This window comes from Bubalus bubalis, chromosome 4 (genome assembly GCF_019923935.1).
Source record: "Bubalus bubalis isolate 160015118507 breed Murrah chromosome 4, NDDB_SH_1, whole genome shotgun sequence".
Classification (NCBI taxonomy): Eukaryota; Metazoa; Chordata; class Mammalia; order Artiodactyla; family Bovidae; genus Bubalus; species Bubalus bubalis.
Window position 1 is genome coordinate 34,471,206 of NC_059160.1, and position 144,179 is coordinate 34,615,384.

The following is a 144,179-nucleotide window of genomic DNA, read 5'->3' on the forward strand; positions in this document are numbered from 1 at the left end:
AGTAATATCGATATTTCCCAACTAAGTGCCCTTTTATGCACTGCAAGGAACCTTGATAAAAGCATTCCTTTTTCTCTTAGTTGAAAAAAAAAATCATTTGGAAGCAGGAAAATTTAGATATGACTCTCTGATATTAGATGCTGCACATTATACTCCCTTTCCAAGAAATATATTGGTTTTCTGCTGGTACATATACACAGAACAACATCCTAAGACAACTTCATTTCATATTTGGTGTGTATACTTATTTAGAGCAAGCATGTAAATTAATTCTAAGCCAAATGAGAAAGTTTTCATAACCTTAATAAGCCTATTCCAGATAGAGTCCTAGAAAAATTCATGGCCTTCCACAAAATCCTATATTTGCATTTAATTTTGGAAGGTGAGAAGGTTAGGACAATCTAGGTCAGATATAATACTTGCTGATGTAGCTGCATTTTATGTTAAATGATTCCTCTGCTTTGCAGCTTTCTGGCCAACACTCCCTACATTTTTCCATGTGTGTCTGTTTTCTTCCATGATTTCTTTCACTGTGCACCATGGTTTCCTCCATAATCTTTTCTGCATGTACATTATCTTCATCTTTTTTTTTTGCCTGTTTGTTTTGTTTGTTCATCTGCTCTACTCTTTCCAATGCATGCACATGCCTGTAGTGAAGCGATGTATTTGTGTGTTGATATGTATTTGTGTGTTGATATGTCCAAGTGTAAATTTTTGTCTGTTGAAAAGCATGTATACAGGTGGTTGCTCAGGACAATATAATATGTAGATATTAGGTTAGGTACAGACACTAAAGGACCAAAAAAAGTAATTATTATCTAAATCCATCATGTATGATTGAAGTGTATGCTTTGATGGAGCAACTCATAATTTTCTTCCTCTCCATTACCTTTTGCTAACTGCTAAGTCGCTTCAGTCGTGTCCGACTCTGTGCGGCTCCATAGACGGCAGCCCACCAGGCTCCCCCATCCCTGGGACTCTCCAGGCAAGAACACTGGAGTGGGTTGCCATTTCCTTCTCCAATGCATGAAAGTGAAAAGTGAAAGTGAAGTCGCTCAGTCGTGTCCGACTCTAAGCGACCCCATGGACTGTAGTACACCAGGCTCCTCTGCCCGTGGGATTTTCCAGGCAAGAGTACTGGAGTGGGGTGCCATTGCCTTCTCCACCATTACCTTTTAAAGGACAAGATATTTTATTTTATTTACACTTTTAAAATATACTTTATTTAAAAGACAGTATATGAATAGTCTTTTAATGCCAAACTTTGGCAGAATGTTGAAGCATTTAGACCATTGTTGCTTCATGGCTCCATGTAAAAGTATATGGCCTCCTATTCAACAACTTTAAGAAAAATATCATTGATCAAACACACAATTTACTTATTGTTAAGTGATTAACTCATTTAGATGTTCCCACTGACTTAACGCATCAAAATGTTTGGAAATTCTTATAAAAATAAATTTAGATCTAATATTGGATTTCTACAGAACAAAATACAGGAAAACAAATTACAAGTGGATTAAGCAAAAATTAAAATGTTAAACAATGAAAATATTAGAAGAATGTGCAGGAGAAAAATTTTATAAACCTAGGATATTATAGGCTTTATAAGGCAAGACTCAAATCCAGAGGCCATAATCAGATTTGTTTACATAAAAATGCTAAACCTTTATATGCCCAACACTATAATAAAGAAATACAATCAACAAAGTAAGAAAATATGATAAACTTGTATAATCCACAAAGGGTTAAAAGCCAATGTCAATAATAAATGAACAGTTTAGTTGAAAAGTAAGAAAAGAATACATGTAAGCCAGTTATAACATATGTAGACAAAAATATGTATTTATATAATACAGCAATAAATTGTAATTAGCAATTGTGAAAATTCAAGTGAAACAATTATATAATATATATATGTATACACACACACACACACACATATGTAATCTCGAGTGCCAGAAATTTAGAAAATACTATCTAGTATTGATACCTAGTTTTGTTAAAGATGTGGACCAGGTGGCTCAGTGGTAAAGAATCCGCCTGCTAATATAGGAGACACAGGTTCGACCTGTGGGTCAGAAAGATCCCTTGGAAGAGGAAATGGTAACCCACTCCAGTATTCTTGTCTGGGAAATCCCATGGACAGAGGAGCCAGGTGGACTTCAGTCCATGGGGTCGTAAAAGTGTCAGACACCTGGGCTAAAGCTATCCCTATGCTACAGAAATCAGCCTGAGTATTAATTCTTGAACTGCACTGTTGAAAGGTAAACTAGAAGCATCACTGACCTTTTTGGGGACCACTGAAGTAGATGTGTTAGAAGACATTCAACAGACTGGAAACTCCATAAGGGCAGGAATTTTGTTTTATATGTGTATCTCCAGCCTTTAATATTTTATCGAGTATTTAATAAGGTATTTCTTTAATGAAATGAATGAATTCACAAAAGAACAATTGAAAGAATGAATGAATGCATACTGGTACCTCACAAGATAGTTGAATCAGTTATATTCATTCCACAATTTGCCAAAGGTAAAAAAAAGGGCCTGAGAGAGAGGATATAGTACATAACAAAAGAGAATTCACCAATGTTTTCCTGGTGAGAAGCCATGGAAATCCTAACAGTCTTATCAAAGACCTTTCAGTTATATATTCTCAGTGTCTCAGAACATTTATGTGCTTAGAGGGCAAAATTTTGCAAACTGCACAATCCATTCTCCTTCTTAAAATACAGTCAAGGTGGCACTAGTGGTAAAGGAGCCGGAAAAAATGTGGGTTTGATCCCTGGATCAGGAAGATCCCCTGGAGAAGGAAATAGCAACCTGCTCTGGTATTCTGGCCTGGAGAACCCGTAGACAGAGGGGCCTAGTGGGCTACAGTCCATAGTGTTGCAAGAGTCGGACATGACTGAAGCAACTTAACACACACAGAGTCGTGAATGTTTTTTTCAAACTAAACTCCTTCAACTACTAATAAGCTGCTGCTGCTGCTAAGTCGCTTCAGTCATGTCCGACTCTGTGCGACCCCATAGATGGAAGCCCACCAGGCTCCCCTGTCCCTGAGATTCTCCAGGCAAGAACACTGGAGTGGGTTGCCATTTCCTTCTCCAATGCATGAAAGTGAAAAGTGAAAGGGAAGTCGCTCAGTCGTGTCCAACTCTTCGCGACCCCATGGACTGCAGCCCACCAGGCTCCTCCATCCATGGGATTTTCCAGGCAAGAGTACTGGAGTGGGGTGCCATTTCCTTCTCCGACTAATAAGCTAGGTCAACCTAACTCTAACCTCTAGCTAAAATTCTTAAGAATAATATAGTCTTAGTATCTAGGGATGGACTATAAATTGTACTCTTCTGTCAAAGCCCCTGATTGCTTTTGCATACATATTTGTGCTTTGGTAATTTAGAATTTATTTCCCTCTCTTCTCCTCTCCTCCAGGACAGCTCCTGTCTATTTAAACAGAAAGAGCTTTAATCTAAGTCTGAGCCAAGCCTGGAGAGTCGGGGAAAGGCAAATCTCCTGAAGTTCAAAATCAATTGGGTTGCTATTAACAGCCTTGCACTTGTACCTGTTTCAGCACTCAGTGCTGAAGCTTGGAGCTTTTTTATCTAGAGCTGCTTATTTTGTCTCAGAGTATGGTGAGGGTCCCCAAGAAATGACCCAGAATCAAGTGCCGGGGAGGTACTGGACTTTTATAGCCTGAGACGAAACACAAACTTGAAAGTAAATTTCATCATTAAAGATAGAAGAAATGACAATAGGATTCCTGCTTCTTTTAAGAGCCAACACCAGAACACCCACTGGCAGTGAACACCAGGTATTGAAGATTTTTTTCCTTTTAACAAAGGTCATCTTCTTTATCCAGCTGCCTTTTTGTGTGGTAAGACAAAAATCGACTCAGCTCACACAAGATTTACTTTATGTTTCTCTTGAATAATAGACTTTAATGTACGCAACAGAAGTCATACTTGCCATTCCTGAAACAAATGACTGTTTGTAATTTTGAAGCTGTTCTGATTTCACCAATAGCAAGTAGAAGGTAGCATATGTTTTGCAGTTTAGGATGGATTGCACCAAGAATTTGCACATTTATTTTCACAGATCAAAAGATGCATGTGTATTACAGCCAAAAGTAGTTCCTATTAGGTGTGTATTTGACAAATGTAAACTTAGGAACTGGCCTTCCCAGGCGGTGCTAGTGGTAAAGAATCTGCCTGGCAATAAGAGATGCAGGTTCGATCCCTGGGACAGGAAGACCCCCTGGAGTAGGTAGTGGCAACCCACTCTATTGTTCTTGCCTGGAGAATCCCATGGACAGAGGAAACTGGTGGGCTACAGTTCATGAGGTCGCAAAGAGTTGGACATGACTGAAATGACTTATCACACATGAACTGAGGAACTAGGAATTTGGCTTACCTTCTGATCATCACTTAAGAGCAACAGAAAACTTGAAACTAAAACTCTGATTATTTTAGTCAACAATAATGAGGCCACATTTGGAAAACAAAAGCTATAAGAAAAGAATAATAGAATCAACAAAATCATAGATATTTGGTTGAGAAAAACAGGATGCATACCATGCTATGCTTCATGTACTGGTAACCGCAAAGGGTCCATTGACACTCAGGTTTTTGTGCCTGTGTGTTCAGTCCTGTCTAACTCTCTTGCGGCCCCATGGACTGTAGCCTGCCAGGCTTCTCTGGCCATGGGATTCTCCAGGCAAGAATACTAAAGTGTATTGTCTTGACCTTCTCTAGGGGATCTTCTCTGACCCAGGGATCAAACCTGCATTTCTCATGTCTCCTGCTTTTTCAGGGAGGTTCTTTACCACTAGCACCACCTGGGAAGCCCCCTTCCAAGAGCTTGCATGCTTTTGTGCTCAGTCGTTTCAGTCATGTCTGACCCTTTGAGACCCATGGACTGCAGTATGCCAGGCTTTCCGGTCCTTCACTATCTTCCAGAGTTTGCTCAAACTCATGTCTATTAAGTCTGTGATGCCATCTAACCATTTCATCCTCTGTTGCCCTCTTCTCCTCCTGCCTTCAGTCTTTCCTAGCACCAGGGTCTTTTCCAAAATGAGTTGGCTCTTCACCTCAGGTGACCAAAGTATTGGAGCTTCAGCTTCAGCATCAGTCCTTCCAATGAATATTCAGAGATCAGGAAACTGGGACTTGGTGGGGTTAAGTGACCTTCCCCAGATCCAACCAGTCCATCCTAAAGGAGATCAGTCCTGGGTGTTCATTGGAAGGATTGATGCTGAAGCTGAAACTCCAATACTTTGGCCACCTCATGCGAAGAGTTGACTCATTGGAAAAGACTCTGATGCTGGGAGGGATTGGGGGCAGGAGGAGAAGGGGACGACAGAGGATAAGCTGGCTGGATGGCAGCACGGACCCGATGGACATGAGTTTGAGTAAATTCCTGGAGTTGGTGATGGACAGGGAGGCCTGGCATGCTGCGATTCATGGGGTTGCAAAGAGTTGGACATGACTGAGCGACTGAACTGAACTGAACTGAAATCACACAACTAGTAGAAGTGGAATTTGAACTCATGTGTGTCAAACTTTAGCATCTGTGCTCTTAATCTTCCATCTAGATCAAGATTTAAGAAGTTTTCATCTCTTGACTCAGGAATTCTGCTTTTGGAAATCTATTCTAATGAAATCACCTTTATTACTTGTGATGGAATTAATTTTCTTAATATTGGAGGGTTCTTAGATTTCTTCCTGTGTAAAAAGACATCATTTTCAGCTCAGTCCCTGCCCCAGCCCCTGAGATGGGTCTCTCTTGGCCAGACTGCTGCTAATGTTATAAAAATCTGAGCAAAGTAAAAGAAGCCAAGAATTGGAGGTTAGCAGGAAAGTGGAGGGGAAGCGATAAACTGGCAGAGAGTAAAAGCCACATAATTTACAGATAAAGGAAAATTTGGGGAGCCTAAAAGTTTGGGGGAAGATATTAGCAAAAGAAAGATAATTTAGGGGTTGAAAACTTGGGATAAGAGAGGTATTAAAATATATGGGAGGACATGAAAAAATCTTTTCTAATGTCTTTAAAGACCATGACTCGAAAAACATCAACATTAACTGAGCATGTGTTACAAGTGCAAATTCTTAGGTCCCAACCCATATCTACTGAATCAGAATCTTCAGGATGGGGAGAGCAACCAGCATTTTAATGAGCCTTTGAGTATATAAGCTTGAGACACATGGCTTAAGACACGCATTTAGAAAGTAGGATTGTACTTTCTAAATGTTCCCAAATCTGGACCCAAACTATGTGATGCACAATTTAAATAGGGTGATACACCTAATCCTTCCTATTGCTGTATTATATCATCAGTTATCGCTGACTCAATGGGCATGAGTTTGAGCAACTCTGAGAGATAGTGAGGAACAATGAAGCCTGGTGTTCTGCAGTTCATGGGGTCACAAAGAGTTGGACATGACTTAGCAACTGAACAACAACAGTCATCAGTTAAAAACCTAAATATCCAACAGCATGTGAATGGTTAAGTAGAAAATGCTATTCCCACTCAGTAAAGTATAACATAACCATCAAAACATTTTTTATCATCCTTTAAAAGGAAAAAGGCAGAATACAAAATCATATGTGCAACATATATATGCATTATAGAAACTCAGAGAAAAAGACCAGAAGTAAATATATCAAAAGATTAACTGTAGTTATTTTTAGATAGACTATGGGTTGTTTTCTCCATTTTAATTTATTACTTTATTTCCTTTTTTAGAAGCATTTTATTACTACTTTGACTGTGTTGGGTCTTCATTGTCATGATAGGCTTTCTTTTTGTGGCGCCCGGAACTTAGTTTTCCTGTGTCCTGTGGGATCTTAGTTCCCCGACCAGGGATCAAACCCACATCCCCTGCACTGAAAGGCCAGGGAAGTCCTTTCTTACTATATTTTTGAGTTTCATACATTTCCTATAATGATCATCCAATAATTTTATAAAGAAAAATACGTGATAAACTTTGTTTCTGTAATAAAACACTATTTAGAACAATACTTCCTCCCGATTGACTCTAGACATGGACTGAAAGGCTCAGATTAGGTTTAGAGAAAAGTTTCAGGTTGAGAAGAATCGTCAGGGATGCCCCAGGACATGCTGAGATTCTGATTTTGTTTATTTACAGCCTCCTTGAGAATTTGCTTGTAATCATTATGCCATATTGTTATCAGTTAGCAATAGTAGGTTCCGTTGCACGTAATGGAAAATGACGCCCTGCCCCCGCAAACAGTGGCAATTTAAACAAATTCGTTTATTACTCTCTCACAAAAGAGAAAAGGAGAGGCCAATAATTTCTAAGCTGCTCACTCAGAAATCCCACAACACAATTATGCTTATACTTCATTTCCCAGAAGTTAACCACAGAGGTGTACCTTAGGTAGAAAGAGGTTGCAGAATGTAATTTTCTGGCTGAAAATACAAATACATTGTCCTCCTGAAAAACTTGAGTTTCTGTTATAAGAAAGATAGGGAGAATAGATACTGAGTAGCCAAAGTATCTGTTTGCTGCCCTGAAGAAGTTATAAAGGAATAACAGCAAGGATGTACTTTTTGCCTTTGTGCTTTCCCTGGTGTAAGGGAAGAGCAGGACCACGATGGACAGAGGACCATTGTGCTTATCAGCAAACCTCTACCAAAATTAAATATAATTTGGCAAATTAATTCAGCTGAACAAATAATTGCTTGATGCTAATTTGCTAGTCTTGGGTGTATATAAATCATTTTTATACACAAGAATTTAACTCTATAAAGTTTTTCCCCTCCATAGTCTCCTCTAATCCATGTTTCATTTCATGTCCTCTTTGTTACCCCAAAATCCAGCAATTCATTTTATAGGTAAAATTATTACTCAAGATAAGATTGAATGCAATTCCAAGACCTATATCTGTTCAAGACAGAGAATGACAAAAGACAGAGAAGGACTCCAGAGATGGGAGAGGTCATCTTTTTCTTAAGTGCACATAACCCTGCTGGTTACATGCAAGCTAGATAAATGCCCTGCAAAATTTAGGATTCTGAGATACTTTTGGAAATTTCCATATATTCCAAAAACCTCTCTAGGATTTCCTAGGGGTCATGATCCCAATTTTAAATAAGGCGACATCAGTCATTATTCTAAAAAGAACTCTGGTAGCCTATCTTTCACCTAGTTTAAACATTTAATTATAAAGATTAAACTACAAAGAAGAAATCTATGGGGAACAATGGATATGACAGCAAGTTATCTTTTTTTTTTTTTTTTTGAAAAGATACTATCTCCCAGCTAAAGACCAATATAAAGGCTAGAACTCAGGCGAATCTTTTTTCTGAAAAATGGAGTAAATGAATTCAAAGAAAACTCTAAAATATCACCCCAGACATCAATTAGAGTGTCAAATAGAAGGGATGGGCTGCCCAAAGGAAACTCATGAACTTTTTAGTGGATTGGGGGAAAACCCATGTTTCTTGTCTTTTCAAGCAGATATAACAGTACCAGTGAAAACTTGAATGAAAATATGATCTAGTAACCTTAAATTATGTGAAATTCCTCATCTTGTGAATTTTAGGGTTTTTAGCTTCCTTGATATGATCAAAATTATTTCAGAAAAGCAGGCAAAGAATCAGAAAATAGGCAAATGGCATTATAGAAAGCATACCCAGTTGGTACTGTCTTCTGCATATGCAAGGCTATTTACTTAATCAATCCCGTAATTTTTTTCCAATTGTATTGAAAATGACTCCAACAGAGCAATTTCCACTACTCTTCTTTTCAGACCATGCCACAGATAAATTGGAAATTTTATCTAATACTAAACTGAGACTTCCTTCACAATATACCAAAATTAACTCAGAATGGATTATGAAACTAGGTGTAAAATCTAAACCTATAAAACACCCAGAAAAAAACAGGGAAACCCTTTGTGATGTTGAATTCGGCAAACATTTTTTAGCTATGGCACCAAAACACAATCCATAGTGAAGAAACAAAATTGATAAATTAGACTACCTCAAAACTTAAAACTTCTGCTCTTTGACAGATATTGTTAAGTAAAATAAAAAATGAGGCAGGGTTAGGGGAGAGAATATTTTCAAATTGTATATTTTATTAGGAAAAATCCTGCATCCAAAATATGTAAAGGATTGATGCATCAATAATGAAAAACAACAATAAAAATATTAAAAAGTTTTAAACACATACTTTATCCAAGAAGATATACAGATGGCAAATAAGAAAAAGATTCTCATATCATTAGTTCTCAGAGAAACACAAATAAAAATCACAATGAGATTTTATTATATATCTGTTACAATGGCTGAGATTAAAAAGACTGACCATACCAAGTGTTGGTGAGGATATAGATGACTTATTACTCTCATATAATGCTGGTGAGAATATAAAATGGTACAATCCCTTTGGGAAATGGTTTGGCAGTGTCTGAAAAGTTAACGCAGCCATTCCATTCCTAGATATTTACCCAAGAGAAACAAAAGCATATGTCCACACAAGGAAATGAACAAAAATGTCCATAACAGCAATTTTTGTAATATGTGAAATCTGGAAACAGCCCCAAAGTTCACTGACTGGATACACAATCTATGTTATACCTATCCTATGAAATTACTACTCAGCAATAAAAATGAATGAACCATTGATATAGGCTATGACAGGGATAACTCTCAATAACACTATGCTGAGAAAGACAAACCAGAGGGGGGAAATATTCAGTGTATGGTAGCATGTATCAGATCAGATCAGTTGCTCAGTCGTGTCCGACTCTTTGCGACCCCATGAATCGCAGCACGCCAGGCCTCCCTGTCCATCACCAACTCCCAGAGTTCACTCAGACTCACGTCCATTGAGTCAGTGATGCCATCCAGCCATCTCATCCTCTGTCGTCCCCTTCTCCTCCTGCCCCCAATCCCTCCCAGCATCAGGGTCTTTTCCAATGAGTCAACTCTTCACATGAGGTGGCCAAAGTACTGGAGTTTCAGCTTTAGCATCATTCCTTCCAAAGAAATCCCAGCATGTATATAAAATTATAAAAAAAACCAAGGTAGTCTATAGTGACAGAATACAGATCAGTGTTTGCCTGGGAAAAGTGGGGAGAGGGTGGGAAGGAGCAGAAGCAAGAGGCTGCAGAGGGGCAGGAGAAAACTTTTGGGGGGGATGGATATGTTTATTATTTTGATTGTGATGATGGTTGGATATATACATGTCAAAACTCATCAAATCATACAATAATTTTTAAAATTGAAGTATAATTACTTATAACAGTATATTAATTTCATATGTATAACACAATGGTTTCATATTTGTATACATTGTGAAATGATCCTCATAATAAGTCTAATAACATCTATTATCACTTTAAATAGGCACAATTCATGGCAGGACAGTGGTAAAGAGTCTGCCCACCAGTACAGGAGACTCAAGAGACGTGAGTTTGATCCCTGGGTCAGGAAGATCTCCTGGAGGAAGAAATGGCAAGCCACTCCAGTATTCTTGCTTGAAAAATTCCATGGACAGAGGATCCAAGTCCATGGGGTTGCAAAGAGTCAGACATGATTGAGTGTGTGAGCCTGCATACATGTACAGTCACTACAATAAAATTGTTTTAAAAAATGAAATGAGGATTTCCTATTTTGGTTGACCATTCTATCATTTTCTTTTGCTTTATTTTTTCATTTATTTTTTTAAAAAATTGGCCACACTGCATAGCATGTAGGGTCTTAGTCTCCAGTCCAGGGATTGAACCCATGCCCCCTCATTGGAAGCGTGGATTCCTAAGCACTAGACCATTAGGAAAGTCCCACTCTATCATTTTAATACTGTATATCTGCTCACATTCAAATTTCTTGCACATTACACTTTTTCATCGTTGTTACTGTAAGACTGTCCTTGTTCAATTTGCTATAAAAATTCTCATTTTTAAACAATTTCCCTCAGATTGCTGTTGCTCTACATCTCTATTCGTTTCTGTCTGTCTGTCACTCAAAGATTCTGCTGAGACAATCTTGTTTCATCACCACTAAAATGAAAGAAACAGCAATTTACATAGGGTTAAGAGGATAACTGAGGTTATATTTTGGTAATCTCTGAAGTGCTATACCTGTCTGACAAACACATTCAAGGTCAGGTAACGCCCACCCAATTCTCTGAAGGTGGGTGCCTAGGCCCACTGACCACCCTCCCTGCTGGAGAGGGCAGGAAAAGCCATCCTGGACTCTTGAAGAAGCCTTCCTGCTGCAGCCAGCAACAAACAGTCATGATAAATAGGGTTTCTGTACAAGATGGAGGAATAAGAAGACACGGAGCTCACCTTCCCCGATGAATACATCAAAAATACATCTGCATGTGGAACGATACTCCTGAAAACTAACTGGAAACAAATGAGAGATTGTATTATGATTATGATAATGAATTATCATTAGCATAATTATTATTTCTAGCCTATAGTTTTTCTATAATCAATAGCAACAATGCAATAAATTCAAGGCTGACAGGAATACTTTCTTTTTTTGTTTTTTGCATTTCTCATGACCCCTCATACAATTCTCAGAGCATAGTAGAGATTCAGTAAATACTTGCATGCATGCTAAGTCGCTTCAGTCTTGTCTGACTCTTTGCAACTCTATGGACTGTAGCCAGACAGACTCCTTTGTCCATGGGTTTCTCCAAGCAGCAATACTGGAGTAGGTTGCCATACCCTCCTCCAGGACTCAACCCAGGGATCGAACTCACGTCTCCTGCATCTCCTGTATTGGTAGGTGGGTTTTTATCACTAGTGCTACCTGGGAAGCCCAGTAAATACTTGAGTGATTAATATTTTCTCCTCTCACTGTGTGTAAGGTAAAACATCAAACAAGGCATAGAAAAACTTTCTTAACACTTTTGCTCTAGAAAACTTAGAATTATACTGAAATATTGGGTATAGTTGAAAGTATGCTAGAACAGGTGTCTAAAAGTCTAGATTGCTTTTCTAAAAGCAATGTTATTTGACAAAATTCTGTTTGGGGCTGTGTAGATTTCAAATTCCTAGCCTAAATGAATGTTTAAGTCCCCCAAACTCAAATGCATATGCTTCTCATCACTACAAATTTTCACCACCAATAAGAGGAAGATAGAAAGTTAACTTCATGATGAAAATTTTGTCATTTCTAGTTCTTAAAAAAAATTGCACTTTTCATAGGAAAGGTACCAGCAGAGTTGAACCAAACAAATAACAAAATAAGTTTGTGAAAATTTTTTTATACTGGATAGTTTTTAAAAATTCAAATTTGTATCGTAGGAAAAAAAACAGAACTTTGTTATTATTCCTTTTGTTTTCCTGTTTGGTACTTGAAAGAAATCTTTGCATTATATTTCTGGGGAGAAGAGCACTGTAAATTTTTTAGAGTACAGAATCTGTACTGAACTGACTGCTGCTGCTGCTGCTAAGTCGCTTCAGTCGTGTCCAACTCTGCGCGACCCCATAGACGGCAGCCCACCAGGCTCTCCCTTCCCTGGGATTCTCCAGGCAAGAACACCGGAGTGGGCCGCCATTTCCTTCTCCAATGCATGAAAGTGGAAAGTGAAAGTGAAGTCACTCAGTCGTGTTCGACTCTTAGCGACCCCATGGACTGCAGCCCACCAGGCTCCTCTGCCCGTGGGATTTTCCAGGCAAGAGTACTGGAGTGGGGTGCCACTGCCTTTGGTCATTTATATAACAGACCTACTTCTTGGATGGAGGGAGCAGTATGCCATAGGGCACATGAGTTTCACAATTATACTTAACTGGCCCTAAGATCAGAAGGTCCTATATGTGTCTCCCTAAATCTCCTGTTGTAATTGTTTGCTGTTTCATAGTGTTGAATCATATTAGAAGATCCTCTGATTTATTTTCCAGTAAAATAACAGCAACAAAATGGCATTAGTTAAAGAAAATTTGGGGGCTTCAGTGGTGGATCAATGGAAAAGAATCTGTCGGCCAACGCAGGAGACATGGGTTCAATCCCTGGCCTGGGAGGACTGCACATGCTGCGGAGCACCGAAGTCTGTGCATCACAGCTATTGAGTCTGTGCTCTAGAGCCTGGGAGCCGCAACTACTGACGCCGGCTTGCCTAGAGCCGTGCTCCTCAACAAGAGAAGCCTCGGCAATGAGAAGCCAATGCACCACACCTGGAGAGTAGCCCCCGCTCACCACAACTAGAGAAAATCCTTGCACAGCAATGAAGACCCAGCACAGCCAATACCAACCAAATAAATCAATAAAATTATTTTTTTAAAAAAGATAATTTGGTATTGAAATGTTGATGACGTTAAAGGTTTAAGCACTTCAGGCTTGTTAAGGGCACAGCTGTACAGATTTGGGGGACCACCTGACTTCCTCATTTGTTAAATAAAACACTTCTATTTTCAGCTCAACAAATATTTATTAAATATCTATGATGGGCTAAGAACGTGGAATGTAGAAATTAATGTTTTAGCCCCTCCCCATTAAGGAGCTTATAGAAGAGATCAAAGAGCCTGATAAAGTGTAACCCGATGGAAACCATGATCTCATGTGATCCAGTCTCGGAGCAATTACAGAAGCATAGTCAGATAACCAAACAAGTACTTTTGAAGACGGTCAACTTATGTTTCTCAAACTCTAAGAAATGAAGTCAATCTTTGTTTCTAAAAACCCCATTCTCACCCATTTTACTCTCACTGCAGGCATCCCTGCCTTTCTTTCCAACTCAGAGAATATTTCTTTCTCCCCCTCCCCCAACTCCATAATCCCCATGAAATTTTGCTTCAAGACATCCTTATCTCCTGATTCTGCTTTAAACCTGCTAGAGAAAGTCTTAGAAGTAAGGAAAGAAACAGATCTAGCTGGGCCAGTAATCTCCTTAGCAGCCAGGAGAAAATGTTTGAATTATGATATATATATATTTTTTACCTTGCACAAAGGAATCAGGAAATAGTATGAAAGGTCTTGTGATGGAAATATATACAAGGATGAGAACTAGTTCGAAGGAAGTAAATGGAAGACTTTAGCAAAGACCTCTTGCCACTTAGGTTTTGATGGGTCTTAAAATTTGTCAGAAAGGCAAGTAGGGATTGTGGTGATAGACAAGTTTCATTTACAAGTGTCTTTGGATGTGGGTAAATCAGGAGACCAATAAGAGCCCTGGAAGATAATGAGGCACTTCTTCCAACACGAAGTTTACTCCTTGGTGAAGGATAAAGCAGAAATGAACAGGATAAGGAGCTGGATATTTCCTTTGTAACAGCTAGTATTTTATAGGATGACAGAGAAGAATGATGGTGTGTACATAAAATAGTGCATGGTAAGTCCCTTCAGTCATGTCCAATTCCTTGCAACCTATGGACTGTAGCCCACCAGACTCTTCTGTCTGTGAGATTCTCCAGGCAAGAATACTGGAGTGGGTTGCTGTTTCCTTCTCCAGGAAATCTTCTGCTCCCACAGATAAAGTCTACATCCTCTACATCTCCTGCATTGGCAGGTGGGTTCTTTACCACTAGCGCCATCTGGGAAGCCCAGATAATGGGAAGTTTTAAATAACACAGGGAGCCCAGCCTAGTGCTCTGAGATGATCTAGAGGGGTGGGATGGGGGAGGAGTGGAGGGGATATAAAATATTATGACTGATTGCGTTGTCAGCAGAAACCAACACAATATTATAAAGCAATTTTCCACCAATAAAAAAATTAAAAAAAGAAAAGTGATGATGTGAAGATGTTTTGGACATAATAAAATTAAAAAAAAAAACAAGGACAAATAAAATATTTCTAATTCTAATATGGTAAATTCACTTAAATATAATTCTAACCCACATAACATAACTGGCAAGGAGGTCAAATGTGGTGGTATTGAGACTTCAGTTATCAAGGGAGCTGCTAGTAAAATCATTCTGCTAAAAGTGGGATGCCAGATAATTTCTTGGCTTGCTAGCTGACTGTGTCATTTCACAGAAAGAGGAGGTACTGACAGAGGGAGCTGCGTCTCTGAAATTAATTCTGAATATATGGGAGCGTGACCTGGTCAGGCGGACATCACAGGGAATTTGGGAGAAAAGAGTTAAGAGAATTATGTCATTTTAGAATTCATAACAACCAAATCAAGTATTGCTGGACATACTTATATCCATGTCCTCCATTTGAATGATTTTATTCAATCAGAAATATTTATCAAGTACCCACTGTGTGATCTATGTGCCTATTCACCAGGGTCATGAATGTGTGTGTCTATCTGGATGTGTCTGTGGTTGTGTGTGTAGATAGAACTCGCTCCTGCCCCAGATTCACTACTCTTGTCAATTCAAAGGTATCATGTTAATGATGATAACTCGTATGTCTCTGGGTCTGACTTCTAAGCTTCTTGCAAAAGATTTTAGGCTCTGCAGCTGCTCCCTCAACACACACACACACACACATACACACACACACGCACATTTCTTGAAGTATTCAGAAAATGACCCAATTCTAGGAATTTACAGAAAATTTTTAAAAGAGAGATTTGGATTTTCTCATGTCATGAAATTGGGAGTGTGAGCCAAGTTTATCTATATATCTGATAGGCCCAGCTAAGAGCTCTGTCTCTCTCTGAGAACTAGATAAGGACAGGAATGAATTCATGTGACAGCCACCATCCTACATCGTCCTCAGAATCGCTCTTCCTTTTCTGAACAGAGTCTGTTTCATGAGAGAGTTTTTCCTGGGCCAAGCTGACATGCAAAACTCCTCAGTCTCACGCTAAATAGACTTCCAGCCGGCTTGTCACCCTGGCTTACAAGACTTGTTCTAGAGGCAGCTTATATTCTGAGTGGCAACCCCACCACAGATTAATCTGCTTCAGTGGCTCAGATTGGTGAGGATGGGGACACGCTCAAATGTAAACATTTCAAATTTAATATTTAATTATATAAGCACAACTAGTTAGGCTGCATGGGGAGTTTTGTTGGGTTGATGTTTAAAACCATGTAAAAGTTTGAGAGAAAGACACATAACCAAAAACGAAAACAAAACAGAAAAATAAAGACAGAGAATTGCATCAAGCAAATTGAGCTTCAGAGTAAGTTTGAGTGTAAAATAGCCAAGACTAGGGGAGAAAAAGAACCTTTCAAATCTATCTTAGAGTGAAAAAGGGACAAGGTAAAAATGGGCTCGGTGTTTGATTTTCATCTTATTATGCTAACAGATTACAGTAAGGAAAAAAAAAAAAAAACTACTCATCTCCTAATTTGCTTCTATTTTCTCTATCAAGGAAAATGATATTTAAACTGAAAAGAGTAGAACAAACATGGTTAAGAGGAAAATAATGCCCAAATTAAGTGAAGAGATGATGAGAGAGCGCCTAGCTGTTTTGAATAAATTCAAGTCCCTAGATTCAAGGAAATTATCCCCAGGAACCTGGGGGAATTTACAGGTGTGATCTCAGAAATACTGTCAGCAGCAGCCGTTGAGTATTTGCAGAAAAGACATATGATGACAGAAGACTGGAAACAGGTAAATGTTCTGATTTTATACAAGTGGAAAATGGTGTTTTACAAGCACAACAGAACACTGAGCTCATCCATGATCCCCAGGAAAATGTGAGAAGATTTTAAAAGCTGTTTGGAGGGAGGTTCAAGAGAGGGGACATGTGTACACCTATGGCTGATTCATGTTGATATATGACAGAAACCAACATAACAGTGTAAAGCAATTATCCTTCAATTAAAAATAAATTTAAAAAATGAAAAAAAAAAAAAAAAGGTATTTTGAAAGGACTAAGCCCACTCCAGTACTCTTGCCTGGAAAACCCCATGGACAGAGGAGCCTGGTGTGTTGCAGTCCATGGGGTCGCAAAGAGTTGGACACGACTGTGACTTCACTTTCACTTTTCACTTTCATGCATTGGAGAAGGAAATGGCAACCCACTCCAGTGTTCTTGCCTGGAGAATCCCAGGGACGGGGGAGCCTGGTGGGCTGCCGTCTATGGGGTTGCACAGAGTCGGACACGACTGAAGCGATTTAGCAGCAGCAGCAGCAGGGAATAACACAGCAATCTTTGGGATTCAGTATGGATTTGTGCTGAAACCATACCAAGGTGCCTCTTGGATCTTGTTAGGAACAAGATGAGGCAGGGAAGTGGGATTGATAATGATTTAAAGAAAAAAAGTAGGGAATTCTCTGGTGACACAGTGGTTAAGACAAGGCAATTTCACTGCTAAGAGCCTGGGTTCAATCCCTGGTCAGGGAACTAAGGTCCTGCAAGTCATACGAATCAACAGCTCCCCCAAAAAATGAAAATAAAGAAGCAAACTAAAACAAAAGCAAGATCAAATCAGTACTTGTCCTCCAGTTGTATGTATCTACTTGCTAGGGGTGAAATTAGGATGAGCTGAAAAAAAGAACTTCAAAGCAAGCAGCCAACTTGAATGATAAAAAGATACAAGACTCTGGGTGTGTGCTAGCAGGAATGTTAAAATTAGCAAAAGCCTGCTAATGTCAGACTGAAAATAGAGTGGATGCAAGCATCTATCAGTAATTCAGAAAAAGAGTGCATGTGTACCGTCCTTGGTCATTATCATGTGCTAATAATGTGATGCAAAATGCATATGTTCCTCTGACTATTTGGTGAGGAGTGGACTATAAGCAATAATCAACTGGACCAGAGCAACAAATGATCTCATCCTACAATTTTTGTGCTGAAAGGATCTTTGTAATACTTGAGGTAGCAAAAACTGATCAGGAGGCAGGTTGATTCAATAGGTTGAATGCTAGACTTATTAGTTTTTGTTTTTTGATGTATTTACCAATTGAAGTTCAATATGATGTCGTAGAGATCTAGATTTCAGGAGGACATCTAACAATTCTCTCATTTTAGCCATTTATGGACTATATGCTACACACTATGGTAGGAATTTCTTGTTCATTTATCTCTAATGTTTCCCTGATGGTTCAGCAGTAAAGAATCTGCCTACAATGCAGAAAATATAGGAGATGTGGGTTTGATCCCTGGCTCAGGAAGAACCCATGGAGGCAGGCATGGCAACCCACTCCAGTATTCTTGCCTAGAGAATCCCATGGACAGAGAAGCCTGGAGGGCTACAGTCCACAGGATTGCAAAGAGTTGGACACAACTGAAGCAACTGAACACACACATCTCTAATGCTTACAAAAGCCATGCTAATTCACAATATCTCTAAATTAAGATGAGGAAAGTGAGGCTCACAGAGGTTAAGTCACTTGCCAGAGTTGTCAGCTAGTAAGTGCAGAGATGAGATTTGAATACAGCTCTGCTCCTTGCCTATACCCTGCTGCTATACTGCACAGCCTCTTTTGTGAACTGCATATATATACTTGGGTCAGTTGCTTCCCTTGTGGCTCAGCTGGTAAAGAATCTGTCTGCAATGTGGGAAACCTGGGTTCGATCCCTGAGTTGGGAAGATCCCTTGGAGAAGGGAAAGGCTACCCACTTCAGTATTCTGGCCTAGAGAATTCCATGGACTGTATAGTCCATGGGGGTCACAAAGAGTCGGACACGACTGAGTGACTTTCATTTCACTTCAGTTGATAATACAGTCAGGAAGATTTCTAAATAAGTAAATAATTGTTCTAAAATAATTTTGGCAAATTTCAGATATAAAACCAAGGCCAAGGTACTTGTGTCTGTTTAATGTTATTGTCAATGATTTGGGTCAATACATATGTCATGAAATTGAAAAGGATAGCTAATGCTTCATCCAAAAGAATTCATATTGAATAGCATGCACAAAGTGTAACAACGGACCACACCTCTTGGGTAAAATTAACTAGGGATTAAGTGCAAATCATGCATTCAGAACTTAAAACTATAATCTTCCAAGCATGTATTAATATTTGGCTTACTGGTAATCTATGTGAAAAATCAAGTTTAATTAATAGCAGCATCAATAGGAGTCAGCAGAATGATGATGTGGACAAAAAGAAGTGGGAGGAAGAAGAAATCTTTTTTGTAATTAATTTATTTTTGGCTGCCCTGAGTCTCCATTGTTGAGTATGGGCTTTCTCTAGTTTCTGAAAACAGGGGCTATTCTTCATTGTGGTGCTCAGGCTTCTCAGCGCAGTGGCTTCTCTTGTTGCAGAGCGTAGGCTCTAGGCTCGTGGGCTTCAGTAATTGTGGTTTAGTTGTTTCGTGGAACGTGGAATCTTCCTGGACCAGAGATCAAACCTGTGTCCCTTGCATTGGCGGCAGATTCTTAACCACTGGACCACCAGGGAAGTCTCAGAAGAAATCCTAAGGCTGCATTAATACTCATTCATGTATTTATTCATTTTTATTTAATGTACACTAATCAAGGGAAATAAAACACCATTTTACTCTACCTACTTTGTACCATTCCTCATGTATGGCTTACAGTGTTCTAGACATACCATAGTTTAAAATGAACTTTTGAACAACTGGGTGGGACCCAGGATGGGTCTTGGAAAGAAGACAGGAAAAAAGTTCTAGAGAACATGTTTACTGACAGTTATATGAACATAAAATATTTAGCCTGAAAGTTCCTCAAATATTTGAAGAGAGTAGATTTCAAAGCTAGTCATTCATTTATTCATTTTCAGTTCATTAAATATATAGTTTTACTTATTCTTTCAAGATGGTGGAGTAGAAGGACTTGTGCTCATCTTCTCCTTCAAGAATACCAAAATCGAAATTAGCCACCGAACAACTATTGACAGAAAGATGTTGGAACCCACCAAACTCCTTGGATAGCAAGGAAATCAAACCAATCAATCCTAAAGGAAATCAACCATGAATATTCATTGGAAGGACTGATGCTGAAACTGAAGATCAAGTATTTTGGCCACCTGATGCAAAGAGCCAATCATCGAAAAAGACCCTGATGCTGGGGAAGATTAAAGGCAAATGGAGAAAAGGCTAGCAGATGATGACATCACTGATTCAGTGGACATGAACTTGGGTGAACTCTGGGGGATCGTGAGGGACAGAGAGGTCTGGTGTGCTGCAGGCCATGGAGTCACAAAGAGTCAGAAACGACTTAGTGACTGAACAACAGGAATAAATACTTAGTTTTGGCTGTATGCTAAATATGTCAGGCACTGTCCTTGGTACTAGGAAGAAAAAAGTGGAAAAACATGATTCTTGGTCTGAAAGACTTTTTAGTCCAGTGAGAGAGACAGAATTAGGAAAACTGAGACTCACAGTGTGTGCTATATACTAGAGGTATTCCTGGTGCAAACAAAAAGAGCACCTGGAGGAGGCTGGAGGGTCAGTGAAAGCCCAGAGAAAAGTGCACTCCAGATAAGATTAGAAAGATGAATAGGCATTGCATGAAGTGGGAGGTAGGGGGTTGGCAGGAAGGGCCTTTGGAGCAGAGAAAATAGCATGTGTAAATTTATGGGAAGATCTAATGAGCACAGAAGAATTGGTGAAAACTCAGGACGTTCTGATAAGCGGCAGAAAGGATAATGTGTGTGGTAGCTTTGATAGGAAATGAGGCCTGAGTTGTATTCTAAACTAAGGAATTTGAGCTTTATCCTGAAAGCTATGTGAGCCTTGAAGCATTAAAACTAGGCGATGACATCATTAGATTTTCATTTTAGAAAGATCCCTCAAGCAACAGTGGGGCCAGGCTGGGGGCATTAGGACTGGTTTTCATTGTTTGCAGCAGTTTGCTCTAGAAAGTCACTGCAAACAATAAATTAGTGAACCCTGAGTCATTAGCTCGGGGTTAAGTACGGGGTTAGGTTCCTTGTAAGCCTCTGGTCACAACATTTTCACCAACCAATCAATAAATAGCCTGGCTTTATACGTATTTATATTTAAAAATATCTTATATAATACGTATCTTAAAGATAGTTAAATATATATATATATATATATATATATGTATGTATGTATGTATAACTTAATCACTGTGCTGTACACCTGAAACATGGTATTATAAATCTATAAAGAATTGATGCTTTTGAACTGTGGTTTGGAAAAGACTCTTAAGAGTCCCTTGGACAGCAAGGAGATCAAACCAGTCAATCCTAAAGGAAATTAACTCTGAATATTAATTGAAAGGACTGAATCTTCTGTACTTTGGCCACCTGATGCAAAGAGTCAACTCATTGGAAAAGACCCTGCTGCTGGGAAGGATTGAGGGCAGGAGGTGAAGAGGGCAACAAAGGACAAGATGGTTGGATGGCATCACCAACTCAATGGACATGAGTTTGAGCCAACTCTGGGAGATGGCGGAGAACAGGGAAGCCTGGCATGCTGCAGTTCATGGGATCTCAAACAGGCACAACTTTGCAACCGAAGAACAACAGCAAATACTGCAATGTAAAAAAAGTCTCATCACAAGAGGGAAAAAAAGCTCAATTATAGGCAGCATTTCTAGCTGAGAAGGGTTTAACACTTTCCTGACCCTAATGTGACTATTCTTTCTTTGGCTTTCAGCCTCACAACATTGTTGTCCACCATGCTTTTTTAAAATTGTAAGGCTTCCCTGGTGGTCCAGTGGTTAAGAATCCATCTGCCAATGCAGGGGACGTGGGTTTGATCCCTGGTCAGGGAACTAGGATCCCACATGCAGCAGAGGAACTAAAGCTGTGTGCCACTACTACTGAGCCGGTGTTCTAGAGCTTGTGAACTGCAACCACCAAGACCACACACTGCCACTACTGAAGCCTGTGTGCCTAGAGCCTGTGCTCCACACCAAGGGAAGACACTGCAACCAGAAGCCTGCACACCGCAGTAAAGAGTGGCCCCCGCTTGCCACAACTAGAAAAAGCCCACGTGCAGCAACGAGGACCACCACAGCCAAAAAGTAAAATTAAAGAAATAAATCTTTACAAAATAAACACATAAAATTGGTCTTCATCTCATGAATCCACAAATATACCCACTTTTCCATCTTTTCCATAGCCTCATCATGTACTGTAGATGGTACTGTAGCACTTTCTGGAGGACCTCCTGTACAGTTCAGTTCAGTTCAGTCGCTCAGTTGTGTCCAACTCTTTGCGACCCCATGTATCACAGCATGCCAGGCCTCCCTGTCTATCACCAACTTCCAGAGTTCATTCAGACTCACGTCTGTTGAGTCAATGATGCCATCCAGCCATCTCATCCTCTGTCGTCCCCTTCTCCTCCTGCCCCCAATCCCTCCCAGCATCAGAGTCTTTTCCAATGAGTCAACTCTTCACATGAGATGGCCAAAGTACTGGAGTTTCAGCTTTAGCATCATTCCTTCCAAAGAAATCCCAGGGCTGATCTCCTTCAGAATGGACTGGTTGGATCTCCTTGCAGTCCAAGGGACTCTCAAGAGTCTTCTCCAACACCACAGTTCAAAAGCATCAATTCTTTGATGCTCAGCTTTGTTCACAGTCCAACTCTCACAGCCATACATGACCACAGGAAAAACCATAGCCTTGACTAGACGGACCTTTGTTGGCAAAGTAATGTCTCTGCTTTTGAATATGCTATCTAGGTTGGTCATAACTTTTCTTCCAAGGAGTAAGCGTCTTTTAATTTCATGGCTGCAGTCACCATCTGCAGTGGCCTCCTGTACAGATCAACACATTTCATCTCCCTTTTCTGAATGTACCCTGCTGTTGATTGATTAACATTGAAATGATGGCCAACAGCAATGTTACTCATGCCTGAATCGTGCTTGTTCTAACACCAGAACCCTCCTGGTGCTTGGAAATACTAGACAGCACTTCTGTACTATGCTGGTCATTTTAAACAGCAGAATCACCAAAAAAAAAAAAAAATAGAAGGCACAAAAATGCAAAAACTGTGGTAGTGAATAGACTGCCAAAAGGAAATTTGTTTACAGTCTGAGAAGAACTCTGCTTCGTTCAGTCTCTGCTGAGAAAATGCTCACTGCTCACTGGGAGACTCGAATTTTTCACCACTCTGAGTACATCCAGGAACAACTGTGAAAACCTGGAAATATTTATTTTAGGGGCTATAAACAAATTTGGGCAAGGAGGGTAATTTTCAAATAGGGAACTCGCAAATAATGAGGATCAACCATACTTTCAGTCTTCCAAGTTATAGCTGATGCACACACACCTGAATTAAGGGGGGATGGATCCATTCAATCAGAACATTTATTTCAACTATGTGCACAGTTTAGTGCTCAGAACCAGGGATACGGTGAAACAGTTCAACCCTGAGGTATGTAGATGACTAAGAAGAATTGCAGGGTTGGTGCAGAATTGTAGGGAAAGGTATATACTTTAGTAAGAGATAGATTTCAGATACGGCAAAAGAAGTATGGGAAATACTTTCTGAAGACCTTGGTGAAGTCTTGAAATTTTTTTCTTTATGACGCTCAGTCCCAGAGGGTAAAGTGGGAGGGTTTAGAGCAGCAATCTCCAACCTTTTTGGCACCAGGGACTGATTTCGTGGAAGACAACTTTTCCATTGATGAGGGTATGTGAATGATGGGCAGCAGCTATAAATGCAGATGAAGTTTCACTTGCTCGCCCACCACTCAGCTCCTGCTGTGTAGCCCAGTTCCTAATGGGCCACATTCTGGTACCAGTCCGTGGCTCAGGGTTTGTGGAATCGCTGATTTAGAGGATAGGGGAGAAGTGAAGGTCTGAGTTAATTCAAGAAAGAATAAGTCAATATGGGAGTGATAATAAGACAGAAAATCAATGACTAGAGGTAACTACATGTTGGGTATTGACTTAAAAAATAGTTTTGAGGCATAATGAATTTACTTCTAAAAGCCTCCAATTAAAATAAATAAATTTTTAAAAAATAATGATAAAAAAAATCTGTGAAGCGTGAATCCTGACATAACTGAGTACAATTTTTCTTTTTTTTTTTTTTTTTAGGATTTAGAATCCTTTGGAGGTTTACATAGACAAGAGAAAAAGAACATCCAGACTTTTTTTTCCCCTAGATCTTTGATTTGGGTAGACGGTTCCCTAAGAGACCCACTCATCAAAATATGGAAACAGCAGAAGATGAGATTGGAAGGAAAAAAGATGGGGTTTGTTTCGGATATAGTCCATTTGAGGGGCCTATGTGACATCCAAGTATAGATGTTCAGCAGAGAATTGAAATCACAGAGCCGGATTTCTCTGAGTGCTCTGGGTTACAGATGAAGAGTTGGGATCTGGTAGTTGATGTCAGAGGTGTCAGAGGTTTATATGAAGACACACAGCACCTATTTATTGAAGGAAGAAAAAACAAGATGACTAAGGACGGAGCCTTGGAAATATGGTAATTTAAGGGACAAGTTGATGAAGAGGAACTGACAAAGGATACTGGATAAGAAGGAGCCATAGATGATGGGGGCTGGGGTTGGGTGGGGAATCCAGCCAAGAGTGAACAGACTTCTAAGAAAAGGTTTCAGACATGTGAAAATGTTAAGTGCTAAGTAGTATGATGTGTGAAAATAACAACAGACTAGGTGCATGGAAGTGCAGACAATGGTTCAGTAACAGCCATTTGGTAGGAGATTGTATCAACATCTTAGAGTTAGATCTGAGTGAACATTTTGGCCAACCCAATATTAAACAATATTTTTAGATAGTATTAGGCTTCCCTGTTGGCTCCGGTGGTAAAGAATCTGCGTGCAATGGAGGAGACCCAGATTCTATCCCTGGGTCAGGAAGATCCCCTGGAGAAGGGAATGGCTACCCACTCCAGTATTTTTGCCTGGAGAATTCCATGGACAGAGGAGACTTGCGAGCTACAGTCCACAGGGTTGCACAGAGTTGGACACAACTGAGTTACTAGCTCTGTCACTTTCACTTTAGATAATATGTTCTGATTTGCGGGGAGAGAAGGAGAATTGGAAGAGGTAGAATATAAGCCTTAACATGGGAGATTTTATTGGCAGGGATCATTTAGGATTCATTAGGATCCCTGGAACCAGCCCTAATAATAGTTTATCAGGATGGCTCCTTGAAACTTGTATGTAATGATGACCAACAGGAAATGAAGACACCAGATCTTCCTTGGCATGGTAGGGAAGAAAGGATTAGAAGGCTCATGACTGTGGGAATGTTTGAATTAATGTATGGTCTAAGCACTGAAATGGTACAGCCTGGCTGTGTTTCCTGAGAAGGTCTAAAGGAGCATGGTCCCATGGACTGAGCAATCAATTGCATACAGCAATAGCCAGCTCAGTAACATACCATAGCATTGTTTTTCCTGCCTTCTGTTCTTCCCTCTATTTATGCTCACTCCTGCTGTCTGGGATGGCACTAGATTTCAAAATAAGACCACAAAGACTCTTCTTTCTGGGAAACTCAAACAATAACAGTTTCAGAGACTACAAGAATAGTCTTGAAAAGTATCTTCTCCTGTGATGTGTTGTAATAATAATATAAATATCACCCATAAGTGATGTTTTATCCAATATCCTTATATAATTTCTTCTGTGATGTCATCCGTAACAACTAGTTATACTATTGTATATTATTTCACTATGATCTCACTACCACTCAGATTTTCAGGGGAGGTATTAGGATTTCCGTTAGTATTATCTGGCAAATCCAAATTGAGTCTTAATTTTATTTCCTGGCTTTATTACTAACTACCCTAAAATTCTCTGTAGTATATATCTTTCTTAACTGGTGTTTTCAGCACCTTCCAATTTTGTATTGTCTGAGAACTAAATAAATGTGAGCGCAGTGGAACTCAAACAGCTGTATGTATTTAACTACAAGGTTCAATGCCCAATTCGTGCTCTGTTTGTGCAGCCATCAGGAGAGCTCTGAAAGGAAATCTGCAAAGCTTCCAGCATATTTTATTAATGACCAGCCAGACACCATAACCCACACCAGGGAGATGAGGACCTAATTAATTAGGCCTAATACTACTTAGCACTTACCATTTTCAATAAATATTACTACATGAATGAAAGAATCCTCAAAAGACTCCCATGAAGCCAGAACTATTAATCCTATTTTACATCTGGGGAAACAGAAGCAGAAAGGTTCTTGGATTCACCCAAAGCCACAGGGAGTGGGGGTATCAATCCCCAATTCGGTTTTCTCAGAGCTGGCCCTCTAGACTATTTTTAGAGCATGGTTTTCTCAAAGGTCAAAAGGTACTCACATATAAAATTTTAAGAAATGTGTGGGAATACCAATAGCCTAGGTGCATGGAAGTGCAAAAACAATGTCAGGGGATTTGTAAGGAAATCGATCATTTGCTTCTCCTATTTCTCTTTACGGGGAGGGGTTTATATGTTATAAACAGGGATTAGCAAGTAGCACAGTCCCTGGCACATAATAGGTGCTCAGTAAACTTGTTTGTTCATTTTTTAAACAAAATATGTATTAAATTCCTGTAGTATTCCAGGTATTCTCCTTGACCTCCTTAGCATCTAGGGACAAAGAATAAACAATAAACCTATAAATAAGTAAAATACATGTTATCATAGATAGTGACAAATGCTATGGAAAGGATGACCTAAAAAGGAAAAAAAATATATGGGAAAAGGGTACTCAAGGTGGTAGGAATAGCAAGTTCAGACTCCTAATATAGAAGCATCCTTGACAAGCTCAAGGAATAGTGAGGAGGGCAGAGTGGTGGAGTAGAGTCGGTGAAGACAGAGGAAAAGAAAATAAAATTGGAGGAGTGATACGTGCAATCTTGTGGGCCATTTTGATAACATTGGTCATTTACTCTGCAAAACTGTTGTTGCCGTTTATCACTAAGTCACGTCTGACTCTTCTGTGACCCCATGGACTGTAGCCCACCAGACTCCTCTGTCCCTGAAATTCTCCAGGCAAGAATATTGTAGTGGGTTGCCATTTCCTTTCCCAGGGGTCCCTCCTAATCCAGGGGTAGAACCCAAGTCTCCTACATTAGCAGGCAGATTCTTTACCACTGAGCCACCAGTGAGGCCCACACTGCAAAGACAGGAAGATGCTACAGAGTTTTGAGTGTGCTTGTGCTATGGAATGAAGTGGCTGACCATTTTAATGGGCTTATTCTTGCCTAAGGGCAAAGTGTGGAAATAGAGCAATAAATTAGGAGATTATTGGAATAATCTAGTTGAGAAATAATGGTGACTTATACCAGGATCGTGGTGATTGAAGTAGTGAAAGGTGGTCAGATCCTAGATATATTTTGAAGATAGAGCCATAAAAAATTAAATTTGATGGACAGAATTTGGGGTCTGGAATAAAGAACAGAGTCAAGACTTGTTCCAAGGTTTTGATCTGAGAAACTGGAAGGGTGGAGTTAGTATTTATTGAGATTAAGAAGACTATGTAAGGAGAAAATTTCAGAAGGGAAATCAAGAGTCCATATTTGGACACGTTAAATATGAGCAACCCTAGACTCTCCATGTGGTTGGTGATGATGAGTAGAAAGGGATGTGTCCCAAAAGATAAAGGAATGAAGTATTTCAAAAAGGAGGGAGAGGAATCTACTGTGTCAGAAGTTTCTGATACACTGAAAACAATGAAAGACTGAAGATTGACTACGGGATTTAGAAAATGGGACATTGGTGGACCTTTTTAAAAAAAGATTTATTTATTTATGTATTTTTGGTTGTGCTGGATCTTCACGGCTGTGTGGGCTTTCTCTAATTGCGGTGAGTGGAGGTTACTCTTCTTTGGAGTGCGAGGTGGGGGCCTTCTCATTGAGGAGGCTTCTCTTGTTGTGGAGCATAGGTTCTAGGGTGTGCAGGCTCAGTAGCTGTGGTGTATGGACTAGTTGTCCCGGTGGCATGTGGAATCTTCCCAGAGCAGGGATTGAGCCCATGTCCCCTGCATTGGCAGGTAGATTCTTAACCACTGGACCACCAGGAAAGCCCATTGATGGTCTTAATAATATAAATGTTAGTAGATAAATAGGGTAAAAAGTCTGATAGAGTGGATTCAATAGAGAATAGTATGATTCATTGTGTGTCTAGATATAGCTATAGGTGTAGATACATACTGGGCTTCCCAGGTGGCGCTAGTGATAAAAAACCCACCTGCCTATGCAGGAGACATATGAGTCATGGGTCCCATCCCTGGGTCAGGAAGATCCCCTGGAGGAGAGCATGACAACCTACTCCAGTATTCTTGCCTGGAGAATCCCATAGACAGAGGAGCCTGGTGGGCTAAAGTCCCTAGGGTCACAAAGTGTTGGACATGACGGAAGCGCCTTAGCACAGCCCAGTAGATACAAACGTAGATTGATCTTAGTCCAGGGAACTGAGAGGATTTTTGCTCTAGAAACAAAAATAACTCAGTAGCAATGAATTCCTCTCATCCTGATTGTGGCCTTCAAATACCATTTTCCATAAAGGAACCAGGGTTTCTTAGAGGAAAAAACAAATGCCAGAACTGCTGCCAAAAATTTACCAGATTAACCTGGGACATCTTGCCATACCAGCTAGAAAAGAAGTCTTCAGATTTCTAGAGTCATGCCATGATAGGCTAACTGATACCATAATAAAATTAATGCTATGAACAACTGAAAAACAGAACAAAATATTTGAACTGTTGTTTTCAGTCATTGGACAGTAGCAACTGGATCCTCTACAGGAAGGATGGGCTTCCCAGGTGAATCAGCGGTGGAGAATCCTCCTGCCAATGTAGGAGATGTGGGTTCAATCTCTGGGTTGGAAAGATCCCCTGGAGCAGGAAAATGGCAACCCACTCCAGTATTCTTGCCTGGGAAATCCCATAGACAGGGGAGCCTGGCAGGCTACAGTCCAGGCGGTCACAAAAAGTCAGACACAACTGAGTAACTAAACAACAGAAGAAGAAAGGTATAAAAAAGGTGAGCCTCACAAGCCTTCTTACCTAGAGACACAGTCCCTAGGTAAGAAAGGGAGTTGTAGTAGTCTCTCTACAAAAGACAGAGTTTGTTGTTTCAGTTCAGTTCAGTTTAGTTCTCAGTCATGTCTGACTCTTTGCGACCCCATGAATTGCAGCACGCCAGGCCTCCCTGTCCATCACCAACTCCCAGAGTTCACTCAAACTCATGTCCATCAAGTGGGTGATGCCATCAGACCATCTCATCCTCTGTCATCCCCCTCTCCTCCTGTCCCCCATCCCTCCCAGCATCAGAGTCTTTTCCAATGAGTCAACTCTTTGCATGAGGGGGCCAAAGTACTGGAGTTTCAGCTTTAGCATCATTCCTTCCAAAGAAATCCCAGGGCTGATCTCCTTCAGAATGGACTGGTTGGATCTCCTTGCAGTCCAAGGGACTCTCAAGAGTCTTCTCCAACACCACAGTTCAAAAGCATCAGTTCTTCGGCACTCAGCTTTCTTCACAGTCCAACTCTTACATCCATACATGACCACTTGGAAAACCATACCCTTGACTAGACAGACCTTTGTTGGCAAAGTAATGTCTCTGCTTTTCAATATGCTATCTAGGTTGGTTATAACTTTCCTTCCAAGGAGTAAGCGTCTTTTAATTTCATGGCTGCAGTCACCATCTGCAGTGATTTTGGAGCCCAAAAAAATAAAGTCAACACTGTTTCCACTCTTTCCCCATCTATTTCCCATGAAGTGATGGGACCAGATGCCATGATCTTTGTTTTCTGAATGTTGAGCTTTAAGCCAGCTTTTGCACTCTCCTCTTTCACTTTCATCAAGAGGCTTTTGAGTTCCTCTTCACTTTCTGCCATAAGGGTGGTGTCATCTGCATATCTGAGGTTATTGATATTTCTCCCGGCAATCTTGATTTCAGCTTCTGCTTCTTCCAGCCCAGCGTTTCTCATGATGTACTCTGCATATAAGTTAAATAAGCAGGGTGACAATATACAGCCTTGATGTACTCCTTTTCCTATTTGGAACCAATCTGTTGTTCCAGGTCCAGTTCTAACTGTTGCTTCCTCACCTGCATACAGGTTTCTCAAGAGGCAGGTCAGGTGGTCTGGTATTCCCATCTCTTTCAGAATTTTCCACATTTTATTGTGATCCACACAGTCAAAGGCTTTGGCATAGTCAATAAAGCAGAAATAGATGTTTTTCTGGAACCCTCTTGCTTTTTCCATGATCCAGCGGATGTTGGCAATTTGATCTCTGGTTCCTCTGCCTTTTCTAAATCCAGCTTGAACATCTGGAAGTTCACTGTTCACATATTACTGAAGCCTGGCTTGGAGAATTTTGAGCATTACTTTACTAGCCTGTGAGATGAATGCAATTGTGTGGTAGTTTGAGCATTCTTTGGCATTGCCTTTCTTTGGGATTGGAATGAAAACTGACCTTTTCCAGTCCTGTGGCCACTGCTGAGTTTTCCAAATTTGCTGGCATATTGGTTGCAGCACTTTCACAGCATCATCTTTCAGGATTTGAAATAGCTCAACTGGAATTCCATCACCTCCACTAGCTTTGTTCATAGTAATGCTTTCTAAGGCCCACTTGACTTCACATTCCAGGATGTCTGGCTCTAGGTGAGTGATCACACCATTGTGATTATCTTGGTTGTGAAGATCTTTTTTGTACAGTTCTTTTGTGTATTCTTGCCGCCTCTTCTTAATATCTTCTGCTTCTGTTAGGTCCATACCATTTCTGTCCTTTATCGAGCCCATCTTTGCATGAAATGTTCCCTTGGTATCTCTAATTTTCTTGAAGAGATCTCTAGTCTTTCCCATTTTATTGTTTTCCTCTATTTCTTTGCATTGATCACTGAGGAAGGCTTTCTTACCTCTTCTTGCTATTCTTTGGAACTCTGCATTCAGATGCTTATATCCTTCCTTTAGGTAGATGAAAAACAGCTGGAATTTGATGGGCAGAGTACCAGAGGGCAGTTAAGTAGACAAGAGCTCCAGGAAAATTCTGAGTGTTCTCTTTTAGTTAATGACTGAAAATTAAGCTGCACATTCATAATGTGAGACCCTGGGGGGCCAGGGAAAGAATACACGTTGGGGAGTTGTGACCTGAATATTGCTGGAACTTGAACACATCTAGGAGATACTCAAAGTTTGAACAGGCAGAGTAGAGCATGTGCTAGCCATTCTGTGATAGTAAGTTTTGATTTCTGGTTGAGAAAGTCATTTTAAAAGTGTTTTGGCTATTCCTCACCCTTTTTTCATATTATATATATGTTTATGTATACGTATGTGTATATATATGTGTGTGTATATAAAAATATATATGAACAGTTTGCCAAGTCTTATGAAACACATAAGGATTTTGATTAGAATAATATGAAATCTGTATATTGAATATTACATCTTAGGATCCAAGAACATGATGTGTTTCTATATTATTTACATCTTCATTAGTATCTTTTGGCTCAGATGGTAAAAAATCCACCTGCAATGCAGGTGATCCAGGTTCAGTCCCTGGGTTGGGAAGATTCCCCAGAGAGGGGAATGCCAAACCACTCCAATATTCTTACCTGGAAAGTTACATAGACAGAGCAGCCTGGCAGGCTACAGTCCATGGGGTTGCGAAGAGTCAGACACAACTGAGTGACTAACACTTTCAGTTTTCACTTTAGTATTTTTGTACAGTTTAAATTTTATCTGCTTAAAATTATCCCCCCTCCCCCATGATGAGGAGGGAAAAGTGCCTTTAATTTTTTAAACACTTTTAGATTTATTAGTGTATGACTTACAATTTAGCTACTATTCAAAATAGTTTTTTATTTTATTGCATTTTCTAGGTGCTTCTACATAATTGATAGAAAGACAATTGACCTTTATATGTTAGCTTTATATCTAGAAAGTTTTCTAAGCTCTCCTATTAATTTTAATAAATTGTCCATGGATTATTTGGGGTTTTCTACTCCTTGGAAGGAAAGTTATGACCAACCTAGATAGCATATTCAAAAGCAGAGACATTACTTTGCCAACAAAGGTCCATCTAGTCAAGGCTATGGTTTTTCCAGTGGTCATGTATGGATGTGAGAGTTGGACTGTGAAGAAAGCTGAGCACTGAAGAACTGATGCTTTTGAACTGTGGTGTTGGAGAAGATTGAGAGTCCCTTGGACTGCAAGGAGATCCAACCAGTCCATTCTAAAGGAGATCAGTCCTGGGTGTTCATTGGAAGGAATGATGCTAAAGCTGAAACTCCAGTACTTTGGCCACTTCATGCGAAGAGTTGACTCATTGGAAAAGACTCTGATGGTGGGAGGGGTTGAGGGCAGGAGGAGAAGTGGACGACAGAGGATGAGATGGCTGGATGGCATCACTGACTCGATGGACGTGAATTTGAGTGAACTCCAGGAGTTGGTGATGGACAGAGAGGCCTGGCGTGCTGCGATTCATGGGGCCGCAAAGACTCGGACATGCCTGAGAGACTGAACTGAACTGAACTGAACTGATGCAGACAATCAAACCATATGTGAATAACAGCAGTTATTTTCTTAGACAATTTAAGATTTTTTTTTTCCTTCTTATCTACTGGTGGGGACTCTGATATGATGTTGCCTAAGAGATATTTTTGAACATTTTATAAAACCTCTAGCTTTGTCTCTTTGCTATTGCATTTTTAAAAAACATATTGTATTGTTTTCTGCCCCTCTCTTTATTATTTCTTTCTTTTTAGTTTCTTTGGGCATATTCTACTTCTGTATTTCTACTTTCATAGTAGGATGTTTAGCTTATACTTATCAAAAATACAGTAAGGCTCCACTTCATATCCAACACATTTTCAAAAAGGCTGATAGAAATGTTGGCAAGCATGTGAAATATTCTAGTAGAAATGTACATTGGTACAACCACTTGGGAAACCAAATTGAAGTTTAATATGCACATACTCAATGTTTCTTCAATTATATTCCTGTATATATTTCCTAGAGAAATTCTTGCACAAGTGGATCAGAAAATGTGGTGGTTGATTTTATCTGTTGACTTGACTGGCCACAGGGTGCCCACATATTTGGCCAAACATTGCTTAGGTGTGTTTATGAGGGGAAACTGTGGAAAATTCTGAAAGAGATGGGAATACCAGACCACCTGACCTGCTTCTTGAGGAACCTATATGCAGGTCAGGAAGCAACAGTTAGAACTGGACCTGGAACAACAGATTGGTTCCAAATAGGAAAAGGAGTTCATCAAGGCTGTATATTGTCACCCTGCTTATTTAACTTATATGCAGAGTACATCATAAGAAACGCTGGACTGGAAGAAGCAGAAGCTGAAATCAAGATTGCCGGGAGAAATATCAATAACCTCAGATATGCAGATGACACCACCCTTGTGGCAGAAAGTGAAGAGGAACTCAAAAGCCTCTTGATGAAAGTGAAAGAGGAGAGTGCAAAAGCTGGCTTAAAGCTCAACATTCAGAAAACAAAGATCATGGCATCTGGTCCCATCACTTCATGGGAAATAGATGGGGAAAGAGTGGAAACAGTGTCGACTTTATTTTTTGGGGCTCCAAAATCACTGCAGATGGTGACTGCAGCCATGAAATTAAAAGACGCTTACTCCTTGGAAGGAAAGTTATGACCAACCTAGATAGCATATTGAAAAGCAGAGACATTATTTTGCCAACAAAGGCCCATCTAGTCAAGGCTATGGTTTTTCCAGTAGTCATGTATGGATGTGAGAGTTGGACTGTGAAGAAAGCTGAGTGCCGAAGAACTGATGCTTTTGAACTGTGGTGTTGGAGAAGACTCTTGAGAGTCCCTTGGACTGCAAGGAAATCCAACCAGTCCATTCTAAAGGAGTCAGTTCTGGGTGTTCTTTTGAGGGAATGATGCTAAAGCTGAAACTCCAGTACTTTGACTACCTCATGCGAAGAGTTGACTCATTGGAAAAGACTCTGATGCTGGGAGGGATGGGGGACAGGAGGAGAGGGGGATGACAGAGGATGAGATGGTCTGATGGCATCACCCACTTGATGGACATGAGTTTGAGTGAACTCTGGGAGTTGGTGATGGACAGGGAGGCCTGGCGTGCTGCAATTCATGGGGTCGCAAAGAGTCGGACACGACTGAGCGACTGAAGTGAACTGAATGAGGGTGTTCTTGGATGATATTACCATTTGAATTAATAGACTGAGTAACGCAGATTGCCCTCTCTAATGTGGGTGGTCCTCATTTAATCAGTTGAAAGCCTGAATTGGAAAAAAGGCTGGCCCTCCCATGGGTAGAAGGGTGCTCCTTCTGCCTGTCCACTTGAGCTAAGCTGTTGGTCCTTTCCTGCCTTCAGATATTAAGTGAAACATGGGTAGCTTTTCTTCTGTCTTAACATCTGCCAGCTTTCAGACTGGGTCTCCAGCTTACTGACTTCAGATCTTGGGATGTGTCAGTCTCCATAATTTCATGAAATTGCATGAACCAATTTCTTTTAATCTCTTTCCCTGTATGTTTCTGCATCTCTTGCTCTTTCTCTTTCTGGTTCCAGTTAGCCACAATAAAGCAAATCTTGCAATAAAGCAAGTCACATGAATTTGTGGTTTCCCAGTGCATTTAAAAGTTATGTTTACACTATACTGTAGTCTGTAAAGTGTGCATTAGTATTATGTCTAAAAATATAAATAGATATCAATTTAAAAATATTTTATTGCTAAAAAAATGACATGACTGAAGTGACTTAGCATGCACACATACATGCATATGATATTATACTAAAAATATTATACTGTATATTTAGTATATTATGCTAAAATATTTTATTTAAAATAATTTAAATACACTAAATACTATACAATATATTATATATAATATAATATATATTATGTATAGACCCCTATCGTGTATTATGTGCCCCTCTTGTGGCACCCCTAATACATAATATATATAATACATACTTTAGAGTATATCCTCTATACTTGAGAGAGAAAATAGAGTATATACTCTAAAGTAGATAAATTATGGGGCTTCCCAGGTGGTGCAGTGGTAAAGAATTTCCATCTGCCAATACAGGAGATGCAAGAGACGTGGTTTTGATCCCTGGGTTGGGAAGACCCCCTGGAGTAGGAAATGGCAACCCACTCCAGTTATTCTTGCCTGGAGAATTCCATAAACAGAGGAGTCCATGGGGTTGCAAATAGTTGGACACGACTGAGCAACTGAGCACATACAGATAAATTATATATAGTGTATATAGTATGTTATACTATAAACAACTATAGTAAAAGTAACCATATATAAACAAATGTAAATAACCACACAAGAATATAAAAACTAAAGGGAAAAAAAGCAAGGCAGATATTGTCACACAATTCAGGAGTTACATCTGGGCAGGAGAGAGGGATGCAATTGAGGAAAATCTTCACAATGGTCTGTTTCTTAAAGTGGGAGGTGGATGGATAAGTGTTCATTTTATTATGATTCCTTAAACTTTATGTATATGCTACATATAATTCTATATGTGTAAGTATGTCTAATCCTAATGTGTTTATTATTTCTTAATAAAAAATTAAATCACACGCACTAGAATCAAACTGGAGAACCCAGCAGCCTAGGGAGGATTCCTGTCTAGCAGTTTCTCACATAGAGCAGGCACTCAAAAAGACTGAATATTCAGATGGGAAACCCAAGGTATCTGTTTCCTACCTCAGCCCTGGAGACTGGTGGTGTCTCTTTCAGCATGGTCCTAGTTCTTCCAGGCTTCGGATGACATCATCCCCTCTGCCTCTCTCCACCTCCTGAATCTCCCTCAGCTCCGGTCACTTCCTTGTTATCACTGGCTTGTGCTCTAGAGACATAATTCTGAGTTTAGAGTCAGACTCTGGGAGTCATAAACCATTCATCAATGAGCTAAATATAATTCCTGGCATATTTCATTGAGCCTAATTGCACTTTAAAATCTTTGAGCATAATGAAAATATCAGAAGATTTCATGTAAAAATTCTGACTTCCAGCTCCTCTTGAAAAATAGGAAGATCTGGCAACAATGAGCTCATATTCCTCATGCCATAAACTAACTGCCCATCTTAGGCCGATACGCTCCACAGCGTGGTCCCCACCACATTGTGCTCTCCAACACAACAGTTACCATCCATCATCTCTCTTCCATTGTTTATTTTCTTATTATTGTTTGGAGAAATATTTCTCAAGTCACTTACCAAATAAAAAGTAGGACAAGGTGGCTGGGTGATTTTTCTTTAATAGAGGTCATTTTACTTATGAAGTGTGTTACTTGCCTGGCCACAGCTCTTTTCCAAGTGCCGCCCCCCCTTTTTTTTAAATTGGAGTATAATCGCTTTACAATGTTGTGTTAGTTTCTGCTGTACAATGAAGTGAATCAGCTATATGTATGCATATATCCCCCTCTTTTGGACATCCTTCCCATCCCCACCCCCATCCCACCCATCTAGGTCATGACAGAGCACTGAGCTGAACTTCCTTGCTTTACAGCGGGTTCCCACTGGCTATCTATTTTACACATGGTAGTGTATATATGTCAATCCTACCATCTGACCCAGCAATCCCACTGCTGGGAATATACCCTAAGAAAACCATAATTCAAAAGAATACATGGACCCCAATGTTCATCAAAGCACTATTTGCAATAGCTGAGACATGGAGTCAACCTAAATGTCCAAGACAGATGAGTGGATAAAGGATATCTGTTCCATGTCCTTATGTAACCATGTTTGAGGAGATTCGCTTTTTCTTAGGCATAAATTTTGATAATCCCGAGTATTGCTTTCCCCTTTCTGGCATCAAAAGGTGCTGAAGAAATTGCCTAGATTTATTCTGCTGAAAGAGGACTAATTTCAACATCTAAAACTCTAAGGAGGCCCAAGAAGGTGAGTTGGCTTGACCTGGTGTGGGCAGGCACTTTCCAAATGAGAGAGCTGGGAAATCACACCTCAGTCTGTTTTCTTTCCCTTTGCCTTGACTTTCCTCTGTTTTCTCCACCCTGTGTTCTCTTCTTGGCAGAAAACTCAAGCCTTAGAAATCTAAGTCTATTCATAAATGCACTTCTTTCAGTTACTATGGCAATGCTGAAGGAATCTGTCACGGCCAAACAGGATCACAAAAGGATCACTTTTATTTTTATTTTCAGTGTTTCCACCAACAAACAAATAAATAAAATGGTACAACTAGCCAGAGTCACATTCACTTCTTGGAAAACAGCTCCCAAGGACTAACTCCCTACTTTCATTCCTGAATTTTTTTCCCCTCCTAATTTGATGCACAGTTTTATTTGTTTTCCTAGACATTCATTAGAAAGGACCACAGTGAGTGGCATTCTGTGAGTTCAGGTCTTTTCCCTTACCTTTTGCCATGCTAAAGACAGCTAAGAATCACAATCATGTTTAAGAGAAGCAGTAGAGCTTCCCAAGATTACATGGTTAGAATTCATTTATTAAAAGCATAGGTTGCAAATTCTCCATGAGCTAGGCCTAAGTACCCCCCAAAAGCTGCTATTTTGTCTTTAGTTTTATCTTTGTGTTTCATTTCAGTCATTTGGGAATGAAATAATTCAGATGCCCTTATGTAAAGAAAGCAAAGCAAGACGAACTCCCCTGCCCCGTTTTTAGGGCAGGATGACAAGTTAAGTTGACATCAAGATCAGCAGATGAACATTCAGCCACTTTGCCAGTCACTGCTACTACGCGGACTGTAGCAACAGAACATTTGCTCTGAACAACCTACAGTCTGTCAAATTCCATAGCAGTTTCCAAGGCAATGATATGCTATTGGTCTTTTCTTTATGTATTGCACAATGCTTTAGAAATTGCACAAAGAAGAGGGAAGGCCTTTGAACCCAGTGGGGGGAAGATCCCCTGATTACCAGAAAAAGGTTACTTTGCAGACAGAGTCAAATTATTCCTACTTCTGTGAAAGCCACCAGCTTCTCATCCTCTAGGTGAGGGGTTGACACTCAAGTCTCCTACCTTGATGCATGTTTCCAGAGAGATTTTATTTGAAATTTTGCTGGTGATTGAACGGCATTGGTAGCCCTATGTTTATCGGTAAAGGGAGGAGGAAAAAATTTAACCTAGGAAATAAACATAGGTGTCTTTCATTGGCTATGACTCCCCACACTGGTCATACTGATGAGCTTTCAGCAATCTCAGTGTAATAACAGTACCTATAGTGTAGGATGATTGTTGGGATTAAGTTGAAAATTGTATGTAAGTCACTTAGCACTATGCATTCTGAACAACTATAAGAAACTTTCCTGCACTCCAGTGGTTAAGACTCTGCATTTCCACTGTAGGGGGCATTGGTTTGATCCCTGATCTGGGAACTAAGATCCCAGCAAGCTATGCCATGTGAAAAAAAAAAAAGAAATTAGTAATGCCTTTCACTGAACAACTGTAAGCTGTAAAAAATGTCAACGATGTCATTGTTTTTTGTTTCAATATTGTATTATTTTTTTTTATTTTATTTTTTAACTTTACAATATTGTATTGGTTTTGCCATATATCAACATGAATCCGCCACAGGTATACACGTGTTCCCCATCCTGAACCCTCCTCCCTCCTCCCTCCCCATACCATCCCTTTGGGTTGTCCCAGTATTATTGTTTCAACAAGAGAATGTATATTCCTGTCTCCAATTTTCTCTTCTTTTGTTTTACATAATTTACACATGTTTTGTATTTATTTACTTATATTTTGGGCTTCTGTGGTGGTAAATAATCTGTCTGCTAGGCAGGTGAGCTGGGTTGGATCCCTGGATAGGGAAGATCCCCTGGAGTAAGGCATGTCAACCTACTCCAGTATTCTTCTCTGGGAAATCCCAAGGACAGAGGAACCTGGTGGGCTACAGTCCATGGGATCACAAAGAGTCAGATACAACTGAGCAACTAACTTTAACTTTTCACTATTTCAGCAACTCATTGTGCCCTAGAATATTCTGAAAAAAAATGGAAAGGAATTCTTTTCCTCACCATAAATGGTATTTATAGTTGTTTGATATAATCTAGAAATAGTTATCTCCTCATTTGCTATGAATTTATTGGGTAAGTAGTATAGTATACTCTTTTACAGACTAAAAAATTATGTTTAAGCTGAATCTACTTAAATAAATCTAGAAATATGAAGATATTCCTAATGTGAGAATTCTTACCCTAAATACTGATGTTCAATATTATCCGAGAACCAGAAGCTGAATAACAAAACCAGTCATGACTGAAGGAATAATTGTATTTGATTTAATAAACTTTAAACGTAGAATTCTAGAGAAAATATTAGAACACTAATGTAACATATTTTCCTTCATCCTTTCTTTTATTTGTATGTGCTTTAAGACACTTCAGTTGTGTCTGACTATTTGCAACCCTATGGACTTAGCGTTCCAGGCTCTTCTGTCTATGGGATTCTCCAGGCAAGAATATTGGAGTGGGTTGCTATGCCCTCCTCCAGGGGATCTTCCCCACTAGGGATTGAACCCACGTCTCTTATGCCTCCTGCACTGGCAGGTGGGTTCTTTACCACTAGTACCACCTGGGAAGCCCCTTGTTTTATTTATCCAACAGATATTTATTGAGTAGATTTCATGCTAGGTGCTGTGAGACACAGTGGTGGGGATAGAAGCATAAGCAAAAGTCCATAAACAAAGGACTAAGAGAAATACAGTTGGAGGTATGAACACGGACACTGAACCAAGCAGAAAGTGGTGAGCATCCCAAGGGAAGAACAGAATAAGTGCTATAAGAATCAGGGCATGGAAATGTTAATATCAATCCTTCTTTGTGATTGAAGTGATTTTGTATGGGGCAATAACTTTGAATTTGCAAGTTTTAGCTGTACCAACTAACTTGGAAATCTGTGGTCAGGTATAACATCATTTAAGCAGAAAGAATATATCAGGAAACCTAATAGTTTATAAGCAGCTATCATATTTTTAACACGTTCTTAAAAGGAAATGGACTTAAAAGCAATAAAATGCATAAAAAATGGAAGCAGCTTAGTTCTGGTCCTTGTGCCTGAGTTCTACTTAGTGTGTCTGTGCAGCTGAAAGAAACTCACTTTTTTTCCTTCAAAAAAAAATTAACCTTGAGTTTTGTTTACATATTAAAGAAAAAAAATTAGTGGAAAGTGGACATTTAGGTGAATTCTGAACAAAACTGTGAAACAAACTGAGTCAGTAGCACTCTAGTCTGCCATCTGGGATTTTGCACTATTCAGTCAGTTCTAGAAATTAGATTAATACAGAAGAATTCGGACAGGGGAGTTAAAAGGCTCACCTACTAACAGTGAAAAATCTACAATAATTGTTCTCCTCAAGTCAGATAGATGACCTCAAATGAAATGCAGTCCCAGAATGTTTTTTCAAAATGAGACTTTTATTCCAATTATCAATGGGCATCACCATCAATATTATTTGGAAATGGAAAAGTATAAAGAGATTTTCTTAGACTATTAAAGGTACAAGTCAAAATATCAATCTGCTCTTCCTCAAACCATTTTGAAGTAATGATTTTTGCTTCAATATTTTCACTTACTCCTAACAACTTTATTTATCCCCCAAATGAATTCCAGTGAATCGTGTAAAATTTGAATTCAGAAACATGGATTCTGGCTTAAGATTTACACACTCAGCACTGCTCTCAGATTGAGGGGCTTTGGAAAGGCTTCTCTGGACAACAGATACTATGGATAGATGCTTTTGGACCAATCAGACTCTAGATGGCTCAGCTGATGGTCTTCAAAACCAGACTGACCCCAGTGTCCATCCTCTCCACCCATTCTTGTTGCCAGATCCTTGAAACAGAGGATATTAGAACACCTATGGTGGTTTCATAGACATAGATCCCTTTTAAAATAAATAACATGCACAGTCTTTGACGGGAAACAAAGGATACAGTTATTTCCTTAGAAAATGTAGAAGTAAACAGTTTGGCGTGTGGAATATTTTCATTCCTTTTGAAACTTCGGAAATTACAGTCAAACAACCTAGGATGTATGTGTTAATGAAAGATCTTTTGTCTAATTTATGTACATCACTTTACTACAGATCTATGGAATTTAGGTTACATTTGTGTAATTCCATAAGGGGTTTTTGACTGCTTAAGCGCCACCTGTTCTTTATAAATGCTGTGACTGACATCAAGTTTTCCTCCATATGGTGATGACATTTTTGATTACTATTTGTCTTCTTACATTTTAATAGTGATTTGAGTTAAAATAATTTAAAGTCTGTTTCTCAATAGCTTCATATAATTGAACAGTTCTGTTTATGAGTTTTATCTTTATGTATTTTGAGTCCACATAAATGTATAAAAGAGTTTAAACTAGCTACAGAATACAGCTTTGTAGGACTAGATGAGTAATTTTTCAGTTGTGAGTTAAAATCAAGAGGAGAATCAATATGGGCATCTCTGTAATTGAAAACCAGTGGGTGATAATTCTGTACCGAAAACAAGATAATAAGAATAAAAACGAGCCGTTGGTTGGAGAAAGATAAGATTAAAGCTGTGATCTCAATTAAATATGAACTATTATTAACATTGCAATAAAACTTCCACTTCTAATATGCCCTATACTTTCCTCTTTTGGGGTATATTTATAAAGATATGTAAAAATAATTTAAATCAATAATGGTAGAATCAGTTTATTATTGCCTGATAATTAAATATTTTCAGCTTTGTTAAATTCAAATATTTTGGCAAGCAGAAATAGTGCAGGTTTTTTGGTATGTCAAGATCTATTTCTCTATTTGTCTGATACACTATTTTACTCAGTATGCATTAATTTCAAAGATAACAAAAAAGGCCAAGGCAAGCAAGCCACGTGGCTTTGAGATGAACAGTGGAAGAAGAAGTCAATTTCTCTCACCTTCATGCCTGACAGGGATTTAAAAAATAAAAAAGCTGTTAGAGCCCTACATGTGTGTATATTGAAAACAAAATAAAACGAAACAAAAAAACCCAAAACAGCCCAAGAAAAGGTATGATCATTTTCCTCTTTATGGTGATGTCTCCCCCCTTTTTTAAAAGTTATAAAAGTTTTCAATTAACTTCTAACCATTTATCTGGTGCTGAAAGACACTCGAGGCTATTTTTCATCTCCTCTGAATTTTGAGGGAACCTATTAACTTTTGTTTCTTCTATCTCCTACATAGATTTTTCCAGACTCCAAATTCTCTCCTTGTTCAAGTGCATCTGACAACCTCACATCATCCGTAACCCAATAGCATACAAATAACTCAAAGCCAGTATATAAAAGACAAAACTTTTGTTTTATTCTACTAAATATTAATGACTACAAAGTAAAATAGAAATTCTGAAACATAAAGTCTGACTGAACTTCATATATGTTAATATATTTTATTTTGGGGGCATTCTTTGTTCTTATATGATATGTTTACTTCACATATGTTAAAGACAGTGAAGACTAAGAATTTTGCCCTTCCTTATCTAATACTATTAGACTAACACTAAATAAAGAATTAGTAGCTGATACAAATAAATCTTTAAATCTAGTAAAATTGTTCTAACTAGATAATCTGTAAATTCTAATCTAGTTTTTAAAAAATTCTGATTTTTTTCCAGAAGCAAAGCACTTTTAACTTCTTGATATATAATCTTTCCAGAGTGGCCATCTGGCAAAAATTTTATTTCATCAATATTTGCCAATTAAAAAGAAAAAGAGTATATGTACATACATATATATATGGTTAAAATGTTACCCATGGTTAAATCTAAATGGTGAGTATTTTAGTAACTATTGTACTTAAGAAATAAATGTGTTAAAGTGTAAGCACTCGTACAATAAAATACTTAGATAAAACGAAACATTTGTCAAATGTTTGATTTTCCCCATGTAAAGTCTAGTTTGAGGTGGTCCAGGAGACAGATGAGGGTAATCAAGCTACTATTATGAAAACAAAGTTCCTACCACCAATTTAAATTTAATCAGAGTCACGGTTCTGTTGTCTTTTGTGCAATCACAATATTTTATACATTAAAGACTAAAATTATTGTTGTATTACAAACATAAAAAGTCATGTTTCTACAACTCTTACTTAACTAGAAATGCAAGAATATTTCCCTGAATGACAAAAAAAAAGATAACTCAAAATCTCTTAAATCAATATCCAATATGGAACTTAATGTTGAAAAAGAAGATGCATTCCCACTAAAATTAAGAGCAGATAGAAAGTAAAACTGCTATCACTGATGTCAAATAAACCTATTTTCAAAGTCCTAGATAGTATAACATGGAACAGAAATAAGGGTAATAACTATTGGAAAGATATTGGAAAGAAAAGGATAAAATAATCATAATTTTCAAATTATAAAATTGTCTTCCTAGAAAAAAAGTGAGAATGAAACACAACACTATCCCGACGAGCAAAATAATTTAGAAGAAAGATTAGATATGAATGTGTGCAAAAGCAATAGCTATATCATACATAGCAATAATTAGGTAGAAAGTATATTTTTTATTAAAAAAATCCCTTTAACAATAGCAACAAAATTGAAAAATGCTTAAATATATATTTAAAGGAAATATATGGGATTTAATGAAGAAAATTATGTTATCTTAATGCATTCTTACCTGAAGCTCTGTTTATTAAGAGGTATGATACAGGGACCAGGTACTAAACAGACTTTTTGCTGACATAATGAGAAGAATTAAAAGAGAACTGAAAGGGAACAAACATTCACACTGGTTGATGCAATACCTTTTATTTCTGAGTGTAAAATAACTCTTCAGTATCCTCACAACATTTCACATTTGCAGAAACACTGACTCACCAGACAATAAAACAAACTATAAAGATTAAAAAAAATAAATAAAAGTATGTCAGAGATACATACATAAATCATTGGAAAAGGGTGTGGCACATAGGAAGCATCCAATAGATACTTATTGACTTAATTCATGAATTCACACAAATACATTGTCAAGAACACTTGCTGGTCCAATTTTTTAGTATCTACAAAACAAATTTGACAATCCAATAAATGATTCTGGAAAAATGGTTAACAGTTTAGGGATAATGTCTCAATTTTTCGTTTGGAAAAATCATCCTGTAAACAAATCCAAATTTCTGCTGGGTTTCTAGGGTCACACACAGAGTGTAACCTTAAAAATGGAACCACCACTGAGGAAAGCAGATCTGAGAGATAGAGACTGATTCTTCTGTGCACTTAAATTCAACGATGTTCAAAATAATTCTCATGGTTCTCAAAATTATCTAAGTCAACAATTTGACCCTACTCCAGTACTAAAGGCTTTTTAAACAGGCTAGCAAATAAGATTTAATAAAAGGTAAACAGGAAAACAGCAAATATCCTTTAGATGAACACCCTGTGTTCCAGGTATCACTACTTGCCTGCATCAAAACCCAGTGCCTATTTTTTTCCTCTTCATCCTCCAGCAAATGCTTGCTTATGCTTCAACACTTTTCATTATTATGGATTCTTCCTTTACAAAAGCAGATTAAAGTATTTTCTCCTTTCTGCTTCCATCACATTTTGTATAAAACTCACTCATAATTTTCCCCTGTTTTTATCAAAGTCACTTGTTAATGTTTCATCTCTGAGTGTTAAATTCATTATTTGTACTGCCAGCATCCAGTATAACATCTGACACAAAGTGGGTGACTAATAGATGTTTGAAAAATGGAGTGAATGAATGAATGGATGAATCGATGAAGCACTAATGATATTTAAAAAAAAAATTACTGATCTATCTGCTAGGAATTTCTTTACTGCCTGAATGCTTGAATTTTCTTGAGGTCTAAAGTGACAAGTCATGTTTTGTATATCTGGAAAAGCAAGATGATATTTTCATTGCTTTCATATGAGGGTCATGGCCCATTTTCAGGTAAACTTTGTTAAGACTCAAACAGTCTTTATTGTACACCAAGTTTATAAAGCCAATTAATTACAATTTTGAACGGTTCATCATAATAAGATGGTGTATGCACTTCCTGTGCTGCTGTTGCTCTTTAGTCACCAAGTCATGTCTGATTCCACAATCCCACGGACTTATAGCCTACCAGGCTTCTCTGTCCATGGGATTTTCCACACAAGAATACTGGAGTGGGTTGCCATTCCTCCTCTAGGGGATCTTCCCCACCCAGGGATTGAACCTGAGTCTCCTGCTTGGTCAATGGATTCTTTATCACTGAGCCACCTGCAAAGTCCCATGCACTTCCTGTACTGGTCCTTTTATGAAAGGAGGGATTTTTTTTTTATCTTCCTTTTAAAAAATTTATTTATTGAAGGATAATTAATTTACAGAATTTTGTTGATTTTTGTCAAACCTCAACATGAATCAATCATAGGTATACATATATCCTCTTCCTTTCGAATCTCCCTCCCATCCCCTTCCCCATCCCATCCTTCTAGGTTGATACAGAGCCCCTGTTTGAGTTTCCTGAGACATACAGCAAATTCCCCTTGGCTGTCGATTTTTCATATGGTAATGTAAGTTTCTATGTTACTCTCCCCAAACATCTCACCCTCTCCTCCCCTCTCCCCATGTCCATAAGTCTGTTCTCTATGTCTGTTTCCTTCATTGCTGTCCTGCAAATAAATTCTTAGGTACCTTCTTTCTAGATTCCATATACATGCATTAGTATACAATATTAATCTTTCTCTTTCTGACTTACTTTACTCTGTATAATAGGCTCTAGGTTCATCCACCTCATTAGAATGGATTCAAATGCATTCCTTTTTATGGCTGAGTAATATTCCACTGTGTATATGTACCACAATTTCTTTATCCATTCATCTGTTGATGGACATTTAGGTTGCTTCTATATTCTAGCTATTGTAAATAGTGCTGCAATGAACATTGGGGTACATGTGTCTTTTTCAATTTTGGTTTCCTCAGGGTATATGCCTAGGAGTGGGATTGCTGGGTCATATGATGGTTTTATTCCTAGTTTTTTAAGGAATCTCCATACTGTCTTCCAAAGTGGCTGTATCAATTTAAATTCCCATCAACAGTGCAAGAGGGTTCCCTTTTTTCTACACCCTCTCCAGCATTTATTCTTTGTAGACTTTTTGATGATGGCCATTCTGACTGGAGTGAGGTGATATCTCATTGTAGTTTTTTTTGTTTTGTTTTGTTTTGTTTTAAATTTTATTTTATTTTTAAACTTTACATAATTGTATTAGTTTTGCCAAGTATCAAAATGAATCCTCCATAGGTATTCATTGTAGTTTTGATTTGCATTTCTCTAATAATGAGTGATATTGAGTATCTTTACGTGTGTTTGTTAGCCATCTGTTTGTCTTCTTTGGAGAAATGTCCATTTAGGTCTTTTTCCCACTTTTTGATTGGGTTGTTCATTTTTCTGGTATTGAGTTGTATGAGCTGCTTGTACGTTTTGGAAATTAATCCTTTGTCAGTTGTTTCCTTTGCTATTATTTTCGCCCATTTTGAGGGTTGTTTTTTCACCTTGCTTATAGTTTCCTTTGCTGTGCAAAAGCTTTTAAGTTTAATCAGGTCCCACTTGCTTACTTTTGTTTTTATTTCCATTACTGTAGGAGGTGGGTCTTAGAGGTTCTTGATTTGATTTATGTCATCAAGTGCTCTGCCTACGTTTCCTCTAAGATTTTTGTAGTTTCTGGTCTTACATTTAGGTCTTTAATCCATTTTGAGTTTATCTTTGTGTATGGTGTTAGGAAGTGTTCTAATTTCATTCTTTTACATGTAGCTGTCCAGTTTTCCCAGCACCACTTATTGAGGCTGTCTTTGCACCATTGTATGTTCTTGCTTTCTTTGTCAAAAATAAGGTACCCATAGGTGCATGGGTTTATTTCTGGGCTTACTATCTTGTTCCATTGGTCTATATTTCTGTTTTTGTGCCAGTACCATACTGTCTTGATGACTGTAGCTTTGTAGTATAATCTGAAGTCAGGAAGGTTGATTCCTCCAGCTCCATTCTTCTTTCTTAAGACTGCTTTGGCTATTTGGGGTCTTTTGTGTTTCTATGTGAATTGTAAAATTTTTTGTTCTAGTTCTGTGAAAAATGCCATTGGTAATTTGGGCTTATCATATATAAAAGGGGCTTATAATTCATATATAAAAAGGGCTTCCCTGGTAGCTCAGATAGTAAAGAGTCCACCTGCAGTGCAGGAGACCCAGGTTTGGTCCTTGGGTCGGGAAGATTCCCTGTAGAAGGGAATGGCAACCCACTCCAGTGTTCTTGCCTGGAGAATCCCATGGACAGAGGAGTCTGGTGGGCCACAGTCTATAGGGTTGCAAAGAGTCGGATACGACTGAGCCACTTTCACTTTCTACTTTCTTTCTTTCAAATAGAAAGAGTACTGGATTGTTACAGATGGTGCAATAGAATTGGATATGGATGGGAAATAAATCTTCAAATCTGCTTGACAAAATAAAAGAGTTTGCAGGGTTTGTTTCCAAAGTAATACACATTTTCCCATCTACAATGTTGAGGATCAATTCATTTCTCTTTTTGAGGAGATGCATATGAAAACAAAGTCCTATGTATTTGCCTCTGACTGTAGAAGGCAGATCCTATTGTCTACTTTGCTCTTCTCAGTGAAATCTTGAAGTGAATGAGTAGGGAGTTTTGTTCACACTTCAACCTTCCTAATAGTAACAAGTCTTTCCTCCAACACAACTGTTTCCTTTCTTTTTAACAATGGCATATGGTTCAGATGTTTACAGCAAATCTATACAAAATGCTTTTTTGTTTTTATAGAAGGATAGACAATTATGAACTCTAAATCTGCATCTTACTTCCTACATGCAAAAACAAGCGTCCTTGGGGCAGCACAAGCTATGGACATCTTTGCAATGAAAGCCCTGCAAAGGCAAATGGAAATTTATTTCAATGAGTTTACTGTAAGCACACTGTTTTTCTTTTTTTTTTTGCTTTTAATTGGTAGGTTTAAAAATTAGTATTGGTAGGTTTTAAATGCCTAATTATCTTCATATAAATGGCACCCTATCATCCTGGTAGTGTTGTACTCCTGCCTTGTGCTGTTTATTATTTTGCATTACAATTATCATGCAAAGCAGAGAAGGTGACTTTAAGCAGCTCATTTAAAGTGCTTTTTTTTCCCCTTAAGTGTAAAATCTTTGGGAGGCTATTTACATAGATATTTATCATTGGGTGTTAAAAATCAGTCCAATTATAAGTACACAAAAGTTTTTATTAGGGGTTTAATTTTGAAATGTAAATGGCCATTGTAAAGTGCTTATTGAAAATTTCATTTGTGCTTGTATTTTTGTCTGTGGATTAACAAGCCACCTTGTATTGGAATTAACTACAGAGATGCACAAAACATTCAAAGATCACAGAACCTGTAGGGCAAAATTGCCTAAAGGTGTGTGGTGCGAGCCTGTCTTTGGAGCTGGACATTAGAGATGCTGTAAGAAAGTGCTCCTCCAGCCACCCAAGCCACTAGCAATGGCTGGACCAATGATAGGATCCCACTCCATGTTGCATTCTGTTGCCATGGCTATGATGGCCCTAATATTGTGTGCTCACAGCAAGGTTGCAATTAGTATTTGGATTTAGAAGAGAACCATAATGATCTCATATTGAAGAAACACTTGGTTAATACTATTTTGGATCTAGGCATTCTTTCAAGTTGTTAACGAGCAGCTCTGTTGGTCAGAAAAAAAAAAAATCACTCAGCCATTTTGTACCTGCATCCTCACTTTCTTTCCAACCAAGTTGACTGAGATAGAGAGGCTGAGGATGTTTCTGGTCTGTCTACATGTGCTGTCTGCCAGGTTGCAAAAACACAGTCCTTGCATACTTTTAAATTGATAGCAGGCTTTTATATGTTTTCCTACACAGTGAGTGGTGATGAAGCTGCACTACTTTAATGATCAAATGAACTGTATACTGAAGTGAAGTGAAGTCGCTCAGTCATGTCTGACTCTGTGACCCCATGGACTGTAGCCTACCAGGCTTCTCCGTCCATGGGATTCTCCAGGCAAGGATACTGGAGTGGGTTACCATTTCCTTCTCCAGGGGGTCTTCCCAACTCCGGGATCGAACCTGGGTCTCTCGCATTGGAGGCAGACGCTTTAACCTCTGAGCCAGCAGGGAAGCCCGAACTGTACACTAGGTACCCCCAAAAATGCATCCAAGGGATGAATTGTAAGAGGTTTAGAGTTTGATCCATGCACAGTCAACTTCATGACATACAGCTGTTTTGGTTGAATTTAAGGTTTTTACTTACTCATGAAAGAATTTGGAGACAAACCAATAGGTAAGAAGTGGATTCATTTAAAGAGAAACATACTCCATAGAGTGTGGGCCATCTCAGAAGAAGAGGGAGAGCCTCAAAATATGACATGGTTGGTTTTTAACAGTTGAGTAATTAGATAGGCTAATGAGTGGGATGATTATTTCAATTATTTTGAGGAAGGGGTGGTGATTTCCAGGAATTGGGCCATTGCCCCCTAAAATTGAGCTTTTATGGTTCAGAACTGTCATGGCACTGGTGGGTGTGTTATTTAGTATGTTAAGTCTTACTGCAATAAGCATAGGTCTACAGGAAGTGGAATCTTCTGCCGTCTTGGACCCAGTTGGTTCTAACCAGTCTTTGTCACATCTGTTGGTTCTGTCGTTCTTTTAAACATTGTTCTCTTCCCCCCTCCCTCCTGTTTCATAACTGTGGATCACCAGCCAATGAGAAGGGCTTATCATTTTTTGAAGCAGAGATTAGTTTCTCCATGGTGTTCAGTGATCATCTATTCTGGGTCTTTTTACTTGGTCGCTTATTTATAAAGAGTTCAGTTTCACATTATTCACTTGGAAGTGGTAAGAGGTGAAGGGACAGGCTTAGACATGATTGTAAGTGAGCAAAGGAGTTGAGAAAGGAAGAGTAGTTGCCCTACCTTCTTAGATTATAAACTTTAGGTAGTCAGAGCCAGAACCCCAGGGTTCCAGTCATGGAGCACAGAGAGAAAGTCATGAGCTAAAGCTAAGGGTTCAAGTTGGGGAGAAAGGCACTAGACAATAGCTGCTGGTTTTTTTTTGACAGCAGCTCAAACAGTAGAGGAGGCAGAATCGTGGAGATCATCTTTGCTTTGCTACAAAAAAAGAAGTTTTTAAAGACAGATTACCTAAGATATGAATTTGTTGCTGTTGTTCAGTTCAAGTTGTGTCCAGCTCTCTACGACCCCATGAACTGCATAATGCCAAGCTGCCCTGTCTTCACTAACTCCCTGAGTTTGCTCAAACTCATGTGCATTGAGTCAGTGATGCCATCCAAACATCTCATCCTCTGTTGCCCACTTCTCCTTCTGCCCTCAGTCTTTCCCAGCATCAGGGTCTTTTCCAATGAATCAACTCTTCACATCAGGTGGCTAAAGTATTGGAGCTTCAGCTTCAGCATCAGTCTTTCCAATGAGTAATCAGGGTTGATATCCTTTAGGATTGACTGGTTTGATCTCCTGGCAGTCCAAGGGACTCTGAAGAGTCCTCTCAAGCACCACAGTGAAAACATCAATTCTTCAGGGCTCTGCCTTCTTTATGGTCCAATATATGGGGTGGCAATTGCAAATATATAAAAGGCAAAATACCTAATTTTGCATGCTAGAAACAGAAAAATCTCTAAGACTTTCAGCTTCATAGTCTTATAAAGGCTTAAATCAGATCCTCTAATCTATCTGATTGTTTTCATGGAATCATATTATTGAAACTTAGAGCCATTTATAGGATTTCTCTTGCAAATATCTTTGATTAACCACAGAACAGTCATGATTTTCCTGCCGTTGGTATTGTTTGAGTTCTGTTCATGAGCTCATGAGAGAGATGAGGAGCTATCTTACAGGGAAATAATCAGGAGATATGCTGGGGGCCAGGCAGCTTGGAAGGGACAGTATCAATAAGGCATTATGTAAAACCAGCAAGCTGAAAGTATTGAAAGAGATTAAAGTGATGAGATGAAAGCAAGAGCCTGGAAGTGGAGTGAAGGAGCAAACTAAGAGAAACGAAATGGATCAAATTTTAAAGAAGTGGAGTTGTAAACAAAAGCTAGAATTAGTGTTGTGGCATAAGAAAGGAAAAGAAAAATAATGATATTGATAATAATAATTGCTACTATTTATTGGGTTATTTTGTACCGACCAGATGCAAATTTCCATATACCATCTCATTTAACAACCCTCCTCCCAGTTGTGAGCAAGATATGATCATTCCCATATTGCAAAGGAAGCTTTGATATTTCCATGATCAGCTCTCCTCAGTTCTTAACAGCATTCATTTCAAAGAATCACCATGCTCTCTCCCCTAAACTTCTACTGCAACCTCACAACTCAATAACAGATTATCTCACCTCCACTCCAAAAGGACAATAGCCACAGGATAACTCCCTTAACTGTAGACTACCAAACCCAGAAATTTAACCATTTCCAGAGCCATCCTTTCTGCTTCCCTCCAGTTACAATGGAAGAGAGAAACCCTAATGTCTAATGTTAATCCCTGCACCCATTCCCTCTTGTCCCTTTAAGAAAATCCTTCCATCTGCTTCCTGTAGATTGTCTACCTCTCTCTTTAAGAGTAAACCAAAGAAAATTTTCTTGAGTCTACATCTCCTTTTCCTCTCTCTCTTTTCTTTCAGAGCTTAGTTTCTTCAAAGAACTAGGTATATTTATCCTCTTCACTTCTTTACTTCTCTTTTACTCACCAACCTACCATAATCTGACTTTTCCTACCATGGTCCATTGACACTATGAGCTCCAACAAAAGCCTCCTAGGTTGAAAAATCTAACAGAAATATTTTGGTCTGTAACCTATATAATCTTTTAACACTAGTCTCTGAAACAATCTCTTTCCTATGGTCTGAGACCACACTCCTCTGGTGTATCTTTTCTCTGATACTTCTTGGTTTCCTTCACAGGTCTTTTTCCTGACAGATCCTTAAGCATGGGATGTTTTCCTTGCTTCTGTCCTTAATCATGCGCTCACCATACGTTCTACATGCTATCAACTGCTCATAGGGTTTCAATGCCTGCGTCTATGTTGACTCTCAAATTAGTACCTTCATATTGTGTTTTTCTTGATCTTCAAGTCAAAGTCACCACTCTGTCTCATCTGACTGTCTAAAACAACTTCCTTACTTCTGTCTCTACTCCCAGTCTTGATCCCACCATCTTGATGCAGTCAAAGTGGTCATTTTTAAATGCACATATTACCTTGTTACACATCCCCAAATTTAATGGTTTTCTATTGCCCTTGAATAAATTTAAACATTTTGACGTCTTACAAATCCTTCATGCTCATGCTTCCATAAAACATTCCCACCTTACTTCTTTCCACTTTCTCCCTCTTGTTGAATATTGTGGCTTGCATATGTTGGTATTCTAGAAAAAAAATCTTGAATGCATTAATCAATGTTGTATAAAGTATAAATGTTGCTTAAAGAGAAAGTATCTCACTTCAAAGATCATGCTTTGATATTTTAAATGTGAGCGAGGACTTTTACATTTTGGGGAAAAATTTTTTTTAAGTACCTAAACTGGACTCAATTGGGAGGGGGTGATTTTTTAAGTAAATCTTCTGGTTGAGATTAAGTCCCTTTCTTTGAGTTCAGGTCCTGACACAAGAAAATATTGGTATAAAAATTTCAACTCCTTGAACAGTGATCTCTGAGGGAGTTGGACAATGAACTAGGAGACAAGGAAAAACCTGTAGAGCATGGGGCCCATGATTCATTTCAGAGCAGACCAGAGATATTATTAGATGACATGGTGATAAAAGCAAGAGCATTTGCTTTTCCCACTAGCTCACTGGACCTACACCTGCTACCAGAGCAATGCTATAGGCAAATATTCGAAAGATCTGTTCTTTTAAAGCACTTCAGATTGGCTCAGTGGACTCAGTTGGGTCTTGTGACTGACTGAGCATGGCGAGCAAATATGACTTCTGAAGGCTAAGTCTTTGCTTAGAACCATGACCAGGAAATGGAGCATCAGGGAATCATTATTAACTTCATAGAGCTTGAGGCTTTCTGAATCAACCTCAAGCTGCCACTAGGAACCACAACCAGGCACTCCAGAAATCCAGACTGGGAGTAGCACATCATCTTACCAAATGGTATTCTTTTTTCCCCCTCTGTGGCAGCTCTCCATTTCTCTTGGGAAAATAAGAAGAAAATCTTTACTGTTCACTTAGCATCTGGTGAAAAGGATAGAAATTGTAGATGTTTTATTATTGTCCTCATTGATGAATGAGAATAACATGAAACTGAGGAATTACAAGTTGATTGAAAGTTTAAGATAGTGAAAGTCACTCAGTCATGTCTGACTCTTTGTGACCCTATGGACTATATCAGTTCAGTTCAGTTCAGTTCAGTCGCTCAGTCATATCCGACTCTTTGCAACCCCATGAATCGCAGCACACCAGGCCTCCCTGTCCATCACCAACTCCCGGAGTTCACTCAGACTCACGTCCATTGAGTCAGTGATGCCACCCAGCCATCTCATCCTCTGTCATCCCCTTCTCTTCCTGCCCCCAATCCCTCCCACCATCAGAGTCTTTTCCAATGAGTCAACTCCTCGCACGAGGTGGCCAAAGTATTGGAGTTTCAGCTTTAGCATAGTCCATGATTATTCTCCAGGACAGAACACAGGATGGGTAACTGTTCCCTTCTCCAAAGGATCTTCCCAACCCAGGGATCGAACCCAGGTCTCCCACATTGCAGGCAGATTCTTTACCAGCTGAGCCACCAACAAAACCCAAGAATACTGGAGTGGGTAGCCTAACCCTTCTCCAGGGGATCTTCCCAACCAGGGAATTGAACTGGGGTTCCCTGCATTGAAGGTGAATTCTTTACCAGCTGACTTACCGGGGAAGCCCAAGATAATAAAAGGTTTACATTTATTTTTATTTTGGGCTGTGCTGGCTTTTCATTCCATTGCATGGGCTTTTCAAGTTGTGGCACATGGGCTTAGTTGCCCTGTGGCATGAGGGAACTTAATTCTCTGAGTAGGGATCGAACCCTTATCTGCTGCATTGGAGGGTGGATTCTCAACCACTGGACCACCAAGGAAATCGCATAAAAGTTTTACATTAACTCAGATCTCAGAATAATTTGGCAGGTATAAACTAAGAAAAATACTTCACTGGGAAATTGACTTACTTTTGGTTTATACAGCAGCTATCATCATGGCTTAGACACAATAGGTGCAATGAAATTACATTCCAGCTGGATTGCAGTTATAGAAAGCAACATGAAAATCCCAACAGCTTCAATCAACAAAGTTATTTCTCATGTATGCTATATGTCCCATGCAAGCTGGCAAGGAGGCTCAAGGTTGCAACCGATTGAAAAGTGGGTTCTTACACTAGCGATTAAACACTCTGGTTTAGAAGTAACACATGTCGATTCTGCTCATCACTCATTAGCCACTGGTCTCCTCATTATCCAAACACAAATGTGGCCCAGAAGTGTATGTGCTTTGAAGACAGAGTATCCAAAAGAAATAGGAGACATAGGACACAAGCATGAATGAGGGCTATCATAAACATGTTGAACAGCAGATGAGCTTTACATTGTGAACATTTATATTATGGCCTATGGCACATGTATGCTTGAGGCTCCAAAATAGTATTTTTAAATCTTGAGAAATTTTATTTCAAGAATACATGGAATCCCGGTTTGAGAAACTAGAAGTTAAACATTATCGTATCGGGTGATCACTCAAAGCAGCTTTAAGTGTAAGTGCAAATATGGGCACTGGAATTGCCTGGTAGATTTCCAAAATAAACAAACTTTAATATTTAAAATTTTTTTCATCAGAATAAAAACACAAAATTTAAGATTCTTATACAAACTAGAATACTTCTAAGTAAATTCCCAAGAACCTTATTTGTTTAGAGTCCAGTTGGAGAAATAGCTCTCTAGTTAAAGAAAAAAATCTGACATTTATTGAATGCTTGCCATATGCCATGGTTTCTTAAATGCTCTGCATGAAATAATTCTTTGAATCTGCATGACAACTATATCACAGAGGCATTTGTTATCCACATTTTCCTTGTGGGTGAACAGAGGCACAGAGTGTTGAAGTCACATGGCTATGGAACAGCCTTACTGTGGTTTGAACCTAGGAAAACTGGATGCAGGGTATTCATTGTTCTTAACCTTTGCACTATACTGCCTCTTTAAGAATCTCAGGAATGCTTTTAATTTTGTAATAGTTGTGCTTACTAAAATATTCCTGTAAAGCCATAAGCCATTCCAAATATGTAGACAAGTTAGAGATTTTCTTGCATTTGTTCATTTATTTATTCAACAGATAGGTTTCCTAATTTGTGCAATAGTGATCTTGACAAAAGATAAGAACTTTTCATCTCATGGAAAATGAGATATATGCACAATTATCTAAAAAACAAAACAGAGAACTATTATAAAACACATGCAGTTATTTAGCTTATTTGTTTCTGGTTTATTAAGACACCCCCTCCTTCAGACTGTACATTTTGTATAAAGAGGTACTTTTTCTATCTTGCCTACAATTGTTTTCTCCATGCCTAAAAGCCTAGGAAATTGCAGGTGATCCTCCATAAATATTTGTGGGAATGAATGTATGAATGGATGATAGAAAATGTCACTGCCAGATAGATGGCCAGCACAGAAGTATGTGCTTTATGTGGTTTCTCTCATTTAATTTTCAAAACAAATTTACAAATAAGAAACTGGGATTTAAATTTCCATAAGTTGGAAGGACTTTGTATAGCACATGGAACTCTACTCAAGGCTATGTGCCAGCCTAAATGGGAAAGGGTTTGGGGGAGAATGGATACTTGTATATGTATGGCTGAGTCCCTTTGCTATTCACCTGAAACTCATGACATGGTTAATCAGCTATGCGTGCGTGCATGCTCAGTTGCTATGCTAAGTCACTTCAGTCGTGTCCGACTCTGTGCGACCCCATAGACAGCAGCCCACCAGGCTCCCCCGTCCCTGGGATTCTCCAGGCAAGAATACTGGAGTGGGTTGCCATTTCCTTCTCCAACGCATGAAAGTGAAAAGTCAAAGTGAAGTCGCTCAGCTGTGTCTGACTCTTAGTGACCTCATGGACTGCAGCCTTCCAGGGTCCTCCATCCATGGGATTTTCCAGGCAAGAGTACTGGAGTGGGGTGCCCTTGCCTTCTCCAGTTGCTATAGTCGTGTCCAATTCTTTGTGACCCAATGGACCATAGCCCTCCAGGCTCCTCTGTCCATGGAGATTCTCCAGGTAAGAATCCTGAAATGGGTTGTCATGCCCTCCTCCAGGGGATCTTCACTCCGGGATCGAACCCGAGTCTCCTGCCTTGCAGGCGGATTCTTTACTGCTGAGCCACTGGGGAAGCCCTAATTGGCTATACCCCAGTAAAAAATAAAAAGTTTAAAGTTTGAAAAATAAAATAAAGTTCCATTAGTTGGAAATAGCCAAGCCAGAAGTTGAACCGAGCTCTTAACGATTTTGCATTCAGTATCTGCTCTCACTGGAAAACACTGCCTCTCAGCATGGGCCAGAAGAATATGGACATAGTTCTATGAGAAATTGTTTTCTTCCAAACTCCTGCTTGATGATGAACAGATCATATATAAAAAGAAACATTTCCGATGACTCCTACCATTTTTGTCTAAAGCAAGGACAAAAGGAGATATTGCAAAGCCAGATGACTAGATATTTATCAGTCAGAAATGTCTCAAAAATACAGCTTGATTAGTGGATTGCAGTATGTTCAGTAATTAATTAAGAGTTTGATTTGTAAAAACAAAGCATGATGGCTCCTACACACACCATGTGTCCCTTGAGCAAATGAAGATAGAGCTCAATGCTGAGGCTCCCAGTTCAGCTAAGCAGTCACAGATGTGACTCAAATTAGAAGGATGAACTCTGAATAACAATAACACCATCCAAATTAGCAAGTAGTATCTAAAATTTCTCCCAGAAAAGCTGGAGCCTGTGTCTAGGGTCCAAGTTTGTGAGCATTATATTCCGTTCAAACTGATTTGGGGGTCAGTTTGGGCCCATGCCACATCTCATGAGACCTCCTGGAGAAATGAGAAAGGTGTTCCTGCAAGTTGTTCAGTGGAACAGCACTGAGAGAGCTCTAAGGGCAGAATCTATAGTTCATGTGGGAAAACCTGCCTATTCCTACTCCAGGTGTGTGTGTGTATGTGTGTGAGCACATGCAAGCTCAACAAACGTGCATTAGCATTTGTGGAAACAGATAAACTCTCTGTTGAAAGTCATTGCCTCTGTGGAAAGTGGAGCTTAAATTCTTAGAGCAGACATTGTTTTATTTTAAGCTTTGTTGTAAGCCTATGCAGGGCTTTCCTGGTGGCTCGGTGGTAAAAGAATCATCCTGCCAATAGGAGACTTGGGTTTGATCCCTGGGTCAGGAAGATTCCCTGGAGAAGGAAATGGCAACCCACTCCAGTATTCTTGCCTGCAAAATCCCATGGACAGAGGAGCCTAGTGGGCTATAGTCCATAGGGTTGCAAAAGAGTTAAACACGACTTAGCAACTGAACAACAATAAGCCTACACAACTTCTTAAAGTATAAACATTTTATTTTACAAAACTGTCACCATAGAGGAGGGTACAAAATAAGACTCTGACAGATCTTAACAAGGATTCAAAGATTATGGCTCTGCAACCAAAGATGCCTTGTCTTTTAGGGGATATTTATGCAATAAATACAATTAGAATTAAAATGTACTTAACAAATAAGATCTTATTTCTTATCAAGACATGTAGAACACACATTTTAGATACTCACAGAAAATAAATACTCTGCATTGGTAGTCACTTATTTTCATTGTGAAAAAATGAATATTTGCTAAAATATTCATATTATTTTACCTTCTACTATGATAGATCCCTGGTGGCTCAGACAGTAAAACGTCTGCCTACAATGCGGGAGACCCAGGTTCAATCCCTGGGTTGGGAAGATCCCCTGGAGAAGGAAATGGCAACCCACTCCAGTATTCTTGCCTGGAAAATCCCATGGACAGAGGAGCCTGGCAGGCTACAGCCCATGGGGTCGCAAAGAGTCGGACACGACTGAGGGACTTCACATGATAGAACACAGTAAAGAGAAGGTCTACATCAGTTCATCTCTTCCCATGTTACCTATTGCCTATGTTACTCAATTCCCATCTGGATAAGTGCTTTGTGTTACATATTCTTTTTTAAATTAGTTTTACTGAAGTATATTTGATTTACAATGCTGTGTTAATTTCTGCTGTACAGCAAAGTAACTCAGTTATAAATATATGTATGTTTTTCATATTCTTGTCCACTCTAGTTTATCACAAGATATTAAATATAGTTCCCTGTGCTATACAGTAGGACCTTGTTGTTAATCCACTCTATATATAATAGTTTACATCTGCCAATCTCAAACTCCCAATCCTTCTCTCCCCTACCTCCTTCCCCTTGGCAATCACAAGTCTGTTCTCTATGTTTGTGAATCTGTTTCTGTTTTATAGATAGGTTCATTTGTGTCATATTTTACATTCCAATATATGTGATATCATATGGCATTAGTCTTTCTCTTTCTGACTTACTTCACTTAGTATGATAATCTCTTGGTCTGTGTCATATATCGTGCTTCCTTAATTCACTGCTGTTTATTCCTTCTTGCAGCCTTTCTATGTCAATGGAAGAAGAACAATACTTGCTTTTGGCTGCTACCTCCTCTGTTTTGGTAGGCTGCCCAACCTTCTTCCTTCATCATCCTGACTTTTTATACTAAAATGGCATGGTTGGCCTGTCATTTCAAAAGGTATTAGGAAGACTGCCTTCATTTCATTCCTTTTGTATTGCTTTTTTAAACAATCACTTGGCCTTAGCTGACTTAGAAATTTATTTCTTCTACATTTTTGATAGACACATGAGTTCAAAATATTCAGTTGGCCATTTTGTAAAGAGAAGAAAGTTCATGGGCTTCTGGAATGTGTAAATAGCATTTATTCCCGGCCACGCCTTACGAAACTGTTTTGAAAATTGAGGACAAAAGTCCATCAGAAAGTTAAAAGAATATTCCACAATGTTAGTTGTAAGAATAATGCTTATTCGTGTGTTTTCTATAATTTCCTGCTTCAAAAGAGTGAAATACACCTTTCAAGACATTTAACCCTTGTACTTCTGAATTAGTCTTGCTGACTCATACCTAGAGTTCACAAGTTAGAGTGTATGATCCATGATCTGTTTGATGACCTGGAAATATTCTCTTAAGGTAAATGATACCAAGGTCAATTTACCTGTAGGAAACAATTTTTTCTTTGCTTTTTAACAAAGATCTCACCATTAACCAAAGCCTTGCTCTCTGGATTTCGTCTCACTTTTGATGGAAGCTGACAAGATCAGTAATCTTCAAAACATCTTTCTTGGGTTGTCTTTTAATTGACAAGCCTTGATGTGATTGTACATGTTTCTGGTTCTAACTTCTTTTTAATGATAGAGATGAGCTGATAGCATATGTATGTGTTCTCCATTAGGCCAGGGAAATTAAGAGAGAAGCTTATCCTCAGTCCTTAGTCATTTAAAAATTAGTTTCCTTATTTTCCTGCCCCAGATGAATTCTGCATTGTTTTAATGAATTCATTCACAGTGTGAGGGCACACAGCACTGAAGAGACCTCAAGCAGTTTCACATTACAGACACTGACATAACTTGCTAGCAATCTTCAAAGGCTTCTGTACTTTTATTGCTTCATCATTTCTTGAAAAAATTATTTTTAGGCTGTTGCCTCCTCCTTTCTTTTTTAAACCAACTACCAAAAAAAGAAAAAAGAAAGAAAGAAAGGGCAAGCAGGGGACATTATCTGAACTATATCTATTTAGAAAGATTTACATAATTCGTAACTGATGTAGATGGCTGAAAATAGATTTATCTCATTTATAATTGAAGCAAATGAATTATCAATGGCTTTCTAATATTTTTTAGCAGTAGCTACATTTTAAAAAAATGCAATCTTATACAGAAGACCAATAGATAAAAAGGGAGGCCACTCTAGCTGAAATATAAGTAGGAAACTCCCAGAAATCTGCCTCATCACCCTACTTTTGGTAATCTCTAAGTCACCCCTATAAGCCTCTTAGACACTACATTTCCAAGTCTAGCACTCAAGGATTCTACTCAATTCAATTTGTGCGTGTATGCGTGCTAAATTGCTTGAATTGTGTTTGACTCTTTGTGACCCTATAGACTGTAGCCCACTAGGGTCCTCTATCCATGGGATTCTCCAGGCAAGAATACTAAAGGGGTTGCCATGCTCTCCTCCAGGGAATCTTCCCCTCCCAGGGATTGAACCCATATATCTTATATCTCCTGCAATGGCAGATGGGTTTTTTACCACTTAGTCCCGTCTGGGAAGCCCCAATTTAATTTGACAAAAATGTAATTGAGTGTCTACAATATAACTGGAGATACAAAGAAAAATGCAGTGTAGTTCCTATTTCAGAAGCCCACACAATTCTATGGTTTGAACACAGTAGCTGATTCTATTCCTATCAAGTTGTTTAAACTCCCAAACAACCCAAGGGTCTCTCAGACAGTAACATGGACCCCAGTGCCTGGTGCTGGTTACTATTAAAATAATGCTCACTGAGCAAATTTATTGAGAGAATGAGAGAATTTGAGTTAAATAAAAGAGTTGGATGATTAAATAAAATAATGGATAATATGCCAAGAGTAAATGAAAATATAGTCTTAGGGAAACATTTATGTTCACTAACAATAGCTTAAAATAAATATTATCCTTTTAAACCCTTAAATCAAGTTTCTATATGGTTAAAAAATAATGAATGCCATTTCTTGTCAGTTCCCCTATAAAAAGCAGTGATCATATACTTCAAAGGAAATCCTATCTTTTACTTAACTATGGAATAGTACTCCATGAGAGGAAACACTTAATTCCAACTGATGATTAGCATATGCCTTGAAAAATAAGGAAAACGATTCAATGATTCCTGAATGTTAACTGATTTTAATATCTTGGGCCTCTTAAGGCTTCTCAAGGCCTCAGCTAATATCCTGTAACCTGAAATTCTCTAATATTGACAAAGCAAATAAGCAAAGGTCCTGTGCATTTCAAGTTGCGAGCTTAAGTATTTCTTTGCTCTTTCCTTTCCTTGTATGAGACATTCTGCTTTTTTTTTCTACTGGAAGCTTCACAGGGCCAACTGTCCCAGCACCTATGATTTGCGCTGTGGACTGAAGAACAGAGTGGAGATCAATATCACTGGAGACTATGTCAGAAAGTGTGGGAGAACAATGAATAATAACATGTAGGTGAAATTTTCAAAAATCACTATTTTATATTCACTGGTTGCGGCCTCATCCAAATAAATAATATCTCTATGTACCTTTGCCAAGTACATGCATAACTTTTTGTTCTTCTAGGTTAAAAGGCCCACTTTTACAGACATTCTCTATTTTGCTCACTTACTTTGGAAAATAAAAATACAAATTATTAAATGAAGCCATATAGAAACTCACATTTAGAGAAATAATAACTTTTATAAATGGCTATTATAATACAACCAACTATCCTTTGGGCATATAAATAATTACTTACTATAAAGAGCATTACAAATTGACCATCAGAGAGAGAAAAAATACACTATTACACTATGTCAGCTCTAGCCACTAAACTGGGCAAAGAGCTAACCTAAATATTAGGTGTAGTCATCAGCATAAGATAAATCAACTTAGAATTCATTTAAAGCATAACATTTTAAAACAAAAAGAAAATAACTACATATACGATGCTAGGTCCACTTGATGGAATATACTGAAGGCATTTAAAATCAGTGTCATAAAAAGTGTTTGGGGAAATAAAGGATATTTCCACAAAGCCATTTTGATGTAGCTATGGTAAAACAGCAAATTTAAAATAATTCATTTTTTAAAAAATCTCCAAGTAATGGTTTAAGTTGACACTAATGAGCCTATTCATCCTTAACCTGATTAAAAGAGGCTTGGGGTTCCCAGTTCCATTATTTGACCCTTACAGGTATATAAATAATCTTTATATCCAGAAAAACTGTGGGTACCAGTGTTCTAGAACTAGATTCTAAAAATACTATCACATCTATTTTCCAATAGAATACTAAGAGAGCTATTTAAAATTTAACTGAGGATTTTCTATAATTGAGACTAAGAAACATATCATGGCCAAATCTATTATTTAGTATGTGTGCAAAAAAAAAAAATGCCCCAAAGAGAAAGCTTAAAAAATACAGAGTTGTCTGTTCAGTTCAATTCAGTTGCTCAGTCATGTCCGACTCTTTGCGACCCCATGAACCACAGCACACCAGGCCTCCCTGTCCATCACCAATTCCCAGAGTCCACTCAAACCCAATGTCCATTGAGTCGGTAATGCCATCCAGCCATCTCATCCTCTGTCGTCCCCTTCTCCTCCTGCTCAATCATTCCCGGCATCACGGTCTTTTCAAATGAGTCAGCTCTTCACATCAGGTGGTCAAAGTATTGGAGTTTCAGCTTCAGTATCAGTCCTTCCAATGAACACCCAGGACTGATCTCCTTTAGGATGGACTGGTTGGATCTCCTTGCAGTCCAAGGGACTCTCAAGAGTCTTCTCCAACACCACAGTTAAAAAGCATCAATTCTTCGGTGCTCAGCTTTCTTTTTTTTTTTTTTAATTTTATTTTATTTTTAAACTTTACATAATTGTATTAGTTTTGCCAAATATCAAAATGAATCCGCCACAGGTATACATGTGTTCCCCATCCTGAACCCTCCTCCCTCCTCCCTCCCCATACCATCCCTCTGGGTCATCCCAGTGCACCAGCCCCAAGCATCCAGTATTGTGCATCAAACCTGGACTGGCAACTCGTTTCATACATGATATTATACATGTTTCAATGCCATTCTCCCAAATCTCCCCACCCTCTCCCTCTCCCACAGAGTCCAGAAGACTGATCTATACATCAGTGTCTCTTTTGCTGTCTCGTACACAGGGTTATTGTTACCATCTTTCTAAATTCCATATATATGCGTTAGTATACTGTATTGGTGTTTTTCTTTCTGGCTTACTTCACTCTGTATAATAGGCTCCAGTTTCATCCATCTCATTAGAACTGATTCAAATGTATTCTTTTTAATGGCTGAGTAATACTCCATTGTGTATATGTACCATAGCTTTCTTATCCATTCATCTGCTGATGGACATCTAGGTTGCTTCCATGTCCTGGCTATTATAAACAGTGCTGCGATGAACATTGGGGTACACGTGTCTCTTTCCCTTCTGGTTTCCTCAGTGTGTATGCCCAGCAGTGGGATTGCTGGATCATAAGGCAGTTCTATTTCCAGTTTTTTAAGGAATCTCCACACTGTTCTCTATAGTGGCTGTACTAGTTTGCATTCCCACCAACAGTGTAAGAGGGTTCCCTTTTCTCCAGAATTTATTACTTGTAGACTTTTGTATAGCAGCCATTCTGACTGGCGTGAAATGGTAACTCAGTGTGGTTTTGATTTGCATTTCTTTGATAATGAGTGATGTTGAGCATCTTTTCATGTGTTTGTTCACCATCTGTATGTCTTCTTTGGAGAAATGTCTGTTTAGTTCTTTGGCCCATTTTTTGATTGGGTCATTTATTTTTCTGGAATTGAGCTCCAGGGAGTCTCAAGAGTCTTCTCCAGCACCACAGTTCAAAAGCATCAATCCTTCGGTGCTCAGCTTTCTTCATAGTCCAACTCTCACAGCCATACATGACCACTGGAAAAACCATAGCCTTGACTAGACTATGTTACTTTGTTGGCAAAGTAATGTCTCTGCTTTTGAATATGCTACCTAGGTTGGTCACCACTTTTCTTCCAAGGAGTAAGTGTCTTTTAATTTCATGGCTGCAGTCACCATCTGCAGTGATTTTGGAGCCCAAAAAAATAAAGTCTGACACTGTTTCCACTGTTTCCCCATCTATTTCCCATGAAGTGATGGGACCAGATGCCATGATTATCGTTTTCTGAATGTTGAGCTTTAAACCAACTTTTTCACTCTCATCAAGAGGCTTTTTAGTTCCTCTTCACTTTCTGCCATAAGGGTGATGTCATCTGCATATCCGAGGTTATTGATATTTCTCCTGGCAATCTTGATTCCAGCTTGTGCTTCTTCCAGCCCAGTGTTTCTCATGATATACTCTTCATGTAAGTTATTTTAGCAGGGTGACAATATACAGCCTTGATGTACTCCTTTTCCTATTTGGAACCAGTCTGTTGTTCCATGTCCAGTTCTAACTGTTGCTTCCTCACCTGCATATAGGTTTCTCAAGAGGCAGGTCAGGTGCTCTGGTATTCCCATCTCTTTCAGAATTTTCCACAGTTTATTGTGATCCACACAGTCAAAGGCTTTAGCATAGTCAATAAAGTGGAAATAAATGTTTTTTTCTGGAACTCTCTTGCTTTTTCGATGATCCAGTGGATGTTGGCAATTTGATCTCTGGTTCCTCTGCCTTTTCTAAAACCAGCTTGAACATCTGGAAGTTCATGGTTCACTTATTGCTGAAGCCTGGCTTGGAGAATTTTTAGCATTACTTTACTAGCATGTGAGATGAGTACAATTGTGCAGTAGTTTGAACATTCTTTGGCATTGCCTTTCTTTGGGATTGGAATGAAAACTGACCATTTCCAGTCCTGTGGCCACTGCTGAGTTTTCCAAATTTGCTGGCATATTGAGTGCAGCACTTTCACAGCATCATCTTCTAGGATTTGAAATAGCTCAACTGGAATTCCATCACCTCCACTGGTTTTGTTCGTAGTGATGCTTTCTAAGGCCCACTTGACTTCACATTCTAGGATGTCTGGCTCTAGGTGAGTGATCACACCATCATGATTATCTGGGTCGTGAAGCTCTTTTTTGTACAGTTCTTCTGTGTATTCTTGCCACCTCTTCTTAATATCTTCTGCTTCTGCTAGGTCCATACCATCTCTGTCCTTTATTGAGCCCATCTTTGCATGAAATGTTCCCTTGGTATATCTAATTTTCTTGAAGAGGTCTCTAGTCTTTCCCATTCTGTTGTTTTCCTCTATTTCTTTGCATTGATCGCTGAGAAAGGCTTTCTTTTCTCTTCTTGCTATTCTTTGGAACTCTGCATTCAAATGGGTATATCTTTCCTTTTCTCCTTTGCTTTTCTCTTCTCTTCTTCTCACAGCTATTTGTAAGGCCTCCTCAGACAGCCATTTTGCTTTTTTGCATTTCTTTTCCATGAGGATGGTCTTGATCCCTGTCTCCTGTACAATGTCACGAACCCCTGTCCATAGTTCATCAGGCACTCTATCTATTAGATCTAGTCCCTTAAATCTATTTCTCACTTCCACTGTATAATCATAAGGGATTTGATTTAGGTCATACCTGAATGGTCTAGTGGTTTTCCCTACTTTCTTCAATTTAAGTCTGAATTTGCAATAAGGAGTTCATGATCTGAGCCACAGTCAGCTCCTGGTCTTGTTTTTGTTGACTGTATAAAGGAACTGCCTTATGACCCAGCAATCCCACTGCTGGGCATACACACTGAGGAAACCAGAAGGGAAAGAGACACATGTACCCCAGTGTTCATTGCAGCACTGTTTATAATAGCCAGGACATGGAAGCAACCTAGATGTCCATCAGCAGATGAATGGATAAGAAAGCTATGGTACATATACACAATGGAGTATTACTCAGCCTGAATTACATTTGAATCAGTTCTAATGAGGTGGATGAAACTGAAGCCTATTATACAGAGTGAAGTAAGCCAGAAAGAAAAACACCAATACAGTATACTAATGCATATATATGGAATTTAGAAAGATGGTAACGATAACCCTGTATGCAAGACAGCAAAATAGACACAGATGTATAGAACAGTCTTTTGGACTCTGTGGGGCAGGGAGGGGGGGGATGATTTGGGAGAATGGCATCGAAACATGTATAATATCATATATGAAATGGAAAAAAAAAAGAAAATACTGTGCTGAAAAAAAAAGAAAGAAAGTACCTGGAAAAAGTGTTGTGCTAAAGGAAAGAATCCAGACACCAAAGGCCATGTGTTGTATGATTCCATTTACCTGGAAAGTCCAGAGTAGGCAAATCCACAGAGACAAAAAGCAAACTGGTAGTTTCCAGGAGTTTGGAGAGAAGGGGAAGTTGCAATGGTCTTCAAATGAATATGAGGTTTCTTTTTTAAGTGTTGAAATATTCTCTAATTAGACAGTGATGATGGTTTGTGAATATAATAAAAACCACTGAATTGTACACTTCATTATTTTTAAAGCATTTATTTACTGTTTACTTTTGGCTGCATAGGATCTTAGTCACCTGGGCTCTTTGTTGAGGGACACAGGCTTCTCTCTAGTTGTGGCTCATGGGCTCAGTAGTTGCGGCAAGTGGGCTTGGTAGTCCTGAGGCATGTGGGAATCTTAGTTCCCCGACCAGGGATTGAACCTGCATCCCCTGCATTAGAAGGCAGCATCTTAACCACTGGACAACCAGGGAAGTCCCCTGAATTGTACACTTTAAAAAGGTGAATTTCATGGTATGTGAATTATATTTCAATTTTTTAAAAAGTTAGAGAGATTGATGAACTTTCTTAAATGAGCAAAATGCAAATACAAATTTTTTATTACATTTGTTTCATCAATCAGATGTTCCTTAAATCTTGTTCCACCATTCACTCTATCTCTGATGTCCACTCCATTTTTTCAAGCTGTTGTCATCCTTATCTTCAGCAATAAGGGGTATATGATCAAGATTGCTGGGAGAAATATCAATAACCTCAGATATGCAGATGACACCACCCTTATGGCAGAAAGTGAAGAAGAACTAAAGAGCCTCTTGATGAAAGTGAAAGAGGAGAGTGGAAAAACTTGGTTTAAAGCTCAACATTTAGCAAACGAAGATCATGGCATCCAGTCCCATCACTTCATAGCAAATAGATGGGGGAACGGTGGAAATAGTGGCTGACTTTATTTTTGGGGGCTCCAAAATCACTGCAGATGGTGATTGCCGACATGAAATTAAAAGACGCTTACTCCTTGGAAGGAAAGTTATGACCAATCTAGATAGCATATTAAAAAAAGCAGAGACATTACTTTGCCAACAAATGTCCATCTAGTCAAGGCTATGGTTTTTCCAGTAGTCATGTATGGATGTGAGAGTTGGACTATAAAGAAAGCTGAGCACTGAAGAATTGATGCTTTTGAACTGTGGTGTTGGAGAAGACTCTTGAGAATCCCTTGGACTGCAAGGAGATCCAATCAGTCCATCCTAAAGGAGATCAGTCCTGAGTGTTCACTGGAAGGACTGATGCTGAAGCTGAAACTCCAATACTTTGGCCACCTGATGTGAAAAGCTGACTCATTTGAAAAGACCCTGATACTGGGAAAGATTGAGAGCAGGAGGAGGGGGATGACAGAGGATGAGATGGTTGGATGGCTTCACCAACTCCATGGACATGGGTTTGGGTAGACTCTGGCAGTTGGTAATGGACAGGGAGGCCTGGCGTGCTGCGGTTCATGGGGTTGCAAAGAGTCGGACACGACTGAGCGACTGCATTGAACTGAACTAATATGTGCATGCCCAAGATGAGATGAAGATATCTGTTTCTTCCTGTTGGTAATGCTTGTGCTTAGTTACTCAGTCGTATCCAACTCTGCGACCCCATGACCTCTAGCCCACTGGGATCCTCTCTCTATGGGGTTTTTCAGGCAAGAATACTGGAGTGGGTAGCCATTCCCTTCTACAGAAGATCTTCCCTACCAAGGGATCAAACCTGGGTCTCCTGCACTGAAGGCAGATTTTTTACCACTGAGCCACTAGGGAAGCTTGGTAATGCTTAAATAATGACAAAAATCTATAACTTTGATGATTTTATATTGTATCATGTCAAAGAGTTCTGTGAAAATAGCTTCTTCAAAAATGTCATGGTCTGAGACTACTTTTGCTAGTCATGGGACTAGATCCACTTTCCCATCATGAGCAACTAGGGACAAATCGATGCAATGATAGTTCTCAGATGTCAGACAGCAGGCGGGTCAGAACTATGATCCTTGAGAGCAGGGAAACAAATGAGATGTGCCCAGTGATCACCTTGGCTTTCTGCCTAGAGATACTTTCTGGACAATGGTGCAGAAAGGGCAATTCAAACACAGCACAGTGGACTTGCTGAGCTGAGAAGACAGGTGTAAGTTTAAGGAGGCCAACGTAACTGATATTTGTGAACCACAGAATCAGAGAGTAAAAGAAGGTAGGCAGAGAAATGGCTCCAGAAATCTTTGGGGCCGGGTGGGAGATGGTCCCCTTGAGTCTATTGATGAAAAGGAGCTATGGGTGCTTAGGGTGAAACTCTGTGAGTCTGGGAGAACAACAGCAATAACAACAACAACAACAAAAACAATTCTCAGAGTTCAAAGAGGGTTGAAGTCTGGGACTTTTGGAGATTTCAGAAGGCTCATGCCTTAGTAGTATGAGTATTCGTCCTAGAGAACAGGCAACTCTTAAATCAGAGAAAGATTCAATCCTGAACAAGAAACTTGGCTTGATATAATGAAGTCCATTACCTTTTTCAGGAAGAAACAAAATCTAAAAACTCAACAGTGTAAAATTCAAGACATCTAGTACTCTCCCCAAAATTCTAGCCATGTGAAGAAACAGGAAAATGTGACCCATGGCCAGAAGAAAAATTTCTCCATAAAAAATCCCTAGAGCTGGCCAACATGATGAAATTAACAAAGATGTTTAAAAGCCTATTGCAAATATGATCAAGTATTTAAAAGAAAACATAAATATAACATAGAAATGGATAATATCAAAATATTGAAATAAAACATCTAGAGATAAAAAATACAGTATCTGAAATTTTTAAAAAATTGACAGAAAAAATTGACAGCAAATTAGCTACAACAGAATAAGAGGTCAGTGAGCAAGAAGACATATCAATAGAAATACTTCAAAATGAAACACGAAAACAAAAAAGCTGAAAAAAAAATGAACAGAGCCTCTGTGATCTATAGCAAGTGGCCCAACACATTTGCAGTAGTCTCTCAGAAGAAGAGTATGTGTGTTAAGGGGAAGGTGCGGAAAAATATTTGAATAAATAATGGCCAAAAATTTAAGTTCAGTAAAAACTGTAAACTCATGGATTTGGGAATTATAAACAGCCCCAGATGCTATAAATGCATAAGAAAACTCACTTTGCTGTATGCCTGAAACTAACAGAACTTTGTTAATCAACTATACTCCAATATAAAACAAAAATTTTTTTTAAATTAAAATAAGAAAAAACTCACCAAGACACAGTATAATCACATTGCTGAAATCCAGGAATAAAAAGAAAAATTTTAAAGCAGCTAAAAGGCAAGACACACTATTTGTGTCCTCTGCCATAAAAGGGGTCTGAATAAAGGAAAAAAGATAAGATTTACCAAAGATTTCTTGGCAGAACTTTGTAAGCCAGAAAAACAATAAAACAACATCTTTACAGTGTTAGGGAAATAAAGACAGAAGTCAAAAGCTTCCCTCTCAGTATTCTACATCCATATTCTTTAAAAAATGAAGGAAAAATGAAAATTTTTTTAAAAAAAGCAGAATTTGAGAGGATTTGTCATTAACAGACATGCACTATAAGAAATGTTTCAAGGTAGTTCTTTAAGTAGTAGTTCTTCCACATGGAAATTTACCTATATAAGGGATGAAGAATGTTTTAAGTAATAAACATAGGGTTAAAAGTAAAAAAAAAAAAAAATACCTGGCCTGATATGATTTGATACCTTGGTTGTGGTGAAGGTTGCATGAAAATAAATGTTTTTTAAGTCTTCTAGTGTCTTTACTCTTGGATATGTGATAATCATTTACAGTTATGTCTCTGGGCTCCTACTTTCTACTGCCTTTCAAATAGGCAATCATAAAATTGTATCCAGAAATGACAGTTGGTGTATCTTATCTTCTATGCTTAAACATTTCAGCTATGTAGGCATTCTCAGGCTTAGGATCTGTTACTACTTTGGGATCTTAACTTCTGAAAATTATACTGGTTTAACATAGGTCACTATACCATGTGTTGTCACATAAATATGATTTTTCATAAATTAGTGTTAATCTGAGGTTTATAAGTGATGGTGTTTGAAGAGGACAAGAGAGAAATATATCAGTGCATGAACTGGTGTTTTAATGTCTTCCCCCAAATACAAGTTGATTAAATTTTCAAGCTAGCTTAAAAAATTAACTTAAAAAAGTTATACTGGTTTTATCCCAGTCTCTACCAAAAAATGCATCATATTATGAATCACCATTCTATAGAAATATAATTCAAAAATACTGTGAAATATTAATACTATGAAAAAAGTATTTCATTCCCTTACGATAGGGAACTCCAGAACTGGGTACTTTGCATCTTCACCCTTTATTTATCTTATTTTTTCCTGAAAGATTTGATTTCAGACTTGGAAATGGAAGCAAAACATTTGGTGGAGAGAAAAAAGTCGGATTGATGAGTTCCTGTTACCTAATATTCTGGTGCTCTATAGTCAGAAAATAACTAAGAGTGCTGTTCTTTTGGCATTTGGAGTAAAACTGGTTCCTAACATTTTTTTGAGTGAACTTACATCTCAGACACCAAAGAACAAATGAGAAGTGTAAAAAAAAAAAAAAAAAGCACTGACTGTACCAACACCCACTACAGTTTTCTGTCTTTAAACACTTTTTTAAAGTTCAGTATAAATTGCTTGACAATGGCATTCACAGCTGTGGTAAGGGGATGGGAAGTGGATTTCTATTGCCAAGTTTCCTTTGAGCGGTGCCTGTAGCAGTCCTTTCTAACTCTGTGGTTACACCCAACCCAACATAGATAGTCCCCAGGAACTGCACATTCTTTCCTTTCTGCAAATTTACAGTGGCAGCCAAGGAAAACAGAAATCACTGTGGCTTGATGGGAAGAAGGAGACGATTGCCAACTGGAAGATGGCAGTGGAAAGACACACTTTTTCAAAAGAAATAGATCTAACTTGTCAGGAAGGCATGCAGTTGTATGAAAATTCATGAAGCAAGGTGTAGAAATAGGTGGAGACCATTGGGCCTTTGGGGCTTCGCTGGTGGCTCAGAGGTTAAAGCATCTGCCCGCAATGCGGGAGACCTGGGTTTGATCCCTGGGTTGGGAAGATCCCCTGGAGAAGGAAATGGCAACCCACTCCAGTATTCTTGCCTGGAGAATCCCATGGACGGAGGAGCCTGGTGGGCTACAGTCCACGGGGTCGCAAAGAGTTGGACACGACTGAGTGACTTCACTTCAGGCCTTTGATGATGAGAAACAGAATAGATATTTTAATGAAAGTAAATGTCACACCAAATGGCCAAAGACTGGAGAGGCATAGGGTTTTCTGCAGGCAGCCAATGCCACTGACAAAGTAACAGAATCTAGAAGCGATGGGGGAAGGGCTGAAGTTTTATCTAGACAGCACTGGAAGTTTTGTTCTGCTATTGATAAAAGCATGTGTGTGTTTGTTAGTCGCTCAGTCATGTCCAACTCTTTGAGAACTCATGGACTGTAGTCCGCCAGGCTTCTCTGCCCATGGAATTTTCCAGGCAAGAATACTGGAGTGGATTGCCATTTCCTTCTCCACAGGATCTTCCCAACTCAGGGATTGAAACCAGGTCTCCACATTGCAGATAGACTCTTTACTGTCTGAAACATTAGGGAAGATTCCAGGAAGATAAAAACAAGCATCTGATCAATTTTTGACTTTCTTTCCCAGTGGTTTCATGTCTCAGATGGCTGAGGAAGCAATGAGAACTAACGATACAATTTCACGATGAATTTCAGGGGAGGACTAAACAGTGATGTGCCACTGCCAGGGAACTTATGAGACTAGCATCCCGATATTTAGGAGATTTGTAAGCATGAGGGGTGGGAATTTTGGAAACAGTCAGAAACATACCCTGGCCTTCAGAAAAACAGATCTCCAGGAAACCAGACAGAAATAGTTCACATTTTTTAAAAGCAACGTAGCTCAAGAGGGAAGGGTAGTTCTGAAAAGAGGGAGTGGGGAGAAAGTTTAACTACGCAGTTATTACTTCCAGTATGAAAAAGAGTTTTCAAAGACTTTTGAACTTTAAAGAAATAAAAAGGATTCATTTTTTGGATAGAGAACTCCCCAATCACTGGATATATTAAAGAAAATCTACCCAATTGCCTCTAAGTAATGGAACCATGGTGATTCCTGTTATTACATGTGAATTTGGGCTAGATCAAGGTTGCTGGTTTTTTTTTTTAATTTTTTTTAATGTGTATCTTGATTCCTTTGGCAGTTTGGAGAAGCCTATAGATCCCTTCTCTTGATTAAAAAAATTTTTTGAGAGCTTGAGAATAGGCTATTTTATTTTTATTTATTTATTTATGGCTTCACTGCACGGCATGTGGGATTTTAGTTCCCTGACACAGGATGAACCCACGCCCCCTGCATTGGAAGCCTGGAGTCTTAATGACTGGACTTTTGGGATAATAATTTTTAAATGCAGAGGATTATAGAAGAAACCAATGATACTTAGAGACAGTTATCAACATTTAAAAAGCTAATTTGTGATATAATAAATGTCTTCATTAATGCATTAAATAATGAGATCTAGCAGCAGATCTAATCACTATTGTAATTTTGAATAGAGTGCCTGATGAACTATGGACGAAAAACAGTGATCAAAACCATCCCCAAGAAAAAAAATGCAAAAAAGCAAAATGGCTGTCTGAGGAGGCCTTAAAAATAGCTGTGAAAAGAAGAGAAGTGAAAAGCAAAAGAGAAAGGAAAGATATACCCATTTGAATGCAGAGTTCCAAAGAATAGCAAGGAGAGAGAAGAAAGCCTTCCTCAGTGATCAGTGCAAAGAAATAGAGGAAAACAATAGAATGGGAAAGACTAGAGATCTCTTCAAGAAAATTAGAGATACCAAGGGAACATTTCATGCAAAGACGGGCTCGATAAAGGACAGAAATGGTATGGACCTAACAGAAGCAGAAGATATTAAGAAAAGGTGGCAAGAATACACAGAAGAACTGTACAAAAAAGATCTTCATGACCCAGATAATCACAATGGTGTGATCACTCACCTAGAGCCAGACATCCTGGAATGTGAAGTCAAGGGGGCCTTAGGAAGCATCACTACAAACAAAGCTAGTGGAGGTGATGGAATTCCAGTTGAACTATTTCAAATCCTGAAAGATGATGCTGTGAAAGTGCTGCACTCAATATGCCAGCAAATTTGGAAAACTCAGCAGTGGCCACAGGACTGGAAAAGATCAGTTTTCATTCCTATCCCTATGAAAGGCAATGCCAAAGAATGCTCAAACTACCACACATTAGCACTCATCTCACATGCTAGTAAAGTAATGCTCAAAATTCTCCAAGCCAGGCTTCAGCAATATGTGAACTGTGAACTTCCAGATGTTCAAGCTGGTTTTAGAAAAGGCAGAGGAACCAGAGATCAAATTGCCAACATCCACTGGATCATTGAAAAAGCAGGAGAGTTCCATAAAAACATCTATTTCTGCTTTATTGACTATGCCAAAGCCTCTGACTGTGTGGATCACAATAAACCGGAAAATTCTGAAAGAGATGAGAATACCAGACCACCTGACCTGCCCCTTGAGAAATCTGTATGCAGGTGAGGAAGCAACAGTTAGAACTGGACATGGAAAAACAGACTGGTTCTAAATAGGAAAAAGAATACGTCAAGGCTGTATATTGTCACCCTGCTTATTTAACTTCTATCCAGAGTACATCATGAGAAACACTGGGCTGGATGAAGCACAAGCTGGAATCAAGATTGCCGGGAGAAATATCAATAACCTCAGATATGCAGATGACACCACCCTTATGGCAGAAAGTGAAGAAGAACTTAAGAGCCTCTTGATGAAAGTGAAAGAGGAGAGTGAAAAAGTTGGCTTAAAGCTCAACATTCAGACAACTAAGATCATGGCATCTGGTCCCATCACTCCATGGGAAATAGATGGGGAAACATTGACTGACTTTTTTTTTATTTTGGGCTCCAAAATCATTGCAGATGATGACAGCAGCCATGAAATTAAAAGGCGCTTACTCCTTGGAAGGAAAGTTATGACCAATCTAGACAGCATATTAAAAAGCAGAGACATTACTTTGTCAACAAAGGTCTGTCTAGTCAAAGCTATGGTTTTTCCAGTAGTCGTGTATGGATGTGAGAGTTGGACTATAAAGAAAGCTGAGCACCGAAGAATTGATGCTTTTGAACTGCGGTGTTGGAGAAGACTCTTGAGAGTCCCTTGGACTGCAAGGAGATCCAACCAGTCCATCCTAAAGGAGGTCAGTCCTGAGTGTTCATTGGAAGAACTGATGTTGAAGCTGAAACTCCAATATTTTGGCCACCCGATGCGAAGAGCTGACTCATTTGAAAAGACCCTGATGCTGGAAGGGATTGAGGGCAGGAGGAGAAGGGGACGACAGAGGATGAGATGGTTTGATGACATCAGTGACTCGATGAGTTTGAGTGAGTTTGATGACATGAGTTTGATGACATCCGTGACTCCGAGAGTTGGTGATGGACAGGGAGGCCTGGCGCGCTGTAGTCCATGAGGTTGCAAAGAGTCGGACATGACTGAGCGACTGAACTGAACTGAGTGTTAATGATTTTTCAAGATACCTGAAACAGATTTGATGTGTCTGTGAAAATATCTCAGCCACGGGTACTATTGAGGTTTGCTACCTAAATTCATAATTTAAGGAAATGCTGCAGTACACTTAGACATTTGTATAGCTAAAGATGTAATTTTTCCATCCAAATTCAAAGATCCCTTGAATTCTATCCAGGGAATGTGTGCCCAGTCGCTCATCTGCATCCGACTCTTTGCAACCCTATGGATTGTGGTCTGCCAATTTCCTCTGTCCATGGGCTTCTCCAGGTAAGAATACTGAAGTGAGTTGCCATGTTCTCCTCCAGGGGAGTCTCCTCACCCATGGATCAAACCCACATCCCCTGCATCTTCTGCATTGCAGGCAAAAGTGTTCTATACACTTGGACCACTGGGGAAGCCCATCCAGGAAATAAATGAATCCTAAATGATAATAAATGATAATAATAAATGATTCAAAGATCCTGAGAGTCTATGAAAGTGATAGCATGTGAAGTTTCACCAGATCTCCATTTCATGTAGATTAAAGACCAAACTTTTAAGAATTGCATCAGAAGCTTTCAATATGGCATTGGAGGGATAGGACTCAGAGCCGGTTTTCCTGGATTTAAATCCCAATTCAGCCACTAACAGGTTTGTGATCTAGGGCAAATGACTGCAAATCTTAATGCTTTAATTTCACATCTTCAAAATTGGACAACAATAGTTTCCATAGCATTGTCTGAAACTTTAAAGAAATCATTTTTGCATACAATAGTCATTACTAATACCTAGATGAAGCACAAACTGTAATCAAGATTGCTGGGGGAAATTATCAATAACCTCAGATATGCATAGGACACCACTTTTGTAGCAGAAAGCGAAGAAGAGCTAAAGAACCTATTGATGAAAGTGAAAGAGGAGAGTGAAAAAGTTGGCTTAAAACTCAACATTCAGAAAACTAAGATCATGGCATCTGGTCCCATCAGTTCATGGTGAATAGATGGGGAAACAATGGAAACAGTCTTTTCTTGGGCTCCCAAATCACTGCAGATGGTAACTGCAGCCATGAAATTAAGATGCTTGCTCCTTGGAAGAAAAGCTATGACCAACCTAGACAGCATATTAAAAAGCAGAGACATTACTTTGCCAACAAATGTCCATCTAGTCAAAGCTATGGTTTTTCCAGTAGTCGTGTGCATGTGAGAGTTGGACTGTAAAGAAAGCTGAGTGCAGAAGAATTGATGCTTTTGAACTGTGGTGTTTGGAGAAGACTCTTGAGAGTCTCTTGGACTACAAGGAGCTCCAACCAGTCTATCCTAAAGGAAATCAATCCTGAATATTCATTGGAAGGACTGATACTGAAGCTGAAACCCCAATACTTTGGCTACCTGATTTAAAGCACTGACTCATTTGAAAAGACTGTAATGCTTGGAAAGGTTGAGGGCAGGAGGAGAAGGGGACGACAGAGGATGAGATGATTGGATGCCATCACCGACTCGATGGACATGAGACTGGGTGGACTCCGGGAGTTGGTGATGGACAGGGAGGCCTGGCGTGCTGCGGTTCAAGGGGTCACAAAGAGTCAGACACGACTGAGCGACTAAACTGAACTGAGCTAATCTCATTTCTCATTTCACTCACCCTCTACCTCCAAATGTGCTCAGGCATACTAATTGCCATGTCACAAGTGTACCAAAATTGTTTCGCTCCTACATGCCCTCACTCATAGCACACCTTCTGTCTGAAGACTCTGTCCTAAATACCTTGCAGCCTTCCCCGTTCCTTTTTTTCTACTTTTGTACGTTAGACTCCACCAAGCCAACATGGCAATATTTCTATGAAATATCTCATCTGGAACAAATTATCCGATTCCTTCTTTGAATCCTGTAACACTTCTTCTGACAAACAAATTCCAATATGTATTGACCCTGGCACTGTGAGGTATAATGCACTGATGTATGTTTATCACAACAAATGCTGACCTTGTGTACTTTTGAGACTTCTTCATTTCAACAAACGTTAAGTCTCTTAAGGATAAGTCCCATGATTTGCTGATGAAGCTCCTGTGACAAGCCTAAAGCCAGATGTGTAGTGTACTTACTTGTGATGAATGAGTGAATTAATGAATGGATGGATGGATGAACAGATAAATGCATGGTATAGATACAATAAAGGATTTTTCAAGTATTCATATGAAGACAGAGGTCGAAGAGCTGTGCTAACTGAAAACAAAAAAATTTTTTTTTAATCTGTCAAATGATTGACTCATAACTGCAATCTTTGCCCTGCCTTCTTCAGGAATTGCCATGCAGATGTATGTCTTCTTGACACATTAGAATGATTTCTAACTGACTGGATTTCTGGGGAAATCAAGTGATATTATGCTGTATGAAATGTAACTCTGCATATGTAAATAATTAAACCATGACTTTAATGTGTTCTCTCAAAGTATTTCCCCTCACGCTACCTTTCCTGGCACTCTCCCCCTCAGTATCACAGCCCTTCTCTGGATCAGTAAACATCCACACATCACTGGCTTCCAGAGGTCACTGAGCATTGGTTACTCAGAAAAGAAGGAATGGGGTGACTGGGTATCACTTCTATCCTTTTTCCTGACATAGACGTGAGTTCTGAGTCGAGCTTTGAAGTCAAGCCCCTTAGGTTCTATTGCTGAATTAAGTTCAAACTCTGAACATGTTTATTCCATCCTTTAAGCCTTGATTTTCTGGCTATTTCCATTTCCTCAGCTCCCATTCTCTCTAATCAAGCTTTAGTCTCTTTGGCGTCCATGTCGTTTAATGGTCCTTCTCTGCTGTTATCTTAACCAACCTCTCAGCATCAACAGACACAGGAAAACACATTGTCCTTCTTGAGACACATTCTCCTCTCAGCTTCCTGTGACTTCACAATTTCTCTTAATTCCCTACCTGCTTTACTGGTCACTCTCTTTTAATTTCCTCTGCTGGATCCTTTCTCTCTACCTAAACTTTAAATCTTGGAGAGACTTACAACTCAGGCCTGAATTCTCTTTTCTTCTTTTCCTGTATCTAAGAATATCTCATTCAGTCCCAAGACTTTAAATATCACCTGTAAATTAAAATGCTAATAACTCCCCAATTTATATGTTCAACCCCGACTGTTCTCCTGAATGCTAGACTCGTCTCCAACTTGGCATCTTTACCAGATGTCTACAAGGCATGCCAAGCAAAACTCTGGATTTCCCTCAATTCAATCCCAATTAAGAAAGAAACATGCAAAAACCCCATTCTTCCCCCTGTTCATCCTCGTTTTAAGCATGACACAACCTAACTGCTCAAGCTAAAAGCTATGAATCATTTTTCATTTCTCTTCCCATCACTCCCACCCACATTCGTCCTACTCCCTAATAGTTCTACTCTCAAAATTTCTCTTATCTGTGCTGAAAACTGAATCGCTTTTGCTTCTACCACTAGCTTCTGAACCACTACTGTCTTTTGGACTATTCATGATCTTGGACTCCTGAGATCTATTCTTTTTTTTTTTTCAGATTTTAATTTTTTTTTTAATTTTATTTAACTTTTCAATATTGTATTGGTTTTGCCATATATCAACATGAATCTGCCACAGGTATACACGTGTTCCCCATCCTGAACCCTCCTCCCTCCTCCCTCCCCATACCATCCCTCTGGGTCGTCCCAGTGCACCAGCCCCAAGCATCCAGTATCGTGCATTGAACCTGGACTGGTGACTCGTTTCATATATGATATTATACATATTTCAATGCCATTCTCCCAAATCATTCCACCCTCTCCCTCTCCCACAGAGTCCAAAAGACTGTTCTATACATCAGTGTCTCTTTTGCTGTCTCATATACATGGTTATTGTTACCATCTTTCTAAATTCCATATATATGCGTTAGTATACTGTATTGGTGTTTTTCTTTCTGGCTTACTTCACTCTGTATAATAGGCTTCAGTTTCATCCACTTCATTAGAACTGATTCAAATGTATTCTTTTTAATGGCTGAGTAATACTCCATTGTGTATATGTACCACAGCTTTCTTATCCATTCATCTGCTGATGGACATCTAGGTTGCTTCCATGTCCTGGCTATTATAAACAGCACGATGATGAATACTGGGGTACACGTGTCTCTTTCCCTTCTGGTTTCCTCAGTGTGTATGCCCAGCAGTGGGATTGCTGGATCATAAGGCAGTTCTATTTTCAGTTTTTTAAGGAATCTCCACACTGTTCTCCATAGTGGCTATCCTAGTTTGCATTCCCACCAACAGTGTAAGAGGGTTCCCTTTTCTCCACACCCTCTCCAGCATGTATTGCTTGTAGACTTTTGGATCGCAGCCATTCTGACTGGTGTGAAATGGCACCTCATAGTGGTTTTGATTTATTCTTTATGGTAGTCTTTTAAAATGATAAATCAGACCATGCCACTCTCTTATTCTGATCTCAGAATATAAGCCAAATTCCTTTCCATTGCCTAAATGGCTTTATTGGTGCAGGCACTCAGCCATGATCTTATTCTCTAATTGAATACTGTCACCTTTGTTCACTGTGGTCCAGTACCGGGATCTCCTCCGCATGACCTTGTCATGGGTGGGATCTCCTGTGCTGGCTCCCGGCAGTCCAGCCCCATTTGTGTTTTGCCTGTTACTCTTAGTTTATTTACATTTCCAAGATTTTATTATCACTACTCCTTTTTTCTAGAATATTCTTTTCCTAGATATTTAGAAGTCTAAGTTTTCTAGTGGTTAAGTTTGAACTTAAAAATCAGTACCTCTGGGCTTCCCTGGTTGTCTAGTGTCTAAGAATCTACCCGCTGGTGGAAGAGACATGGGATTGATCCCTGGTCAGGGAGGATCCTACATGCTGTGGGGCAGCTGGGCTTATGCACCACAATTACTGAGCTCACACATGCCTACAGCTGGTGCTCAGCAACAAAGAGAAGCCTCCACCCTGTGCAACTAGAGAGAGCTCAAGCGCAGCAACAAAGACCCAACGCAGCCAAAAATCAATCAATCAATAAATCTTTTTCAAAAATCACTGCCTCAAAGAAGTATTCTCTCATAATTTTATTTAATGTCCATCTTTATTGCACAACCCTATTTTATTTTCCTTATGCTGCATATTACTATCTAAAATGATCTAATTTGTCTCCTTGTTTGTTATCTGTGTCCGTGTCTAGACTTTAAGCTCCATCAGCCCTGTATCGTGTTAAACACTGGAAAAATACCTCAGATATAGTAGACATTCAGGGCTTATTGTTTAAATAACTAATTGATTGAATGAATCAATGGCTGAATTTTGTTGCAGTATATGAATGATTATGAGGACTAAATGAGACGACACATGTAAACTGCTTAGCATGCTGTCTACCATAAGAACTCGGAATGCTCAATAATAAAGCAAAAATGTTAGCTTTTATTTTTAAGCTTTTTTTTAGCTTTCATTTTTAATAACTAGATTTTTTTTTTCCTTAGAGGGAGGGTCAAGTAATTCTACAGGAAAGATAGAAACTTAAGGGTTCAAGTTTGAGAATAAGTTAATTTTTGCAGTAAGGAAAAATACCGGGTTGGAAAGGAACAGAAAAAAAGAAAAACAGTGAGACAAGATAGGGAGTTCTCAAGGCATTGATCTGGGAGATTAATTCTAGGGCAAAAAATGTTCACAGGGAAATCTTAAGGGAGCTGGATTACCGAAGACAAATCTGCCAACGTTTTAATTTTCTTAGCAATTATTTCTTCATTTTCCATCACCTTTTAAGCAAATACCAAATAATTTCAATCCAGTTCTCCAACTTTGACTTAAAAAAAAAAAAGAAAAACACTCCTTTTCTCACAGAAAGCTAACTTTGGTGGAGAGAAAGGGATGGGGGACGATGGAGCCCACAGAGAGGAGAACTTCTGTATCTGATGATATCAAACCCAATGTTTCACACTCTGGGAGTTTGCTTTACAATGCTTTCTACAGACTTGTGGTTTTCAAGACTGAGGGCTTTGAGGGAGGGAAGCAGTGAGAGTTTGGGGTTAGCAAATGAAATCCAAACAACAAAGTCCTACTGTATAGCACAGGGAACTATATTCAACATCCTATGATAAACCAGCAAAAGTGTATCCTTAAATGTAGAATGGAATCACCTTGCTGCACAGAAGAAATTAGCACAACATTGTAAATCAACTATTCTTCAGTAAAAAATTAAAAACTTAAAATGATTTTTCTAGTACGGTTTGCACCAGGCCTTGCCACATATGCAACTAAGCATGCAATGATGGACACTGTGACCTTTCCCTTCACTTTCCTGACCATATTTGAAAAGAAGATGGAAGGACTTCCCTGGTGATCTAGTGGTTAAGAATTTGCCTTGCAATTCAGGGGATGAGGGTTCAATCCCTGGTCAGGAAACTAAGCCCACAGACATACTGCAACTACTGAGCCCACTTACTCTAGAGCCCATGTACTGCAATGAAGACTCAGCACAATCAAAAAAAGAAAGAAAATAGATGGTCCAAGCTGGTGACCATCATTCATGGAAGTCCCATTCAAGCAAAAACACGTGGGAGGTGTGAGAAGCAGATATATTTTTCTTTTTAATTGCCTTGAATCAGGCCACAGGGACCCATGAAGGAGCCATGAAGGGTCAGTACAATATGAAGGACAGCAAAGTTTATTTAGGCATCCACTGTGCTTATATTTGCCAGAGAAATAGCTACCACGAATTTTGCAAATGATCTATCAAAACTCAAGACACATTAAAGTCCCAGTAACAACATAACTCAAAGTGCCAAGAATTAGATCTCTCCCACTAAAACCTGTCACATATGCACTCTGCCCACATAGAGAACTGCACCCAAGCCTGGATTAGACTGTGTGCGACCTCAGCAGGCTTGATGTTAAAATACTGGGAAGTGCAGGTGAGACGCATTCTGAACCTTGTAAGTCTGAAAATATCACAGCAACACAGTGTTCCAAAAAGTTTACTTGTTCTATAAGGAAATGTTGCTCCAAAGCTAAACCAAGTGAGTTGGAAAAGGAAAACAGTGTAGGGATAAGATTAATCTTTTGACTCAAGACATATGAGAGTTCAGAATTCTACTCTGTTGAGTGGCTTGGAAAACGTGCTGAATCAGCACAGTGCCTGGCCCTTAGTAGGGATGCTGTAAACGGCTGCTGATTGAAAGAACTGATTTCAGTTCAGTTCAGTTCAGTTCAGTCGCTCAGTTGTGTCCGACTCTTTGCGACCCCATGAATTGCAGCACGCCAGGCCTCCCTGTCCATCACCAACTCCCGGAGTTCAGTCAGACTCATGTCCATCGAGTCAGTGATGCCATCCAGCCGTCTCATCCTCTGTCGTCCCCTTCTTCTCCTGCCCCTAATCCCTTTCAGCATCACAGTCTTTTCCAATGAATCAACTCTTTGAATGAGGTGGCCAAAGTACTGGAGTTTCAGCTTTAGCATCATTCCTTCCAAAGAAATCCCAGGGCTGATCTCCTTTAGAATGGACTGGTTGGATCTCCTTGCAGTCCAAGGGACTCTCAAGAGTCTTCTCCAACACCACAGTTCAAAAGCATCAATTCTTCAGTGCTCAGCTTTCTTCATAGTCCAACTCTCACATCCATACATGACCACTGGAAAAACCATAGCCTTGACTAGACGGACCTTTGTTGGCAAAGTCATGTCTCTGCTTTTCAATATGCTGTCTAGGTTGGTCATCACTTTTCTTCCAAGGAGTAAGCATCTTTTAATTTCATGGCTGCAATCACCATCTGCAGTGATTTTAGAGCCCCCAAAATAAAGTCTGACACTGTTTCCACTGTTTCCCCATCTATTTCTCATGAATGATGGCATCCATGGGACCAGATGCCATGATCTTTATTTTCTGAATGTTGAGCTTTAAGCCAACTTTTTCACTCTCCTCTTTTACTTTCATCAAGAGGCTTTTGAGTTCCTCTTCACTTTCTGCCATAAGGGTTGTGTCATCTGCATATCTGAGGTGATTGATATTTCTCCCGGCAATCTTCATTCCAGTTTGTGCTTCTTCCAGCCCAGCGTTTCTCATGATGTACTCTGCATAGAAGTTAAATAAGCAGGGTGACAATATACAGCCTTGACATACTCCTTTTCCTATTTGGAACCGTCTGTTTTTCCATGTCCAGTTCTAACTGTTGCTTCCTGACCTGCATACAAATTTCTCAAGAGGCAGGTCAGGTGGTCTGGTATTCCCGTCTCTTTCAGAATTTTCCACAGTTTATTGTGATCCACACAGTCAAAGGCTTTGGCATAGTCAATAAAGCAGAAATAGATGTTTTTCTGGAACTCTCTTGCTTTTTCAATGATCCAGCAGATGTTGGCAATTTGATCTCTGGTTCCTCTGCCTTTTCTAAAACCAGCTTTAACATCTGGAAGTTCACAGTTCACGTACTGCTGAAGCCTGGCTTGGACACCTTCAGTAAATCTATCTACAAAATGGAGATAAAAATCTACCCTACAGGCTTATCCTGAACATTAAGGGTAGGGTGGATAAGCTATTAGCCCCAAATGTATACCCAGTATATTGTTTCTGTAACAATTTTTCCTTCTGCTGCTGCTGCTAAGTTGCTTCAGTCGTGTCCGACTCTGTGTGACCCCATAGACAGCAGCCCACCAGGCTCCCCCGTCCCTGGGATTCTCCAGGCAAGAACGCTGGAGTGGGTTGCCATTTCCTTACCCTCCTAATAATTATCTCCTTGTGATATACCCTTCTACTACTGTGTCGCTTAGGATTGTCAGGCCCTGCTATTTGTTTGAATTCTTTCATCTCCTCTGATGGATTCCTTAGGAGAGAAGACCAGAAAAGCTAGTATTACATATTTATATCCCTGCTCTTCAGGCTTTACTGGAGACTTTGCCTGATTTCAAACATGTTTTTTCAAGTGTTTCCTGTCTTTATACATAAACTGACTAAGCTAGGGATATAAGAAATTAACTATTGGGACTTCCCTAGTAGTCCAATGGTCAAGACTCTTATGTTTCCAGTGCAGGGGGTGTGGTTTCAATCCCTGGTTGGGGAATTAAGATCCCACATGCCATGCAGTGCAGCCATAAAATAAAAAATAATAAAAGAAATTAACTATTAATTACAGACAGCTAGAAACACAGGCATATAGAAATGTTATGTCTCCTCATAGTTTACAAATTTCTCCAAAATATCTTTTCACTTAATGTTGCTCTTAGCTCTTTATAAGGATCAAAAATAACTCTGCGGTCAAGGGAATTTTAGAGAATTCAGATAGCTGGCTGGAAATCCAGTTGTGATGGTGATCTGGTTACATCATCTGTCACCCTTTTGAGGGTCAGTGTAGATTCAGTGAACCTGGCCAGTCAGGAAGCCAGTCAGAGACATTACTTTGCCAACAAAGGTCCGTCTAGTCAAGGCTATGGTTTTTCCAGTGGTCATGTATGGATGTGAGAGTTGGACTCTTGTTCCCTGCATCTCTGTCTCTATTTCTGTTTTGCAAGTAAGGTCATATATACTATTTTTTCTAGATTTCACATATATCCATTAATATACAGTATTTGTCTCTTTCTGACTTCTTTCACTTTTTGAAAGTTTCCAGGTCCATCCACATCTCTACAAATGATCCAGTTTCATTCCTTTTTATGACTAAGTGCCATAGTGTAATCCTTAAGTGACCTTAGGCTGTGTCTCTTGCCTCCTGAAGATAGTTCAGTGGATATCTATTGTCTCTAGAATAAAGCTCTGGCTCCAAGCATATCCACCCAGGACATGGTCCTTGTCCTCTTTTCCAGCTTCATCTCCAACCACCTGTCATTTCCATTATATGGTCCACTGTTTGCCTTTTATAATCAGTCTCTCACTTCTTGGCCTTGTTTATACTGCTCCATCTGCTCTAACACTCCCTCGCCCATCTCTGTTACAGACTCAGTGGAGGCCAGGCTTCCTCTAAGAATCCTTTGATGTCAGTGCTCCCCAACCTTGCCCCCCTTTCCCTGCCACTGCAGTTCTCAATCTGGTTTAAATCTCCCCCTCTTCTCTGTGGCCACATTGTGATCCTGTGTCATGTTTCCTACTGCCCCCTCCAGGGATGTAAGTTTCCTGAGTAGTAGGGCTTCCCCTTGGTCATGTTCATATCATCAGCTGTGCTCCATTTCCAGCTGGGGTGCTTCTCCTCTGTTTGTCCCTCGATGCCCACTCTTCACCCTCTCCTGGCCTTGTACCTTGGGGGCCTGTGCTGTATTTTTTATTTTTATTAGAGCCTATTTACTTTACAATATTGTAGTGGTTTTGCTGTGCATTGACATGAATCAGCCATGGGTGTACATGTGTTCCCCATCCTGAACCCCCCTCCCACCTCCCTCCCCATCCCATCCCTCAGGGTCATCCCAGTGCTCCAGCCCTGAGCACCCTGTCTCATGCATCAAACCTGGACTGGCGATCTGTTTCACATATGATAACATACATGTTTCAATGCTGTTGTTTCAAATCAGCCCACCCTCACCTTCTCCCACAGAGTCCAAAAGACTGTTCTATACATCTGTCTCTTTTGCTGTCTCACATATAGGGTCATTGTTACCATTTTTTAAAATTCCATATATATGCATTAGTATACTGTATTGGTGTTTTTCTTTCTGACTTACTTCACTCTGTATAACAGTCTCCAGTATTTGACTGCCAGTTATGTGGGCCTATGGGAGGCCCCTGCTGCAGAGTGAAAGTTAAGAGAATAAGATCTAAAAATGAATCAGGCTGCTGTGAATTGTCCGTGTCCCTCTCTTTAAGGCCATGGTTTCCTCCCAGGAGGTCTCCATATGGCTCCCTTTCTGGGTTCTCGTAACTGCTTCTGACTGCCATCCCTTTAGGACCAGGAGTGGTGATGGTGCCTCACTGTGACTAAGATCCAGAATTTTTTTTAAATTAATTAATTTATTTTAATTGGAGGCTAATTACTTTACAATATTGTGGTGGTTTTTGCCATTCATTGACATGAATCAGCCATGGGTGTACATGTGTCCAACCATCCTGAACCCTCCTGTCACCTCCCTCCCTACCCCATCCCCCTGGGTTGTCCCAGAGCACCAACTTTGAGTGCCCTGCTTCATGCATCAAATTTGCACTGGTCATCTACTTTACATATGGTAATATACATGTTTCAATGCTATTTTCTAATATCGTCCCACCCTCGCCTTCTCCCACATAGTCCAAAAGTCTGTTCTTTACACCTGTGTCTCTTTTGCTGTCTTGCTTATAGGGTCATCATTACTGTCTTTCTAAATTCCGTATATATGTGTTAATATACCGTATTGGTGTTTCTCTTTCTGGCTTACTTCACTCTGTATAATAGGCTCCAGTTTCATGCACCTCATTAGAATTGACTCAGATGCTTTCTTTTTATAGCTGAGTAATATTCCATTGTGTATATGTACCACAATTTCCTTATCCATTCATAAGACCCAGAATTCTACACTATATCTTTTTAGAGTCCTTATCCCAGCCCACAACTTTACTCATGATCCTTTTATCAAACTCTATGCAAATCACCTCATTTAAACGTACAGTCAGCTGACACACCAGCACATATTAATAGAAGCAACTTTAACAGACCTTTTATTTATTTTTAAAAGTGTTTTTTTTTAAAGTATGAAAGTATGATAACATATTTACAGGAGACTTGGAAAATACAAAGTTACATATAGTTTCACTACATATTACAGATATTTTTTAAGTAGATAAATTAAGATTTTTAGTTGAAGTTTCAATATCAAACTCTCAGAAATTAATAGAAGGAATAGACAGAAAGAGTTGGACACGACTGAAGTGACTTAGCAGCAGCAGCAGCAGTAGGCTTGAATAGCTCTATGAACCAATTCAACACAATTAAGATGTATACATTTTTCACACAATCTCTCTCTCTCTCTCTCTCTCTCTCTCTCTTAGTTGCTAAGTCGTGTCCAACTCTTGCCACCCCATGTACTGTAGCCTGCCAGGTACAATAGCAGGGTATAAATTCTATTCAAGCTCCCATAGACTATAAACCAAAGGGTATATCCTGGAACAGAAGGAAATAGCAATCCACTCCAATATTCTTGCCTGGAAAATCCCATGGACAGAGGAGAGCCTGGAGGGCTACAATCCACGGGGTCACAAAAGTGTCGGACACAACATAGCTACTAAATAACAGAAACAGACCTTTTAAAAGGAAGAAAAGAAAGAAGGAAGGAGGGAGAATAGGAAGGAAAGAAAAAGGAGAAAATAATAACGAAGGGAGATATTTCTTGAGCTGGCCTCCCTCTGCACTTTTCATATTCGTGATAATTTACTATGTCAAATTGGTCCTTTAACTCTTCTTTGTCATCTCTAGTGGTGTGGTTTGTGAAAACTGCCCTGAGAAGATGCTGCAAGCTCTGACTTCCTAAACGGAGGAGAAAACCAGAAGGTCAGAACCTTCAGAAAGAACTTCACATTCTCCAGCCTGAGTGCAAATATAACCCTGGTGCCACCACGGAGCAGCTCCTGTAAGAAAGGAGGAGCCACAAGGGAACTTCTGAGAAAGACAGAATCAGACCTGGAGGGCAAAAGGGAAATGAGGGTTCATGCAACAGAAGGAAGGATTCATGGGACCGGAAGACTACACTGCTAATTGAAGCTGGGAGAGAATGAATTAACCACAGACCAAAATAAATTATTATAAACTAGTCACCATTGTTCCTGTTCAACTTTTCTGAAGATGATGAATGTTTTTGATAATGGCTGCATGTGAAGAATTTGACTTGCAACTCCAAAGCCTCTGAGCTATGAAACCCCCAGGGACCCCCAGCTTAGGCGGGCAGCCTGGCAGGTGACCATCCATGACACAATGATGCTGCTGTTATAGGGTCTCAGGCCTCAGGGAAGAGGAAAAGGCGTGGGTTATGGCCTTGTCATTCTCTTCACCCCAAAGACTGTGGCAACTACTTCAGCACCATTTTCTCCCAATTCAAAAGCCCAGTGGTAATGAGTTTGAATTTCAACGTATCATTCAACTTGCCATAAAAAACCCTCATTATTCATGATTTTTATACATAAAAAGGCAATTGATATTGCTAAATAGGAATATCAAAGCATATTGTCACATTTTGTTCACCACTGCCGCTGAATGATTTATCATTGTACCTGTGTGTTAAATCCCTTCAGTTGTGTCCGACTTTTCGCGATCCTGTGAACTGTATCCTTCTAGGCTCCTCTGTCCATGGGATTCTCCAGGCAAGAACACTCGAGTGGGTTACCATGCCCTCCTCTAGAGGATCTTTCTGACCCAGGGATCGAACCCAGGTCTCCTGCATTGGTGTCAGTTTCTTTACCACTTAGCGCCACATCATTGCTGACTTAAAATAACCACTCCTCAAAGTATTACACAGGTGAATTTTTAACACGAACCTGGGACTTTTCTACACTACATATCCTTTGAACCCTGACCTTCTCGGCTGAAACATGCCTGGAACAGATAGAAAAAGACCCAAAGCCCAGGATCCAAGTATCACTGGGAATTCCAGCCCACCAAGAAGTGTTTACATCTCTGTTCCTTGACTAGAAAGCAGCTGAAGGGAGCTGACTTGGAGCAGTAACTGCACGTTTTTTAAATGCTATCAAAAGTTGCACATAGATCCATGTTACAAACACCTAAGGGGTGTTCACACTTTTAGGCAGGTGTGTAAGCCTGGGGCTCTAACAAATCAGGGACAAGGGCCATGGAGGTGGCTCAGGTGGTCTTGAACATGTCTCTCTCAGATTAATTTAAACATTCCTTCCACATCTGTATGGCTTGGCAGCAAGCTGAAAATATGTCTCTGTCATTCCAGTCCTTCAAGGGCTGCTATCTTCCCATAAGCTGTAATGAGTCCCACAGTCAAAGATCGCATGGTGTGCAAACTTCCCAACACCTGCACTCTTCAAACCCTGCCTTTGACTTCTGCAAGAGTATTTGTCACTTCATTGGCATTGAATAATACAAACATTCTTGTGACCTGGAAAGTTTCAATCAAGGACCCAAAAAAGAATAAAAGTAAAGGAAACTCAGCCTAAGATGGAGAATTAAGAACTTTCTCCCTTGCAAGATATTGAAAGGACCTCACTCATTAGTGGAGGAAAACTAGGCTCGCATTTGGATATTACTTTAGTCTAGGAAACACTATTTTGTTGCATTAACATCTGCGCTAATTATTATAATAGCCCTGCATTTATACAAGTAACAAATCAATTGTAATGAGCCGAACAAAAGAATCGAGGTAGAATTCTTCCCTATAAATATACTCCTGTCAGTGCAGTCAAAACACAGTGCCAACACACCGCCAGGGTCAGGAAACAACAAATTTTAAAACGGATCTGTCCTTTTCATCTCTTTCATTAGTTGTGTGTGTGGGAAATCAGATGAAAAGCGAAGTCTAGGTCCACCTGGATTTCTGAAGGATGGTTATACTTACAGCCCTGGCAAGTTGTTGGTATTTTGTAACATGTCCAAGTCTGATTAGGTGGAGAGGTGAAGAGTTTTGAGTGTTACACAAGGGGCCTCAATGTGAATCTTGGAATGTAAACAAAAGGATTTTGTAGTGGCTCATATTGTTTCTTTTAAAAAGAGTGATGGATCGTCTTAAAAGTTAATCAATCCCCATTTTTAAAATGGTTCACCAACTGATAAACTCAAGCATGGAAGAAACAGTTTTCATTTTAAAGGAAATCCACAGACTTAGATGAAAGGGACCTTAAAAGTTGTCTCTGCAGAGGGTTAAGTTTGTTCAAGTTGCTTTCACATGCATTTCTCTATTTTGTCCTTGTAACTTGGGAAGTAGGTATGAAAGGTAATAGTCTGCTTAAGAGGTTCAGAAAGATTACAATCTTTGTGATCTCCAGAAGGTCACAATACTAATTAGTAGTCGAACTATTTCTAGAACCTAGATCTCTATGCACCTTGTTTATCACAGCGCGTTTTCTCCTGATAGGTTATTTATCTGTCAGGTCATTTCTGGTACTTTAGGCTGAGAGGATCCTAGGAAGATTATTCTATATTTAGGCTGTTGGCATGTGTTGCTGTCTATACAAACACATCTTTAGAGTCTCTCAGAAATGAGGAGTTGCTTCTGTTCCACCAGCAGAACGAATAGTGGAGGGAGAGGGAGAGATATCATTCAAGTTTGGGGACTGTTGAATATAAGCATCTCAGTGTGTCTGTGCACACACACGTGTGTGTGTGTGTGTGCAAATGTGTGCAAGACAGAGGGGGAGACTCTTAAGAGATTGCATCATAACACATTACAGCCTATAATAGATGATGTAGTGCCGTATGTCTCACAAAATGTGAATTACCCAGATGTCACAGGTCAATCAAAATCAGGGTGGCTGAAATGTGTGTTGAAGTATAGGAGATTAAAATATTATGCCTAGCACTGTATAATACATCATGGAAAAAATCCTTCTAAGTATAAATTAGCTTTACTGCTTGAGTATAAAATCTTCCTTTTGGTTATTTATGAAGCTTCATTTTGAAGATTGCCTTCACTGACTAACAAGCAAATCAGAACTTGTCATGTGCAAATCTTGTGAAGACTGCAAGGCCAATCTATAATTAGCCTCAAAGGAGTGTGACCAAATTGTGTAAAAGAAAGAAAGAAAAACACTATGAAAAGGAAATCAGAGGACCAAAAGAGGTCAGGGTGTGGTCAAACCATGGGAACCCTTTAACTTCACGTTTTTCCTGACATGGCTATGTTCAAAGTCTCTAGAAAAAGTGAAAATTATGAAACAAAGATTCCTATTCTGCTATTCAAAGGGCTGCTATTGTTCCTAGATCAAAGAATCTGGTGATGAAGAGAAGTTTATACTGCTCTGAGTATGAAAAATATTCAAATTGGGAACAACTACAAAAAAAAGCTGGCAGCAGGAACAAGTAAGAGTGAGGAGGAGAAAGGTCTAGAACAGTGGCTTTGCCCCATAACAAGGGCTTCATGAATACCTGCTGAGTGAGTGAGTGAGTCAGTGAGGCCACAGCTCTGTTCCCTTAGAGGTATCACCCACCCCACCCTTCAAGAGACCTTTGTTCTCTCTCTTCCCCTAATTGTCTTTCTACTTTAAAAATCTGAAGCAAGATTCTAGCACTGCATTTTACCCTTTGGCTAATCATGTATGGAGTGCCCTGAAGTCATTTTTTCATTTCCTGCAAGGCACATACCGCCCTTTCCACCACAGAGAATCTGGCTTATGAGGTCAGATGGTTCTCACAGATGACACGTAGGAGAAAATTCCCAACTAATTGCCCTTGTTTAAACCCTCCCCCGTGTCAGTCTCCAGAGATGGGATCCTGGTCTCCACAGGGACCATGACATAAGTAGGGTCTGTCAAGGCTGTAGTTAATGAACCCTGTTGAGATCATCCCCTGGCAGGGTTGGGTATGAGCAGACCCTGGGTGTGAAGGCTTCAAGGGGGAAAACCCAGGAAGTGGTCAAATGACTCAGTGGTGGCACTTTGTTGAGTCAGGGCAGAGAAATGATACTGTGATGTTTTAATGTACAATGGAAGACACCAAGTTTCAAAAGAGTTTTTTTTTTTTTTTAATGTCTATTGTCCACGAGGTCCTGGGACGCCTCCCTTCTCTTTTCTATCTTTTCATCATTTAATGGTAGAATTTGTGACTTCAGACTGGCTGATACATTTCAACCAGTGTGTCCATAAGAAATTAACAAAGAAAGAAAGAAATTAGCTGCTCAGTGGAACTGAAAGGATCCCCATTCTACCCTCATTATCTATAAACATGTAATTAGTTTAAAAATATTTATTGAGCACCTAGAATGTGTCAGGAATTCTGCTGCTTATTCGTTCACATTGAGGCAATCTGCAACCCATATTCTCCTGAAGATGTTTTCAGGGATTATCATATGCCCTTTTAAATTATCAGCTCTCTGAGAAGCATCATTAAACGAATATCTTAATCTTGACACTTGAGTGAAGTTAGTTTCTGTGTAATTCATATAGAGAAGAGGAAAGGCGATGGAGAGAAGGAAATAAGTCCTTATTAATAGAGCCTTTTGAGTGTCTCCCAGAATTGAATAGGCAATAAGTAAAGCCCTGATAGAGCTGCAGTGATGGGAATCATATCTATGATACATTCACTCATCTGGATGTTAAGTTGCTAAAACAAAGAGAGCCTAACCACAGAGCCAATTTTCTCAACATCTGTACTACTTCTGGGTATGAATATATATCTTTTTGTGGTCCTTGTGTCCAGTAAATCTTTCTAGATGATAAAATACTTAAAATATTTTTTTCTACTTTAGTAAAAGAATGATTTCAATGAAGACACACTAGCTCAGAAGGTCTAAACTGTCTTGGTTCTAATAATTGTTCCTAGGAAAACAAATATTCTCAGAGTGATTTTCTTACTCATTTACTAGACAGAATAATGGCCCTCAGAAATATTTACATCCGAAGCCTCCAAACTTGTGAACACTTAAACTTACATGGCAGAAGGAAATTTACAGATGGGATTAAGTTAATGATCTTGAGACAGGGAGATTGTCCTGAATTATCTAGGCAGATCTAATGAAATCTCAAAGGTCCTGATAAGATGGACACTAGGATCAGAGTCTGGAGAAGGAGATGGGACGAGAGGATAAGAGGCTGGAGATGTACTTTGAAGATGGAGGATGGGGTCATGAGCCAAGGAGAGCAAGAGGCCTTGAGAAACTGAAAAAGACAACAGATAAAACTCTTTTTGAACCTAACCTCCAGAATTGTGAGACGATAAATTTGTGCTGTTTTAAGCCACTGCGTTTATAGCAATTTATTACAAAAGCAATGGGAAATTTGTATTAGTATGTTCCACAGCAGAAGCTGGATAATTGATATCCTTTAATCTCATTCAGGCTTCTCAGATGGCTCAGCGGTAAGGAATCCATCTGCTAATGCAGGAGACATAGGTTTCATTCCTGGGTCAGGAGGATCCCCTGGAGAAGGAAATAGCAACCCACTTCAGTATTCTTGTCTGGGAAATTCCATGGACAGAGGAGCCTGGCAGTCTACAGTCCATGGGGTTGCAAAAGAGTCAGACATGACTTAGTGACTAAACAACAATTTCATTCATTTGTCAAATATTGCTATGCTGTCTGCCTTATGTCTGCTAATACTCTGAGAATTGAGGATATAGGACTAAGCTGCTAACTGCTAAGTCGCTTCAGTCGTGTCCGACTCTGTATGACCCCATAGACGGCAGTCTACCAGGCTCCTTTGTCCCTGGGATTCTCCAGGCAAGAACGCTGGAGTGGGTTGCCATTTCCTTCTCCAAAGCATGAGAGTGAAAAGTCAAAGTGAAGTCGCTCAGTCATGTCCAACTCTTAGCGACCCCATGGACTTCAGCCCACCAGGCTCTTCCATCCATGGGAGTTTCGAGGCAAGAGTACTGGAGTGGGTTGCCTTTGCCTTCTCTGAGGACTAAGCTGCTGCTGTTGCTGCTGCTGCTGCTGCCACTGCTGCGTCGCTTCAGTTGTGTCTGACTCTGTGCGACCCCATAGACGGCAGCCCACCAGGCCCCACCGTCCCTGGGATTCTCCAGGCAAGAACACTGGAGTCAACTGCCATTTCCTCCTCCAATGCATGAAAGTGAAAAGTGAAACTGAAGTCGCTCAGTCCTGTCCAACTCTTAGCGACCCCATGGACTGCAGCCTACCAGGCTCCTCCGTCCATGGGATTTTCCAGGCAAGAGTACTGGAGTGGGTTGCCATTGCCTTCTCTGGGGAACTAAGCTAAATGGACACAATTTCTGTTCCACTAAGTTTACAATCTAGATGGGGATAGGATTATGTTCACTTACAGAGGTGAAAATATGGATTTCTCCAATGCAAACATTAAAGCAGTTGTTTGTGTGGGAAAACGAAACAACTGGATAACAATTTTTTTTTCACTTTTTAACAAGTTGGTGTCCCTTGGTGACTCATTACATTTTAATGTCATAATTAAGTTGTATTATAATTGTGACTGTGGGTGTCTGCTTGTCCAACTCTGACTCTGCTTTCTTTAAAATCTAGGGCCAGAGACCTACTGTACAGCATGTAGAACTCCACTTCATATTATGCGGCAGCCTGAATGGGAGTGGGGTTTAGGGGAGAATGGAGTATGTTTATGACTGGGTCCCTTCACTGTTCACCTTAAATTATCGCAAAGTTATTTGTTAATTGTCTATACCCCCACACAAAACTAAAAGTTGAAAAAAATCTAGAGTCAGAGAGATAAATTAAGTATCTTAAAGGTCTTATGACTCTTTACTTAATTCTCCTAAAGCTATCTATATGCAAAAGATACCTTAACTAATAGTCAACTAAGTAAATCTTGAGCGCGTAAGGCTTTTGTGACAAAGGAGTATGAGATATTCAAAATTAAAAGAAAGCAAATTATGATGGATGGAAAGCATTCCTGTACTCAAAAATGTTCGTAAAGTTAAGTTTCAGGGCCTCTCACTTAAACAGCTTATATCCAAAGCTCTGAGAGAGGCTCTAGAACGGTGTACCCATGGCCACCAGTCTTTGTAAAGTTTGAAATGATTAGATATTAACCAAAGAGATTTTGGATAAGGCAGCTCTTTCCACTCCAGTTCTCAGTCCTGCCTATTTGTGTGTTCAGTCATGTCCAGCTCTTTTATAACCCCGTGGACTGTAACCCGGCAGGCTCCTCTGTCCATGGGATTTCCCAGACAAGAATACTGGAGTGGGTTGCCATTTCCTCCTCCAGGGAAATCTTCCTGATCTAGATTTCAATTCTGCATCTTCTGCAAATCCTGTATTGGCAGGCAGATTCTTCACGCAGTGAGCCACCTGGGAAGCCCATTCTTGGTTTTACTTTCACCCATTCAGATGGTGTTGATGTGGTCGTGGGGACTTCTTGGATCTAGCTCAGGTGAATCTGGGTAGTGGATGCATGTTTTTGATTCCATGGGATCTATCAATGTCATTCAAGGCGCATCCATGTGTAACTGACTTCCCGCATTCATCCCAGCGTAGTATTGGGTTCCAGGTTTCCTCCCTCCCACTGTGTGGACCCTCCTGGTGTTGTGCCCTGAAGATACAGGGTCAGAGGTCTTATTTGATATGAATATATCCCTCAAAATATCCTTTGGGCTTCCCTGGTGGCTCAGACAGTAAAGAATCTGCCTGCAATGGAGGAAATGTGGGTTCAATCCCTGGGTCAGGAAGATCCCCTGGAGAAAGGAATGGCTACCTACTCCAGTATTCTTGCCTGAGAAATCTCATGGATGGAGGAGCCTGGCAGGCTACAGTCCATGGGGCCACAAAGAGTCGGACATGACTGAGCGAGTAGCACATACACATGTGTTCCTCAACACTGATCACGGGCTGTATGTGGAAAAGAAAGGACAGCCAAGGTTTGAAATGTATGGAATCCAAGGGAGGTGGGAGGGGAGCTCAGGATGGGGAACACATGTACACCCATGGCTGATTCATGTCAATGTATGGCAAAACCACTACTATATTGTACAGTAAGTAGCCTCCAATTAAAATAAATAAATAAATAAAAAGAAATGTATGGAATCCAAAGTTACTCTATGAGTAATTCTGTAACATGTAAATTTCTAAGTAGGAAACTGAGTTCTGCTTGTTGCTTAGTCATATAGAAGCTCTCTCCAGTAAAGAATATACCTAATAATGGTGTGTATACAACTACAAATGCACTACACATTTCGTCTTTCTTGATGTGAATTTCATGAAATAGAATTTGTCAGAATTCCTGTGCTTGTATGGCACAAACGGGTAGTGACGTTACCCAGATTCGTCAAGTTGCTGCTGTTTTGTGCATTTCAGCTATTAATTAAAAAATCAATCAACTACTCTAAAAGAATGATTGACTTATTTTTAAATTAAAAGGCAATCTGAATTATGTAGGGGAAAATAGAGGGGACCAAAGTATTGTGGAGATTATCTGATAGTTCATTAAGAAAAATATTACCTGATTTCTAAGGATTTTAGGATATTTGTGGTACTTACCCTCCTGCCACTTATTATTTGACATGATTTCATTTCCCATTTGAAATAAATAAATATTTCTGACATCAAATCCACAATTGTGTATTTTTAGAAGTGGTACCCTCAAAATGTTTGAGTTTCAGGGTCCATGGAGACACCCTACAGGGCAAGTAAGTGGGGAGAGAAGAGAGGTATTTACTTGATCAGGGAAAGCTTGCGGTATGTGTCCTCATCACAGAGAAAGCAGGGTTGCGTGATCTAATGGAGTGAGGCTGTGCCAAGTGTGTCCCTGAGTGGAGCTGGTACTTTTCCTGTTCAGTGCCTGTTTGGACTTGACCAAAGAAAATGGGGTGGAGTTCTGGATTGAAGGTCAGGAGAAAATACCTTGAATGAGCAAAGCTTCATTTGAGAACTTTGAATGAGTTCCCAGAATCTTTCTATGTCTTCGTTTCCTTATCCATAAACTGTTGTGTTTAAGAGCATAAGTTCTAAAGTTCTTCGGAACACCTAGGGTCAAAGTAGTCATTTTGCCACTGACAGTGTGACTGTGGAGAAAGACACATTTTTGTTAAGCTCTGGCTCCATCGTCCATAAGCAAAATAAGGAAATAGTGATCTTACCTCGGGGAAGCCTCGGCATGGTGCCGTCAAGGGAGTTGCAAAGAGTCAAACACGACTGCCCAACTGAACAACAACAACAATCTTATCTCAGAGGCTTTTGCAAAGATCAAATGGCATAGTGACTGTAAAAAGGCCAGCACAAGGCTGAGCAAACAGTAAGTGCTCCATCAATAAATGTATAAATAATATTGTCAAATAATAATTAGAAATAAATTATAAATAAAGATTATTTTTCTACATAAAGAAACTCACAACTATTATCTGATGTCTTTCTCACTCAGAGAAATGCTAGAATGGAGAAGTAATTAAATAGCATTTAAAAAAAAGGAATAAGACTAGAATTAAATTGTACCATAAGTATCATAGGTTCATATTCGTGGAGGTTAATTGTCTGCAAAAGTGCTCGTCTGTTGTTGCAGGTCACAGGACTTGGCCAGCGTGTGTGTGTGTGTGTCTGTTCGTGTGTGTGTATCTGCTGGGGGACAAGTGGGCCACAGACAGGGAAGGGCCAGCAGCTGGCCGGCTGGGGATGTCAGGCCCACTTCTGTTGCCGGACTCCTGCTGTTCCACCATGTGGGCATCTGTTCAGATGTCTAGGACCCTACTTTCCAGTACCTATTATTTGAGGAATTGCCTTGTACTCCGTGCTGTGCTGAGTCCCAAGGCAGGTGCAAGCCCCTGGCCCCATCTCCTCTTCTCAACCAAAGCTGGGTCAGAAACCGCCACATACTATCCCATCCATCAGCCCTGAAGATGCTACAATATTCTCAGAGATGTGGGCAAAATTATGCTCACCTCAACCTACCACTGGTGTTAAGAAGGAAATGAGCAGAACGGAAGAGATTTATGGTGTGGGCAAAGAGAGGAATCTCTAAGGGTGAGGTTTTCTACTCTTCCTGGGAAAAAGAATACAAGCAGACTCTTTACCTCATAAGTCTAACAATTCTGTTTCTTCACTAGGTTTACTACTTTTGAAAACATAGGTCTCCTGAAATTCAAAATGGAATTTTGAACTAAAAACAGAAGAGTGCTTTTGATACTGTTACAGATGTGTCACGTGCATAGCGATTAACCACCTTCATACAGTTGCCTCACTTAAACCTCACAATCATCTCCCAGTTAGGAATTGCAGGCCGAGTGTCCACTGTTTATATATCAGGAAACTAGTACTGTAAGGTTAAAGTAGTGGCCTGAGGTTGCCCGATGGAGGCCTGTCACCTTGCCTTCCCACAGATAACACAGAGGCTCAGATGAGTGAGGACACTAAGTCTGGACACAGCTTTTATGTGTGTGAAATTTTGTGAACATTCATGAAGCAGTAACTTCTTTCCTCTTCTGATCTTTCTCCCTTTCCCTCCAGTAGTTAGAGCAGAGAAGAAACCACAGGGCACTAGATCAGAAGGGCTCCAAGAGGGGACAGAAAACATCTTCTGATCGTCCTAGAGCCCCGCTCCTAGGAGTACGTGGATGGATGTTAGGATATTCAGTTCAGTTCAGTTGTCAGTCGTGTGCAATTCTTTGCAACCCCATGGACTGCAGCAGGCCAGGCTTCCCTGTCCATCACCGTATTAGGATATCAGGATATTAGGTCAGCTGGTGAAGAAAACACAGTGGCAGAAAGATTTCCCTTCTAGACTTTGGAAGGGTTTCTTTGGGATTGTAGGGAGGAAACAGAGAGGGGACAAGTTAGCCCTGAGGGGAGAGTGGCTGAGAATGTGTAAAACGGCAGAGCCAGGGAGAGATAACATGAAACTGGGTAGGGAATTAGCATTCAGGCATATGGGACAAAGGGTGGCCCAGCCAGGACTCTTCTGGCCTTAGCAAGCCAAGGAAGCTGTAGCAAGTTCCTGCCCCTCAAGGGTGTCACCCAGCCAGCAGGGGAGCCACAGGCCTGAAGGTGTCTCAAGGACCAAGCGTTGACAGTCTCCCCGTGCGTGTCTGTGTGGAACAGACGCCACCCCCCACAGGGCCTTGGACTTCATCCTGACCTTTGCAAACACTTGCCACAACTTCAGGAAGGAAGGGTCCCATTATTCAGCCATTAAAAGGAACAAAATTGGGTCATTGTAGAGTCTCTACAATGGAGAGATGGACCTAGAGTCTGTCATACAAAGTGAAATAAGTCAGAAAGGGAAAAACAAATACTGTATGTTAACGAATATATGTGGAATCTTGAAAAATGGCACAGATAAATCTATTTACGGGACAGGAATAGAGATGCAGATGTAGAGAAAGGATGTGTGGGCACAGGGGCAGGAGGAGGGTGGGATGAAGGAAGACTGGGGTTGATGTATGTACACTGCCATGTGGAAAAAGATAGCTAGTGGGAAGCTGCTGTATAGCACAGGAAGTTCAGCTTGGTGCTCTGTGAAGACCTAGAAGGGTGGGATCGGAGGGTGGGTAGGAGGGAGGTCCAAGAGGGAAGGGGATATATGTATACATAGAGCTGATTCACTGCATTGTATGGCAGAAACTAACTCAGCATTGTAAAGCAACTATACCCACCCCATCAAGAAAAAAGAAGCCCCGAAGTTGGATAAATGACAATGTCCTATTATATAGCACAGGGACCTATATTCAGTGTCTTGTGATAAACCAGAATGGAAAAGAACATGAGAAAGAATATATGTATGTGTAACTGAGTCACTTTGCTATACAGCAGAAATTAATATTGTACATCAACTGAACTTCCATGAAATTTTTTTAAAGTCCCAGAGTTAAGTTTTCTGTCATGCTAGTGATGTCTGAAAGTAGAAATTAAGTTGAATTCTAGAAAAATAAATGGCAGCTTGCATGCCTAAAGTTATTATGATAGAGCTCCAAACCCACCATTTTGTCTTAAAAAAAAGAAACAAAAGATAACTGTAGTGACAGAAGTGTGCATTCATTTAGTTACAGTTGAGCATGTCAGATTCTGCTTCTCCAGAACAATCAAGGGACAGTTTTCCATCCCCTGACTGAGCCCTACTAAAAGTTTAAAACCTGGAAAAAGTCATCAGGTAGAATCTCATGAGCTCTGGTGAAATCACTCATAAAAGAGACTTACCCTATCCATTGTCCAGATCTCTGGTATCTAAAATTTAGTGCATTCCAAGGTAGACACTGCAGACAGGGAGTCTTATCTCAAAAGCAGAAGTGGCATCCAGAAAATATAGGGTGCTCAGTTTTCCCATCTGTCATCTTAGGCATTTTGAACTCAAGGTTTCTTAATCTCAAAGCTATGGGTTTCCCAATATCACATATTTCTCTGAAATGGAAAACAGAATCATACTATTGGTTAAGATGACTGCACATATATGGCCAGTTAAATTTTTTTCATCATTTGCCTCAATTAAAATGCTGAGCCTTTTCCCCCCTCCCCACAAAATGAATCTGGAAAAATCATTGTTTTTGTTTTTCCCAAAGAGATATAAACTAAAGTTGTAACAGGACTGTGATCGCATGTTGGTCCCATTCACCATTTCTTGTTTTTTTTTCTTTTTGCTTCTCAGACAAGCACATCATTAGCTTTTATGCCTCTACGGCTTTGCTCCTGCTGTTCTCTCCAGCAGGAGTGCCACTGTCTTCCCTTGGTCCTGTGGAAATTTCCCTTCTTCTGCAGGGTCCTCGTTAGCTTCCCCCAAGGGGTCTCTCACTCCCCTTTGCTGCCGTCTCATTTCACAGGAGACCCTGAGGTCGCACACCTTCCAGCAGTGACTCGCTCCCACGCCAGAGCCTTTGTACTTGCCGTCCTTACTGCCGAGGTGCTCTTCCCCAAGATAACTACACGGCTCACTTCCGTACCTTCTCTAACTCTTGTGTAGTCTCTCTTCTTAGGCCTTCCCTGACTACATAGCCACTCTCCTTCCTCCCAATCCTGCCCTTTTCTCTGCTTTATTTTTGTCTTTATTTGTAAAAATTTAAAAAATTGGAGTAAAATTGCTTTACAATGCTGGGCTAGTTTCTTCTGTACGACAGTGTGAATCAGCTATGTGTATACATATATCCCCTCTCTTTTGAGCCTCTCTCCCATACCCATCACCCCCAAACCACACCTCTAGGTCATCGCAGAGCGCTGAGCTGAGCTCTAGCAACTATTATTTTCAGTGGTACTGTGTATTTCACTCATCTTATTAGTTTGTTGTTTGTCTTCCCCACTCTGATGTAAAATTTCTATTTTATCACTATTCATCGTCCATAACACCTGACACACAGTAAAAGCTCAATAAATATTTATAGGAAGAACAAATGACTGTATGACTATTATACTATCACAATTATGTATTTACCCACTTGTCTGTGTCCTGAGCATTCTTACGTGTTCTTTAGCAGTTAGCTCAGTGCTGCGTATAGACAGAGCATCCACAAATGTTTACTGAGGAAAAAAGTACACGGATAAATTGGATTAACCATACCTTGCTTACAATTGAGATAGAATGGAAATTTCATCCTAATCCATAACTTATTTTTGTAATCTAATAAGACAACAGTGCTTCCTGGGCAATGGAGGTAGATTTTTTTCACCAGCAAGTAAACTATTTAAAAGTATCCAGAAATTATTCTGATGATATTGAGTATTTGAATACTTTTCCCCATAAGACAAGTCACGAAATTCCACAGCATTGAGTGCCTAGCAATTACTAGCATTATGATAAGCATTAAGCATTATACAAAGCCAAAGAATTTAAATTCAGCTCCAGAGTGGACTGAAACAATTAGAAAAGACTGAAGAGTTTTACTTTAATGTCTCTATTTGTGAAAAATATACCTTACTCTAGAAATTCAAGCTCTGTACATAAGCTGCAAGCATGGGAAAAATAAAACTATAAAGTGAAATTCAAAACATTAATAAAAGAGAATCTACAATAGAGCAGCAGCTAAAGTAGAAATAAACCAAATGAAGCTGAATTACACAAGAAGGCCATGCCACCTTGTGGGTACTGGGTGTATTTTACCACCCTCCACGTCAAACCAAAGAGAGAATGACCAATTAGACAAGAAGTAATTGGAAAATATTTCAACAATTTTTTTATGGTAAATAAAACACAAGGTACTTTTTTTTTTTTGGAACCTGGAACTGTCGGAAGCATTTTTTTTTTAACCAAAATACAATACATCTTGAACCACTTTGAGGAAGGAAAGAAACGGTAAGTGATGAGGATGCAATGTTTTAAAACAAAGATTATTTTCTTTATAAATGAACTTGAACATCTATTTAAAGATTCAGGCATGAACTCTTTCCTGCTCTTTTCTCTGAACAAAAGACATAGATTATTTGACTAAAAAAAGTGTTCCAAAAAATGAGTAAAATCAACAGCACCTGTATTTTGATATAATTTCCTGAAGAGTAACCAGAGATTTTAATACCTGTGTAAATTTGTATCAACATATAATTTAAAATTTAATAAAAGATGTTATGTAATAAGAAATAGACTTTTTCAGAAGCATTGAAAGTACTAGCCATGAGGTGACAAAACAGGTCCCTGTTGCATGTAGATAAAGTTATTCTTATGTTGAAATGATGATTTAGGCTGGGGGAGAGTAAACATTTGTGTACGCTAATAGGTGTATGAAATAACATAAGGCTTTCTAGAAGGTAAAAAATACAATTAATTTTTCTTATAGGAAGAACTGTCCCTGATCTCAAATTAGAATCTTAGAATCATAAACTTTAATACTGGAAAGTACCTTAAATAAGGCAGAGGGACCAATGACTCATTCTAATGAATCCTTAGGCAACTAAATTATTTCATCTCTTGTTATTCTTTATCTGAGAAATTACCAACAATGAACAAAGAAACACACTCCTATTGGCAAAATATAGCAAAAGCAGAGTAACTGGTATAATTGAGTGTTAGCTGGAAAGGTTGTCAGAGATTATTGAATTCAGAGTTTCCTAAAGGTATTTGTTATACTCTGTTCCCAAAATATTTTAAGATGCGTCACTAGAAAAAATTTTTTGGAAAATACTATACAAAGTATAGCTGGGACCATTAACTGCAGAATCTTCCACAGCCTTTACCATGCTAATGTAAGTTTGGAGGGTACAGTATGTAGCATTTCTCAATTTATTTTATTTTATAATTTTACTTCTACAGACAATTTCATGAGTCTACAATACAAATTTTGAGAATTCTGGTCTAAACCAATTCTTAATTTGATGGAGAAAAAATTAACACCATATTGTTATGCAATTTGCCCAATGCAACAAAACTGAAAAAACAGCATACACAGCCCCTGGTCTGAGTTTATTTTAATTCTTAAATTTAGTGGTTTGTTCTTTGCTTGATGTCACACTGCATTCATTCTTTCAAAATTGTCATAATTCAAAATTACTTCTCTGAAAAAAGCAAATGTGTTAAGAAGAAAAATTCACTAAAAATCTTTTTTCACGATTTTGTGTTGTGTGTTATACAATCAGTGACCACCAGAAGACCAACACCTCTAACTCAGCCCCACCCCTAAAGCTGCGACTTCCCAAAATGACATCTTTGTGGTTTCCTCAAAGTGAGACCACCAGATAAGAATAGTAATACAAATTAGTTTGATCAACTATAGTGTTTCTGCCTTTCTTAGGTTCAAACCCAGATGTATAGTCAAATTGGTTGGCTTTAAAATGTTCATTTTGAGAAAGTGTCTTTGACTATAAATGAAGTGATTCAAATATTTAGAGAGAAATTTTCATGCTTACTCAGTGATGTGAAAAACCATGACATTTACCAAAAATAGGTCTTCATATGTTCTAGCTCTTACTTTCATGTGGAGGAGTGGATAGACGGGGAAGAGGTGGGGGTCGTGGGGTTGAGTACAGCAGAGGCAAATGTTTCTCAAGATCATGGAGCAAAGGGATGGATGAATTCAATGACATACCTACAGGTCCTTTGGTGGTTGAGGCACTGTCCTGGGAGCCAAAGTCTCATCTACAGACAACTTCAGAATGTCTTGGATGGGGAAACAGTAGCTCTCCTGTGTATTGGAATCCTGTTCTGGTGAAAATATTGTCAGTTCTATTTGATAAAGCAATTTTATTGCTTTATCACTGCTCTTTAGCAAAAAAAAAGGCACCTTTGACTTCATAAATCACTTAAAGTACCAATGACATAGAACTCTGAAATATAGGAACATAATCTCTGTGTAAGACCTTAAACACCCATTTTCAAGGTAGACTCCCATCCACAGATGCCATGTATTCCCCTGAGGCATCCTTATTTCCTTCTCTTGTTCTCTATTGTTTTTTAAAGAAATTCAAGGTTATGTTGGCAGCACTACTGAAGTTGTTAAAAAAAAAAAAAACAGCAAAAACAAGAAACTAAATAAAAAGGAAAGTTAAGGCTCTTATTTGGACAAATTGAGCCCTAAATCCCTGCTATTGAGAAAAAGGTTGTGGTTTTGTTTTATTTTAATGTGTTTGTAATTGTCATCTCAATAGAATGCATTAAAGTGGACAATTGCTTGATTTTCAGAGTCCATTTTTGGAGCTCCTGTCAACCCAACTTTTTATTAAAAGGATGCAAAAAGAAATAGAAAGGAGAAGTACTGAATATTAAATCTTTCTTCAGCCCACTGTCTGATTCTCTTAAGGTCTGTGCTGATATTTTTAGGCTTTGAGCACATATAAAATTTCATGGCTGTTTTAATATACATACAGGCTTGAAACAGATGAAAGCTTCCATCTGAGTGATATACATTCCCACTCCCACACGCAGTACTCAGACAAAACACATGAAACTAAGTTTAACTACTCCAGAGGAAAAAAAAGCTAATTCAATCCTGCCAGGATCTGAAGCTGAGATTCTAAGGATTTTAGGCTTTTTTAAATCTGTTCTTTAGCTTTTTAACACACTCCGCTCTGTTAGGAGCTCTCACATGGAATCAATCCCAGGACTTGTCTGGTGTCTGCAGAGTGAGCCTTCATTATTCCACATGGATATGATCTGGGGACCATGACAAACAACAGAATAGGAAGTCAGTGAGCAGAGAGATTTGTTCTCTAGTAGAAGGAGACAAGGTCCTTCAGGGAGGATTCATTTCTGTTCCTGGATCAATGAGGAATCTAAGGAGCAATGAGTAACATGAAAATGAAGAATGATGACCTTCTCTCCATATGGAATCAAACCACATAAGAAAAGAGGGAGCAGACTTTTACCAAGCACTTATTATGTACTATGCAATGTTCAAGGTTTTTTAAAGATATTTAATTTTATGCCAGGAAACCTCATAAGTGAGTTTTCTTCTCATTTTTTTTTTTTAACATAGAGAAAAAACAAGATGGCTCAGGGATTATATAACTTCAAGTCTATATATTCTTCAAGGAGTGCCAGAATTTGAAAGACTCAGAACTTCCCTGGTGGTCCAGTGGTTAAGAATCTGCCTGCCAACTCAGGAGCCACGGATTCAGTCTTTGGTCCAGGGAGATCCCACATGCCACAAGGTAACTCAGTCTGCGCGCCCTCGAGCCACAGCAATGAGAAGCCCAGACCCTGCAACTGGAGAGTGACCCCCCCACTTGCAGCAACTAGAGAAAGCCCACTCACAGCAATGAAGACCCAGAGCAGCCAATAAATAAAATAAAATAAAAGACTTGAAAAAAAAAAAAAAGAATTTGAAAGACCCAAAGCCTGTTAGAACTGTAAGAGTAACTCAGTGTACCCCAGCAATGGAAAATTCCTTATAATCTATGGACACAAAATCCACCTATACAGCAAACAAACAATTGCTCTACATTTAGCCATTATCCAAACTGTTTGGTAGCACTAGTGGTAAAGACCCCGCCTGCTAATGCAAGAGACGTAAGAGATGTGTGCTCGATCCCTGAGTTTGGAAGATTCCCCAGAGGAGAGCATGGCTACCCACTCCAGTATCCTTGCCTGGAGGATCCTATGGACAGTGGAGCCTGGTGGGTACAGCGCATGGAGTCGCAAAGAGTTAGACATGACTGAATAGACTTAGCATGCACGAACAACTGTTCCAGCTAGAAGACCTTTCTGAACGCAAACTTGTATATGTTTGCAGTCTCAGGATGAGAAAAAGATGTCACCTATCTTATTAGTAAGTCAAAATTCTTTCTTTTTTATTTTTTTTCAGTTTTATTAAGTTGCAATTGACAAAATTGTAACCTATCTTATTTCCTATGAAGAAAATAAAGTAGCCAGATTGCCCCCACTGCCCTACAGGCCCAATTAAATCCATCCAATGCCAAACATCTATTTCACTTTTGTTGTCAAGTTTCATGGCTCTGAAGCCTAAGGAATACACTAAAATGGCATGAGTCCAGGCCCATCCACTAAAAGGCAATGACCTTGTCTTTCCCAGGCTTCCCTGGTGGCTCCGACAGTAAAGAACCTGCCTGCAATTCAGGAGAAAGGATTTGATACCTGATTTGGGAGGATCCCCTGGAGAAGGAAATGGCTATCCACTCCAGTATTCTTGCCTGGAGAATTCCATGGACAGAGGAGCTGTACAGGCTACAGACCATGGAGTCTCAAAGAACCAGACACGACTGAACGACATTCGCTTTTGTCTCTCCCATTAGGAGAGTGACAGTTCATGACAACTGGCATGTGAGAAGAAACCCCAGTGCGTAGCTTTTATAAACCTGTAAGCTTAATATAACATTTGATAAACTGCTAAGTATACTGCTCACTGAAATGCACTTTCCAACTATCGAAAAAGAAACAAAAGCTCAATTGTTCATATTTCCAAACTTACTTTCCTGTGCTATTGTTTTCAATTGGGTCTTTACAATCATAAAACAAAGGCTACTTGTAGTTTCACTATTTCCCCTTCCTTCCAAGTATGGGGAAACAATTCTGTATCCTCTATGGGTCTACTGTATTTCTGCACATCTTGAAAGAGAAGCATTGATTAACCTTTGTTCCAGACTGTCTTTTCAAGGAAGCTTGTACCACAAACAGGCTTTGTATATAGAGACAGTGCCTTGCTTCAGAGCAAAGATTAGGCTTGCTTAGAAGCCTTAGAAAATGGAAATAGTGTCTCCCCTTGGAACAAAGGGCAGGTATGCTTACTGACTATTATAAAAGATTTTGGTTCCCTAAGCTCTGAATTCCTCTCCTGTAATGTAACCCTCTGTGTGTGCAGGTGTCCTCCAGCCCTCTTTATATCAACTGTGCAGACTGACACTAGAGGAACTGACACAAAGATGCTGATACTCTGACTGCTTCTGCTGCTGTGGGTAACAAATTGTTCTTAGTCTCTGACCTAGGAGTCCAGTGTCTTCTACCTGCATCTCTGGTACTGTGGCAGGCTTACATTGTTGCTTGCAGGTGGGTAAAGTCTCATGCCCTTCACAGAGTTTGGCAGTTTTGAGAGATGAGGATAGGAAGCTGACTGATCATGGTAACATGAGGAAGGAAGAGTGCTAGTCTCCTAGGCGAATTAAAGGGACTTGAAAGAGTCCATACAATCAGTCATGAATATGCTGGTCAAATAGTTCATTCCAAAGTTCATTCAGGTTTTTCCGTTACATCTTATGGAAAAACCTGAACAGATGTTTCGGCCAACCCAAAATGATGTACTGGGCAGTAAGTTTTCCTCCTCCTTATTGCCTACTTCCTGTGTCAGGAAGATCTCCCAGAGAAGGAAATGGCAACCCACTCCAGTATTCTTGCCTAGAAAGTTCCATGAACAGAGGAACCTGGTGGGCTACAGTCCAGGGGGTTGCAAAGAGTTGGACAAGACTGAGAATGCATGCCAGAAGGAGGAGGTATTTGGAAAGTGGTTGAAGACTGAACGTGGGAAGCAGTTCAAAGACAGCTGCCTAAATGCTGCTCTGGCTGTTGCTAACTCTCCTCCAGGTCAGGAGTGGGAATGGCAGGGGTGGGGTGGAGGGAGTACTTCATTTCCCATCTGGCAAGCAGTCTCAGGGCCCCCACATTATAACACATAACCAGATTCATCCCAGTATGCTCCCTTTCAGACAAAAGTTGCAGAGACATAACACCTACCTTGCACATTAAAGGAGAGAAAATTCTGACCATACAGGTAGAACTTGGCCCAGCAGGTTCAAGAGAGAAGGGTGCATAATACTTATTAAGGAAGAATGGCAACTGTTGACCCATCAAATGACTTAGACTCTGTCATCACATCAACCTTAAATCTATTTGGAGAAGACAATAAATATCTCTAAGTGTGTGTGTGTACAGTCCTGGTTGATAAAAGGGATCTTTAGCCTTTTTAAGGGAGAGTTCTCCTAAGAAAGACTCCAGGAAGAATTGAGTTCTTTTTGTCCTGATTGGCTTTACAACTGTTGAAGAAGACCCATTAAAGAGTGATACACTAACCCAAAGAAATGTACGTAAATTCTTGTGGTCAGTATTGCTGCCCTGGAAAATTTCAGCTAACCCTTACAATGAACCTGGGCAAGAATGTAAGATTTTTCTTAGTAACATCCAGCAGTTTCCCCAGAGTAAGATGGATCTAAGAAAGTTGGTTGTGTGTGGTCAAGCCTGAATTACCCAGAGATAGCAAATCTTGCACCTCCAGCTAGAAAGCAGTATGTCTGTGTCTGCAGAGTCAAGGGGTTCCCTATGTTTAAATAGAAGGTTTCAGGAAGGATGGACTTGCCACTGAACGCAGGGTTTTTGGTATAGAAAAATCATGAGAAAATCATTGTTTGGTGGAGCCACGAGTTTACCATAATAAAGATAATGTCTCCCTCTAGAACAAAGAGCATAAATACTTATGGCCTACAGTGAAAGATCCAGGTTCCCTATGTGCAGCAGAATCCTCTTCAGTAATACAACCCACGTGCTGAAAGTGTGTTGAAAGAGGACCTGGTCCTCTGCATCACTTTGTAGGGATTGGGGCTCAAGGGACCAACACAAAAATACTCATGATCCGGCTTCCTTTGTTGCTGTGAGTATTAAACTGTCCTTTGTCTCTGACCTTAGAGTGTCGTGTCTTCTACTTGCATCCATGGAACTCTGACATCAAGTTGTTAGCTTGCAAGTAAAATAAACTCTCAGATTCTTTGTAATTCTTGACATCAGCAATTTTATAACCTGAAATGATATAAGAATTTGAATAGATGAATGCTTTATGTGTGTGTTTTCTGTTTTCTAGAAAAATATTTAAGATAGGAAGAAATATTTCATGAAGGTAAGTAAAATGTCAAGAGGGAAAATGACAGTAAGTTTGATTTAAAGCTTCTCTTGTTCTTTTTTTTTTTATTTATTTATTTTTATTTTATTTTATTTTTAGACTTTACATAACTGTATTAGTTTTGCCAAATATCAAAATGAATCCGCCACAGGTATACATGTGTTCCCCATCCTGAACCCTCCTCCCTCCTCCCTCCCCATTCCATCCCTCTGGGTCGTCCCAGTGCACCAGCCCCCAGCATCCAGTATCGTGCATCAAACCTGGACTGGCAACTCGTTTCATACATGATATTTTACATGTTTCAATGCCATTCTCCCAAATCTTCCCACCCTCTCCCTCTCCCACAGAGTCCATAAGACTGTTCTATACATCAGTGACTCTTTTGCTGTCTCGTACACAGGGTTATTGTTACCATCTTTCTAAATTCCATATATGCGTTAGTATACTGTATTGGTGTTTTTCTTTCTGGCTTACTTCACTCTGTATAATAGGCTCCAGTTTCATCCACCTCATTAGAACTGATTCAAATGTATTCTTTTTAATGGCTGAATAATACTCCATTGTGTATATGTACCACAGCTTTCTTACCCATTCATCTGCTGATGGACATCTAGGTTGCTTCCATGTCCTGGCTATTATAAACAGTGCTGCAATGAACATTGGGGTACTCGTGTCTCTTTTCCTTCTGGTTTCCTCAGTGTGTATGCCCAGCAGTGGGATTGCTGGATCATAAGGCTTCTCTTGTTCTATTGTCTAGGAATCCACCATGGAGCCTCCCTGTTTTAGGTTTAAAAGTTTGACTTGTAAACATAAGTGCTCCTGGTGGTGGAATACACTAGCCAACTAGTGGTCATTCTCAATTCAGGGTAATCAAAACAATTCCCTCTCTCCATTTAATTAGAATCATCACCCAGAAATGATGATAATTTGATGTGTTTATAGAGGGATATATTAAAGTAGGCAGAAGAAAAAGAAACAAAAGGGCAATGAAAGTGAAAGTGAAAGTGAAGTCGCTCAGTGGTGTCCGACTCTTTGTGACCCCATGGACTGTAGCCTACCAGGTTCCACCATCCATGGGATTTTCCAAGCAAGAGTACTGGAATGGGTTGCCATTTCCTTCTCCAGGAGATCTTCCTGACCCAGGGATTGAACCCGGGTCTCCCACATGGTAGGCATTGTAGGCAGACACTTTACTGTCTGAGCCACCAGGGAAGATCAAAAGGGCAATACTGGAGTTAATATTTTACCTGTACCATCCCACCTGCTTTTGGCAGCTAGAATGAAGTATAAGACACACTAGAGGAAAATGCCCAGAAAAAGCATGACAAAAATGATAGTGGAGAGTCACTAAAAACAAACTGCTTCCACAGCCCCAGAGATTATGCAGAGATCAGAGAGACATAAAGTAGCTGGAAGTTTCAGCAATACTGCTCCACTACATTCTCTTCTATGACCCTCAGAGAGACTCTTGACCAGGTTTTGGAGATGAGTTATTTGTAAATTTGGACAGTCTAAACACTTTTTATCACCTTCAACTTCACTTTTGAAGTACTGACATAATCTAGGAGTTCAATTTTAAGACATTTCAATAAACATTTGCTGCTTTCATTTGAAAGACCAATCTTAAGAAACCACAAAGATACCTGAGATTTCATGAAATGAAATACATTAGTACAATTGTTAGTCGAGTCACTTAACTTTTCCTCAGCTGGGTAGAAATAAAGTACAGTATAGCTTAGAGACTTTGAAAAATATTGCTGAAAGGAATAGGTTTACAGATCTGTCACATAAATCATCACTTTTTCTATAACTGAGTAATATCAAAAATATATTTCAGATAATTGAAAAAGACAGTCTGTAAAATTATTATATTTTAAATTTAGTAACATTTTCTCTAATGGCTCAGATGGTAAAAGCATCTGCCTACAATGCAGGAGACCTGGGTTCAATCCCTGGGTCGGGAAAATCTCCTGGAGAAGACAATGGCAGCCCACTCCAGTATTCTTGCCAGGAAAATCCCATTGACAGAGGAGCCTGGTGAGGCTACAGTCCATGGGGTCACAAAGAGTTGGACACGGCTAAGCTACTTCACTTACTTACTTATTTTCCCCAGAGATTAAAACAATATAGCCTTGCACATAGTAGGCTTTAGTAAACATTTGTTGGTTTGAATTGAATTCAATATGGTAGAGAGGAGGATACGTTAGATCAATTTCTAGGATCAAATTACTTCTTAAACACACCTTTCTCTGAATGTTTTGCTCTCTTAAAATAAAACAACATTAAAATTTTCTTAAATCAGTGTTCTCCTTGAATCTATCGGTAATATTTTATTGCCCAAGATCTTTTAGTATTGTTGTGGATTTGATGCCTGCCACATCAGTAACTAAATATGGTTATTCTCTTGATTTTCAGAATCTGTCTGCCCCATGTTTTAAATATAAAATGCAAATATCTATTCAAAGATAAGAGGTGGGTATTAAGCCTCTCATTCATTATGGTAAAGCAACCTAGTTTAAGTAGCCAAAATTGGGAGAAGAGTGGGAAGTTATCAAATGTAGTCCCAGAATTTCCTCTAAATTCAATGAACTTTATGTTACTGCTGCCTCTTTGAAAACCAGTGGCTGTGGTCTTTTCACAATGCATAGTAGTATTATTTTCCATAATATTATGGAAGGAAGAATTTTTGGTGTTATGTTTGACAGAGAGAGAAAGAGCGGCAAAGACAGACAGAGACAGACTGAACATCAAAGGTGAAGAACTATAGGAAATACTCTGCTCAGGAAACCCAATGAATGTCCAGCTCTTACACTTCCTTTCTTATGCAATAGGACAAAATCTCATCAATAATTTTCAGTTATATTCTTTAATCCTACAGATAATCTGCTGCAAACACACATAAACACACAGAGGGTACATATACAAATACAATTTGTCTCAAGAATTACTTTGTTGCTCAAATAGGATATTGTTATGAAAAGGACTTTTTGTAAGCCACAATTGCAGGTGAGGCTCAAAGCTCAGATTGTAACATACGCTTCAGCCCCTAGATAGCTGCTATTAAGTTCTGACGATTGGAGTCATGTGTATTAGGAGGGACAAAACTGGGCCTCTTACAAACAATCGCCACTACAACTTCTCCCACAGTTGATATTAAAAAAGTGACTGAAGATGAAAGGAGGGTAGGGACAGTCAACCTCATGGAGAGAGCATTGTACTGAAGTTACTTCTTCCCCTTCTGTTTTCCTTTTTACTGTAGACAAATCAAAAGAACTAAACTTTGAAGAGGGAAGAGGCTGTCCAGTGCCACGCCATGCCTTCTTCTCTACTTCAGACTCTTTACTTCAGAAATCTAGGTTGCAATGAAGATGGAAAGAGCATTGAATTGAATATGAGATCGAAATTTTAATTAAGTCTGGACACATTTTTTACAACTGCAATTGAATGGTAAATCATACAATATGTCTAAGGTGCTATCAGGGACGAGAAAAGGAGAATTGCCATAGTATAATGAAGGGCGTAGTTTGACAAATTAAAATTGTTTTGTGTGTCTACCATAAACATTTTGAGATTCCTCCATTAACTATCTCATACTTCACATGAGTCAAAAAACATATGCTAAATTTTGTTCAAGCCATAATCACTGCACACACAAAAACAGGGCAAGAGGAAGCCCCAAGATATCTGAGAAATACAATCAATTTATAAATTCATTTCTCTGCCTGCTATCATTGAAACATTTCTCTAAACATTGCTGCTGTTTTTATGATGATGCTAAGAGCTAGACAATCTCATGTGGTTCCAACTGAAGGTAGGGAAAGAACACATTCATTTGCACTTTATAGGGCATGGGTGGGCTCTAGGAAAGAGGGACCTTAATGTGTGCTTGTGTCTACTAGGGCTGGTGAGGTTGCTGTAGTTGCTAAGTCATGTCCAACTCCTTTGCGACCCCATGGACTGTAGTCCACCAGGCTCCTCTGTCCATGGGATTTTCCAGGCAAGAATACTGGAGTAGATTGCCATTTCCTTCTCCAGGGCATCTGCCCATCCCAGGGGTCAAACTCACGTTTCCTGCGTTAGGAGGTGGATTCTTTATCACTGAGCCACCGGGGAAGCTCTCATGCTTACTAGTAGACATCTTAAAAATGTGATCCCATTTCTTCTTTCAAAGTGCTATGGGTAGGTAGAATAAATTATCAAAATTAAATATCAGGAAGTTTCAATTAAAACATCCCACTATGGAGAATTTTTCTAAAGTAAGGACTTGAAAAAAAATCTGACAGTTTTGTGGATGTAAGAATTCCCTATTACAGTCACAGAAACCTAAGATGTGCTGCCCGAGTCACCTACAAAGTCAATATAAAATGGGTATGAAAGAAAATCTAACTTCTATTTCCCCTTCTTGACAGTTTCCTCAACTAGAGAATGATGGGAGCAGACTAAATCTCTAAGGTATACTCCAATTCCTACAGCCTAAGATTCTTACATAATAAAACAAGTTTTTTTACAACTAAAAAATTCAGTTGTTTGTATAAAGCAAATCTTAATTAGCCAGGTCTAAGGTTATGTCCACACAATGTCATTTAATCAGTTGAAATGTGAACATTTCAGCCAAACCGTAAATTAGTTATTACATAGTGAACCATTGGTCAGTGGCACTACAAAAAAAAACTCATACTAACCAAAAAACTCTACTCTGCACTTAAAAAAGAAAAAAAAAACTATGTGTGCGGATATGCCTGAAAATCTCTTTGGAATTTCTCAAGTCCTGCAGTCTTCTTTCTTATGAGAAACAATACCCTCAATGCATTTCCTTCTAGAAGAGTGGTGGCCATGGATACCAAGTGGCATTTCCTCTGGAAAATTTTCCCCAAGGAGGCCTTTGAACTTCAGTCTTTTGGGATTTCACAATCTTGAGTTAACTGCAGTGAATGCTAAGGCTTGAACAGACTCTATTCTGACACCTTCATTTAACAGATGAAGAAACTGAGTCCTGAATCCTCATCACTTACTCTATACCAATGACGATTCTAGGATGTTGGCCACTACATTTTCATCTCTTTAAGATAATTGCCTTAGAAACAATGCAATGTTTCTAAACAATGCAATGTTACTAAAGATGAAAGCCCAAACTAGTAAACCTATTTCAAAAGAAAGAAGTCTTTTCCATAAAGACTAGAAATGATATGATGCAGTGAAGGGGAAAGATGGGGAAAGAGGAAGTATGGTAAAGAGAGGGGATTTTTTTCTGGTGGTTTTGATAAATTTCTCATCAGGTGATTTGTCATTTGTTACGCTGAAGGCAATGGAAGCATAATTTCAAATTCCTCTAAAGCTTCACATTTGATTTAAAATAAACCAAAATGGACTTTAAAAAAATAAGTTCCCAAAAGAATACTTTGTTCTTTTTCTCTGAAGTGAATCCAAAATCAACAACAACAAAAATGAAACTGCTAAGGGATGGAATGTCTTAATCTGGATTAGTTAGGTCATTGTTTAATTCAATTTAATTTAATTCAACAAACTTTTATTGGGTATGCAATATGCGTAAGCCACTATCTTTTTAATTTTCCTGTCTCATTACCTTGTATCTCTGAATTTTAGAAGTGAGTTGAATGGGAGGTGACAGAGTGTGTAAATTAGAGCTCAGGATTATATTTGGTCCTTAAAACCTAAACTCTTTGTACTTTCCTGACTGGCTAGTTCCTAGTGGGGTTGTGATATTGGGAAAGTACTTGGCAAACCCAAATGAAAGGCAATGCTATTACTTATATTATGCTACTTACATTTACTGAGTTAATGAGCCCTTGCCTCCTCAATATTCCAATGGAATTTCTGTGTATATGTGTGAGTGGTGGGGTGGCCCCTTTCTCTTGGCTGACTCAGAGTTATGGTTTAAAAACTACATTTAAATTACTTAAAGAGAGAAGTGATCATCATTTCATCTTAATGTATGCAGAACAATAATTCTAGATGGTCTAATGTCAATGTCTCAGCTTGCAAACCAGTAGAAGCATAAGTTGTCTTCCCAATGGACTCACGGCAAATAGCTGGTAACTCTATACAGTCTGTGAAGAAAGATCTAACCCAAACGTTACTAAGGCTGGGAACCTTACATTCCAGTCACTGTAACTTTTAGTTTACAAACACAAACAGCAAAAGCCAGAAATGCAAATATTAAATGTCTTTTAGCCCTGGGTTTTCAAAGTTGATATTAATCATCTATACAAATGTTTCATTCATTAATGTAGGTGAGCGAAGATTGCCATGAGACTATTGTATTAGAGTGTTTCATTTAACTACTCCCTAGAGAAACAGTACTTTTTAATAAAACGTTAGATTCATTTAACACTTTGATCCCCCTAAGATCTTCAAAGACTTTATAGATATTGGCTTATTAAAGCTCACCACAGCTTAGGTACAAGAAGACCTAGGAAGTATGGCCCTCATTTAAGAGATGGAGACAAAGAGAACCAGAATGTGATGATTTATTCAGGTCTGACAATAAGCAGATGGCATATTTCAGAGATGTTTGGGAACAAAGAGAGAGCAGCCTCAAAGTTTCCTACTCCAGGACTCTAAGATTCCCATCCAAATATCTGCCTCTTGTGTCACTGCCCCAGGTTCAAGAGTTTAAATTGGACTGAGGAGTTTGAGAAGGATGCTTTTCCAGAAGAAATCCTTTCCAGTGTGATTCTTCTGCCCCAGAAGATAATGATAGAAGAAACCTAAGCCCAGCCTGACGTGTACTCCCAAATAATGCCACACATGTGCTGTGGGACCGTGGTATTCTGCAGATGGAGAGGACACAGTTATGATGGTGTTAAGCTTCTGATAAAAGGCTTTCTATGTATTTGTTTTGTTCTAGTGTTATTTGTGCACATGGCATCATGGAAAATGAACTCCAAAATCAGAAAAACAAGCCAAATCTTGACTATGCCCCCTACTGGCCACATGAAATGGAGTTATCGTGCCCCAAGAAAATTCAGTTTCCTGATCTGAAAAATTGACACACTAAAAACTCACATCACAGCATTATTATGAGGATCAAATGATAAAATATTAGACATTTTTGGAACTTAATGGACTAAAAAAATGTAATTTTTCCTTCCAAAACAGGAGATGTTCTGGGGAGCAGGGAGGTTGGCTGAGGGGAAGTGAGGGAAGAAGTGGTTGGAAGTGCTGTGTTTTTGTTACTGGCTTTGTTGTTTGCAACTGAATCCAAATTTATCTGGGCAAGATCCTACATAGAACTCCACTTAGTTCAAAAGTCAAAAACTAGTTTAGATCATTAGAAAAGCAAAGTAACTCAACTTGAAATTTTCTTTGTTCACATTACTAATTGAGAGATTATCGTGAAGCCAGTGGTTTGGTTCAACTGGAGCTTAAATAAAGGGGAAATTGTGTGCCTTTTACCCAGGGCTTAGTGTCTAAAACCCAAAGTCAAGTTATGAGATGCCTCACACAGTGATGAAGCTTTAAGTGGAAATTGCTGACCCCATAAAACTAGTTCTTACTGGCACCAAAGGGAAAAGATTCTACTCACTGAAGTATCTAGACCCAGAAGGGCTGTCAAGGTCAGTCACTACTTTTTCTAATAGACTTCACATTTTTCAGTCAAAATTTTTTGCATATCACTACATTGCTATATCTCATCTGGTTTTTACCATGTGTCCTCACATAAAAGAATCTTTTGACTTGAAATAAAACATTCCCAAATCCCTCTTTTCTTCACCAGCTCTAAAACAAAACACAATGATTATGGAAAGGAAGAAGGAGCACCAAGAAAGAATCAAACCTTTGATTTTGATTTACTTTCACATAAATCTCGATTTGGGTGTTCCTATGGGATTAGAGGTCCTTGAAAATTGCAGGGGGAAAGTAACATTCCCAGACTGACAGCAAAAAATACATATTCTTTGACAAAAATTTATTGAGAAAAATGAAAACTAATTCTGAAATTTCCCAAACACCTTGAAGCCTGATTCTGACTGCAACTAACCTAAACATAAATATATTTCAATTGCCTCATTGTAAATATTCCTTCTTCAGGATGGATGCTCAAACTAAATGAAATGATTATTTAGGTTCAATGTTCGGATTTAGTTCTGGTTTATTAGTTTAAAAAAACCAAAACAAAACATGTGAGCGTAGGTCTGGCTCAAACAAGTTCTCTAGGCTTACTTCAAATGGTTTAAATTCAGTTCACAGCTCAGTTGAAAAATAACAATAACATCAGGTTCATATCAGGTTTAGCAAACCTTGCAGTTTCATATGGTTTGCGATTGAAAGGTGTGTTCAGGTCACATCTTGGCCTTGGAGACTCAGTAGATTCACCGGGATGGACATATGTGAAGAGATAGCAAGCTGAATTTTATTCAGTGCCTCTTAAGCATGGGATGGGAAGGGCAGCAGTGGTCTACTTTGTGAGGAGGAAGAACGGGGCCCCAGTCCTCTGTAATTCAGCCTAGAAGTCGCTGGGCCATGATACTTGAGATGCTGACAGCTGAGCCAATAGACATTGGGGGTTGGGTAGAGAATAAGGAAAAGTGGTCACAGACCAGTGACCACTTCTCTTTACAATCCCTTCTGTGTTACCTGCGGTCAGTCCCAGGAGCCACACCCACTTCTGCTGCTAGCCAGAGTCACCTCCTGCTCCACCATCTCTTCCTTGCCTAACTCAGATGGCACTTTGCAGACAAGATTTTCAGAACTTTGATTTTGAAATTTGATTATGGGCTTCCCAGGTGGTGCTAGTGGTAAAGAACCAGCCTGCCAATGCAGGAGACATAAGAGACCAGGGTTCAATCCCTGGGGTGGGAAGATGCCCTGGAGGAGGGCCTGGCAACCTACTTCAGTATTCTTGCCCGGAGAATCCAATGGACAGAGGAGTCTGGTGGGCTATGATCTATAGGGTTGCAAAGAGTCAGATACAACTGAAGTGACTTAGCGCACACATTATGCACACTCAAATCTCCCTTTATTTTCCTTCATTGCTCTAACTACAATGAGGTTATACAAGTACTTGAGTGATCAATGCTCATAGCTGGTTTCCTTCATTAGATCATTTGTTCCATCAAGTTAAGAACACTGAGTGCTTTTAAGTCTTCTATTCCCAGCCCTGAAGCAGAGGGTTTGGTTCACAGGAGATGCCCAAAAAATAGGTGTTGAACAGGAAACACTCTGCTTTCAAATGTCAATCACATCCATTAATTGTTCTCCCCATCTTCAAAGACTATTTTACATTCTCAATATTCTTGGATGGGTTACATCCTTAGCAGTTGGCAGAACTAATAAGAACTATTGAATATTGAGGCCTTACTGTGTGCTAGATATGAAATTAATACATCATAGACATTGTTTAACTTTGTAACCTTCTCAACACTGTGGAGTACATAAAATTGTTATTTCTGTGTTACTACAAGTGAAGAATTCAAGGTTGGGTTAAGCTGGAGAGTGAGGCACATCTAGGTGTGGAGTAGGGGAAAGGGGGTTGGTGTGATGTGTGGAAAGAAAGGACAGAAAGGTAGAGTGAAGGTAGGAATGTGCTGGTGAACATTCCTTACATCACAACCTGCTCAGAGTCAGGCCTATCTATGCCACTTAATAGCAACGCAGAGCCCATAAGTGTGGCTGCTATCTGCAGGGTTAGACAAATATTCCATAGCTGAATCCCTTTTCCTGGTGCTTAAAGGAATGAGAAAATAGCAGATCAAAGGCAAATACTGAAAAGAGATTTGACTCTGTGACCCTTATTGTTTAATATCTATGAAGTATGTCCTTTCACTCTGCTTCTAAAAAATTATGGCTAAGACCTGGGTGGTCAGAATAGATAAGTTTCTGGCCTTCTTCCAACTCTGTGATTCTACAATTCTATGTGGCAATAATAATCCCCCTGTATCCTGTCAATAGGCTTTTACTTCCCTCAGACTGAAGATTTATTTAGCAATCTGGGTCATTCCTGACAACATCTAAAATGTTGTCTAAAATGGACGGTGTCTCAAAGATATCTTTTGAACCTCTATTTATGTACCACCGAGATAAACAAGCAGGAATTTGGCAGTTAAAAAGTTAAACGGGTCAGTTGTGACAGCAACAGCTTTTGGGCATCTTGTTGCCATCCTCACAGCCACGACGAGAAGCTCTCCTCTGGATTTTATCGCGTAGCACTTTAGCTCTTCACTGACATCTGGTCGACCCACAAAATTGCTGCCTGTGCCTTTCTCCTGAACCTCAGCATCCCTCTCCTCCTCTGCTCTTTATTTCTAGAGTTCTGTGCAACTGCACTGATAAAACACTGGTTGAAAGCTTGACAACTATACATATTTTTGTATCATAAGTTTGTAAGAATGGAGGGAGTGGTTCTGCTAGTGAACAGAGTAGAAGTGTCTCGGAGGGTTTAAGCTACACAGACTAAATATTGGAGCATAATTTGAAATTGTTGGATTAGAGACAGAGTTGAGACATGACTATTAATATATGAGAAATAATCATGGTAAATTTAGATGGTTGTGCAGAAATAGAAAGAGATGCTCATTTTGGGCAAGATCCAACTTGGATTTTTCAATTTATGTAGAAACAAGTGAGGACAATAATTATCTTGTTCAGGTGCTCTCCTACTGCCCCAGGTCTTTCCAACTTCCATCTCAACTCACTTACTTATCCCCAGGAGGAAGCAGGAAAACACAAAGTGCTCTCCTTTGGGCCATATAGCAATCTTTCCTCTCTTATTTTGCAATAATTTCCTCTCATAAACCTCTAGTTATTTAAAGTGATATGTTTTAGTAAAAGAGCAACAAGAAAGGAAGTGATAACAATACAAAGATATTACATCATCATATCTGTTTTTACAAGAACTTTGAAAAATAAAAATCATAAATAGACCAAAAGAAAAGGTTAATGAATGAATTACTTCCATTTTGACTGTCATTACAACTAACACACACACACACACTTACACAAAGAATGGAATGAATTAGAAGAGAAAAAAAAGGAGACATAGTCACAATATTAAATTCAATAAAAAGAATTTGACAAGCCAGAGCTACAGGCTTAAGTGAGCCTCTTTAAATATTTTTATTTCATTATTAATATTTTATCAAAAAATAATAGTTTTAGCACAAATTCCACTTTTCAAAGCTTTCACAGCTCCAACACTGAGGTTATCTTGTTTGGCATTAGAATAGCTCATGTCTACATTAAAGCTGGAATCTTAGAAGTGACATAAACAGGCCTTTTTCTATAAAGATAAAAGGCTAAGCTTTAAAGGATTTTATATTTATAGATAAATGTTTCCATAGTAATCAGTACTATAAAACTTGCTGGTGTCAGCAGTCCTTTGCATATAAAAATGGCTCATATTAAAATGAGCTAGATTCAGAGAATCAAATGTAGATTCTTTTACCTTAAAAAAAACCCAAAACTTGTGAGAAAACCAGGAGTTTTTTTGAATTTTGTTGGAAACTACTTTTGGTCACATGCACCGAGTCCTCCCACGGAACACAAAAGTGATGAAGGCCTGACCTTTGAAGGCAGCATGGAACATGATGGAAAGTAATTTAAAACAACACACTCATTATTATATGCTCAGATGATGAGCTTGGAGCTATGTATTTTCGATTTTCCCAGTGTCTGAAGTCAGTTTTGTTTTAGGAAAAAAGAAAGTTCAGGAAGAGGGAAACCAAAGAAGGAGGCAAAGTTAAAAAAGAAAAGACAATTGAATTGCTTTAATAATAGAGTCAGAAAAGCATGGACTAAATATCACCCAGAAGAGTATAAAACAGGTAAGAAATCTGTTTTTAACATTTATGGCTATCTCAGTAGAAGTAGGATCTCCCCTGGTTGCTCAGTGGTAAATAATCCCCCTGACAAGCCGGAGATATGGGTTCTATCCTTAGGTTGGGAAGATCTCCTAGAGGAAAAAAATGGCAACCCACTACAGTATTCTTGCCTGGAGAATTCCATGGAGCCTGGCAGGCTACAGTCCTTGGGGTTGCAAAAGAGACAGACATGACTTAGTGAAGAAAACAACAGCCACAGAAGAAGAATATATGTTTACAAGAGACATGTACAAGAACATTCACAGCAGCCGTGTTCATAATAGCCTCAAACTGTAAACTATCCAAGGGTCTACCAACAATAGAATTGATAAGTTGAGGTGTGTTTACAAAATAAAATATCATAAAACAAAAACGAATAAACTATTGCTACATGCAAAGAAGACAGGCACACAAAAAATACATACTGTATGACTCCATGAATGTAGAATTAAGAAATGACAGAGCTAACCTATGGGTTAGAAGTCAAGGGAGTGATTACATTTAGGGTAGGCAGTGACTGGGAGGGGAAAATGAATTTTAGTGGCCCTGCTAGTGTTTTCCTCCTCAAACTGGTTACTTGTTACCTTTGTGTGTTGATTTTGTGAAAATTTGTCATGCTGTACATTCAAAATTCATGCACTTTTTTGCATGTGTATATATATAAAAAGGAAAACTACAATGTTGAGATGGCCTGAACATTTTTCGATAAATAAATAAACATATATATATATATATGTATATATAGAGAGAGATGTATATTTATATTGGAGAAGGAACTGGCAACCCACTCCAGTATTTTTGCCTGGGAAATCCCATGGACAGAGGAGCCTGGCAGGCTATGTCCAGGGGGGTCACAAAAGAGTTGGACATAACTTAGGGATTAAACAACAACATATATATATATATATATATGCTTATATATACAGCATATTAAATTTTTTGTTTATATATATGCATATATCTGGAGAAGGAAATGGCAAACCACTCCAGTATTCTTGCCTGGAAAATCCCATGGACAGAGGAGTCTGGTGGACTACAGTCCATGGGGTTGCAAGAGTCAGACATGACTTAGCAACTAAACCAACCATAAACCAACCATGCATATATATAAATGCTTATATATATATATATATATGCTTCCATTGTTATCAGCTCATTTCAATCTGACCTGGACACTTCCTCATTTCTGTTTCTCTCAGTCAGTAACCATTTGAAACTTTTAAGAAACTACTTTCATAAGGCCAAGGATGCACGTACATGTGTGCACATTCCAACCCTAGTTCCCCACATTTTAACAATATCTTTGGAGACACATATTTGGTTGTTCAGCTATGCAAAAGCCACCAAAGTCTGGGACTTTTCTGGCGTGGGGGGCAGTGGAGAGGAATTTTTAAATAAATAAGCAATCAGTAACACAGAGAAGGTCACAAGAGTGTTGAGTGTGTGAGGGGAATGTGCTTCTCTTTCCAAGGCGTGGTCCCTGGCTGCCCACAGGCTCCTCTGGGACCGTGCTGTGCTCACAGGGGTTGGCAGGTGTAGGTGGGAGGGCTCGAGTTGGTCATTCTTTTAGGTTTCCACTTGGAACTCAAGGGTCTGATAGATGGAAAATTAATTGGGAACTTTTACAAACATTTCATTCCAGGAGTTGATACTGCTTGTTCTGTAAAGCTTTTAACTGAGACAGATGCTTCTCTTTGAAAAAGATTCTTCGGAGTCAGAAGCAGCTGGCTATGAAGACAGAGTTGTGAGGGAGAGTGGTTAGGAGTGTAGGCGCCAGAGCCTCTCGGTGACTATGTGTCTTCAGGCAAAGTGCTATGTTCTCCGGGAACCTCAGTTTCTTTTCGTTTGTTTCATTAAGCAATATTTGTATTAATTAGATGGTTGATGCTTTTACTTTTGATGGTAACCAGCATCAAAAATATCAATTATGTATAGTGTATCTAGCTGGTTGGAAAATGCAAAGATATTAAACTATCTTCTCTAATACAGCATATATACTTACGTATACTTTGCTTTCTCTTTTTTTTTTTCCTGGCCTCTCCACCCTGATTGTGGGTTCTTAGTTTCCCAACTGGGGATTAAACCCTGAACCCTGGTGCCCGGTAGTGAGAGCTCAAAGTCCTAACCACTGGACGGCCAGGGAATTCCCTTTTTTAACATTTTTATTTCATGTTGGACTATAGTTGATTTCTAATGCTGTGTTAGTTTCAGGTGTACAGCCAAGTCACTCAGTTATACATATACACATATCTATTCTTATGTAATAGGTAGCATGCGTACTCTTAGCCTGAGTGTCTTGGTTGTGAAATTGGAGGGTAGGGGATGACAGGGCATTGCTCCAGTGATTCTTGTAAGGGTTAAATGAGATAATAGAGTCAGCAGGTCATTACTTTCTGGTGCAAAGCACAGAGTGCACTCAATAGCTGTTAGTTCATTGTTACTATTAGGTCACTGCCCTTGAGAACTTTGCTGCTTAAAATCTGAATTTTTCCAAAGCACGGGGTTTCTTTAAAAAATGGAATCGTGGCTGTTCATATTAGAAGGTCACCAAATATCACGTATAATCTTCAAATAACCACAGGTACACTGGTAATTCTTTTCATGGGTGAAAGTTGAACCCACAGTTTCAGAGCCATTGTGACACAGCGGTTACATGTGCCAGAGGCCAGTCTCCAAAATGACCACAGGAAAAAAGCCTTTCAGACCTCAGTTTTCCCTTTGTTTCGCATTTTGTTCCTTGTGGTCTTTCCCATTTTCTGCTCTTACCCCTTCACCTTTTCCATCTGGGCTTGCTGCCTGATGTTGGTATACATTAAGGATTTAAACATACTCCAGTATCAGGAGGCTAAGCTGACACTGAAGGAATTAGTCATGAAAGGAAGGACAAAATGGGACCAGATGAAGGGACGGTGCATGGGCAGGATTCATTTGTGTGCACACATAATACTTCTGGACTGTCTCTTGAGACGGATTGCGTGGCAATTTTGCTGCCTGTATTCAAATATATTTAATAGCCCTCATTGCATTTCTAATCATGTTGCTCAGAAGGGAATTTCTATCCTGAGATATGACAGAGGCACAACAGCCATAAGGAATAAATATTGGCAAAACAAAGAGTAAAATATTTTACCTGCAGTGCTGGCCTTCACCTTCGACAAAAGCAAAGCAAAAACAAACAAAAACAAAAAACCAAATGTGGCCAGAAGTTTCCTTAGGATCCAAGAAAATGCTACTCGCTAGGCTGGCAGGTTTTCCAATATTTCTTTTCACTTCTTTCTCCATTTCCCTTCCTCAAGGAAAATAGGAATTATAAATGCCAGAGTTCCATAAAAAGAAAGTTGCTTTTTCTTTTCTTTTCTTTTTTATTTTAGCCATATATTGATGAGAGAGCAGATCAGCAAGGTTTTGTGACAAAGTTATGGTTCTTCAGTTTTATATCATCAAGAAATCTAGGTAATTTAGATCCATACTCAGATTTGCCTGTATCTGTGAAAATAAACAGATTGTAGAGGTAGGGTCATGGTTTCTTGCTATGGCTTCACATGATTGAGACTTGGCAGGAGATTGCTTAGCTGAAAAATACCACGTTGCTTTTTCAGGCACATCTTTCAATATGTGTGGTGAGTTCATGCCTCGTGGGCTCCTGAACGCTTACCATGCTCTGAACCAGTGGTAGCTCCACAAATCCTTATCACAGAAGTGAAACTTCTCCCAAGCCCAATTGCTCTTCTCCTTTTCTTTAATTTTATTTATTAATTTATTTTTGGCTTTGCTGGGTCTTTGTTGCTGCATGCGGGCTTTCTCTAGTTGTCTGTGTGGGCTTCTCATTGCTGCGGCTCCTCTTATTGCAGAGCATGGGCTCTAGGGCGTAGGCTCAGTAGTTGTGGTGCCTGGGTTTAGTTGCCCTGCAGCATGGGGGATCTTCCAGGACCAGCTTTCAAACCAGTGTACCCTGCATTGACAGGTGGATTCTCAACCTCTGTACTACCAGGGAAGTCCCCAATTGTTCTTCTAATGTGGTGGTAACACCTGGGTTGAAAATAAAATGCAGTTAAAATTTGAATTTGGAACAAATATGAGATGTAACTGAGGCTAACATTATAGAAATATGAGATGAAATGAATGACCTATATTCACTGTGCAGCTTCACTCTCTAAATTTTGATAATTCATGTAAAAGAAATATCTGTAAACTTAAAGATGGGATGAGTAAAAGTAGAGAAAGATGGAGATCTTTTGCAAACAAGCCAAACCCTGCTTTATACAGAATTCTACATCCATGTTACACAGGAAGTTCATTGCATTAAAGAGCCAGCTGGTCCACATTGTGGCAGATTAATATTTTGATATATTAATCAAGGTTTCCCAATGTGCATTTTCTTTTACTGCTTATTTTTTTCCTCATTCAGGAACCTTTCCAACACATTAGGAAAGGTAATGAAAAAAAACATGGAATCAAACCATTGGCTTTATAAAGTTTCAAAAGTTTAGGTTAGAAAATTTGCTGGTGGTTGTATAACTCTACAAATACACTAAAAGTCATTGAATTGTACGCTGAAAATGGATGAGTTATATGGTATCAGAATTATATCTCAATAAAGTCATTCTTTAAAAAGTCACAAGTTTAGATCAGGCATAAACTGCGTATTTGAGAGAAGAGAAAGAATTAAGCTACCCTACATTCAAACTAAATAAAGGTTTTTTTGGACTATTTGAAGAAGAGGTGTGCTTAGTCGCTCAGTCGTGTCTGACTCTTTGCGACCCCATGGACTGCAGCCTGCCAGACTCCACTGTCCATGGGGATTCTCCAGGCAAGAATACTGGAGTGGGTTGCCATGCCCTCCTCCAGGGGATCTTCCCCACCCAGGGATCAAACTCAGGTGGAGTTCAAAGTAATAGGGTTTATGATGTAGAGTGCTAGAGAGAGGGGCTTCCTGGTGTGTCCACCTCCCTAATCACATGCTGACTGTTAGGAAGTGGGTAGAAATTTCCAGATAACTTTGAGAAATGTGAGAACAGGGAGAAATCTGCTTTTTTTTTTTTCTTGTTGTCCAAGACTTCAGAGCAGAAAGTCTTACAGAGGTGTTCAGGCAGTCAATAATGAGACAGTCTCCCTGAGTTTACTGCAATCCACAGTTCTATGATATCTGTGGAATGTTTCCCAATATCCAAGAGAACACAGACTGCACAAAAAGCCCAGGGTTTGAAGGGACAAGGAATTTACAGCAATAACCTGTGTGGGCTAATGACCAAAGATCAGATAACAATGAGGGCATCTCAGCAGGTGACAATGTAGGTACATTGCAAAGGAGAGAAGCATAGGTCCCCTTCCATCCCCACGTGTCAGCAGCACATAATCCCTCCAAATTTCAAATAAATAAATAAATGCTGGAGAGGGTGTAGAGAAAAGGTAATGCTCCCACACTGGTTGTGGGAATGTAAACTGGTACAGCCACTATGGAAAGCAATATGGCAGTTCCTTAAAAAATTAAAACTAGACCTACCATATGACCCTGCAATTCTACTCCTGGGCATATATTTGGAGAAAACTCAAATTCAAAAAGATGCATGTGCTCCAATATTCACAGCAGCACTATTTAAAATAGCCAAGACACGGAAACAACCAAAATGTCCATCAATGGATGAACGGATAAAGAGGTAGTCTCTATATGTGAAGGAATATTACTCAGCCATAAAAAGAATGAAATAATAGCATTTGTAGAAACATGGATGGGCCTAGACTTTCTCATATTATGTGAAGTAAGTCAGACAGAGAAAGACAAATATCATGCAATATCACTCATACGTGGAATTTAAAATAGCGATGTAAATGAACATATTTACAAAACAGAAACAGACTCACAGACATAGAAAACAAACCTATGGTTACCAAAGAGGAAAGGAAGAGGGAGGGATAAATTAAGAATTTAGGATTAACAGATATACACTACTACATATGAAATAGATAAACAACAAGGTCCTACTGTTGGCACAGAGAACTATATTCAGTACTTGGAATAATCTATATTGGGAAAGAATATATATGTGTGTGTATGTGAAGCTGAATCACTTTACTGTATATCGGAAACTAACACAATATTGTAAATCAACTATATTTCGATAAAAAAATTTCAGGAAACCATTCCTAAGGCAATTGGAAGCAGTCCTGAATTGACTGAGAGTAAATCTTTTGCCTTTTGTCCAAATGAAGGCTCAAGTTCAGTTTTAAACAAATTAAGAAAGTCTTAGTGATTGAGCACTGAAATTGGAGATGAAAATTTTGACTCATATAGGGTATTTTAAATTAGGGTATGAAATCACAAGAGCCTGAGGTCCTGAGTGCCACAAACTCTAGTGGGCTGGTTTTTACAGAGGGTAGGGAAAGATTTTTCTGCCATCTATGCCTCTTGAGGCAGATCTACTGGGCATGGAAGACTCAGGAGGGAAGAATCAGGAAATTAAAGATACATTTATATTTTCTTTTTAAGAAATACTATAGTTGAATTATTTTCTCAGTAAAGATCTCTATTTCCCTGAAAGATTACCCTATGATGACATCAAGTCATTTCATGGGTCGAGTTATTCTATTAAATCTTGAACAATCTGTTTAGAATGGCTTTGAGTTAGAAAGGGAAATGTATCTTAGAACGTTTATTATAGGGTTTTCCCACGTGAATCATGTTACACACTACCATTCAGTTTATCCATGTGTGCTCTTGATTCTTTCTCTTCTTCTGTCTCAAGTATTATTTCTTGGTTCTTTCAGCTATACTTTCTTATGAATCACAGGTCAATGCTATCAGAAAATGTACATGCTCGGTATATGTTAGTCTCTCAGTTGTGTCCAACTCTTTGTGACCCCATGGATTATAGCCTTCCAGGCTCCTCTGTCCATGAAATTCTCCAAGCAAGAATATTGGAGTGGGTAGCCATTCCCTCCCCCAGGAAATCTTCCCTACCCAGGGATCAAACCTGGGTCTCCTGCATTGCAGGCAGATTCTTTACCATCTGAGCCACCAGGGAAGCTGGTATCTACCATTAATAAAATTACATCTCTCCTGCAATTACCCTATCTGAATATAGGGTATTCTATATACCTTCATATCTGAATATGGATCTCTCAAAAGATCTATATACATAGATTCCTTATCTCCATCTCCCATTTATACTTGAATTTTCTACAATCTAATTTCTACTCCAAGCACTTATTTTTTTTTTTTTTTTTGCTCTGCCTCAATGCTTGTGGCATCTTAGTTCCCCATCAGGGAAGGAATCCATGCTCCCTGCAGTGGAAGAGCAGAGTCCTAACCACTGGTCCACCAGGGAATGCCCAATTCCAAGAACTCTCAAAGAGAGGATATGAGTGCTTATCAACATCACCATTGACCTCATGATCCCCAGTTCAATAGACTCTTTGCTATCCTCAATATATGCAATTTTACAGCACTATTGTAAGTATTGCTTTTGTATATTTGTAAATCGGAGAAGGCGATGGCACCCCACTCCAGTACTCTTGCCTGGAAAATCCCTTGGACGGAGGAGCCTCGTAGGCTGCAGTCCATGGGGTCGCTAAGAGTCAAACACAACTGAGCGACTTCACTTTCACTTTTCACTTTCATACATTGGAGAAGGAAATGACAACCCACTCCAGTATTCTTGCCTGGAGAATCCCAGGGACGGGGGAGCTTGGTGGGCTGCCGTCTATGGGGTCGCACAGAATTGGATACGACTGAAGTGACTTAGCAGTAGCATATTTGTAAATACTGCTTACTGTAAATAAGCAGGTAAATATTGCTTCTGTCTTGACATTATGTCTTTCCTTGGCTTTTGTAAAAACACAGTGTTTTGATTTTCCTTTTATTTCTCTAACATTCTCTCTTGCTGGAATCTTCTCCTATAACTAATCTCTAAATAGAACTCAAAGCTCAAATAGGAAGCCTCTTATCTTCTTTAAATAATCCACTCAGAAATCTCATCATTCCCATGCGTTTAAATACCATTTAATTTTGATGACTCCAGAACGTTACCTCATTTCCAAGCTCCACACTCACGTACCACATCACTTATTTAAATAAGATACCTTACAAGCATTTTGAACTCAGCGTTTCCAAAATGGAATTCTTGATTTCCTCCTCAAACCTGTTTTCCCATCAGAAACTCCAGTCTTCCCTTTCTCAGTAAATGTCACCACCAAACACTCAGTTCCTTGAGTGAGAAATACGGGTTTCATCCTTGATTTTTCCTTCTCCTCTTGCCCCACATCCATACAATAGCAAGTCTCATCAAATCTATCTCCAGAATGCATCTCAATCAGTTTGTTTTTCTACAACTCTTCTGTCCCCACCATAAAATAATTCACTCTCACTTCATGGTGTATTTTAGAGTTAATTGATCTCACCTCTTCTATTCTTACCCCTTGTCCAGTCAAACTCATTATAACAGCAATAAGCAGCTTATTAAAATATAAATTTTTGTGATGTCACTCAACTACTTTAGGATCTTCCCATAGGTCTTAGAATGAAGTCCAAAACTCATGGGAGGTCCTGTTCACCTTTCTAGTCTCAAAGCACAATGCCCCTGCTTTCTCTCAGTATGTGAAAGAAAAATCTCTATTCTTTTTTTAATGTCTCTATTCTTTTAATGTCTCAAATCCTTCTTTCTGAAAATACTTCACATGACTATTTTCTCTGCCTTTATGCTCTCATCTTGTGTGCTTGGAGCTAAGTATCACCTTCTCAGAGATTTCCTTCTTGACCTTCTGTTATTTCCTTCTGTTGTTTTAAGTAGGTCTCTCACTGTCTGACTTATCTCACATAGTATGATAATTTCTAGGTTCATCCATGTTGCTGCAAATGACATTATTTCATTCTTTTTTATGGCCAAGTAATATTCCATTGTATTCGTACGTGTGTGCGTGTGTGTGTGCATTCCACATCTTCTTTATGATATCACTTACATGTGGAATCTTACATGTGGGAAAAAATGATACACATGAACTTATTTACAAAACAGAAATAGACTCACTGGCATAGAAAACAAATTTATGGAATCTTAGTTCCCAGATTAGGGATCAAACCCACGTTTACTGCATTGGCAGGTGGGTTCTTAACCACTGGACCACCAGGGAAGTCCTGCTATCCATTTTTAGTAGTACCATAGAAGTCATTAATCAGATTAGGGCTCATCGTGTTTCCTGTTTTAAACTTTCACAGAGTAAGACTCACTGTAATTTGGGTAAATGGAGAGACTATTCTCCATGGTGGAGAACATTAGATTCTGTGGCTTCAAGGCTCACACTGATCATCCTTCTCACCAACATAAAGGCATCAGATTTCATACATGATGTGGTAGCAGACAGCTGGACAAGGCAAGTTATCTGCTCCTCTATTGACAAGTCATATTGACTTTGACCAGGTCAAGAACTCTTCATTGCTCCAGTTTTCCCATCTGTTGTTCTAACACTTCTTTCTCCAATATTCGGAACCCCTTCCATAAGCAAGTACCCCTGAAGAGCAAGTATGGTTATTGTTCTGATCCTTCAGTGACAGAAAGTCTCGGAATAACACACCCAAACCCATCACCCTGCTCTGTCACATGTTAAAAGACTGGCGACTACCAGAAGTATTTGGTTTGTGTTGTTCTTTGAAAGATATGACTGTTCCCACAAATATGCACAGCCTACTCGTGGAGGACTCTTGAATCACAAAGGCAGGTCCTTCGTTCTTCTCGCCACAGTCTTTGATGGTGGTGAGGAATGTGTTTACTCAAGTTCACAAAGGAGAACTTGGTTTGCTCTGTTTTAGCAACAGATTAGAATTTTCAAAGAAATCCTGGCATGGGTCATTTTTTTTTTGGAATAAGCTTTGAAGCCATGCTGAAATCTTATCAGCGTGTCAAGATTTAAAAACTCCCACCTGTACGTCTCCCTCCTGAGCGCTCTCTTGAGCAGCTGCCACGTCCTCCTTTGTTTGTTGATTATGTGTGAACAGAAACAGAGCAAACGCCCAGCGCTAGGCACTAGAAACAGTCAGCCATTTCTGTCTCCTTGTCACCTATCTGGTAGGCAGATTCAAAGCAAACAGGGATTCCAAGGGATAGTTTATAAATATGTGATTAAAGTGTGCTGGCTCACCTGCAATGCATTTGTATTAAATCTCTCTCACCATCCCTGTTTCTCCAGTTGTAATCTTCCTAAAGGGAAGGCCATGCTCACTTGCCTCTTTTTAAAAGGCGTACAAATCTCAACACAGCGGCCATTTAATGCCAACGAATGTGATTGTAAAGAGAGCACAACAGAATGCAAGCATTTTCTTTTCATTTCTCCTCGACAGAAGGAAGGCTTATGTTTAATACACCCTTGCTGGAAGGTTTAGTGTGTATATTCTTTTGTTCAAGAAACATATCAAATCCCTTCACTTACAAAACTATGGAAAATAAGGTCAAAAGTCAGCCAAAAAGTAGTCCTTCCCTGGTGACTCAGACAGTAAAAAGCCTGCCTGCAGTACAGGAGACCCGGGTTTGATATCTGGGTAGGGAAGATCCCTTAGAGAAGGTAATGGTAACCCACTCCAGAATTCTTGCCTGGAAAATCCTATGGATGGAGGAGCCTGGAGAGCTGCAGTTCATGTGGTTGCAAAGAGTTGGATACTACTGAACAATTTCACTTTCTTTTTTTCAGCCAAAAAGTAGCTTGTGAAAAAAAGGTCTTCCAGAGAAGACTCTGACTCCCTCTAACTTGACCATGATAGCTTTTTCTTCTAGGCAATTTCTACACAGACCAATCAAAAACCTCTTTAAAAAAAAAAAAATTTAGCTCATGTTGGGATGATTATATATTAGGGCTCTAGTAGAGTATCTCTCACATTTTAACTTTAGAGCCTTCTTTTGGCTGAACATGATTTCTCTCAACCTCTCTAACTGCATCCAACTCAAGCTGGACAGGCTTCCCTGGTAGCTTAGACAATAAAGAATCTGCCTGCAGTGCAGGGGACCTGGGTTGGATCCCTGGGTCAGGAAAATTGCCTAGAGAAGGGAAGGGCTACCCACTCCAGTATTTTTGCCTGGAAAATCACATGGAAAGAGGAGCCTGGTGGACTACAGTCCATGGGGTTGCAAAGAGTCGAACAGGACTGAGTGACCAACAAGCTGCAGGCGGCTGAACTTCATCCTGTAAAACTCTCATCACCAACACACGAAAACTAGAGCACTACATCCAAAGAGTGTCTGACAGCGGAGCTGGCGGACAAGGAAATCAAGTCACACCTCTGATCTAACTTAACGCTTACATATATTTTGAAAAGCAAGCACAGCCTAGATTTTACTTTCTGGCCCACACTGCAACACTTCTCTACCACTCTCCTGGAAAGCTGGAGCAAAATCTCTTTCACAAATAATACCCAATGAGAACTTGCTATCTAAGTGTTACTTTCCCAGCTCAATGTCACAATTATTTAGTGTGCTGAGCACTATACGTCTTTTAATTTTCTATAATCCCTACCCATAGTATAATGTGGAATTCCATTTATTCTATTTTAAAAGGGATGAAGTCATCCAGGGTGGAAACTATGACCTGATTGAAAGTCCTGAAATGCCGCTATGTCTCAGACTGGGCTCTGGCACATGCAGAAGTATAAATTAAACTCTTCTGCAGACATTTGATCTCTTGCTATGAAAAGGGATACTGTGTTTCCTCTGTTTAACGGTATTCTCTGTCTGCTGTGAAAAGAAGCCTGTTTGCTTAAAAAAGTGTGGCATATTTTTTCCACTATGAGTGGCACAGCAAATGAAATCACAGCACGCCCTGAATATAGTTCCCATCGTCTATATGAATTGTACATCTGTCAAGAGAAGCCTATGTTGAAATTGTGGTCGCTTAATATGAGAGGAATAATTTAATAATATCATGACAGATCACAACTGCATCTCTGGATGCTAAGACTGGCAGCTTCTGTTGAGTGCCCACCTGCAGACAGCTCTGTGCAAAGCAACTTAAACAGAAACAGCCATGCCTTCTAATTCCAGCCCATCTCCCTGCACCCCAGAGGCTGCCCACACACAAAGTTAGGATATCACTGTTGCTGGTGGGACATTATTCTAAACGAGCATCCCCATATTATCAATTCAGTCCAAATGTTCTCTCTTCTATTTTCATCTGCAGGTCCTATGTGCTTTATTAAAATCATAATCATTCCTTGTAAAAGGATGTAAACTCAAAATTTCTCTGATAGCATGTGATGAAAATGCCCTAAAATAAACCTTCCGTGAATTGCTGGCATGTGGTAGATGTGGAATGAGTGAACCAGGCTATCATCCTTGAGGAAAAACTCTAGCAGAAGTTTTCCAACTCTGTTCTGCCCTGTCTGTGGAGGTGTTTCAGGAGTTGGCAAAACACCATTTTTCATTGAACATCAACTCTTTGTTATCCTAATGCCTTGAACTCTCCAACCACAGGGAAGCTGGTGAACTAGGAAGGTGCTGATTTAGAGCTGGGAAAACCTGCTGACCTGTTTCCTCCCCCTGTACTCTAGCCCCTGATGAAAACATAGCTGCTCCTACTTGTTTATATACTGCGGTTTTAGAAAAAGTGTTCAGCTGCTAGAAAAATAGTTTGAAAACCATTGCTAGCAAGCAGGGTTTTGCCTTGAAAAGTGAAAGTGTTAGTTTTGTCCGACTTTTTGCAATCCCATGAACTGTAGCCTGCCAAGCTCCTCTGTCCATGGAATTCTTCAGGCAAGAATGCTGAAGTGGGTAGCCATTTCCTTCTCCAGGGGATCTTCCTGACCCAGGGATCGAACCCAGGTCTCCTGCATTGCAGGCATATTCTTTACCATCTGAGCTACCAGGAAATTTATTTGTAATACCTTGCATGGATAAATAGTGTAGAGGAGAATGACAACATGGCAAGTACCACAGACCCAAAATTGAGATCAACACAGTCTGGCTTTTCACATTGTAAAGATCACCTTCATTGTCATATGAGCATATAATCAACTGTATCTGGAAGAAACAAAGGATTTATTTTTCTTAACTGAATCACCAATAACAAATTTATTTCACTTAGTAATGAAAGGAAAATATCACCTGACCCACAATTTTTTCTTACCCCAAACTAATTGGCAGTACTTATTTTAGTAATCTAGAGACCCAATAAAAAATTTGGCACAGTTGCTTTTTATATTGCTTTCATTCCTCCTACTAAAGCAGCTTGCAAGATTATAGAATGTGTAACCCCAACTATTTCTTCATTATTTTAATGTTTAGTAAGTTCTCACAGTGTTTCTCTTAAAACTTAATGCTACATATATGATGAATTAAAGAATGCTGTTTAACTTAATTTACTCAATCATTTTTGCAATGTTCCCTGAAGGTCAGGAACACCTGGTGACTTTGAAAAAGATCCCTGGACCCAAAACAGACCTCCTAAAGCAAAGATTACCAAGGGCATGTCTAGTAATCCTGCACTCCTAACAAGCAACCCAGGGTAATTCTTATCCTCATAGAAGTGGTGAAAACTATAGGTAGAGATAAACAGAGTCCAGCCTTAATTTGGAGAAGGCAATGGCACCCCACTCCAGTACTCTTGCCTGGAAAATCCCATGGACGGAGGAGCCTGGTAGACGCAGTCCATGGGGTCGCACAGAGTCAGACAGGACTGAGCGACTTCACTTTCACTTTTCACTCTCATGCATTGGAGAAGGAAATGGCAACCCACTCCAATGTTCTTGCCTGGAGAATCCCAGGGACGGGGGAGCCTGGTGGGCTACTGTCTATGGGGTCGCACAGAGTCGGACACGACTGAAGTGACTTAGCAGCAGCCTTAATTTTAATGGCAATTTCCCATTTCACTCTGTATGTAGTTCTCCCATTGTAGAGTGATCATTCAGTTTGAGAGGTTAAAACCTGGGAGTCTTGGCGAACGCATGCAGCTGTCTGCCAACAATTAGACTAGATGAAGTGACCAGCATGGGATCAAAAGTTAAATACTTTACATCTGAATGACATACCAGATATGTAAAGAAAATGTGTTTTTCCAATCTATGTAGCTGCTTCACCCAAATATCCCCTTCATTTTAATGCACTGTAAACAGAGAACAACTGCCAGAATATGGTGGCTGATGCGAAAAGCCAGACAGTGTTGATCTCAATTTTGAAAACTTATATGGTGTAATTTTTACATTACCCCATGACCCTGGGGGATGTTTCTGAGATTCCTTTAAAGTCCTCAAGACTACCACTCCTCAGACTCTAAGGAACTGGTATTATCACACTTTATTTTTTTGCAAGTCCTTCAATAAAATGATTGGTGTGTGTCTCCGTGGGTGACAAATGACTTCTCTCAAGGAATGATACATTAACTTTCTAAGAAAAGTGAAATATTGAGTGGCTACCTGTGAATTCAAACAGTGTAGACAATGAAGTGAGGAGAGGCAGGTCAAGAAAATATATATTACCAGTATGATGAGATTCACTTCAGGATCCCAAAAGCACAACTAAGCAATTCATCACTTTGGAGTTGGAACTGCACAGACCTGTCAGTTTCATCTGCCTCCCTACCCTTCAACAGCCTGCAAAGCCTCTGAGTCTCCTACAAGGTCAAGTTCAAACAACTTAGCGTGGCACAGAAAGTGTTCTGTGGACCCTGCTTCCTCCTTCCTCTTCATCATCTTTCAGTCCTAACCTCCACTTGTGATTCAGCATCAGTTACCTCTTATGGATTCTTGAATAGATATTCTCACTCTTCACTGGTACAATCACCTCTGTCTGGAGTTGCTGCCTTAGCCCCTGTCCTTAGGATCTAGCTTAGGGATTATCTTTTTTTTTTTTTTAATTGTATTTGCTGGGTTACAGCGAGTGGGGGCTGCTTTCTAGCTGCACTGCACGGGTTCCGTATTTCAGTGGCTTCTCTTGTCGTGGCATGTGGGGTCTAGAGTGGGCTCAATAGTTGTGGCACACAGGCTAAGTTGCCCCAAGGCATGTGGAATCTTCTCGGGCAGGGATTGAACCTGTGTGCCCTGCCCTGACAGGCAGATTGTTCACCACTGGGCCACCAGAAAAGCCCAGGAATCATCTTCTTGAAGAGGATATTCCTTCTCTGTGCTCCATCTTTATCCTTGAAATAATCGGTGTCACAATGCTGTCCAAACCCTGGAATGTGAGTCATAGGACATAGGAGGTTGATTAGCTTTTATGCCCCCAACACCCAGTACAGAGCCTAGCCCATGGAAGGTTCTGAATAAGATGGTTATGGACTAAAAGAATCATAATCAATCCTGAGAGTGTTTGTGAGCAGTTAAAATGATGAGACCAGATTGTCCCTGCCAATACTGCTTTTCTATTATTTAATGTCCTTAAAAATGACCACAGTCAATTTTTATTCCAGCCTTGGAAAGGCCAACAATACAAACTAACACTCTGTGCACTTTTGATAGAATATGTTGTTTGGTATGCGATGCGATTCCTTTTCTGCCTATTATGTGTACATTTCAAAAATTAGTTGCACCTTTTCCTTTTGAGGTGCTTAGTAACCATGTTGTTTCAGATACAAAGGCCTATAGTGCAATGCCTACTGCCCTGTGAATGAGGCCTTTGTTCTCAGCACTGTTTTGGTAGGAAATGGTTGCTATTTAGGTCTCCAAGAGGGAATATAAACTATGCTCACCTAATCAAACAGACCAGTAAATACAGCAGTTAATCTGACAACTTAAAATTCCTGAGTTGCGTTCTGAGAAACAATCTTAACACCAACAATAATTTCAAGCCTATGTAAATTGTAAGCCTTTGGGTGACTAAGAGGTTTATTGTATTTTATTTCATTTCATTTTATTAATTACTGCCAATGCCTAGTTCTAAATCATATTTCAGCATGGAGATTTCTTGTTGATGGAAAAGAAAAGAAATCACGTTGGAAAATACAGCATGAAAGCTAACAAATAAAACCCGTTATCCAGATGTCAAGAGAGGAGAGAAACAGGACGGGTGAAGAAGGAAAGCATGCCCTTTCGTATTGGTGCGCTGGAAAGGAGAATTGATCCTGAAGACAGAAGAAACCTAAGTGCAGGTCTGGGTTGCCTAATGAACTGGCTTGCCCATTGTTCTCGTCTTTTCAGATAGTTAGTTCAAACTAATCTGCCCTGTGGTTACAGAAGAAAAAGCAGTACTTGTTTGTTCAAGTTATTAACAGTTTTTAAATGCCCTCCCCAACTCACCTTGAAAGTTTAGTCACCACTTGAGAAACAAAAGCTCTGAAACAATACTTGCATAAAAAAAAAAAATCACCTGGTTCTTAAAGGCAATATACAGTGATACTTTAAACCCAAGCGACAACAACAAAAAGAGCTCTTTGTTTGAGGTATGGGTATAAATATCACCATTTAGATCCTACCTGTTTGCTAACAATGGACATAGCCTCTTAAAACTATGTCCTTGCAATATATCAGAGAGCAGGGCCCAGTGTGCGCACAGCACATGTTAAAAGCTCTAGCTGAACTATTTCTTTCCTCTTGAAAAAAAAAAAAAATCTAGCATTTCTGGTTTTTAAAGGAGCCATTGTCACTTCTGGTAGAATGTTTATTTTACTGTCTCCTGCACAGCGGAGGGCATTTCACCTATAAAGAGTGATTATAGAGCACTGGGACAATTTGAATACTCTAATCAATGCTAGTTAAAATGGGAATAAATAAACTTTATGGCACCAGGGTTCCTACCCTTCATGGAAATTATTGTTAATTTATTGAATCAATAATCTTAAAACAATAAATTATGATGCCCTTTGTTTTACTAAGCCCTTCTCCCAGTGTGTTAAAAAGCCCGGGCTTTATAAATATTGCAACAGCCTGGGAGGAGGTTTTTAACCAAGTCTTTGTTGTGTGGTTGGTTATGCAAGAGATTAGACTATAAAAATTAAAAGTGTGTGTGTGTGGTGGGGGTGAGTGAAGTGAATTGAAAATGAGTAGACACTAAAACAAATAACAATAATAACAATAACAATAATTCCTATACTATTTAAAGTGATGGAGCAAAGAATTTTGATTCTTTTTCTCATGAACTCTGTCACTGAGATGATTTGGCTTTCCTCTTCAGCTGTTTAAGAGTTATTACTCTAAGAGCACATTTATTACAAATCTGGGAGATTTGGGGTTGGTGTCAGCTAGAAGTTGCCTTTCCAGAAGGAATACTTATCTTCAGTATTTTTGACTTAGCCTCATTCCCAGGTTTTCATCTGTTAACCACCAAAATCCCTAGGCAAACCAAAACTCCTGAATTTACCAGAGGGTATATAGATGGGGAAACAGTGGAAATAGTGTCAGACTTTATTTTTGGGGGCTGCAAAATCACTGCAGATGGTGACTGCAGTCATGAAATTAAAAGACGCTTACTCCTTGGAAGGAAAGTTATGACCAACCTAGACATTATATTCAAAAGCAGAGATATTACTTTGCCAACAAAGGTCCATGTAGCCAAGGCTATGGTGTTTCCAGTGGTCATGTATGGATGTGAGAGTTGGACTGTGAAGAAAGCTGAGCGCCAAAGAATTGATGCTTTTTGAACTGTGGTGTTGGAGAAGACTCTTAAGAGTCCCTCGGACAGCAAGGAGATCCAACCAGTCCATTCTAAAGGACATCAGTCCTGGGTGTTCTTTGGAAGGAATGATGCTAAAGCTGAAACTCCAGTACTTTGGCCACCTCATGCGAAGAGTTGACTTATTGGAAAAGACTCTGATGCTGGGAGGGATTCAGGGCAGGAGGAGAAGGGGACGACAGAGGATGAGACAGCTGGATGGCATCACTGACTCAATGGACGTGAGTCTAAGTGAACTCCGGGAGTTGGTGATGGACAGGGAGGCCTGGCGTGCTGCAATTCATGGGGTCGCAAAGAGTCGGACACGACTGAGTGACTGAACTGATGGGGTCTTCCCTGGTGACTCAGTGGTAAAGAACCCCCCTGCCAATGCAGAAGATATGGGTTTGATCCCTGGATTGAGAAGAGCCTGTAGAGTAGGAAATGGCGTCCCACTCCAGTATTCTTGCCTGAGAAATCCTATAAACTGAGGAGCCTGGCGGACTACAGTCCATGGGGTTGGAAACAGTCGGACATGACTTAGTGACTAAACAACAACAAGGTGGGGAGGGGTAAATTGGGAGATTGGGATTGACATATAGACACTACTATATATAAAATAGGCTTCCCAGGTGGCACTAGTGGTAAAGAACCTGCCTGCCAACGTAGGAGATGTAAGAGACGTGGGTTCTGTCCCTGGATGGGAAAGATCCCCTGGAGGAGGGCATCGCAACCTACTCCAGTATTCTTGCCTGGAGAATTCCATGGACAGAGGAATCTGGTGGGATACAATCCATAGGATCACACAGAACCAGACACGACTAAAGTGACATAGCACACACACACCTATATAACGTAGGTATCTAATAAGGGCCTACTGTTCTCAATACTCTGTAATGGCTGACATGGGAATAGAAACTAACAACGAGTACTTATATGTATAGGTATATCTGATTCACTTTGCTGTACAGCAGAAACTAACACAACACTGTAAATTAACTATACTCCAATAAAAATTATTTTTAAAAAATAAAAGAAAGTGTACAATTCAGAGGTTTTTAGTAAAACAAACAAGCTGAATTTGAATTTCACATCTCCTACTAGCCTAACTTACTGAGGATAAGATAAAGTGCCTCAAACCATGCTAGTGCATGGCTGTGCCAAGTTGCTTCCTCTTTGCGACCCTTTGGACTATAGTCTCCAGGCTCCTCTGTCCATTGGGATTTTCCAGGCAAGAATACTGGAGTGGGTTGCCATTCCCTCCTCCAGGGGATCTTCCTGACCCAGGGATGGAACCCACGTCTCTCATGTCTCCTGCATTGGCAGATAGGTTCTTTACCACCAGCGCCACCTGAGAAGCCTGAGTGGGAAGCCATTAGGCACACGGCTGACTCTAAAGCAAATCCAGCATTGCCTCTCCGGGGCCATGCTGGGCCTGTCTCTCCACCCCACGCACAAGTTTAACAGGTCATGAGAATTGTATCTCTGTAATCTTTATTAGTTTTCTCATTACATTTTTACCTTTTACAGCAATCAAAATATCTTTGGGGTACCTATTCATCCTGTTACAAAACTGTACCCAAATGCAAACTCTCTGGCTTAAAAAAAAAAAAAAATATAATGGAGAAAAGTGCACATTTGGGGTAATATCTGCCGATGAGACATTACTGTAGATGCAGTGTCCCAGAAGCACCTAATATCCAAAGCTTTCTGTATAGATTAAGCTCCTCTAATGGCTCTACAGCTACTATATACAATTATCTTCTCACTAACAGCATCCCTTAAAACAGACATAAGGGATCTTTGAAGCCAAGCTCTGCATACCTTAATTATGGAACCAATTTGGGACACTGTTTGTTCCAACATTTTTTAAAGGCCTTCCCTAGATTATAAGAACACGTTGAATTCACGATTATTTTTTTGTGCTCAGAGACTACAGACTTGAATGCAGGCAGCAAGAATGGCCCCCCAGGGTGCAGGTGTTTCGCCACAACATTCTGTGGGGGGTTTTACAGTTTTTGTTACAGGACTGACCTAAAACCAGAAATATTATTCCCTGGAGCTGAGCGTGTGACCAGAGTTCTCGTTCCTTGGGATCCAACTCTGACTATGAGACTGTAATAATTTAACACCTGAAGGGTCCAGCAGGGAAACTAGAAGCTGATGATCTATGGAATTTCCATTAATCATTGGTATACTGGTTTGAAGAGCCCCCTGCCAGTTCAGTAAAATCTCAAGGAATCTTCCTGGGATTCTGAAGAGTTCAAGAGATGTACCTGGATGAAAGGTGGAAAAGGAAATCCAACATGTATTGAATATCTGCAATAGCCAGTAAGTGATGCTAATTGAAAATTAGCAATTAGCAGTTCTTTTAGAGCTGAGCACTGACAGAGGCCCTCAGTCTGATCCACTTGGAGGAGATGCTCCAGGCAAGGAAATTCCTGTGCCAGGTATGATTTACAGGAAGGCTCTGGCTAAAGCCAGGATTCTAGTCCATTCCCAAATATATATTCCCAAAGCAGGTCCAAGGTCCCTGGAATCTGGTTGCAAGATAAGGGAGAACTGATACCATGAGGATTAATTACACTCAACTGCCAACAAGACTACTCGGTCAGTAAAAACTGGCTCTAATAAACATAAAGGAATGGACACCGTAAGCAGACGGGCTACTAGAGGGAGAGCACTACTACAGGAGACGTGTATGTGTGGTTCACTTAGTTCTCACAGCAATTCTGTGATGTGTGGCCACCTCGATTTTAGAGACAAAGAATGCATATTTTCAGCGAAGTTGAGGGTACTGCCCAAGGAAACAATGGCAGAAACGGAAGTCACAACTGGGGCTTCTTCCATTCAAGGGCCATCTTTATGTCAGTAGGTTGTGTGGACAGACGTCTCCTCAAATTATTTCGTATTTTCGGGGACTTGGTAACTTCTGAGACTTTTCTCTTTTACTCATAGAAATGAATCCAAATCTTGCCCTCATGGTATTCCATACTCAAATTCTCATAAAGAAAGAATCAATATCCATTATGGAGGTACAGGACTGACAGATTTCAGTGAGCTCGTTCACAAATGGAAAGGTTCAATATTGATTTAAGATTAGTGGGTCTATTAATATTAAAGCTCATTAATTGTATTCTTCTGGCATAGCCCTTTAATGTTCATACTCTCCTCTTTAATGATCAATGGAATGTATTCTCCCCTCATGAGATTCAAACTAGCTCAAGAAATAGGAGGAGAGGTTATTTTATGTATGCTGCTGCTGCTGCTAAGTTGCTTCAGTTGTGTCCGACTCTGTGCAACCCCATAGACGGCAGCCCACCAGGCTTCCCCATCCCAGGGATTCTCCAGGCAAGAACACTGGAGCGGGTTGCCATTTCCTTCTCCAATGCATGAAAGGGAAAAGTGAAAGTGAAGTCAAAAGCTCAGTTGTGTCCGACTCCTAGCGACCCCATGGACTGTAGCCCACCAGGCCCCTCCGTCCATGGGATTTTCCAGGCAAGAGTACTGGAGTAGGGTGCCACTGCCTTATATGTATGTATGTATATGTATAATTATACACAGAAAACATATTATATACATATAATGTATTGTGTTATGTACACACAAAAACTGAATTTTGGAGGGCCTCCAAGAACAGCTATACATCTGGGCTTCACGGAAATGAAAGCATACTTTAAAAATAAGATAGAAGGTACTTCCTTGATGTTCTAATGGTTAAGACTTCACCTTCCAATTCTGAGGGTGTGAGTTTGATCTCTGGTTGGCAAGCTAAGATCCCACACACCTCTTGGCCAGATAAATAAATAACAGAAGCAATACTGTAACAAATTCAATAAAGGCTTTAAAAAACAAAATAAGATGTATGTGAGATAGCCATAGAAATTAGTTATTCTGTCAGTTCGTGTTGTAGATACTGGGGCTCAATGCCTAACTGCCCCCACCCCCTGTAGGAATGAGGTTCTCATCACCCTTCAGGGTGCATTGGCTCCTGGTTGCTGGTAATTGGGTCCATCTCCAGGAATCCCCCTTGGTGAAAGGCAGCCACCTAGCTCAAAGTTACTCATCCTCACACAACCCTCAGGCCAGGACTGGTCTGTGTGAGGCTACAAAGGCTCTGCCCCTTGCCCTCTTGGGCCAAACATTGATGTGTCAGTCCAGGTCCAGAGCTCCCACTGGATCAGATGATGTCATGTTGCCACTGCATCTGACTTGTCTCTCTCTCTCTTTTTACCCAATACTACTTTTATTTCCACCTCACAACTGACTTTCCAGAGAACTGACCCCACTAAAACTCCTGCACACAAATCTCCATCTCAGTCTATTTCCTGAGAACCTGATCTAAGATCCCCCCTCAGGCACAGAAGTCCACAGAAGCTTTGCCAGAAGTCACTCAAGCCTTCTCTGTCTTTGTTTCCATCTTTCTTGTCATTACCAACTAATATTGTCACCCTCAAACAAATGGCTTTCCTTTCTGTCTCATGGTTTCTATTTTGGATGGCTCCTGCATACACGTAGGTTTGGTTGACTCAGCTTTAGTTTTCTCTTGGGGGTGCTTCATGGTTTGCTCACTACCAATTGCCTTGGAGCTTCCCTTGTGGCCCAGGTGATAAACAATCCATCTGCAATGAGGGAGACCTGGGTTCAATCCATGGGTTGGGAAGATCCCCTGGAGAAGGGAAAAGATACCCACTCTAGTATTCTGGCCTGGAGAATTTCATGGATTGTATAGTCCTTGGGTTCAGAAAGAGTCGGACACAACTGAGTGAATTTCACTTTTGCAATGGCCTTTAGACAGATATTTTGTGCCAGACCATCAGCTGAACAGTTCTATGAAGATCTACAAGACCTTTTAGAACTAACACTCAAAAAACATGTCCTTTTCATTGTAGGAGACTGGATGCAAAAGAAGGAAGTTAAGAGATACCTGGAATAACAGGCAAATTTGGCCTTGGAGTACAAAATGAAGCAGGGCAAAGGCTAACAGAGTTTTGCCAAGAGAACACACTGGCCATAGCAAACACCCTCTTCCAACAACACAAGAGAAGACTACACGTGAACATTACCAGATGGTCAATACCGAAATCAGATTGGTTATATTCTTTGCAGCCAAACAGGAGAGGCTTTATATAGTCATCAAAAACAAGACCAAGAGCTGACTGTGGCTCAGATCATGAACTCCTTATTGCCAAATTCAGACTTAAATTGAAGAAAGTAGGGAAAACCACATTTAGGTCATTCAGGTATGACCTAAATCAAATCCCTTATGATTATACAGTAGAAGTGAGAAATAGATTTAAGGGACTAGATCTGATAGAGTGCATGAAGAACTATGGACGAAGGTTCATGACATTGTACAGGAGGCAGTGATCAAGACCATCCCCAAGAAAAAGAAATGCAAAAAGTCACAATGGTTATCTGAGAAAACAAGAGAAGCTAAAGGTAAAGGAGAAAAGGAAAGACATACCTACTTGAATGCAGAGCTCCAAATAATAGCAAGGAGAGATAAGAAAGCCATTCTCAGTAATCAATGCAAAGAAATAGAGGAAAACAATAGGATGGCAAAGACTAGAGATCTCTCCAAGAAAATTAGAGATACCAAGGGAACATTTCAGGCAAAGATGGGCACAATAAAGGACAGAAATGGTATGGACCTAACAGAAGCAGAAGATATTAAAAAGTGACAAGAATACACAGAAGAACTATACAAAAAAGATATTCATGACCCAGATAACCGTGATGGTGTGATCACTCATCTAAAGCCAGACATCCTGGAATGTGAAGTCAAGTGGGCCTTAGGAAGCATCACTACGAACAAAGGTAGTGGAGGTGATGGAATTCCAGTTGAGCTATTTCAAATCCTAGAAGATGATCCTGTGACTGTACTGCACTCAATAAGCCAGCAAATTTGGAAAACTCAGCAGTGGCCACAGGACTGGAAAAGGTCAGTTTTCATTCCTATCCCAAAGAAAGGCAATGCCAAAGAATGCTCAAACTACTGCACAATGGCACTCATTTCACATGCTAGCAAAATAATGCTCAAAATTCTCCAAGCTAGGCTTCAACAGTACACGAACTGTGAAATTCCAGATGTTCAAGCTGGTTTTAGAAAAGGCAGAGGAACCAGAGATCAAATTTCCAACATCCATTTGATCATCAAAAAAGCAAGAGAGTTCCAGAAAAATATCTACTTCTGCTTTATTGACTATGCCAAAGCCTTTAACTGTGTGGACCATAACAAACCATGGAAAATTTTTTTAAAAATGGGAATACCAGACCAGGTGATCTCCCTCCTGAGAAATCTGTATGCAGGTCAAGAAGCAACAGTTAGAAATGGACATGGAACAACAGACTGGTTCCAAATAGGGAAAGGAGTACATCAAGGCTGTATATTGTCACCCTGATTATTTACTTATATGCACAGTGCGTCATGTGATATGCTGGGCTGGATGAAGCACAAGCTGGAATCAAGATTGCCGGAAGAAATATCAATAACCTCAGATATGCAGATGACACCACCCTTATGGCAGAAAGTGAAGAGGAACTAAAAAGCCTCTTGATGAAAGTGAAAGTGGAGAGTGAAAGAGTTGGCTTAAAGCTCAACATTCAGAACATGAAGATCATGGCACCTGGTCCCATCACTTCATGGCAAATAGATGGGGAAACAGTGGAAACAGTGTCAGACTTTATTTTTTTGGGCTCCAAAATCACTGCAGATGGTGACTGCAGTCATGAAATTAAAAGACACTTACTCCTTGGAAAGAA